The sequence below is a fragment of the Rhineura floridana genome, chromosome 9, assembly GCF_030035675.1.
Source record: "Rhineura floridana isolate rRhiFlo1 chromosome 9, rRhiFlo1.hap2, whole genome shotgun sequence".
Lineage (NCBI taxonomy): Eukaryota > Metazoa > Chordata > Lepidosauria > Squamata > Rhineuridae > Rhineura > Rhineura floridana.
The window spans coordinates 78,616,343-78,748,260 of record NC_084488.1 but is presented as its reverse complement, the minus strand read 5'-3'; the positions used below and the strand labels follow the sequence as shown (position 1 = coordinate 78,748,260).

The 131,918-nt window shown below is 43.4% G+C and overlaps 1 protein-coding gene across 3 annotated transcripts; it reads left to right on the top strand.

The window, feature by feature from the left end:
• The first annotated feature begins 11,880 nt into the window (after positions 1–11,880).
• Positions 11,881–114,240, top strand: LARP1B (La ribonucleoprotein 1B). Of its 3 annotated transcripts, XM_061585054.1 has the most exons (19): positions 11,882–12,706; positions 19,781–19,842; positions 21,419–21,478; positions 28,593–28,764; positions 35,018–35,164; positions 35,277–35,420; positions 45,018–45,186; positions 52,459–52,603; positions 53,491–53,665; positions 82,488–82,657; positions 83,901–84,272; positions 85,206–85,329; positions 98,932–99,143; positions 99,494–99,600; positions 102,186–102,346; positions 103,379–103,523; positions 111,582–111,691; positions 111,781–111,908; positions 112,409–114,240. In XM_061585054.1, exons 1-19 carry the CDS (start codon positions 12,334–12,336, stop codon positions 112,637–112,639), a joined length of 3,207 nt encoding a protein of 1,068 aa, XP_061441038.1. In that variant the 5' UTR covers positions 11,882–12,333; the 3' UTR covers positions 112,640–114,240. The 3 variants fall into 3 exon arrangements, with proteins under 3 accessions (XP_061441040.1, XP_061441038.1, XP_061441039.1); XM_061585055.1 differs by lacking the exon at positions 35,018–35,164 and having other exon boundaries at positions 11,883–12,706; positions 112,409–114,239; XM_061585056.1 differs by lacking the exons at positions 82,488–82,657; positions 83,901–84,272; positions 85,206–85,329; ... (5 more) ...; positions 111,781–111,908; positions 112,409–114,240 and adding an exon at positions 73,603–73,748 and having other exon boundaries at positions 11,881–12,706.
• The last annotated feature ends 17,678 nt before the right edge of the window (positions 114,241–131,918 follow it).

Below are 131,918 nucleotides of genomic sequence, written 5' to 3'. Positions count from 1 at the left end.
GTTGACAACGAAATTGTCAAGGATTATCAATACCTTGGCACAGTCATTAACCAAAATGGAGATAATAGTCAAGAAATCAGAAGAAGGCTAGGACTGGGTAGGGCAGCTGTAAGGGAATTAGAAAAGGTCCTCAAATGCAAAGATGTATCACTGAACACTAAAGTCAGGATCATTCAGACCATGGTATTTCCGATCTCTGTGTATGGATGTGAAAGTTGGACAGTGAAAAAAGCGGGTAAGAGAAAAATCAACTCATTTGAAATGTGGTGTTGTAGGAGAGCTTTGCGCATATCATGGACTGCAAAAAGGACAAATAATTAGATGTTAGAACAAATTAAACCAGAACTATCACTAGAAGCTAAAATGATGAAACTGGGGTTATCATACTTTGGACACATCATGAGAAGACATGATTAATTAGAAAAGACAATACTGCTAGGGAAAACAGAAGGAAGTAGAAAAAGAGGATGGCCAAACAAGAGATGGATTGATTCCATAAAGCCACAGAGCTGAACTAACAAGATCTGAACAGGGTGGTTTGTGACAGATGCTCTTGGAGGTTGCTGATTTACAGGGTTGCCATAAGTCGTAATCGACTTGAAGGCACATAACAACCAACAAAGAATGACAGACTTCATTTGAAGCCATCCCTTTTTTCTGGCAAAAAATTCGTATGTTTGTGCAATAAATTAATCTAAAACAATCTAAAAATTAATCTAAATCCATGGTAATGGATCATTGCTTCATCAATGTGTTGTCCTACAATGCCAATGGGCTAGTATTTTTTGAATGATGTAAAATCCCAAATCACCACACTTTTAATTTTGAAAAAAATAATTAAAATAGAATTGCACTGAAGCAAGAATATAGCAGATAAACAAATTGTTTTGTATTTTTAAGATTTAGCATTTCCTAACTTATACCTCCAACTTTAAGAAATATATTGATAATACTTAACACTTACTTATGGGTTGGATCTAGGGCGTCTCTTCTGCAAATGCAATAGCTCTTTCCATTCACAGAAATGACTAAAACAGAATGGAGGCTCCTGCCAGAGAAAGAGGGTTGGTGGGTGGGTTGGGACAAAACTGTTCTCCCATGCATGTAAGATGATCTCAGGTGGGAAAACAGGTCTACCTTGTGGCTGAAGGCAAAATAGTGCTGTTCAATTTTTTCCCAGAGTCTTTTGACTTCCGCTAGACTTGGAGAACAGTTTCTATTTTGTCTTCACCGTGTGTGGTTGTGGGCTCGCTCCAGTGATCAAGCTTGTAGGTTTTTGGTGTCTATTGTATTGTCTTTATTTGGGTGACAACCTTTATTGTCTTTCTGGTTTTTAAAAAAAGGGTTCAGCTATTTTAGAATTAGTTTCTTCCCCGGGCCATTATATTGCCTTTCATCCTAGCCTCCGGGAATGGTCCATTGGACTCACCTGAAGGGTGATTTTCACAGGTACGCCTGCCATCAGATTGGGCTTTACTGCCATCTAGCGTCCGAAGGCAAGAATGCACACTAGAGTTAAAACCTGGGCCTCGGGCCCCTCCTACTCCAGTCTTCATTTGTGACGAGTCCGAAGTGGTATATCTGAAAAGAACCAGAGGCCAAAGGCCCCAGCAGCAAGGAAAACAGAGAGAAGAAACCAGAACAGGAAACACCATAGGACTTGCAATCTAAATACAGGTTTTAACTAAAGAACATAAGAACATAAGAAGAGCCTGCTGGATCAGGCCAGTGGCCCATCTAGTCCAGCATCCTGTTCTCACAGTGGCCAACCAGGTGCCTGGGGGAAGCCCGCAAGCAGGACCCGAGTGCAAGAACACTCCCCTCCTGAGGCTTCCGGCAACTGGTTTTCAGAAGCATGCTGCCTCTGACTAGGGTGGCAGAGCACAGCCATCATGGCTAGTAGCCATTGATAGCCCTGTCCTCCATGAATTTGTCTAATCTTCTTTTAAAGCCGTCCAAGCTGGTGGCCATTACTGCATCTTGTGGGAGCAAATTCCATAGTTTAACTATGCGCTGAGTAAAGAAGTACTTCCTTTTGTCTGTTCTGAATCTTCCAACATTCAGCTTCTTTGAATGTCCACGAGTTCTAGGGAGAAGAACTTTTCTCTATCCACTTTCTCAATGCCATGCATAATTTTATACACTTCTATCATGTCTCCTCTGACCCGCCTTTTCTCTAAACTAAAAAGCCCCAAATGCTGCAACCTTTCCTCGTAAGGGAGTCGCTCCATCCCCTTGATCATTCTGGTTGCCCTCTTCTGAACCTTTTCCAACTCTATAATATCCTTTTTGAAATGAGGCGACCAGAACTGTACACAGTATTCCAAATGTGGCCGCACCATAGATTTATACAATGGCATTATGATATCGGCTGTTTTATTTTCAATACCTTTCCTAATTATTGCTAGCGTGGAATTTGCCTTTTTCACAGCTGCCGCACACTGGGTCGACATTTTCATCGTGCTGTCCACTACAACCCCGAGGTCTCTCTCCTGGTCGGTCACCGCCAGTTCAGACCCCATGAGCGTATATGTGAAATTCAGATTTTTTGCTCCAATATGCATAATTTTACACTTGTTTATATTGAATTGCATTTGCCATTTTTCTGCCCATTCACTCAGTTTGGAGAGGTCTTTTTGGAGCTCTTCGCAATCCCTTTTTGTTTTAACAACCCTGAACAATTTAGTGTCGTCAGCAAACTTGGCCACTTCACTGCTCACTCCTAATTCTAGGTCATTAATGAACAAGTTGAAAAGTACAGGTCCCAATACCGATCCTTGAGGGACTCCACTTTCTACAGCCCTCCATTGGGAGAACTGTCCGTTTATTCCTACTCTCTGCTTTCTGCTTCTTAACCAATTTCTTATCCACAAGAGGACCTCTCCTCTTATTCCATGACTGCTAAGCTTCCTCAGAAGTCTTTGGTGAGGTACCTTGTCAAACGCTTTTTGAAAGTCTAAGTACACTATGTCCACTGGATCACCTCTATCTATATGATTGTTGACACTCTCAAAGAATTCTAATAGGTTACTGAGACAGGACTTTCTCTTGCAGAAGCCATGCTGGCTCTGCTTCAGCAAGGCTTGTTCTTCTATGTGCTTAGTTAATCTAGCTTTAATCATACTTTCTACCAGTTTTCCAGGGACAGAAGTTAAGCTAACTGGCCTGTAATTTCTGGGATCCCCTCTGGATCCCTTTTTGAAGATTGGCGTTACATTTGCCACTTTCCAGTCCTCAGGCACGGAGGAGGACCCAAGGGACAAGTTACATATTTTAGTTAGCAGATCAGCAATTTCACCTTTGAGTTCTTTGAGAACTCTCGGGTGGATGCCATCCAGGCCCGGTGATTTGTCAGTTTTTATATTGTCCATTAAGCTTAGAACTTCCTCTCTCATTACCACTATTTGTCTCAGTTCCTCAGAATCCCTTCCTGCAAATGTTAGTTCAGGTTCAGGGATCTCCCCTATATCTTCCACTTTGAAGACAGATGCAAAGAAGAACCAGACAGAGCACTAAATCTATAGCATATAAAATATACAAAAGTGAATCAGTTTTCCAGAAATACCCCAGAAGGGAGGGACGTGATGGCAGGCGTACCTGTGAAAATCACCCTTCAGGTAAGTCCAATGGACCATTTTCCACAGGTAGCCTGCCATCAGATTGGGATGTACCAACGCAGCCCCCTAATAGGGAGGGATTCCTAGAAGTTTACAGATCAGAAAGTACATGTTGAAGGACACGTCTCCCGAAGGAGGCATCAGCTGAAGCATAACGATCAATCTTATAATGCTTCACGAAGGAGTTAGGGGTAGCCCATACCGCCGCCCTACATATGTCATTAAGAGGAGCATTATTTAGAAATGCCGCCGTGGCGGCAGCTGACCTGGTGGAATGAGCCGTGATGTTAGACGGCAGTGGCAAATTAAGGGACTGATAGGCGAGAGAAATACAGGCTCATAGCCAACAGGACAAAGTGGATTTAGAAACTTTTTTTCCCAAAGACCTAGGGTGAAAGGATACAAATAATGCTTCTGTCTGCCTGATGTCTTGGGTGCGAGAGAGGTAAACCTTGAGTGCTCACCTAACATCCAGCGAATGCCAGGCCTTTTCGAGAGGATGGACCGGCTTTGGGCAGAATGAAGGAAGTACAATATCCTGGCCACAGTGGAATACTGAGTTGACCTTTGGACAGAAGGATGGGTCAACCCTCAGAATTACTGAGTCCTTATGAAACACGCAGAGGTGACGGGCCGATGATAAGGTGTGTAGCTCCAAAATTCATCTTGCAGAAGTAATAGCAACGAGAAAAAGGACTTTGTAAGATAACAGTCTGAGGGGTACTGAAGCAAGGGGCTCAAACGGAGGGCGCTGTAAGGCTTGCAAGACCTTAGAGAGGTTCCAGGAAGGAAAGTGGTGGCGTACGGGTGGAGAAAGGCGGGCAGTGTGACGCCCTTCCCTGGCTCTCCCTGTCAGGTTCCTACCTGTGCGTGGCTACTGCCTGTCACTAGGCACCACCAGGGACTCCACCAGTCCGGACTGTCCTTTTTTATTGTTTCTCTCCCTGCTCTAGCACAGATCTCAACAGATCCCCCTGCTAGGCAACCACCAGTCACGTCCTAATACTAGTATTCCCAGAGACTCTGAATACTGGTATTGTTATTCTCTTCACCGCTGCCACCATTTGTTACAGTTTCCCTTCAGCCTTGGTCATTACCTTACCCTCCCTTCTGGTCTGTGAAATCCCAGCCAAGGATCAGGCCTTTGGTAAACCAAATTAAGTATTTATTAAAGATAACAAAGCTAACAAGATTAACAAGATTTCTTCTTAAGGCACATAAGCATATGGTTTTACTCAATACTAATCCGAACTCCACCTCCCTCCTGGCAAACAACTCTCTAAACCCCACCAAGCAACCCACTCAGTTCTCTCATCCACCCCTAGATTCCACTCTCACTCTTCCTTTTATACGTTCAGCCATTTTAAACACTCAGCCAATCATCTAGCATTCTACTGCCCATTCACTCCCCCTCCTCTTTCACTCCACTTACCATGTATCTTCTAAACAACCAACACTTACCATATATACATTAATATAGGAACATCACAGGCAGCCCCTCTTAAAAAACGTTTGATGAGCGGGTGAGCTCCCAGGGGGGCGGCCGATGAGGAAACGGATAGGATCGAGGAGATGGTGGAGGCATGGCAATGCAGAGTGTTCGGTCGCAGACCCAATGTCAGACCTCTGTATAGGAACAGTAGGACATGCTGTACAGTGGCGTGAGGTGCCGGAAAACCTTTGGAAGTGCACCAGTTGGAAAAAGCACGCCAAGTACTCTGGTAAATGCGAGTAGTTGACGGTCGTCTTGATGCTAAGATAGTGTCTATCACCCCCTGAGAAAGTACGGCAGTATTCAACTGCGTCTGTTCAAAAGCCAGGCCGTCAGGCTCAGCCAGGTCGGGTCTGGATGCCAAGCTGGTCCCTGGGTGAGAAGGTCCGGCCTGAATGGGAGGGTCCAGGGGTCCACAACTGACATCGAGAGAAGGTCCGAGAACCAAGGTCTGCGAGGCCAGTATGGTGCTATTAGGAGAATCCGAGTCCCTTCTTGTCGGAGTTTCGTCAACGTCCTGCCCAGGAGGGATATCGGAGGGAAGGCATACAGAAGCCCGTCCGGCCATGGTGTTGACAGCGCATCCACTGCTTCTGCCGTCGGCTCTAGGTACCTCGAGAAGTAACGAGGTAGCTGGCAGTTGTGGCTGGAAGCAAAGAGGTCCACCGAGAGGGAGCCAAACCAGAGCTGGAGGAGGTGGAACACTGCCGGATGAAGCTTCCATTCCCGGGGGTTGACCTGTTGCCTGCTGAGCCAATCGGCGGTTACGTTTAGAGCCCCGCTGAGATGTTCTGCTCGTAATGAGAATAGATGGTTCTCGGCCCAGTTGAAGATTCTGGTCGCCTCTTCTTGCAGAACCCTGGACCTGGTGCCCCTGTCTGTTGATATGAGATTTCACGCAAACATTGTCTGTACGGATGAGGACGTGTTGTAGAGAGAACAGAGGCTGGAAGTGCCGAAGGGCCAGATGAGCAGCTCTGAGCTCCAGCCAGTTTATGTTGTGATTTAGGTCCTGAGAGGACCACACGCCCTGAACGAAGGTGGAGTTGCAATGGGCTCCCCAGCCAGACCGACTGGCATCTGTGGTGATTAAGACTCTGGCTGGGTCCCGAAATGGTGTCCCCTTGGTGAGGTGGGTTGTCACTACCTACCAGCGGAATGAGTCCTACAACGATGGGTCCAGCGGAATCACATGATGGTTGGACTTGGTAATGTCCGCCTGAAAGGGTAGGAGAGCCCATTGTAGTGGTCTCAAATGATGTCGAGTCCACGGGACGATGTGAATTGTGGAAATCATTGACCCGAGGAACTGCACCGGGAGCATGACATCTGCCCTTGAGCGATGTGTCAGAGAGATCGCCATGGCTGTGATGGAGGCAATCCGATCTGGGGACAGGAAAAACATGGCTAAAGACGTGTCCAGTATAGCCCCGAGGTGCTGGAGGCGCTGGGTTGGCTGCAAGTGACTCCTTTCGGCATTGATCAGCCAGCCGTGAGAGTCTAGGGCGTCTAGGGTGAACCGGAGCTGTCTGTTGGCCAAGTCCCGGGAGCATGCTCGAAGGAGAAGATCGTCAAGATAGGCGTAAATATGGACCCCCTGTAGGCGAAGAGATGCCACCATGGTAGCCATCACCTTGGTGAAGACTCGAGGAGCCGAGGAGAGGCCAAAGGGCATGGCACGGTATTGGAAATGGATAGGTATTGGAAATAGGATACAACACTTTATGTGCAACTGGATTGTGTCAAATTTATTTTATTTATTTATTATTTTATTTATACCCCACCCTTCCTCTCAGCAGGAGCCCAGGGTGGCAAACAGAAACGCTAAAAACACTTTAAATCATAAAAGAGCTTAAAATACATTAAAACAAAACAAAGTTAAAAACATTTTTTAAAAAAGCTTTAAAAACATCTTTTTTAAAAAAAAGGGTTAAAAACATTATTAAAGAAAACATATTAAAAGCAATTCTAACACAGACTGGGATAGGTCTCAACTTAAAAGGCTTGTTGAAAGAGGTAAGTCTTCAAAAGGCACCGAAAAGATAGCAGAGATGGCGCCTGCCTAATATTTAAGGGGAGGGAATTCCACAGGGTAGGTGCTGCCACACTAAAGGTCTGTTTCCTATATTGTGCAGAACGAACCTCCTCCAAATACATTAAGGCTGAAGTCAACCCACTTATCTAGGAATGTCCCATTGAATTGGGACATTTTTCAGTAGACATACATAAGATTGTAAAGAGCCAAGTCTGATATGGAGCAAGGTCTTTGAAAGTACCAAAACAAAGTGAAAACTTGTTAAAGCAAAAAACTTGACTGAACTTCCTAACCTCAGTGGAATTCCAAATATTGCCAAGGTCCTGCAAAGAAAAAGCACATTCTTTGAAACTATTTTTCTACAAAGCAAAATCACTGAAAAATAGAGTACTGGTTTTTTTAAAAAATATATACAGTGAACTCATTCCTCTGATCAGTTATGGATAACATTCAAAATACTATTTCAAGTATTCATAACCTACATGACTAGGCTTGCTGCCTCCTTTTGGAGTATTCCTGTTGTGGTCTTTAGGCTAGGTTTCTGGAGCAACAGAATCAGGAAAAACCTTTTTAGCTTCAAAGTGTTGTATGTCTGAAAATGAAATCTGCCACAAACAATAAGCTAACAAATATTTTTGTTTGTGATGGCCCAGTAAAATACGCTGCAGCTTGTACAATGTTAGACTATCGAATCTGCTCCAATAGAAGCAGTAACATGCTTCTTTGTTTGGGTTAGAGATTGACTATTTCAAATTTGTCTAAAGTTCATTATCTGAAGACTGTTGTGTATGTATTATGAAGTAGTGAGGCCTGAATATGCGCTTTCATCTCAACAAAACACTTTAAAGGACAAATTAAGTGCAAGAGGAATTAAAGTTCATTGTATGTTTCCAGCACTGGCAAATGGTCTTTGCTTTCTAATAAAGATTTTGTGGCCTTACTGTATTCAAACATCTCCAATGCTGTAGCCTAGCCCGTTTCATTATTTAAAATAAGTTACTAATGGTGGTCTAATCATAAATGAAAATCATTTAAATGAAAATGAATTTCATAGTTCTGTATAATTTTTTTCAATTGCATTTTATATTTTTCAATAAAAGCTTGCAAAAACTTCATGCTACTGTTCTGTATATTGAAGTGCCTTTTTTGTATACAATTGCTGGGTCATTAGGTTCCAATGGAAGTAACTGGGTGGAAGTAAATGGACGTAATTAGGTGGGCAAACCAAGCCCTAGTTTACTATATGACTGGGATAACCAAATGCTTGGGTTCTATGGAATCTTAAATTGCAACATTTTATACAGAAATAGTTGGTTTATTTCTAACAGCACCTGTCCCAAGAATTTGAACTAGTGAACTAGAAAACAAAACAATATAGATTAAAACACAAATTTTGTTGTGTAGCCATCCTAAGAAGGGCTGCTCCACCTTTCCTGTTTTTTAAAAAACTTTATATATATTCTTTCACTTTTTAACTAAGTCGTTGAGTGCACGTTAGTGTAGAAAAGCAACTAGCACATTTAATAAAAAATACTATACTGTTTCATATTGGCTATATCTAATTAGAGTATGGTTTGTTTTCAGCATAAAGATGTTCTCAAACAAAGAGCACCTGTTTTGTGTCTTTGCTTGCAGCCTTGGTGTAATACATGACCTCACATTCTATATAAATAACACAATTTCTTAAAACTTGAGTTAAAAGAAAGTGGGTCCCAGATCTTTGTATTATTCTGTGTTCATTAAGAAAAGCTTCCTTACGAAGGTTCTTATCCTTAAGGACTGATGGTATTAAGTCTTTACACAGAGAAGCATTCTCCATAACCAAAGCAGTGCACAAGTCTTCTTCAACAGGACAGAATCAGCCAAGGTAGACAGACACCAATGGACAGGTATTAGAAGGAACAGGAGCATCTTGCACATCTTCAGGCATCAATAGAACTCATCTAACATGACCGTACAAGAAAATGTTCTGAACACTAATGCTGTTGACGCTATTGCTAAACTGTAGATAGCAGTTATATTAATACAGAAGTTTGCAAGTCTTTTGGGAGATGCATATGCTCTCTTCTCCCAGTATGATAAAAAATGTAATTCCAGTAAACGATGTGAATGAAGCAAATTGCCTCCTTTAGTTCTCTCAAACAAATCCTACTAACAAATATCACCTTCTTTTGTGGATTAGCCTCTTCTGATAAGTTCCTGCAGGTAATTTCCCCCCCTAACCATTTGTTTCATATATACATTTATAAGAGAGAACACTTAAAACACATAACATCTGCTTCTAAAATTATTTGTAGTTATCACAAAGTGTTTTCTAGAGAGACTGACAGCAATCCTATCTATAGGAAGCTGGTGTAACTTGGGCTGGCATAAGTTGTAGTATAGTGGTTAAGGCAGCCTTTCCCAACCAGTGTGCCTCCAGATGTTGTTGGACCACAACTCCCATCAGCCTCAGCCAGCATTGCCAATGGTCAGGAAAGATGGGAATTGTGCTCCAACAACATCTGGAGGCACACTGGTTGGGAAAGGCTGGGTTAAGGTGTTGGACTATGACCTGGGAGACCAGGGTTCAAATCCCCACACAGCCATGAAGCTCACTGGGTGACCTTGGGCCAGTCACTGCCTCTCAGCCTCAGAGGGAGGCAATGGTAAACCACCTCTGAATACCACTTACCATGAAAACCCTATTCATAGGGTCACCATAAGTTGGAATTGACTTGAAGGCTGTCCATTTCCATTTCAAATTCCAAGAACCTCAGCTGGTAGGTGAGTATGGGCCCATGTTTGAGGACAGGGCCTTATGTCATGTGACAGAACTGAACATGACTTGAAATAAGTCTCTTCAACCTCATCCCACCGCTCCCCTCCCCTGGAACACCACTTTTTGGAGACATCCTGTGCCTGTTGAGGGGCTTGTGCCAGTGTAGCCCTGGTTTACCTGGGAAAAACCAAGATCAGTCTATTCCAAATTCTCTCATCTCAGTGGATCTTGGGTTTGGATTGCAATGTAAATTATCTGTTTTCCATTCCATTGTGTGAATTCTTCAGTTAAGGAATGCTTGCCAGGCAGTTTCTCTTGAGCCTGGTTTGCAAAGCAGCTTCTCCAGTTGCATATCTTATGTTGGAGAAATGCTTTCTATTCTGTGTTGCTTCTATGCACGTAAGATTTTTCTAAATTGGTTTACATTCCCTGTGGTGCTATTCAGCTAGCACATTAACATTTTTAATAGGGGTGTTTTTTTGAGGGGTGGTGGGGGTGTGATCTTCTTTCTACAAATTTATGTAAACTGCTCAAAGAGCTCTTTAACTCTGTAAGCCACCCTGGGCTCCTGCTGGGAGGAAGGACAGGATATAAATCAAATAATAAATAAATGAAATAAAAAGTAGTTTATATTTTTTTTAAAAAGCTACAAAAAGAAGTAAGGCAAATACAGGACGTTTGCTGAAAGACATTCATGCCTTACACTCAGAACCTATTACCCCTTGCTTAAATAGGCAATTACTGTGTTACAACTTCAACATAATAGAAACAACTCAGTTTATTTGCTGAAACATGTACACATTATAAGGGAAATAAAAAAGTAACGGAAGATGATGTCCAGGTCCATTCTCAGTTCAAAATTATTCAACATCTGACATGCACGACAAGAAATGCAGAGCTATCACAGCCCAGTTTTGGTAATTCTGTATTTGTATACACTATGCCCCAAAGAACAGCCATGACAAAAGTTATAGACCTGATTTCTTGTTCAATGAGATGATGCTGTTATCTTCACTTATAGTACCTTTTTAGGTGCAAATCGCTTGCTTTCTTCGTGTTGCCTATAGAATTAGACTGAATCACTAAGCTGTAAAGTTCTTTTTATCAACGTTAATTTCTTCACTTTTTTCTACTGCGACCGTGAACCACGGTAACCAGAGTAGCCTAAAGCACAAGATTATTTTTGTTTTGCTTTTTAGAGGTGTTTCCATCTACGTTACAAAGTTCTAGAACATTTTTGTCTTACCGTTTTGTCCATGCCATCTATATGTTAAAACGGCTTTTTTACTTCATCAAATTTGGCTTGAGTGTGGTGGGAAGTATTTTTGGCTCTATGCTCCAATGCAACAACGCTTAAAAACATTCATCTTACTTGGAGGTTCTTAATGGTCACGGTGTGGAAGTAGCCAGCTTCGTACTGCGGGTTTTCGTCCCTTAAAAAAAAAAAAAAGCAGCGCTGTATAATACCCTTTCCCGCTTCTTCTGAAGAAATGTTGCAGACCCTGAAGGAGTGCAGGCCATTCTTTAAGAATTATCTTCTGCATGAGCGGGCTGCGTTCTAGTGCGTCGCAGAGATTCCTGTCAACTATGGCTCCTCACAGATAGTGGCGTTTTCGTGCCAGTCAGGCTAGCAGTATTCCTCAAGCCTACAAAGGTGAAGCAATGCTTTGAGGCAGTTTCCTATATTCCTGGCCGGTAGCTTCCTCCTTCAAGCATCCTCCTCGTCTAACAGCCGCCGCCGCCGCCAACACCGCTAGTTACGCTGCTATTCCGCTCAACCAGCTTAACCGCCTCTTCCCTTCCTCGTTCTGAGCGCGAGCAGGCGGAGCGAGGGCCTCGCTCTGCGGTGCTGGCTGTTGTGATGTCATAACGCGTCGAAGAGGTCGGAAGCTCCGCCTCATTACAGCACTTGCCTGTTCTTCGTCTTTTCTCTCCCCCCCGCCCCTCCTCTTGCTCCTTCCCTGGCTCTGTCCCCGCCCCTCTTCCCACCCACCCCATCTCCCCCGGCGTGAGGAAGCGCACACGCGACAGCTGTGACGGAGCTTTGCTGGATTTAACCAGGCCCACGAAAACTGTCCCTTGGGTCTCTCACTGCCTCCTCTCTCAATCCGGATCTCTTGATTTTTCCCGGCACGCGCTCTCTTTCTATTTCGTGTGCGTTCTTTTCTCGCTTCTTCCGCACCCCGGCACGGGGCGGTGGCGGTTGAAGCACCCGCTGAGGTGAATGTGCGACGCCGGCCCCGGAGGTCGCTGTTCGGGCGGGGGGGGCGCTTCCCCGCCACCCGCAGCCCTCGTGGGGCGGGCAAGGCCCCCGGCACGGACTTCCGCTTAGAGGCTCGTTCCCTTTCCTCCTCCCTCTCTCTACAACAGCCCCACAGGGAGCGGAGAGGGAGGGGCGTGCAGGGCAGCGGTGCGGCCCCCTCTCGGCATGTTCGCGGCCGCCCCGCAGCCACCACTCCGCGGTGCGGAGAAGAGTAGCGATGGAGAGGCCCGGCTGCCCGAAGAGAACCATCAGGAGCAGCTCCTGTTTCCTTCCGGCCAAGGAACCGAAGCCCTCCAGGAAAGCGGCTGCGGTGAGGGGCTACACCAACAGCACCAACAAGAGGGCGACGACGAGGACGACAACGATAAGTGGCAACGAGGGCGGCAGCAGCAACTGCTTCCGCTGCCGCCTCATGCGGTTGAGGCTCCTCCGCCCAAGGATAACCCCTGGACCCGCTGGAAGCCTCCCCCTGCCTCTGGCAGCAGTTTATCCTCCTCCAGCGCCTCCGCCGGCAGCGAGTTCGCCCCGCAGGACCCTGGTGAGAAGGGGTTGGGTAGAAGATAAGCTTGTGCTTTGACCTACTGGGGGAGAACAGAGCCCCGTGTGCTGCTGCGGCTGGCTCTCAAGTTTCTTTAAAGTGGTCTCTCCTCAACCCCCTCCCCCTTTCCTGGTCGATGGCGGCGACAGCGGCGACCCCGAATGACACGGGCTTTGGAGAAAGGCGTGTACTTGCTTGCTCACCCAGCCGGTGCCAAGGAGTTCGTTTGAGCTCTGCTTATCCTCTCTCATGTTGCTTACATGGTCAGATTAGGAAAATGAGCCTGAAGGGGTGTGGTCTGTCTTGGAGTTGTTACATGAGAAGAATGGGAGCGAAACGGTTGAGAGAGCTAGATCTCAGTTGACGGGGGTGGTGTCTGGAAGCAAAAGCGGCTCCTTTTTGTTTGTCGAAAGGAGGAGACTGACTATCGTTGGGATGGAAGTTACCTAAATGATCATGTATTCTGACCGTTTTACACATATTTTATATGATCTTATGCATATAAATGGTGCTATTAAGTTTATTTTCCCAACAAAAATCTAATTAGTTAACAAATGAAATGGCCTTTACTGTTTCCGTGCTAGCTATGTATGTTTGTCAACATTTCATCGACATTATCTACAATAAAACTGGAAAGGACAGCTTTAAAAACCCCTTCAAAAGTAGATATAAGTGACAGTTCTGTATCAGGTTCACTTCATTTTTTATTGAGCAGTCGATTCATGAGATAGTATAATGATGGAAGCAAATTCACCAAGTAGTTGGCAGACTGTCGAACAAATAGAATCTGAAACTCTGGAATAATTTCAATTAATAGTGAATATAAATGCTGCTGACTATGTAACCTGCTTTTATAGTTGATATTTCTTGACATAAAGTTAAACCATTGGGGTGCAAACTTTGCAAAGGTGGTGCTCATGTCCAGAAACTTAGTCTTTTGTTGGCTTCAAATAGATATTTAAATCTTCATTTAGAAGATTAATTTAGATCATGAACCCTTGTAGTAATTGTTGTTTGCTTTGTAGTCCATGCTTTGTGGTCTTACAAGCAACTTTAATAGGTTTATAATTTGTGTATTGCAAATCACAGTATGCTGCCATGTGGCCGGAATAATCATGGAATGTGATTCAAGTTCAGCAACAGTAGTGCTAGTACTCTTGGAAATAATAGAATGTGTTATGTTAGTGCTCTGGGGCTTGGCTAGGTTAAACTGACATAACAGCACAGTTAAACAAGTGTACTTGGATATACGTTCAGTTAAATTCTTGGAAACTTGCTTTCTAATAAATGTGTTTAACATTGTAGCTTAAATACTGTACAAATAAATATAAATCTCTGTCTTAAATAAGTAGCTTTTGTATTTAAATAAAACAATATAGGGAATGTAAAAGGTTAATTAGCATAAATTAGGCCTTTGTGTTAAATGGGCAATTTAGTGTGCATGTTTTCAAATTTCATATAGTAATAAGTTAATTAATAGATCCCATGCAAATTGTCCTCACAGGTCAGCTATTTTATTTATTCATTCAATGAGTTCGGTGGCTTTTATTCCCAAGTAAGCAAACACTGGATTGCAGCCTTAACTATAAGACATTGTAATTCCAACATATATTTGCTTTTGCAAACTGTTTCCTACTTTTGATAATTGCTCAGGCAAAATATGGCACTGTGTGTTAAGTTTTAGAATAAGATATTATTGTCAGAATCTTGTGTAAAAAAATGCTGCTGCCAGATAGGAGTTTTTGCTAGTACTTGAATATTTCAGCTCTAAATACGTTGTTGTTGGTTACTCATATACTATGTAGCCCAGCTTCTCCCAAGATGCTCAGAGCAGTATATATGACATTCCTTCTTGTTCTCCAGAATGATTCAAACTGGTTTAGCTTCAGAGATAGAACTGCATCATTTACCGTTGGATCACTCTCTGGCCATGGTTTGAAGACACAGGGGTGTAAAAAACTTTACTTTTCTAAATGAGGTCAGAAAGATTTCCCTTCACTGCAGGTCAGTGATGGAACATTTGCTTTTAATGCAAAAAGTCTCAGATTCAATCCCTTGTATCTCTAGGTAGAGGTGAGAAAGAGTTGTGTCTGAGTTCTGGAGAGCTGCTGTCAGTGAATGCAGTCTGACTCTATAAGGCAGCTCCTGATGTTACTAAACTATGGGTAGATTTTATGCCTTTGCGACGGTGAAAGAGCCATTAATAACGATTAAATCCTGTTTCCAATGTTCTTGAATTTGACCGTCACCCAAGAATGTTGTACCAAAGTTGTCAATATTGCATAGTAAAAATAAACTCAAAAAATGAAACTATGAGTACTTTGGAGAGTTTGGGGTTTTTTGGATGTTTGTCATATGGTAGATAACATTCAGTACATGGGTAGATTTTGGGAGTCTCTAACATCACCTTTGATGTTCTTGGATGAACTCCCATCAACCCCAACCAGCATGGCCAATGGTCAAGGATAGGAGCTGGAGCAACATCTGGAAAGCTATAGGTTAGTCATCCCTGGTACATACTCAGAAATTTTTAAGAAATCGTATATTAGATGCAATGGAAAATTCCTTTAACGCTTCTCATTCTATTAGGGAATGAAGATCTTTAGGATTCTTGTGATTCCAGTGTACTGTTTCAGACAGGTTTTGCACACAGACATTACTATTAGACTCATCTGATCATAGCCATGTCCCAGAAGAAGCAGGACTTCCAAGTAATGGTGGCTAGAGCGTTGGTGAAAGGCTTTGATCTTAAACATGGTCTCTGGGAAATAAGTTCAGTTGATCAATGAACAATCAGAATATTCACACTGAAATAGTACATTTTTCTGCTTACACCATCATAGCACAAAATGATCCATATGAAGTGTGACACTTTGCTATTAATAACTTGTTACATAAGATAAATTTGGTTCAAGAAAGTTGTACTGAAAAAACATTGTTCACAAACCAATCCCTGACACTTGTTTTATACTTTGCTTATGGTCAGAAATTATAACTTTTTTTTTGTAAATTATTTCAACATGCCTTTTTCCTTGCTATGTTTAGCAAAATGAGCTAGCCCCTAAATAAATGTAATGCCCAGTTATGTATAAGAAGGGCTGTTTTGCCTGTATAAATGTTAGCTGGCAATCTTAAAGTGTTAGGAGAGGAAGACTAGTTGTTGTTTAATTCCCGCTACTCCTGATACTCTGATTTTCAAGTAAGATGCTTGAAAAAATTGTCTGTTACTTTAATTAATTGGAAAATAGCAATACTTATTGTAGATTAGTTATCATTCGGATTACCATAGCACAGGGGTTCCCAAACTGTGGTCTGTGGAACACCAGAGATCCATGAGCTTCAATGGTCCATAGTATTTCTGTAAAAAAAAATGAATCATATAGCATCTAGTACTGTATAGCAGATTGCAATTGCTACAACAGGCAGAAAAATTAAGTGTTCTGCCAACACCCTCAGCAGTTTTCAACTGGTCTGTGGGAACAGAAGTTTGAGAACCACTGCCACAGTGAAAGAAACTAGACTTAGTGTAGTGTGGTAGATAGTGAACTAAGGATATCTCAGTTCACATCCCTGTTCAGCCATGAAATTGATTGGGTTGCTTTGCAAAGGTCATTGTCTCTCAATAACTTATTTTTTTGTGATGATAAACAGGGATGGTGTGAGAGCCATGCATGCCACTTGGAGCTTCATAGAAGAAGGTTCAGATCGATAATAATAAAAATAGACACTTCTGTAGCCATAGCTTTAGCTTACACTACCAGGCCAAGCAGATATATAGACAATGAATAATTATGTTCAGTGTGTTAAGTATGTAGTATAACAATTACATTAATAATATTGTTATTTATTTAGTGAATTTATAAAGCATTGTCATGTACAAGGCTTCCAGCACAATGTGCAATTTAAAACAATAAACAAGTGCATTAAAATTCAGTAAAATAACATAAAATGGTAGAAGCAGATTTAAGAGATTTCACTTGATAAATGTATTACTGTGCAAAAAATAAACTTGACAAGTTTATTTCCTAGAACAGTGGTTTGCAACATGCTAGTTTGCAAAACCAACCCCTCAAAATATCCCTGAACATAGGACTGAAACTCAAATGTGCATTTTAGTTTTTTATTATTATTTTAAGAATTTATATGCCACATTAAAACCATGTTCTCAGGGTGGCTTACAAGAAGAATACAAACAAATTAAAATACATAAATTTGGCTGCCCTACTACCTAGGTTATAATTTATTAGGGGCAGAAGCATGCTTTGTACTCATTTCTTTTAGACCACAGTGGCACATAGTGCAATGCTCTTTATAGTGGATTTTGATTTGGGGGTTGCATATCTTCTATATAGTCAGTATATTGTATATTTTTAATTGAGACTTTTTAACAGCTCAGTGAGTCAGGAACGATATAATGTTACTCCCAATTACTGCAAACTTTGATAAAACAATAATGTAATAATTTAAATTAAAAATGAGTTAAAGAATGCTCTTGACAAAATCAGTCACATTCTATATATCAATGATCAAAAAGCCAGTCCAAGTATAATTTTGTTCCAATACTCTGCATTGGTGAGATTCTATTAATCTCATCAAGAAATTCTCAAATTTGTTTATAATAAAGATATTAACAAAATTGTGAAATTCCTGAATGGTGCCCCCTCAGTTGCACTGTCAATTGTTGCTTTCTCCTGTACTGTCAGTTGGCATGCAACTGCCTCCTACATTAGGTACAGAAGTAATTCTTGCTTCCTCAGTACTCCACTCCTCATGTTCTGAAAGCCATAACTCAGCTATGCTTGTCTGGTGCTTATCTAGTCTCCTCTTTGAAGCTTGATAAAAATAGTCAACAACCTGTATGAGAACTTTGTTAACTCTGCCCAAAGCATTGCCTGAAATTGATGCTATATCTGTTGTGTTGCAGTTTGAATGTGTAAATTATTCCATGAACAAGAAGGTGCTTTCAAGAGTAAGGTACAGGTCAGGCGTCCCCAACCATATTGGGGCCAGGGGTGCATTTGTAAACCTAAGAAGTTGTCATGGATACTACAATATACCCATTTCAAAGATGAAAAACTGTTGTTTCGCAGAACTCTGCTCCCAAGTAGGCAAAACACCTATACTAGCCTCAAACAAATAACACAGACAAAAAAGCAGCCAACAGTTACTCCTCAACAATGAACACACTAAACTCAATTAAAAATAAAATTGGGAGAGTCAGGGGGTCTTGACAGGTGCCAAGGTGGTTGTCTGAGGGCATCATGGTGCTTATGGGTGCCAGTTTAGACCCCAGTAGTACAGAATTAATCTTTTGCAATACAATCAGCACATTCTCTGCTTCAGATTTCTGGGTTGTAACATGTCTCTTTTGGATAAATTCCTAGTCCTCATTCAAAATGTTAAAATAAGAATTTATTATGAAATATTAGTGCCATAGATGTCTCTTACTGGGTACAGCAGGGGTTCCCAAACTTCTTGGGTCCATGAACACATTTGCCGTCCTCTCTGGGTCATTACACACACAGAGAGAGAAAGATGACCCCCATCTGTCCTTGATCCTTTCTGATATGACTATATATATATATATATATATATATATATATTCTTTTTGTGATCAGAAAAGATGCACACAATTAAAATTAGATTCATTTTAATTACTGAGCTAGTCATTGGATTAACTTTTGATTTAATTGGTTTTTGTTACTTTATATGATACAGTTCACATTCTTAATTTTTGATTGGCTTCTTGAAACTAGACTTGTTTTGTTCTTTTATTTTCACTTGGTTGTAGAATCTTCACTGTATGATAGAATCTTTTTTTAAAAATTGCCATGTAAGTGTTTGTTTGGCAGATAAAATGGAGAAGACATGTAGCATTAATCATGTATTAGTAAACTATCTTACAAATTTGTAATATTTGCATCTTAGCATTGTATGCTTATACCAAGTTTATAAGAGCATTTACTTTATTTACCATAATTGCTTTTCCTGAAAGATTGTCTTACCCCCTATATATCCAGTCGATCACTATGCTCTGCAGGTGAGTGCGTCCTGCAGATACCATCTTCATTCCACACTACATAGGAAGCAGACCTTCAGTGTTGTGATACTAACGCTTTAGGGTTCCCTCCCCTTAAATATTAGACAGGCACCATCTCTGTTATCTTTTTGGCACCTACGGAAGGACTTCCTCTTTCAACCAGCCTTTTAAGTAGAGACATATCCCAGTCTGTGTGTGTGCTGGAATCACTTTTTAAAATGTTTTTTAAATTGTTTCTTAAAGATGTTTTGTTTTAATATGTTTTAAAGTATTTTGTTTTTAAGATGCTTTAGGGTGTTTTTAGTGTTTTTGTTTGCTGTCCCGGGCTCCCTCGGGGGGGGGCAGGATGTAAATTTAATAAATAAATATTCAGTTTTCCACATATGACAGCTGTAGGTAGATAGACTGAAATATTTCAGTAGCTGTGTGTTACAGACATATCTGTAAGAATCATAGTGAAGTAAGAATTCATCTAACTTGACTGGATATTTGTTCTGAAATCTATATAAAGTGCAAGTTTCAGTTTATAGAGCACTAACTGGAGTATAAAGTACAATTTTTATCTATTCTGTTTCTAACAAAATCTTTTTCTAATTTAGTGGGAAAAAGTTAATGTGGGTAACAATCTTAGTATCTTACAAGGCTATTAGCAGTATCTTTGAATTCACACTTAAACTAGCTTGATTAGCTGAAAGAATGCTTATTCATCAGTGGGTACCAGGACACCCCCAAGTGGGTAATGTCTTCCTCTGCTAGTGCTTAAGGCAGGAAAGAATTAAGACTACAACGGATTGTCACCGCAGCCCCTCCCATGGAGTGCTAGTTCATTTTTCCTGCCTCGCTTGAGCAATACTGAAGCCAATGAATTTAAAAATAATTTGTACTTTGTTGGAATAATGTGCTTCTACTTGTGCTTAAACAAGTTTGAGAACACAGAACAGAAATTAATCATACTATTTCAGTTCTGTAAAGGACCTTCGTTGTGTTGTTCTTACTGGTTTACTTCAATCACATCTTTTTTTTCTTCATTTTAGAATTGCAGAGTTCTGCTAAAGTCATAAAGGCAGGAAAAGCTAAAGTAAAGAAATCCAGTAAGGTATGTCTTTGTAGTGAAAAACAGCTTTATAGTCTTACTTGAGGTTTCAGATTTCTAATTTATTATAATATATAGCCCTATATTTGCCTATTTGTTTAAATTAAAGAAGTTTAAATTATCCTCAGAAGCACTTTTTTGACATCAAGTAATCTGCATGGATTTTTTAATATAGAAAAAGTACGAAGCTTGAATTATAAAGGCATTACCCTTATTATTCAACTCCTTAATTTGAAGCAAAGGTGATAAGTTATCTTATTCAAGTTCAGGAACAAGGGTGGTGGGCTTTCATAAAATCCTTTTCTCATGTTGCTTTTTAACCCATTTTATTTGTATATTTTTGCAAGGAGGTTTACCCAGAAACTACTTTGATGAAACCTGCTTTTAAGCAAAATGAGAAGACTAATTAGAGCTGTCTTTATACCTGTTCAGAAGTCACTGTCTTAAAATATGGTCTGTCAATTGAACAAGGCATCAGTTACTGTAGAACAATTAATCTGAAGGTTGAATGCAATATTCCATTGTGGTGGAAAACTTTTTCTTACCATGAGCTGTTTTAGAAATATAGGATAAGCAGGAAAGCTACATTTACCGATATTTTAGTGTATTGCCCCGGGACTGTGCATTCAGGTTTCTGAGGTACCAGAGAGACGAATAAGGCAGACCCAGCAGGTTTACTTAAAAGGAGACAAAGTTTATTGAGTAGCTTTCAACCCGCAGGTGCACTCAATACAGTGGAACAGGCTGCCAGGCTCTGCACGAACGTGGACCAGTCTGAACACTGAACTGGGCACACCAGGAACCCTTTATAGGATACATGTTTACAACACAGTAATGAGCAACTAATTACTACAAAGAATTAAGTCACAGCTTTCCCAGCAAAGCCCTCCAGTGATGGAGGCTCTTTCCCAGGATCATACACTATAACTATAGCTGATAAGCAGATTCTCTAGTTTCCTGGTGGGGAGTTAACTACTTCCAAGTCTACATGATCTGGTTAACAAGGCCCCTTCCCAGCATCACACAGCACTCTTGGCAGAGCATCAGACTGGAATGCCTATTAGGAACCTCAGATTAGGCCCCAGGTGGCTCTGAGCTCACATTGACCGTCCCTTGACCCATCTTAAGCTAAACGCTAGACTAGAGAAAACTAAGATTGGGGGGGAGGAAATGCAAGCCCCCTTGCCTACAGGCAGTTATTCTGACGATAAAGATGCTGAGCCTTTGCCATGGGCCAGTACATTTAGTTTCATGTAATTCACATCTGAATATGATTTTTATGAACTTGACTATTCTGTTACATTTATTATGTAAATTACTTTATACCATTAAAGTCATATTTAAAATGTCTGAGCACTTTAAAAGGTGGTGTAGGGATTCAGAATTGTTGACCTGGTTGTTGTGTTTGCTTTGGCTGTCTAGCTGTTTTGTTAATGATTTGTAAGATTCAAGAAAACTATCAGTGAATTTTGGTAGTGTGATCTAGCTTCTACAAAACTAACATAAACCCACTATCAAATGTGGACGCTTGCTTGTTATTGAATATCTGGATAGTAAGGTGTGTTTATTACCATTACAGGCAAATGACTTCAGTGATGCCACAAACTGGCCAACACCAAGTGAAATTGCCAACTCTGAAGTAAGTACGCTTTTAAAATTGCTTTAACAAAGGTGTGGTTTGCCACTTCTTTTTGCAGGTGTCACTTGCCTCTAAGCTGGCACAGAAATAATAAGATTGCACTATGCTCTTTTAACAATTCTGTCTATCTGCCTGATTTTCTCTCTTCTCTGCACTGCCATTGCAATGCTCTTTCCATAACAGCACCATGACTTTCCCAGCTTCAGAGTGTTGGGCAAGCAATAAACTTAGGCCCAACATAGTAGCAGAGAAGCTGGCCGCTATAAGGTATAGGAGATGAGGTGAGCAATAGCAGGATCAGTGTGAATCTATAACAGTTTGCAAGACTACTTTACAATAAAGGCAAATTTATTTCCTTAATAAGCTCATTGTAAGTTGTTACAATGACAATTTTTAATTTTTTCTAGATGCTTTTTTCCCTATATCATATAGAAATAATTTCGTATTGTGATCTTTGCAAAACACAGTATAAATGAAACAGGATAGAACTAATTGGTGCATAATTTAGTTCACATGAAAACCATATTTGGATTGTACAAGGCAGATCTTACTAATGGCAATGGTTCTGTATGCATATGACCTAGGTGTATATTTGGTTGATAAGCGAGGGCAGCTAGAGAATTTGCAGAAAAATATTTTTGGCAACCAGCTAGCTAGTTCATGGTCCACTAACCTATGCCACAGAACCCTCGTAGCTGGTTTGTCTTGTGTTTTAGAAATCTAATGGACTGGGGAAGGGTATGGGGCTTAAGCTAGAGAGAACCAGTCCATTCTCCTCAGTCCAAGCGTTGTCCATCATGTTGTGTAAGGGGCAACAGCTCTCACTGCAGCCCATGATCTTCAAAGATATAATTATAATGTTGTTCGTTTGTTTATTGCATTTATATACCGCCCCATAGCCGAAGCTCTCTGGGAAGTTTACAACAATTAAAACATTAAAAACAAATATACAAATTTAAAAAATACATTTTTAAAAAGCAATTTAAAAACGCATGCTAAAATGCCTGGGAGAAGAGGAAATTCTTGACCTGGTGCTGAAAAGATAACAGTGTTGGCTCCAGGCACACCTCGTCAGGGATATCATTCCATAATTTGGGGGCCACCACTAAGAAGGCCCTCTCCCTTGTTGCCAGACTCCCAGCTTCCCTCTGAGGAGGCACCCAGAGGGGGGTCTTGGATGTTGGGCGTAGTGTATGGGTGGGTTTGTGTCGAGAGATGCTTTTCATCAGGTATTGTGGTCCCAAGCTATGTAAGGCTTTATAGGTTAAAACCAGCACCTTGAATCGACCTCGGAAACATACAGGCAGCCAATGCAAGCAGGCCAGAATCGGTTTTATATGTTCGAACTGTCTGGTCCCTGTTACCAATCTGGCCACTGCATTTTGCACAAGCTGTAGTTTCCAAACCGTCTTCAAAGGCAGCCCCACATAGAGTGCATTGCAGTAATCTATCTTGGAGGTTACCAGAGCATGGACAACTGAAGCGAGGTTATCCCTGTCCAGATAGAGGTGTAGCTGGGCTACCAACCAAAGTTGGTAGAAGGCACTCATTGCCACCGAGGCTACCTGAACCTCAAGTGACAGATGGTTCTAGGAGAAACCCCAAGCTACTAACCTCCTTCAGGGGGAGTGCAACCCCATCCAGGACAGGTTGGACATCCACCATCCAAGTTGTGGTTTGTTTGGGAGAAACAAACCATGAGCACTGGTTTGATACCATGCTAAGGCAAGGCTTATGGTGTGTTGCTCCAGCTGAATAAAAGGAGGAGTGAAATGGGAGCACTTTGGTTTTGTGCTTGGGCGTGCAGCTCATGGACATCATGGCTTAAACAAACCACACAATTTGGCCTAGTGTTATGTGCAAACACAGACACCCTAAAATAGACACCACAAGCCTTGCCTTACCATGGTATCAAACCAGTGCTCATGGTTTGTTTCTCCCATTACATGTTTGAAGGAGAAAAGCACATGGACCATGGCTGCAATAAATCTGCTCCATCCAGGGAGTTTTGTCTGAATAGCTTGTAGTAACAAATGATCTGTTTTTCTGCAACTAACTTACATAAAAGCAGCTACTGCCCAGCTGGAAGATAGACTGAAAAGTGGTTTTGAGAAAGCAGGAATTGTGTGTTTCTGCAAGTTGCCTCCGAAGAAAGAAAGAGAAGGAAAAAAAGAGGGGGAAAGAGAGATTGCAGAGGAGCCTACTGATAGAACCATGCAGAGAAGACAAAGGAACCATTATAGTAATGAGGGATTTCATAGAATCATAGAACAGTAGAGTTGGAAGGGGCCTATAAGGCCATCAAGTCCAACCCCCTGACATCTGCTGGAGGTCTAAGTCTACTAATAATGGAATATACATTTTTTTTAAAAAAATACTGTTTTATTACAGTTTGGTAACAATAAATAACTAACAGTGAACTGAGGTACACTGAGTAATTGTTATGCTCAAGTTAATAATGCACTACAAGATGAATACAACTTGGCAGAAACCCCTTTTTTATAGCTCCATACTACTAAAAATAACTCATCCTCTCCAGAACAACGTTTGATCAGCTACGAATCTGATTGCACCATCTCTGTCATTCGCATAAGCTAAAAGGATCAGAAACCAACTTTCTGTGAACTGGCCTTGTTTTGCTGCTCTCTGTTTAGTCAGCTGTGGTACATGAGTGCTATCTACCACAGTCTGGCAAACTACCCTTGGATTGTATAGCCTGAGTGAGATTTCTAAATTTTGGGTATCTCCATATGGGCATCTGCCAGTATCAGTAGTACTATTTTTTATTTTTGTTTACGTTTGTATACTGCTATTTCATTTAAAAACATCAAAGCAGTTTACAAGTTACAAAAAAAACCCCAGTACAATAAAAACAATACAATAATCCCTTGTGAAATACATATTTTTGAAGGGTAAGATATGAGAAGAAATGCAGATATTAAGTGTGGTTCAATCTGTTAGGTTACATCTGATATTACTCTGTGTATCTTTGTCCAAAACAATTTCACTGATGGACAGCTCCTCCACAAATGAAAAGGCACCCCCATTTCACACCTTCAGCACATGGATAATAGGGTATTATTCATATCTCAGAAGGTGGAGGAAGGAACAAGGGGAACTGTGAATTTGGACTTAATCCTGACCAACAGAAAATAGCTGGTTGAAGAAGTGTTGGGAAGCTTGGGGAAAATGTGTCCATGTCATGGAATTCGTGTTAGTAAGGGATGTGAAAATTCACTATAGATATGTACCCTGGAGAAAAGCTGGTTTCAAAGAGCTCAGAGAAAATCCCATAACTAGAAGTTCTAAAGGGGAATAGAATTTAAAAGGAATGGGAAATTCTGAAAAGAGAATACTAAGGCACCATCGCGTACTATTCCAATTAAAAAATTAAAATGAAAAACATGTAAAGAAGCCACTGTGACTGTATAGGAAGCTATCTGAATGGAGACCTGAAGAGGACACACATGAGAGATAGAGAAGGGACATATAAAACCAAGGATGAGTAGCCTGAACTTCTAAGGATAGAGTCAGGAAGGCTAAAGCATCGAGTGAGCTGAGGCTTGCAAGGGATACTAAAAATAATAAAAAGGGGCTTCTTTGACTATATTTGGAGCAACAATGAAAACTAGGATGGGATAGGTCAATTTCAGGAAGATGGTGAGGTATTAACAGGTGACAGGGAGAACGCAAAACTACTGAATTCCTGTTTTGCTTCGATTTTCTGCAGAAGGGGAATTGTGTTCAGTGTGAGAAAAATAGAACAAATGTCATAAGAAGGGATTTGCAGATGAGAGTAGGTAAGGAGATAGAGAACATTACTTTAAAATGTAATCAAACCTCTAGGGCCAGAGGAACTACAAGGTGCTAGCAGGTGTCATTGCAGAGTAACTGACCATAATCTTTGAGAATTCTTTGATGTGATGTGACTACTAAAATATCTAATGTAATCTAAAGCTGTATTAACAGAATCATAGCATCCAGATCACAAGAATTCATAAGCCCTCCTGATGTGCTCATTAGAACTTGGGTAGGCATTGTGTGTACAGAGAGAATGGGTATGCCAGTCCCACCTCCAGTATCCCTGACTGCACTTGCTCCATCGCCAGCCTTCTCATATTGAGCAGAAGCTGAACAGGGCTTCTAACCACATTAGGCTAAACATGCTTAGAAGCCCCTTCCAGCCTTCTTACTAAACATGGGAAGATGGGGATGTTGGGAGTAGGGCTGATGCATGCACACTCCTCCTACATGCCTTATGCTCACACATATGTTCAAATGTTCTTTAGAATGCATGAATAGGGATCATTCTGTTTTGTGCTGGTCAGGCCACGTGTATTCTGTCCTGTTCTGGGCACCACATTTTAAGGAAGAAAACCTAGAGGGCAATCAGTTGGTGTGGGATCTCCAAATAAAATCCTATGAGGAATGGATATGTTTTGGTTGGAAAAGAGAAGATTAGGGAGAGATGTGGTAGGGGTCTTCATGCAAAAAGTGACTCAGACTTGTTTTCTGTTGCTCCAGAGGAAAGGGTTGGAACCAATGAGTGGAAATTACAGTTACATAGACTTTGGTTCAGCTTTTGGAGAAACTTTCTCATCATCATAAGATGTGTTTGACAATGGAATAGGGAGTTGGTGGATTCTCATTCTCTGGAGGTATTTTAGCTGAAGCTAGATGGTCATCAGTCAGGGATGGTGTAGTTGCATACTGCATTGAGCAGGGAATTGGACTTGATGACCTCCAAAGTCCCTTCCAGTCTTGATTCTATGATAATCATGTTTCTCAAATTGTCAGTTTAATGCCTTATCCATATACAGTAGAACTTTACTATAAGGCATCTCAGTGTACTGTGGAATCGGATATATCGTAGGTGTAACCATGTCCTCCAAGAAAAACACTACATACATTTTTTTTTCATCCTCTGTGCTCCTTGTCAAGTCTTCCTTTTGCTTCTCATGGATGTTGCTGAGTCTTTATTCCTCTCAGCGTTCTTTTTAAAAATCTATTTCCTAACATGCCCCTCCATCCTGCCCTGTTCCTTCCTAGTGGTTTTTTCCTAAGGGATGCTTATCTCTCAAGCCTTCTTCAGGTTCTTAGGTTACTATCTGTGGAGTTTAATTTTTTGTTAGCTTGTTTTTCCTCCTCTGCTTCTTCCTTCACACTCAGTTCCTCAGCAGTGGCAGGTTTTTTGTCTCTTTAGGAACCAGTACAGTAGGGCCCCATTCATATGGCGAGTTACGTTCCAGACCCCCACCAAAAAGTGAAACCCACCAAAAAGCGGAACTCTGTCAATAAAATGGTGCCCAATGCCCCAAAAATGCCATAAAAGTGGAACAAGCGCCGTATGAGTGGGGCCTTACTCTAATTGAAAGCTGCCGTATTAGCGGAATGCTGAAAAGTGGGCCGCCGAAAAGCGGGGCCCTACTGTACTCCAGTATTCCCTGGCTTTACCCCTTGCAGTGCAATTTTCATTATAACATGGAAGCCCTATACTATGGATGCATCTTTTTTCCCCTAACCCCCACGTTATAGCGAGTTTCTACAATAAAGCCGTAACAATCTGCGTCTGTGTTAGAATTGCTTGTTAATATGTGTTTTTTTTTAATATTATGTTTTTAACCCTGTTTTAAAAGATGTTTTTAAAGCTTTTTAAAAAATGTTTTTAACATTGTTTTGTTTTAATGTATTTTAGGGTCTATTTTTATGAAGTTTTAAAGTGTTTTTAGCGTTTCTGTTTGCTGCCCTGGGCTGCTGCTGGGAAGAAGGGCGGGATATAAATCAAATAATTAATAAATAAACAAATAAACACTTCAAGAGTTTCCATCTCCACCCTTGTAAAGGACCAAAAAATCAGGCTTTGCTTGCTTCCAAGTTTTGAGCAATTGAGACAAAAATAGCCAGAATTTTGCAGAGTCAGTCAAGACAACTGTAAACATGAAAACAAAACAAAGAATGTTTCTTGAATTAAGAATGGGTGTTCTGAAGGCATTCTTTGCGTCTTCGTCTTCTAAAAATGGCGTCTAGTTCAGTGCAGACAGATGTGGATATTTGCATCAGTAGTGATCCTGCAGATAAAATCATGTTAAAGCTTTTTTTAGGTATATTTCAAGGGGTATTAAATCTTGACTTGATGGACGTTGCACGCGATGAGAATAATGAGGTTAGTAGCATAACTTACGGTAGGTCTCCACTCAGTGTGTTTTTAAAGTGTGTCCATGGTTCTTCCATTATCAGAAGTGTGGCAGAAGTAACATCATGTCAGAGAATTGTCTTCCAAAAATCTTAGCTTCTTAAGAAAAACACTTCACTGTCAAAATACTTGGCCAGTTGTGGTGTAGAATATTTCTGAATTTTACTGATCAGCATTTCAATCCTGCCATTGCAGATGGGTCTGTAGATTTATTTCCTCTTTTGGTTTGATCTTAATATTTTGTAAATTCCAAGTATAAATTGAGCATATAATCATGCCCTAATTACCTTAGTTTAATTTTTCAGCTGATGTGTTCAATGTACCTTTTTTGATAAAATTTGTGGTAGGGAAAGTGTTTGACATTCTGCTGTTTTGGCTACCATCCCTTTTCAGACATACCTCATTTTGAAGGTTTGGATCTTAATATCAGCAACACAGTGTAGGAAAACGTGAGCTTTTCAGCAAAATACTAATTTTGTATGAGGATGCAAAAATCTTGGTGGCTGTTCAGACCTACTTGTGTACAGGGAATACGATTGGAAGGGGCAGAGGGATTGTGGCAGTAAGCTCTGTCCACGCATGTGTAGGCTCTGTAAGTGCAACCATAAACCTGCAACCTTGTCTTTGAAAGTTCCTTGGAGAACATGTACAGAGCTTTCCCATGTGCAGCCAGCTCTGTACACATGTGCAAAGGGACTGTACAGATAGTATAGCTAACACATGGGAGTTGGGGCTGGGACTTGCTGCTGTGATAACATTCCCTCATATAGGTCATCTGAACAGTACTTTGATAAGGGGAGAAGTGGTAGGAAATAAGGTGTGTGTTTTTTTGTCATGGAGATTAAGTTGGGGGATGGGGAAATGGCCATAAATATTTAAATTAGCTGAAAATTCAACTCTAACATTTTTATTGTGTTACAGTGTAAAAATGTAAGTAATCAGAATAAAAAAACTCCAATCAAAAAGGAGAAAGAAGAGAAGAATGAAAAGAAGAGTAACATCAGAATCAACGAAAACCTGGCAATAAATCCAGATATTCCTGTTGACAATGTTAGCGAAGATGAGGCTCAGATTAACAACCAAAGGAAAAAAGGTTGGTCTGGGCTAGTATATTGATAATGTTGTCTATAACCTGAGGTATAGTAGCTGCATTTAAAGAATGGAATTGTGTTGTGTGTTTGTACTCTCAATTTCTGACTTTCTTGCCCATTTTATTAATGTTTTTTATAGATGAAACTCAAATGTACTAGTGTTTCAATAGTCTTTCTTCTGTTGTGCATGCCCAAATCTTACTTTATTAGTTTAGAATTTAGCAAATCTTCATTTTTTTCCTTAAAAAAATCAGCTTGAACGTTGTGTATAAAAGAATTTGCAGTGTGCCTTAAAAACAATATATTAGGTTGGATCAAACGTTTTTGTTCTGTTCGTGGAGGAATCCCTTCCATGAGTGGAAGAAAAAAATTGGATCTAACAGAATACATTTTAAAACTGCATAACCAGATCTTTCTACATCAGTTGCTTTAGATAGCACTGAGACATTTCAGTGGGGAAAATATTTTACTGCCCCTTGAACCAAGGGGAAGTTCTGCATATGCAATGCAAGCCCTTCAATCATTCAGGAAGAGTGTTTTAGTGAAAAGCATTTTGTTCCCTTTGTGCAGAATGTATGTCCATTTTAAAACATCCACAATTATTTTTACCAGAAATATTCTTCATGCATGCCTTAAGAGCTTGTATTTGAACTGCAAGACCATAGTACATCCTCCCCCATGGCTCCAGGACAGATTTACAGTATAGACTACAGGGTTAAGTGGTATATAAATTGTTGAAATAAATAAACAAGTTTTGATTGGCTACATTACACCCTGAAAGAGAACTCATTCTCCTTACAGTGCAAATACCATAGGCCCAGTGAAGCTGAGCTTCTGTTGTAGCAAGCGGGGAAACCCATCCTCCTTTTCAGTTGCCAAACAGCTGAAGTGGAAATAGTTGTCTACTTGTTTAGTCATGTTGCACTGATATATCAGCATGTGTACCAAGGCTGTTGATATTATGCAAAGCTGTTTGAACTGTACATTCTGCCCCATCCGTGGCCGTGTACCAAGGCTGTTGATACTATACCAGGCTGTTTGAACTGTACATTCTGCCCCATCCGTGGCCGTGTACCGAGGCTGTTGATAATATACAAACCCGTTTGAACTGTACATTCTGCCCCATCCGTGGCCGTGTACCGAGGCTGTTGATAATATACAAACCCGTTTGAACTGTACATTCTGCCCCATCCGTGGCCGTGTACCAAGGCTGTTGATACTATACCAGGCTGTTTGAACTGTACATTCTGCCCCATCCGTGGCCGTGTACCGAGGCTGTTGATAATATACAAACCCGTTTGAACTGTACATTCTGCCCCATCCGTGGCCGTGTACCAAGGCTGTTGATACTATACCAGGCTGTTTGAACTGTACATTCTGCCCCATCCGTGGCCGTGTACCGAGGCTGTTGATAATATACAAACCCGTTTGAACTGTACATTCTGCCCCATCCGTGGCCGTGTACCAAGGCTGTTGATACTATATAAGGCTGTTTGAACTGTACATTCTGCACCATCCGTGGCCGTGTACCAAGGCTGTTGATACTATACAAAGCTGTTTGAACTGTATGTTCTGCCCCACCTGTGGCCGTGTACTGCAAGATGAAGGAGACGACTGGAGTGACCATTCGGAACATGAGCAGGATACATCCTATCGCCTCTTCGATCCCACTCCAACTGCAGCTGCCATTCCCGCTTTAAAGGGGACCAGGGTCTTGAAATCCCCCACTCCAGCAGAAAACTACATTCCCGTGCCAGATCCCTTCGCTAAACTGGCCAAGGACGAATGGTCTCACCCTCTACAAGCACGCCGATTTAATAACATTGCGGACAGACTTTATCCTTTGGCCCCGGACTTTACTACCAAACGGGCCGTACCTGGCATAGACGAGCCAATTTCCAGCTTAGTTTCCAGATCCCTCTTGCCAAGGAAAGGAGAATCTCATTTAAAGGATGCCACTGAGCGGAGACTGGACTTTGCCTTACGCAAGACTCATGAGGCCACCGCCTTTTCTATGCGTGCATCTACATCAGCCTCTATTTTCGCCAGGGCAGCGATGATGTGGTTGGATGACCTCATCGAGGATCCCAGTCCAGATCCTGTTTTTCTGTGCAGATCGCTTATAAAATTGCGCAAAACAGCTGCTTTCGTGGCCGACGCCACCTTGGACGCGAATCAGCTAGGAGCACGCGCCGTGGCGGCTCAAGTTGTTGCCCGACGGACCTTCTGGCTTCGTCACGGGCAGGCCGACTCTACTGCCAGAGTTAATCTATCACAAGCACCTTATGCCAGGTCATTACTTTTCGGCGAGGAGGCACTAAAGGCAGTGCTTGTTGACCCTAAGGACACTCGAAAGCCTGTCTTGGCCACCGTCCGAAACATCGAGCGCAGACCTTTTAGACGTTTTGCTTCGTACCGCACGTCTCAGCGCTTTCGGGGGACAAGGCCGCGAGTTGATTTCCGCTTCTCCAGAGAAGGCTGGAATAGACGTTTCCAGGGTAGAGGCCCACGGCTGGCTAGTTAACTTCGACAAAAGCCATCTACAACCAACCCAACGTCTACAGCATCTAGCTGCAATGTTGGACACCCTGCAAGCGACTGTGTTCCTGTCACCAGTTCGCATAACTGCTATCACAGACATCACAAGTTCTCTGATGCACAAAACATCTGCAGACATCATGCTTCTCGCCAGGGCTCTCGGAATGTTGGTGTCCACCATCCATATTGTGCCATGGGCTCGAGCTCATACTCGCCAGCTACAGTGGGCCTTGCTACCGTTCCAACACGACATTGCCAGCTCAAATCATCGAGCAATCCCCTTGAGTCCCACACTGCGCTTGTCATTCCGCTGGTGGACAAGGGTACAACATCTCACCCAGGGCACTCCATTCAGAGAACCCCACAGGACTGTCATTACCACAGATGCCAGTCTCCTTGGCTGGGGAGCCTACTGCAACTCCCAGTTAGTTCAGGGAGTTTGAAACACAGCAGAGCAAACTCGAGGCATCAGTTGGCTGGAACTAAAGGCTGTCCACTTAGCTGTACTTCATTTTCAGTCTCTTTTCCACTTCGACCATGTTCTCATTCGAACGGACAACATGTGTGCCAGATCTCATTTAAACAGACAGGGAGGCACCAGGTCCCGACCTCTGCAGAACGTGCCTTCCCTCATATTCGACTGGGCAGAACAACATCTGCAATCCTTGCAAGCAGAACATCTAAGAGGAATTTGGAATGTGACAGCAGACTGGCTTAGCAGACAACAGGTCTTTCCAGGAGAATGGAAGCTTCATCCGACCGTTTTCCATCTTCTCCAGCATCATTTCGGCGCATTCTCAGTCGACCTCTTTGCCTCCAGTCGCAATTGCCAGCTACCCAGGTACTTCGCGCGATACCTGGACACGACAGCGGAAGCAGTGGATGTCCTATCGCTACCGTGGCTGGATGGCCTATTGTACGCCTTCCCTCCAATACCACTGTTAGCCAGAACCTTGAGGAAGGTGCAGCGCGAGAGGGCCAAACTGGTTCTGATAGCTCCATATTGGCCCCGTCGACCGTGGTTCTCGGATCTCCTTGCCATGTCAGTGATGGATCCATGGACACTCCCGGTCAGGCCAGACCTCTTATCCCAGGGTCCAATGTTGCATCAGGATCCCAATTGGCTCAAGCTAGCAGCGTGGCTTTTGAACGGGGACATTTGAGATCGGCTGGCCTGTCTGATGCTGTAATTGACATTATTTTTGCCTCGAGAAGACCATCCACTGCTCGTATTTATCAACATACTTGGGTGGCATTTTCCAGGTGGTGTCAGATTCAGCACCTCGATCCTTCACAGGCTACAATACACAGGTGCTGCAATATCTTCATAGGGGCCTCATGATGGGACTCAGATTCAACACATGGCGTCCACATGCGTCCACTCTGTCGTCCATTCTCTCAGTGCCCTCCACTGGTGCCCCTATTGCCTCACATCCGTTCATCAAACGCTTCCCCAGAGGCACTACTCTACGTTCACCGGCTGTAGTCCACCGTTTTCCCTCATGGAGTTTGTCAAAGGTGCTGCAGGCTTTACAACGCCCTCTGTTTGAGCCCCTCAGGACTGTGCCTTTACGTCTGTTGTCATTCAAGGTCCTGTTCCTGATCGCGATCACTTCTGCGAGACAAGTTTTGGAACTGGGCGCATTGTCTTCTGCTCGCCATCTCTGTGTCTTTCACAAGGACTCTGTTGTGCTGAAAACTTATCCTTCCTTCCGTCCCAAGGTCAATTCAGTTTTCCACTGCAACCAGGACATTATTCTTCCTTCATTTTGTCCGAATCCTACCCATCCTCTGGAGAAGGCTTGGCATTCGTTGGATGTCCGGAGGGCTCTCAAGACCTACCTGTCCAGGACCCAGGAGATACAACGAACCGAGTCTTTGTTTGTATCCTTTCATCCAAGGTCTATGGGGCATAAAGTAGCTAATTCCTCCTTATCCCGCTGGTTGCGTGCATGTATTACTTTAGCTTATGAGTCTCTTAAGCTTCCGGTTCCAGCTAGTATATTAGCTCATTCCACTAGGTCAGCGGCCACTGCGGCTGTTTTTGCTACCAATGCTCCTGTTGTCGATATTTGCAGAGCTGCTGTTTGGTCTGCCCCACAATCGTCTATAAGGCATTATAACATAGACCGTTATGCCTCTGCCGTTGCCTCTTTTGGCAGATGAGTGTTGCAACAGGTTGTTAATGATGATTAGGATGTGGGTGGTCCCTCCCTGTTATGGGTTGCTTTGGTACATCCCGCATGATGGCATTCCTCCTATGGAAAATGGACCATTGGTCTCACCTGAAGGGTGATTTTCATAGGAGGAATGCCATCACGACCCTCCCAGTTGGAGGAAATTTGGATGCCTAGTTGGAGGATACCTAGATTTCTTTTCTAGGGTTTTTTATATATTCCTGTTACGCTATTTTATTACATTCACTAGTGAAGTCAAGACTGCTATTAATGTTATATCGCTATGTTAGAGTCATGTTATTTTGAATACTGTTATTGTATTATGACTTTGCTGGTAGGCCAGTTGGCCCTTTTCCCTGCACTTTTAGATATCTCTCTGGACTCGCTGCGAATGAACTGGAGAGTGGGAGGGGCCTGATGCCCCTAGTCTTGACTTCAGAAACATTCTTGCCTTCGGACGATAGGTCGAGCTATAACCCCCCACATGATGGCATTCCTCCTATGAAAATCACCCTTCAGGTGAGACCAGTGGTCCATTCTGAAACAAGAAACTACTTTAGCTCTCTTCTGCTCTGAGTATATCATGTAAGAGTTCTGTTGGGACCTTCTCAGTCCATGACAATGTCTGTTTTCCCATGATTCACCTAATGAGGTGGGAATCAACCTCAAATTTTGCTTTCCTGCGTATATTACAGAAAAGGCATCCATTTCACATAGTCGGAAGTGTGGTATTAGTTTGAAACAGAAATCAGAGGTTCTTCTTGGGATTAACAAAGACTAGATTCTAAAAGTGTTGGAATGTAAAATGGTGAAAAAGAATGAGCATCTCTAATACTATTGTTACCACTATGGTATAAAACTGTTCACTGTCTACAAAGCCCAAGAAATTGAGTAGTTTGTTCTGTGATACTCCCATAGAACCTATGGATGTGGTAAAATATACAGTGTGATTAAATCATTCAATAATTGCTTTAAAAGTGTTTCTTTAAGATATTACTGAGGTCTGCTAGTACTATCTGCTAGTACTATCTGCTATTCTTCCTTTGCATCTATGGCTAGAAGCATATATATGTCAGTAGCAGTCTGATTTTCCAGGGGTCCAAAACATATAGGGACTCTCCACTGATACAAGAGCTCCCTGCTGCATCTAATGGACAAAAATGGGCATGGTGCAAAGCTAGCATGCCTGTCCCCACCCCTCATGTGATGGTTTGTATGTTTTCATAATGACTGAATAGGACTTTTGTAACAAAAATATATATGGTAAGAACTCCATTTGAAATAAAAATCATCCAATCATCTGCCAAAGTGCTTTCACAAGAGTTTGAGGCTGAGATTTGGACTGTGCATAGGATGGGAAGCCATTTCTTGTATACGGAGAACTTACTTTCATTGTAGAAAGTCATTTTATGATACTTGCTGTTTGTAAAATGAATTCATGCATGTGTATTTGTTCAAGATATGGCAATTAATCTTTAAGAAATAATTGTACTATATTTATAGAGTCAACAGATTATAGTTCTATATTTTAAATTTAAAGGTAACAAGCACAAATGGGTGCCACTTCATTTAGATGATATGAAACCAGATAGCCAAGATAGACCTGGATCTCGGAACAATTCAAGATCTCAACCAGAAACTAGCAAGCTTGTGCCACACAATAACAGACGCAATGAGACAAGAACTAGTATGTTATTTAAATTTTATTGGTTTGCCTTTTGCATGCAGTTGACATCTGCTTGTTGGTAAAACCTCACTTGTGTAATTTCAGCAATCTACATTTCTTCTATTTCTAAAAGGCTGGCGACGGGATAGAGAAAAACGAGATGATCATGATGAGGTCTCTAGTGTGAGAAGTGAAGGTGGCAGTGTTCGAGGATTTTACAGAGGAAGAGGGAGGGGCAGGGGTAGAGGAAGAGGACGTGGAAGAGGAAACCCTCGAGGTATGAAAATAGACATTATTAAGAAAAAATATATTGAACATACATATATTAGACTGTAAAGCAGTCCCCTGTAATTTGGTTGGTTAAGACATAATGCCAAACCATAATGTGCTATGGGAACCACCCCTGTGCTTGCTCTTGCATCTCCTTTCCTGCCTTCCATTTCATGTTCCCTTTCATGTTCCATTTCGTGTTCATGTTCCCTTTCACTTCTGATTTAACAGCAAGTCATAGTTTAAAATAGGTTTACAATTCTAATTTGTGAGCAAACTATGGTGTGCCCAGGTTGTATGTAACAGAAAACTATAGTTTGCTGCTTAATTGAAAGTAAGGGGGAAAGCAACACATGTAAGTGGATGAATGATATCTTAGCCTAAGAGCCTCTCACTTTACAGTCCTATTTTACCTGTCGACATGGCTGAGTAGCATAGTTTCATGCTTACTCTCACCCCGCATGCAGAGCATTCCACATACCGTTGTAACCAGAAACTCCATGTAATCATTTTGTCTAACAGAGAGATGGGTTAGACATCCTTTACTTTCCACTGATAGCCCTGTCTCCTACTTCCTGGAAAGCTATCAGATACCCTCTGTGTACTTTACATGTAAAACCTGGATAGCCAGGCTCTGCTCTAATTTGTTTCCCAATCCACCTGATCATGAGAAGAATCCCTTGAATTGGATAAGGGGTAAAAAAAACACTACTTTCTACCATCTTGTTCTAGATTGGTGGCTCAAACTCCCCTCGCCCCCTTTCCTGAACCCACAAAATTCATATGTCCAATATTGTGCTATGAAAAATAGCCACCTTTTTGAATATCAGAGCTAACCCTCACATTCCTGATGTGTGAGTATTTACATCATGGATATGGAACCTGGGGCCTGGGTACTGAATGTGGCCCTTCAGACCTCTCTGTGTGGCCCTTGGGATTCTCACCAGGCCACACCTCCCACTGTCCCTGCACTGTAGCCTCTTTCAGTGCTTTTCCCTGGCTGGAATGTGTCTTTGAACACATTCCTCTTAATTCCTCCTGTCTGGATGGAGGGTGGAGATGTATGTGTGAGTAGGTGTGAGAAACCTCTGACGTGTGTGGCTGGATTGTAGTCTGCTGTATAAAGGTAAAAATCATATTCATTGCTTCACTCACTTCTGACTCTGGCCCAACCCATCAATGGCACATGGCCTCTGGAAAGTTTCCCACAAAGGAATGTGGTCCTTGCTTTGAAAATAACTCCCCTACCCTGATCTAAATGCTACATAGGTAAAAAGTTTAGTGTTGTTGGAAAACCAGTGTTAGCAGATGCCAAGGGTATCAGGACTGGCTGACCTTGGAAATATAGTATTGAAAAAGATGAAGCTTTGGTTTGGTCCAGCAGTGCAATTCTGTTCTTAAACTGCAGTTCTACCACCACCACTTTCTTTGAACCCTCTGGGCAGGAAGATTCACAGAAGTTCCAGGATAACTAAGGACAACACTGGGAGCAGCTCATAGCTGAAATTCTCTCATCACTGCAAGTGATCAAGTCACCGATCCTCTTTTCTCCATCCTTACTCCTCAATATAAGCGTGTAGCATGAAAGAGCAATCTGATACTTGGGGTCTCTTGAGCTTACAAAGGAAATAGTCAAAAACCCAAATCCAAGTTAGGAAAAATTATTTAGGAGCAGAAAAAAAAGCAGTAAAACTGGTGATAATGAATAGTAAGCATCTCAAACAAAAAAAGATTCTCTGTCAGTGGAGGAGTGGAGCAGACAGGAATGGGTTAACTCCTGGAGTCAGAGTCAGCACTGTTTTTTTTTTTTTTTAAAGGTAAGTTGGTGGCTAGCCGGAAGCAGGAGGAAACCTTCTCTTGGTCTCCAGTTCTGGACTCTGCCCTTCAGTAACAACAGAGTCAATCTATTCCTCCTGGGTCCGCATAAGGAGTTGGGGAACAGTTTAGTTATTTTCTCTGCTCTTCTCACAGAGTTTTATCTTCATCAGCTGCAGTTGCAGCACACAGATTTCTGCTTGTCTCTTCTGTCACTCCCTGCCCTAGGTGAATAGACAGATTTGAGGGAGGAAGAGAGGGATTGTTTTCTGAAGAGTACGGGAAGTGCCAGGGTGTGGTGGAGGCCGGGATTTGACTCGCTCCTCCCCCTGCTGTCCTTTATCGTAACGCTCTTCCGCTGTTGTAAGGAGAGGGAAGCCTTTCAAGAGCGTAGCTGCTACGGAGCCTGGGAGGAGCAGGGATTAGTCCCTTACAATCCAAGGCTTTTGCTGGGTTAGAACCCCCCCCTTAGCAATGGACCTTCACAACAGGTGGTTTGCTGCCTTGCCACCTTATTTCCAAGTAAACCGTTAAGCTTTTCTTATCAGGGGAGGCATCTCCTGCTCCAGCCTCTCCCCTTTTCAGCTTAGATTTTAACTATGACTGGTGGGAGAGACAGCCCGTCTCACGCCTAGCCACCCTCGCTTCAGTGGTGGGTGCCATGCTAGATCCCCCGCCTGAAATAGTTTTGTTTTCTCAGCTCCCCTCTGCTCAACCAGGGGGAGGGGAGGATGCACACATGACTCCTGCAGGGAAAGAGTGTGCCAAATCTCACCATTTAGAGAAGCCCTCTACCTTGTCAGCCTGGCTTAACAAGGCCATGATGAGGGGGGCGGGGCTTCCTTAGCCAAGCTTTGGGCCCATGCACACAGGAAAAAAGGCTCCAAGCACTCCAGGGTCCTCTGCCATGATTACTTCTCATTTTCTTCCTCTCCCTCTCATTGGATGCCAGCCCAGATAGAGGAAGGGGAAAGAGCAAATGAAGGGACTCCTTCCAGAAGCCTAAACCCCACAAGGATAAATGCAAAACACACTCCAGTTCCAGGTTCCAGACAGCCTGCCTTTCCCTTAGCTCAGACTCTTGGGAGGAGGGCGCCCCCCCATCATCCGTTGCATCAGACTCAGAGAAAGAAGAGGGGGAACTCTCAGGGGAGGATTCCCCCACGGCATCCCTGGTGCATAAGAGACTGTATTCTCCTGACTCCTATCCTATCATGATTTCTAAGACTATGGCCTGCCTTTAACTGGACCCTCCTAAGGAAACTCCTCAGGAGGGGCAAGGGGAACAGGGATCTTCAGACGTCTTCCCCAGATCAGAGGATCAGAAGGTGGTCATTCCCTTCCCAAAGTTCTTCAAGGACATTGTTAAGGAAGAATGGGGTCATCCAGCCAAACCCAAAACTCCCCATGCCCTGTCCAAAACACTATATGGACTTCCTGCCACGACCATGGCGACCTTTCAAGTCCCGGCCATTGACGAGCCTGTATCTACCCTTGGGGCTAAGACAGCTATCCCCAAGGAAGGAGCGGATATTCTTTTAGATCAAAGTGACAGGAGCAATGAGGCTATCTTAAAACATGCACATGAAGCATCCACATTGGCCATGAGAGCTTCGGCAGCCAAATCTTTCCTGGCATGGTCTGTGGGCTAAAGCGCTGCTGACAGAAGTACCTCCAGATGCCAGGCACATCAGGGAGGGGCTGCACATATTGGCAAAAACAGCTGAATTCCCAGTAGACTCCTGCTTGGACAGCCTGCAGTACTCGGCACAAGCACTTGGATATGGAGTGATAGTAAGATGCAACATCTGGCTGAAATAGTGGGAGGTGGACCATCACTCCAAAGCCAGTCTTGCAGCTGTGCCTTACTCATGTGGTCAACTCTTTGGCAAGTCTCTAGAGTGTCACCTGGTGGAGACCAAGGATAAAAAAGAAGGCTCCTCCTTTCACTGCTAAGAAGGATGACAAGTCCCACAAGAAGAATTCACATTCCTTTCGCCCCAAGGGCTATCCAACTACCTACAGAACTACTTTCCAGTTCCGTGGGTTCTGGAACTCTTCCTAGAATTCTTCCTGTCACTGCACCCGCTCCATACCCTCCTCCAGTGGGTGGGGGAGGTAACAAACACCATCAAAACCCCAAGCCCAGTGCCAAGCAAAGCCAAGCATGATGCCAGGACAGCCCAGGTGGGGAGCAGGCTTCAATTTTTCACACATGCCTGGGTGGCCTCCACCTCAGACAAGTGGATACTGAGTACCATCCTGTCCAGCTACTCCCTGGAGTTTGCCACCATTCTGCAGAACAGATGGCAGACTGCTCCTCCATCACATCAACTGGAAAAGCTGCAGAGGACCCTGGTTGCCATTTCTCACCTTCTCAAGATAGATGCCATAGAACCCATGCCAGAGCATCAACGGACCTCAGGAATCTTTGTGCGCTTTACAGTCCCCAAATGCAATGGCGATTACCATGCCATCTTGGACTTAAATTTCCTGAACTGCTTCCTGCGGACAGAGAAATTCAAGATGGAGACGTTCAGGTCTATTTCAGAAGCCATTCAACCGGGGGACTTCCTGGGATCTATAGATCTCACAGAGGCGTACCTGCATGTCCCCATTCTCCAGCAGCACAGACCTTTCTTCTGCTTTGCGCATGGCCAGCACCAGTACCAATACAGGGCCATGCCTTTCTGCCTCACCTCTGCCCTGCAGGTGTTCAAAATCATGGTAGCAGTAGTGGCACACTTTCGCACTCGGGGAGTCCATGTATGCGCTTATCCGGATGACCTACTAGTGAGGGCCTCCTCAGCGACAGTGGCAAAACGTGATCTCAAGTTGACTATCCAGTGCCTGGAGAACCACAGCTTCATCATCAACAGGGACAAGAGCCATCTGATCCCCATCCAGCGCCTTCAACATCTGGGAATGGTCATCAACAGAGTTCAGAGCAAGCTCTTCCTGTCCACTAAACGCACAAACTTCTACACCAGCTGCACAAATGCCCGCAAGGCAGACAGACTCCTCTGATCGAACCGGCTCAGCTGCAGGGCTCCATGATAGTGGCCATAGACTTGGTGCTGTGGGCATGCTTCCACTCAAGAGTCCTGCAGTGGCTGCTACTTCCATATCAGGACCAGATCACCCCATGCCAGAACTGGCACATCACCTTCCCGAGATGTCCCTCTAGTGTTGGAGTCCCTCTAGTGTTGGAGACATTTGCCTCATCTGGAGAAAGGCCTTCCCCTCAGAGCCCCAACAGTCTCAATAGTCACCACGGACGCGAGACTATATGGTTGGGGAGCAACTTGTTGCTCCAACATCGCATAGGGGAAGTGGTCAGTGCAGGAGTGGTGCCAGTCAATCAACTGGTTGGAACTCAGAGCTATTTGACTAGCACTCCAGGCGTTCCTGTGCTATGTACATGCTAGTACATACCTACAACATCTCTGCCAAAGTGCATGTCTGCAAACAAGGGTGCACGGAATCAGGCCCTCTTCAGGAGGAGACCAACTTACTGTTTCAGTGGGCGGAAAGGCACCTGACATCCATATCAGCCATACATGTGCAGGGGATCCTGAACACACAAGCCAGTTGGCTAAGCCGGGAACAAGTCCACCAGGGAGAGTGGGCCCTTCACCAGGATGTGTTCCCAGAGATCACTCAGAAGTGGGGGATCACATACATGGGCCTGTTTGCCTCATTGGTGAATGCCCAGCTGGACCAGTTCATAGTCTAAGGCTGGGATCCATGCACCCAGGACATAGACTCCCTGTCAGTCCCCTGGCCTTAGGGACTTCTCTACGCCTTCCCGCCTCTGCCTCTACCTCTGTCAACTGCTCCGCAGACTCCGAATTCTTCAGGCCCAGGTGATAGTGGTGGCCCCACACTGGCCATGGAGACAGTGGTTCTTCAACCTTGTGGACCTCAGCTCCAGTCCCCTGTGGTGCCTTCCCACCAGATCGAATCTCCTCTCACAAGGCCCCATCCTTCACCGAGACCCAGAGGCTGCAGCTTCACACCTGGAGGCTGAGCGGCAGTGGCTAAGTGAAGAAGGGCTGTCTGAGAGGGTTGTCTCCACCACTGTAGCATCTCGCAAACTATCAGAATTTATTACCTCACTTGGAATGCATTCAACAGGTGATGTAGATGCAAACAGTTACCTGTCGCAGAATGCCACATCCACACCATTCTCCACTCCCTGCAAGATGATCTGGACCAGGGGCTGATCCCCAACATGCTCAAGAGAGGCAGTGGCCCTTGGCAGTGTGTTTCCAACTGTGAGGGTCCATTCAATTTCCTCTCACCCTTGAGTCAAACACTTTCTCCAAGGGGTAACCCTGCTGTCACCTCAACACAGGCTTCCATCCTGGGATTTCTTGTTAGTCCTCAGAGCTCTCTCACAACATCAGTTCAAACCAGCACGTTCCATACCAATCAAGGACCTCACCCTTGACAGTTTTTCTTGTGCAGTCACCTCAGCTTGGAGTGTGGGGGAGCTGGGGGCCCTCTCCATTCGGGAGGAAATGTGCATTTTCCACCCAGACAAGGTAGTTTTTCATCCTGACCCCAGTTTTCTCCCCAAGGTCAGTTCCCCTTTCCACAGGGGACACAACGTCTGCCCAAATCCAGCCCATCACAGGGAGAAGAAATGGCACAAACTCTAAGTCAGGCAGACACTTTGGATCTACCTGTACTGTACAGAACCGTTCAGGAGGTCCAAGGGCACACAGGGATTACAGGTGTCCAGGTCCATCATCAGCTGCTGGGTGAGGGATTGTGTGGTTAAGGTCTTTCAGGCCAAAGGGAGAGCCCCCCCCATTCAGGGATCACTGTGCACTCAGGGGGGCTGCTACCACGGCAGCACTCCATAAAGATGCCCCGCTGGAGGAAATCTGCAAAGCCACCAGCTGGGCTCACCCATCCTCCTTCATCAAGCACCACAGGGTGGATAAGTTCACTTCTGCCAAAGCTGCCTTCAGCAAAAGGGTTCTTCAAAGAGTGGTGGCCTAGGTTTTGCTCCCACCCGAGGATGTAAGAACGGTCACTGCTCAGGTACATCCCATTTCTGTCTGCTCCACTCCTCCGCTGACCGAGAACGGAAAGTTGGACTTACCATGAAGTGTCCTTCTGGTCAGCAGAAAGTGGAGCAGAAAGTGGAGCAGACAGCCGCGCCCTGCAGCAAAACCTAAGCTGTGGGGTGGGGAGGGCACCTCTCCAGAAACCCTCAGGCGACCATCGGTCGCTCACCCTCTGGATAGAGTAGTGAGAGCCTCCTTTGTTGTTTATTTTTATTCTATCCGCTGTTCAAGTTTCAGTGTTCAAGTTCACATAGGTGGAGTGGCTGGTTGCTCAGTACTCAGCTTTTTACAGCTGTGTCACAAACTGGAGACTAGAAGAAGGTTTCTTCCCACTTCCAGCTGGCCACCAACTAAACATTTTTTATAGTGCTGACTCTGCCTTTAGAAGGACTTAACCCATTCCAGTCTTCTCCACTCTCCACTGACCAGAAAGACACTTCATGGTAAGTCCAACTCTCCATTTACGCTTCTGATAGGCCAATCTAACATCAATTTGTTTAATTTCCCTTTTAAAGTCATCTAAGCTAATGATGGTCACCATTTTTTAAAGTGAATTATCTCTTGGTGAAAAGATATTTCTTTTTCTCAACCGATTCACTTGGCTGTCCCAGAATCCAAGAAAGAAACTTTCTGTTTCTAGTTCATTTGCAGCTTATAAATGCCATATATGTCTTACTGAAACTGAAAAGCCCCAATTTCTTGAAACATTTTTACAGGGAAATGCTGATAATTTTAGCTGTTACCTTCCAGTCTTGGATTTTAACCAGTCACCTGGTTGTCCTTGACAACCAGGAACTCCATGCTGGTGTGTGCATGAAATTCCCTCTAGGGAAACAAGCAGGCTGGCAAAAGAGAAATAGAGTATTCTCCTACGCCAGCCTACTTACCTCCTATACTGGCCACAGAAGAAGCGGTTTTACTTCCTCCATGGTCAGTACAGAAACACAGCAGACTGTTTCTCCTTTTCGAGACCATTGTACTTCTAGCCCGGAGGGAATTCTAGCCTTTTATGAACAAAATCCAGGCTAATAACAGATATTCAGACTAGTAACTTGTGAGGGCTTAATAGGAAGGCCACACTTTCTCCAGCTCTTTGGCAATCTATTTGGCATAGAACAGCCAAAACTAACTAGAACTATGTACCATAATTTAAATGTACCTTTATATACAGACTCCATCTGCTCTGTGGGATGCAAGAAAAGAGGGAGGAAGACAAAGACAACATGAGGGCCTGTTCCAGTTAGACTGTTCCCCTCCTGCTACCAATTTTTCATTTTGTATCATTTATTTGTTTTTGACATTTTAAAATTGTGAACTGTCTCGGTTGTCTTGGCACATAATAGTGTGTTACTTTCAGTGGATTTCCAAATAATTCCTTATATTGATTTTCCTTTTTCACTGACTTAGCATGCATGCTGACTTCAGTGACTTTTCTGCTGTGATTTTAAGAACTCTCTCCTTGATACCAGTTTATCACTATACATGTAAAACATGAATTTTTTTTGTCCCAGCATGAATTGCTTTACAGTTACACTGATTTTCATATGCCCATCTGTTGCCTTTTCACTGTGTTTGAATGGATCCTTTTGAAGCTCTTCATGGTTTACTTGAGATTTTGCAATCCCAAACAATATGTTGTCTCCTACCATATTCTGTTTTTTATTATTAAATGCATGCCAGCACATTGTATGTTTAGGCTGAAGAATTAAGATGCTCCATCCACTTCCACTATGTCAGGAGAGAATGGATTGCCAATTATACTTTATGCAATAGTCTTTGGGAGCAAATGTCACTCTTGACTACTTCACTGCTCACTGCCTCTTTTTTAAAAATGGAATTGACAGTAGAAATTTTCTGTTGGCTTAATTATCATGTTTGTTGTGCATGTGACTTCTGGGTTCTGGTCAGACTGCTGTCATTTGAATTCCTATTTAGTAGTTTTTGTACTTATGTGTTCGTGATACAGAGTGGCTCAGAATGAACAGCATATAATTACAAGAGCAAGCTGTGAGGTACCTTGGGATCATGTGTACCCTCTCCATATGCCTCACTGCCTTCTCTGAGATCCTAGTTTTATTGAAACCAGCAAACTGGTTTGCACTTGCCCTGCAAACCAGTTTGCTTCAAATCAGGATCAGAGGGAGTAAACTGTGCAAAGAAGGGGGAAGAGGAGTGTATGATCCTGAGGTTCCTTACTGCTTGTTCATGTAACACAAAACTATCTTTTGTCATATCTCACCTAATCCATTCTAATCCAATATATATTTGTACATATGATTGCAATATCATGTGTATATTGGTTCACACTAGTATTTTCTTTTTGGCTAAATTAATTCCTTGGGAGCTTTGGGGTGTGCTTGTCAAGATAATTCATGGACATTTTAAATAGTATTGGTTCCCATAGGAATCAGTTACCACTTATGTCCTTACATTATGATAATTGTCCGTTTATTCCTGTTCCCTGTGCCTTGTCTTTAAGACGTTATTGGTTCTTAAGACAGACCATCCTCTTGTCCCATCATTATGACATTGCATAGGTGTCTTTAGTGAGAAACTTTGCCATTTCCCCCCCCCCCCAGAAAACAAAGTATATTGCTACCCCATAATTTCTATCTAAATGCTGACTCTGACAAAGAATTTTAAATGTTGTCTGAGGCAGGGCTTCCTTTTTTCATATACTTTTATAAATTCAATTGTTTCTCTCTTTGAAGTGAACCATGAATGTTCATATGGCTACCGGGAACAATACAGTGAGAGAACTGATCAGCCATTTCAGCCAGATCTTAACACTAGTATGATGTATTACTATGATGATGGAACAGGAGCGCAGATGTATTCTGTGGATGAAACACTGCTTAAAGAATACATTAAACGCCAAATGTAAGTAGATTGCTCTGTGTGTATGATGCAGGTAGGTGGGGAAGATAGATGATAAAACAAACTATGTCATTGTGAAAGACAACATACATTAAGAAGTCAACAGTTTCAAGTAAATCTGTGACATTGGTTGGAAATCAGGTTAACTATTTTGTTTTCCCATGTTACATTCCACTGTGAACTTTTAATAAGAATGGGTCTTTAGTTTTTTGGTGTTATTACCACTTGCAAGCTATGTATCCATCCTTACTCTGAATTGTACCTGGTAACGTCAACAAGTTACCATGTCAACATTGTAACTTGGGTGTGCATTACAGTATAGTGAGACTACATATGAGGCCTCTAATTATGTAATGACAGTGACTTGAAGTAATTTTACAGTTCTTAATTTTTCTTTTTAAAGAATCTCTTGATACTTTATCATAAACAAATGACTTTTAGCTATAAATGGAAATGTTCTCTTGTACATAATTGGTCGTGAAAAGCCATTTAGAAGGCTGATTATCCGAATCTTTGAAGAAAATTTTCAGATCTGTTTATGAATTAGCATATTTATTTTTTCCTCTTGCTATTTCCCTAATTTGCCTTAGTTTGCACTTTCATTGCCGTTGTGGTTTTATGTGTTTCATTGCTCACCTTTTTACAGTTGATGCAAAAAGAAAAAAAATCAGGCTCTGGCATGAGGCCATCTATTTCAATTTTTTTACACTCCCCCCCCCCATTATCACTCCCAGGCCTTGTGAGACTTGACAGTGGACATGCAGTTCTGTGTCAGGATAATCAGCTGGCTTCCACTGCCCTCACACTTCTTCATTGAGGCCAGATTTGAATCCAGATCCTCTGACATAGGATATGATGATGCCCCCCTCTGATGCCGAACACATTGTCAAACCAAATCTTGGTTATATCTTCAACTTCTGTCATTAATAGTAGGATATTGTAAAGTATCTTAGTAGGGGATGAATTATTCACAAAGAATTAATTGGATTGGACATTTCTGAGCGTTACCATAAAATGTGTTTTTGCTTTTGGAATGTTGGTGTTTTTTTTCAAGTTATTTGGAAGGTATTTTCTAATTGAGTGCTAACTCACAGCTTTCCACTATCATGTTTTATTTTATAAATTATTCAGAATTTCTGGGGTGTGTGTACAGAATCTGCAGACACATAGGAAGAAAGGTCCAAGACAAGTTAGGATATTCATAATTTAAATTCTTGTATTGCTAATTATAGCTTTAATTATATAGCTGGCCTTAGAATCCCACTCCACCCAAAAAAGAGTTGTATTTATTTTTAATTGGAATAAGCTTATAGGAATGAAAATCCAGTGTGCATACATTTTTTAAAAAATTATAATTAGCATTTATTTCTATAAAGCTCATATGAGGAGCATCTGACTTTAAAGCACCTCCTTATATTCTGCATCTGAGGGAAACCTAAGACTCATTTTGAGGGGAAATTGCCATAATTGGTTTCATTCTGAAGACTAAATTTAGATAAATGAGCTTCTACCTTACTAACAAAAGAACTGGAAGATTTTGTTGAGAGTTTATACACAGCACACATACACCCCACTATAGTATTTGTCTTTCAAAAGTTTGAAAAATTATCTGGGGTTCTGAATATTGTATCAAATTCAGAACTAAAACTAATTATTTTGCCATCCTTATTCATCTGTGGACTTGAGTGTTTGCAGAAAAAGACATTTCTTAAACTATATAACCTTGAGAGCTTCTTCTTCCCATTTTATAGTGTGGTAAGTTTCTGCTACCTACATAATATTTCTGCCATCAATTGAGGAAAAATGATATTGCAGATAATCAGTACTTAGGTTAAATCTTATTAGTTTGTGTCTTGGACTAATTTTCTTGGGGACTCCAGATATACATTTTGACACTTTTGGAACCATGCTATCCACTTACTACACTTAAGAGAATCTCAACAGCCTTTATTATTAACTCACTTTATGGAAATGTAAATTTTTTTTCTACTTGCTTTCCTATATTGTGGACATTGCCATATTTCTCAGATTTCACAGTATAAGAATCTTGAATCTCTAGAATGTCTTAGAAGCACACTGAAAGACTTTTGAGAGTGGTTCCTTGGTGACTATGGTGAACATGTGCTGGCTGTCATTTCCTTCTTCCCAGGGGGTGGTTAAGTTTACACTGTGTAGTAATCTTTGATGTTTTCTCCTTTCTTTAATACGTTCTGTTTTAATGCTGAGAATATAGTAATACTTTGAGGATCATTGATCATCCTGTAGTATCTTTAGGCAATTTCTTTTTTACTCATGTCTGTTTCCAACTTAATAAGTAAGCTTCTTTGATGCTTGTAGAGCTCTTGCATTTCATTTATCTGTATCTTTTAGTGTTTGGTTTTTGTCTTATCCCATGGTGCATCCCCGTGGTGGCTTTAGGATACTATAAATTAATGCATCCCGTGGTGGTTTTAGGATAGTATAAATTAATGCACCGCATGGTGGTTTTAGGATAATATAAATGAATAAAAGTAACTACAACGTTTGTGTTCTGTTTATTCTACTTTTCCTATTTTCATGGTGATTCCATGGTGATGTCATCAATTTTTTAATTGGGGCAGAAGCATAATGTGCATTTTAAAACACATTCTTGTTTTACAATTCATGGTACTTTGAGGTAAAGAAAGACCATGAATAAACTTCCTCCAATGCATGGTTATAATAGTGGCTTCTCCCATTCACTCAAATACTGAAATTACACATCATGCTTGAGAGAAAATCAAAAGGCTAATTTTTTCTTCATTTTAATATTAGCGTTCACTTCTGTGCTGTACTGAAAGCAGTGTGTATACCAAACTGTGCAGATTTTTTGTATAATTCAAATTCTAGCTATATGATAAGCATTATATTAGTTGCATATACTCTTATTTATTTATTATTTATTTAATTTGTATCCCGCCCTTCCTCCCAGCAGGAGCCCAGGGCGGCAAACAAAGTGCTAAAAACACTTTAAAACATCATAAAAACAGATCTTAAAATACATTAAAACAAAACAGCGTTGAAAACATTTTAAAAAAACAACTTTAAAAAAGGGTTAAAAACATTATTAAAAACATATTAAGCAATTCTAACACAGACACATACTGGGATAGGTCTCAACCTAAAAGGTTTGTTGAAAGAGGAAAGTATTGTATATTATAAAGTATAATTGTATATTATACTTATTGTTCAGTGTTTTTATACGATAGCTGTTCTCAGTTGGGGTGAAAAAGCACCCAACAGAATAGGTTATGCTGTCCTATTGACTGAGTAAAGAAAGGAAACAATTAATAGACTTTTGACTCCTCCCCCGGCCCAGGTAGACTCCTGTTCATTTCCTCTCTTCTATTCTTCACTTTTTTCACTTCAATTGACTATCTTAACTGTTAATTTTTCTGCTCCTTTTTCTTGGGTTACAATGGGGGAAAAAGTCCTCCTTTCTTTATCTGTCTGCCTTTCTTGTGTTTTCCCCCTCCTCGTTTTTGGTCTTATGACTCCTCCTGTGAACTCCTGCAAAGACAAAGAACAAACTCACAATGCAAGGAGAAAAATAAACAATTGAAGGCTGTTTTAACTAGAGGCCTCCTATGGTAAGCCTCCAAGCAGCCAGATCTGGATTTGATGCAGACCTCTTTCACCTAGAGTCCTAGCAGATTTGCAAAGGAGCACACTCAAAATCACAAGCCTTCCTCTGCTTCTGCTGTAAAGTTCAGATCAGAACATTCTAGGAGGCCCTTAGAAGCGGAAAGTGAACAGGAAACATTAGCGACACTGGTTGGTCTCACCTTATCACAAAGGCAGTTAATTGAAATCAAAATGTGTGGAGTAGGGTGGAATTCCCCTCCCCCTCATCTTTTTCCAGGCATAGCACCAGCTTATCATCCCTATATTTTCACTGAGGACAATCTCCAGGGGAGCCTGATCCTAGTCTAATTATTGAGGATAATTAGAGTGGAAGCTTTAGAAGGGATTTTTGAAGCCTGATCCCCTAAACCAAAATTGCCTAGGCATAGAGAACCACTCTTCTCTTTGTATGGATAAAGACTATTAACTTCCTTAAGTTGTGCATTTTATCTGATTTAGCCTCAGACACAACAGTCCTCCTAAACAACAGCCTAGTAAACAGCCACCCTAGACTCTAGTATGTCTGAAGTCTTCCTGTATACTCTTTTAACCATGGTGATTTTGTGCTACTGCTGGCTAAAGCAATAGCTTCTATATGCACTCAAACATCAACTCCAGACCAAGCTCAAACAGCCTCCAGAATGTCTTCTGTTTTTTCCATCTTCCAAACAAGGTACCAGAGAGGTCCACTTTCCCTCCCCCCCCTTTTTTTAGGACATGGTGAAATGTGAACTTGCAGACCTCTTGCACAGCAAAAAGTTAACTAGTTTAACCCCAAAATACTACTTCCTACTCTCAAGTTATGGAGGCTGTCAGTCTTCTGGTTGTAGATGTCCTTATATCTCTTATTTCTCATTCTGCCTTTCCAAAATCTGCTCAGAAAAAATCTGATCGGGCCCTTAAGAAGAATCTAGCCTTCCACACTATGGCTACCTCATCCTTTTTTTTTTCTTTTTCTTTTTGCATAAACGCCATTCAAACCCTTAAAGGAGGTGTCTTTGTGTCTCCTCCATTGTTTTCCTTGTGGTCATAACGTCTACCCACTGGATTTCAAAAGTAGGGGCTTTCTCTGTCCAGGACAATCCATAAGTTTTTCACAGTTGTATTCCATACAGATCCAAGTTTCAGATCTAAAGTCAACTTACCATTCCATGTCCAGAGGGAACTGATTCTTCACTCCTTCTGTCCCCACCATTCCTACTCCACGGAGAAAGGGTGGCATAAACTGGACATCAGACACATCTCACAACACCAGTCCCATGTTTGCCAGATGGCTTAAAGCCTGTATTTGCCTCACATGCAAGGCACTTTTGCCACATCACTGCACACTCCAACATTGCAGCTGCCACTTCACTCCTTTCTGCCAATGTTCCACGGTCAGAAAGCTGCTGTAGTGGTTAAGTGTTGGACTACGACCTGGGAGACCAGGGTTCAAATCCCCACATAGCCATGAAGCTCACTGGGTGACTTTGGGCCAGTCACTGCCTCTCAGCCTCGTGAAAACCCTCTTCATAGGGTTGCCGTAAGTCGGAATCGACTTGAAGGTAGTACATATAATATCACAAGACAGTATACACAATAAAAACACAGTATGACAATAAAAGCGTCAAACATATCAGTAAGAGCTGATTGGCAAAAACTCTCAGATTTGAATTGCCTGTTTGAGTAATACAGTTTTTACAGTTACTGTGGGGATGACTCCTGCTTAATCCCTGTCGGCAAGGAGTTCTGCAGGGCCAGCAACACTAAAGGTTCAGCTCCTGGTAAAGGCCAGCTGAACCTCATAGGCATGTGGGATCACCAACAGTGTCCCATCAGAACACCTGAGCAATTGAGGTGGACTGTAAGGGATCATATGGTCCTTTGGGCCTAAGTTATTTAGGCGGTTGTGAATTAACGCAAGGACCTTGAACCTGGTCTGGTAGCAGATTGGTAATCAGTGCAGTTCTCCCAGCAGTAAAGTAACGTGCCAGTAGCCTGTTCCTATGAGCAATCTGGTTACTGTATTGTGTACTGGCTGCAACTTCCAGACTAGATACAAGGGGAGCTCCACATAAAGTATATTACAGTAATCAAGTTTTGAAATTACCAATGCATGGATCACTTTGGTCAGGTTATCCCAGTCCAGGAATGGTCACAGTTGGTGCACTAGCTGATGCTGGTAGAAGGCGCTCCTAGCCCTGGAGGTCACTTGGGCCTCTAGTGACAGAGTTGGATCAAGGAGTATCCCCCAAGCTGCAGATATGCTGCTTCAGAGGGAGTGTAACCTCATCCAGAACAGGCAATTGATCTATCTCCCAGACACAGGAACCACCCTCCCACAAGGCCTCTGGCTTTCTAGGATTCAAGCTCAACCACTGCTGCATTTGGGCACCGGTTCAGGGCTTGCACAGCCTCCCCTGACTCAGATGTAATGGAGAAATAGAGCTGGGCATCATGACCATATTGTTTACACTTTTCTTCAGAAGTCATAATGATTGCTCCAGTGGCTTCATATTGATGTTGAATAGCATTAGGGACAAAATGGTGCCCTGTGGCACTCCATAGTATCAACACCAGGGGTTGAAGAGCACTCTCCCAGTGCTACTCTTTGGACATGACCCCCTAGGTAGCACAGTACCACCAATGCTCATCCCAGAGTTGCTCCAAGATGATACCATGGTTAGTGTATCAAAAGCTACTGAGAGATCAAGAAGAAGGAGCAAAATAGATACTTACACCTCTGCAAAAGCTGTTTTTAGCAAGAGTCCTGCAGCATGTGTTCTATCTGTGGCACATTATCTTCCACCCTAGGTCTAGTTTCACTTTGTAAATCCCATTCTGTTGGAGGCTTTTCCACCCCAACTGTTAATGTACTCTTTCTGGTTAAGGTTGAAAAGCAACCAAGCATAGCCGTAGACTGGACCAGGGTGCCAGGCTTCATTCTCTCCTGTCCAAAACATCTCTCAATCCTCAGTCACTGGACCAAGTTTCTGCTGTCTTCTTTCTGAGATTTCTTCTCCCTCTTTGTTCCTGTTTCCCTTTGTTTCTCCTCACAGAAGTGACCCTCTCATTACATTCCTGTCCATAGCATGGCCTTCACCAGGCACTTGATGTAACTAACTGGAGTTTAGCCAGCAAGACTGGGGGATGAGCCAAATGTCTATTAACTGTTTCCTGTCTTCACTTGAGTAATAGGTCAGCATGACCCATTCTATTAATCACGGGTGGCTACTCCGTGGCTCTCCAGATGCTGCTGGACTACAGCTCCCATCATCCCTGACCGTGAGCTGTGTTGGCTGAGACTGATGGGAGCTGTAGTTCAGCAGCATCTGAAGAGCCGGAGTGGCCACCCCTGTATTAGATGCTTTTCAATTCCCACCTAGAAGTATCCATCATGGTAAGTGAAGCAATGGTATTTGCTCTTGATAAGTAACTTAGGGCTGTATCCACCTAACACATCCTGTCAGCAGAAGAAGTACATTGGATACAACCTTTATTGTTATCCTGCACCAAATCAAATATTTTCAAAAAGTTAGTAAAGTGGTAAATCAAGTTTTTTTACTGCAAAGGAGATGTAAGTCAGCTTTGATAAAGAGTTATGGTAGTTTAGAAAAACATAGTAGGCTAACCAAATGATTTTTCTGTTTTTAGTGAGTATTATTTCAGTGTGGAAAACTTGGAAAGAGATTTTTTCTTGAGGAGAAAAATGGACCAGCAAGGATTCTTGCCTATTTCTTTGATTTCCAGCTTTCATCGTGTGCAAGCTCTTACTACAAATGTTAGTCTAATATTAGAGGTAAGGCAAATTTCAATTTGTCATCTGTATGGTAATATAAATCCTGTTTCTGCTAGATTTCTTTTTTAGAAACTTGAATTTGTAGCTGAGAGTATAGAGAATTTCAGCAAAACATGGTTTGATTTGTCTAACCATCAGAAGTGATTCAAAATTTAAAACAGATACATCAATGACACAATGATGACTTGAATTTCTTAGGCTGTTTAATGCTTCAAAATCCAGTTTTTTGAAATACCAGATTTGAAGTCAGAAAATACAAAGCAACACAAGTTTAATATGCAAGATGATCAATATAAAAATTAATTTCAGCATAACTAGGATATTTCACTTGCCAACAAGGATTGAGTTGAATGTGTGGCTTTTAAAAAACAAAGATGGTAATTCTAAATTACTTATGTGGAGGAAATTGAGAAATCTCTGTTCTTTTTTAAAAACAAACAATAATACAATCTAATAAAGCAGAATTCATTATTGACTCCTTACCAGCAAGAAAAGGTCCAGTGGTCCTTGGCTTCTGTCATACAAAATCAGGAATAATTGAAATAGTGGCAAATTTTATTTTTTTTAAAATGGTCAAAACAAGTACACAGCAACTGTAAAAGACAAGTCAAAATGTGGTGGGATGTTCAGGGTAGGCTTACCTTTCTCAATGGAAGTGTGTTATTTGTTAGACTCCTGAAATATTTAGGGAACAAGAAGCTTTGATGTAATAAAAAAGTAGATTTCCAGGAGAGCACTGTTGGCTCAAGTGCAGATGATAACCTAACTGTTTTTTATGTGTTGAAAAGATATAATATGTGAAACAGCCCTTTGAAACAAAAAATGTCCCACTGTTAAGAAATATTCCAGTTTATGTGTGATCATTCTTGTGCGTTTGTGTCATCTAGGCCTTAAAGGACAGTACAGAAGTAGAAATAGTGGACCAGAAGATGAGGAAAAGAGTAGAACCCGAAAAATGGCCAATTCCAGGGCCCTCTCCACGTAGTCTTCCACAGACGGACTTTTCTCAGCTTATTAACTGCCCAGAATTCATACCAGGCAAAGTCTTTGGTTCACATACTGGTAAGATGTTTTTCTTTCCTTTTCTGCCAAACTCTGAGAAGCATGTGAGCTTCTGTAGGCTGAGGACATCAACTCCTTTCTTAAGTGGGAGGCTACCCCCGTGTTACTGCTCCCACTATATTACTTGAGGTTTGATCTCACTCTCATGAATTGTTCCTTCCCCCCACCCCCCATATCTGTTCAGGAAGGAATGGGAAGAAGCTAATGGCTGTAGTCCCCTGCCCTTCCCCTCAGCAAAGAGAAAGCAGTATCCTTGGATTATGTAAGCAGTTCAGAGAACTGGAGATTTTCCCCAGGTAGCATACCATCGGGTAGGTTGTAGCACTGCCTGGTGTCCAAAGGCAGGAATGCATGAGAGTCAAGACGTCAGATGCTCCTTCCGGCTTGCTCCCAGTCCATTCCTGGCTTTGTCCTAGATGGATCCTTTCTGCCTTAGCTCTTTCAGTGAGTCTGTTCCTTGTTATTTCTGGTATCATTTTATCTCTTTTGTTCAGCGTTTGTCTTTCCTTCTCTTTGTGTATTAATTTTTTTTTGCCCAGGCTTCTTCTTTGTTCCTTTTTCCTGGCCTTGCTCCCTCCTGTAGCTGTGGGCTTTTTCTGGACCCAAAGTCCCTCCTGTCCATACTGTCGCTCGGCCATGAGGCTGCTTCTGCAGACTGTCTCCACCGCCAAGCCAGTCCTAGCTCTGGCTCTGCTTTGGAGATTCTCAGGACCAGATTGTGGAGCTTGCGGCTGAGGCTCCTTTCCTCTGCCTCACCTCCTCTGCCTTTCCCCGTCACCCACCTCTCAGAGCTTGCAGCTGTAGCTCTGTTCCTCTGCCCTCACCTCCTCTGCCTATTTTCCATATGAGGCCGGCCATCACTGCGGGTTGTAGCTCCACCTATCGTGCGAAGGCAAGAATGTTTTTGAAGTCAAGACTAGGGGTGTCAAGCCCCTCCCACTCCCCAGTTCATTCTTGCCTTCGTACGAACAAGATTGAGATTTCTATAGTGTAGCATTTAGCTAAGTCTTTTGTGTTCGTTTGTCTTTGTATGACAGGGCGTGAGGGTATTGTCGTTTGTGTGTAGCCAAGTGCTTCCCTTCCCTCTGTCTTGTCTTTAACACTGTTTGTTTGAAATGCCTGGGGAATTCCCTTCGGGGGGGGGGTTCTCCCTGGCCGGGGCCGTTTTCTTTCCCCGGCTTATTTAGCCTTAGATCTTAGAGAGACCGCGGTTGCGGTTCTCTCCAGCCTTAGCGGGAGCTTGCGGCTGCAGCTCCCTGCCTCACTTCCCCTAGGAGGTCGTTTGTTTTTCGCTACCGTCCCAAGCTCTGCAGCGGCAGTTTGCCTCGCGGACGTGCCTTTAAAATTCACTCCAGGAGCTGGCGGCTGCGGCTCTCACCTTGGAGATTTTTATTCGTTGAACTGCTTCCCAGACTTGTGGCTTTAAGTCTCGCCGCAAAAGTCTCTGTAGTCGGCGGCGGCGGCTGCTTCCACTACCGACTCCCTTATCTGCTATGGTGCTAACTATTACGAGCCGCGATTGTGCCTTCCTCACAGGGCTATCGCACGCTCTCGAGACGGCGCTAGACAGCCTTTCGGTCAGTTCGCTGTCGCACCTCAGCGCCCACCATTACTCCGCCTCCTCCGCCATTTTAAGTGTTCTTTTTCCGCTCCCTTTACGGACGCCATCTTGATTGTCCCGTTTTTTCCCGCCCTTTTTGTTTTCGTCTCTCCTGAACTAAACTAAGGGGGTTTCTTACCTTGAGAAGGCTGTCTTGTATGTGAGTTTTCAGATCTGCCTTATACTGCTGCCTATTGCAACATTAGCCCTCTGCAGCTACTGAACGTACCTCCGCTGCTGTTTGCTCTGCACAACCAGTTGCTCCTGTACAAACAACAACTTCTTTGAACTGTACATTCTGCCCCTCCACCATGTACCAGGGCGCTCTGTACTGTACATTCTGCCCCCTCTGTGGCCGTGTACCAAACCTGCAGTCTAGTCTGCATTATATTGACACTGTTACCATCGTACATTCTGCCCCCTCTGTGGCCGTGTACCAAGCCTGAAGTCTAGTCTGCATTATATTGACGCTGTTACCATCGTACATTCTGCCCCCTCTGTGGCCGTGTACTTAGCCATCTGCCAGTGCATTCTACCCCCTCTGTGGTCGTGTACTGCGTCTGTTCGGGTCTCTACATTCTGTCCCCACTGTGGCCGTGTACTGCACCCATAGTGAATATAAGATGGCGGAACAGCCAGACATGTCTCAGACAGCCAAGCCACAACCATCTAAGGCAACTAAGACTATCAACCTCTAGCTCGCAGGGTAGTTAACACCCTTGGTCTCCAAGCTGCGCCCCCAACAGCTGCCGCTCCAGCTATTAAACTAGCCACCGAAGAATGGTCTCATCCATTCCAAACTCGCCGCTTCAAAAACCTGGCTGACAAGCTTTACTCCCTGGCTCCTGAATTTGCCTCCAAGCTGGCCGTTCCCGGCATAGACGAGCTGATCGCTAGCCTAGTTTCGCGATCTCTTTTGCCTAGGGAAGGAGAATCCCAACTAAAGGATTAGACTTCGCTCTCCGCAAAAATCATGAGGTCACTGCCTTCTCCATGCGAGCCTCCGCATCAGCTTCCGTCTTCTCCAGGGCAGCAATGATGTGGCTGGATGATATGCTAGAGGACCCTACCCCTGATCCTGTTTCTCTCAGACGATCATTGATTAAGTTGCGCAAGACAGCGGCGTTTGTGGCTGATGCCACTTTGGATGCCACTCAAATGGGGGCACGAGCCATGACGGCTCAAATAGTCGCTCGACGGACCCTCTGGTTTCGCCACTGGCAAGCTGACTCTACAGCCAGAGTGAATCTTTCTAGAGCTCCTTACGCTGGATCTTTGCTCTTCGGCGAGGAAGCTCTAAAGGCAGTGCTGGTTGATCCCAAAGACGCTCACAAACCGGTCTTGGCCACTGTCAAGAACATCGATCATAGACCTTTCAGGCGATTTCCCTCTTTCCGCACTAACCAGCCCTTTCGAGGAACGCGGCCAGGAGGACGAGGCCGCGACTTCCGATCCTATGACTCCAATTCTTTCAGGGGAACCTGGAACCGACTTTTCCAGGGCAGAGGCCTACGGCTGGCTTGTCAACTTCGACAAAAGCCATATTCAACCGACCCAATGCCTACTACATCTAGCGGCAATGTTGGACCCCTGCAGGCGATGGTGTTTTCTGTCTCCAGATCGCATAACTGCCATCACAAACATCACGAGGTCTTTGATGCAACAAACAACCGCAGACGTCATGCTTCTAGCCAGGGCGCTCGGAATGTTCATCTCTACCATCCACAATGTGCCATGGGCTCGAGCCCACTCTCGCCACCTTCAGTGGGCTTTGTTGCCTTTTCAACAGGACATTGCCAACTCCAATCATCGCACAGTTCCTCTGAGCCCCACACTGCGCCTTTCATTCCGCTGGTGGACGAGGGTCCAACATCTTTCCAGAGGCACTCCATTCAGAGAACCTCGCAGGACTGTTGTCACCACGGATGCCAGTCTCATCGGCTGGGGAACACACTGCAACTCCCAGTACGTTCAGGGAGTTTGGTCCACAGCAGAGCAGACTCAGAACATCAATTGGCTGGAGTTCAAGGCGGTCCACCTAGCTCTACTTCATTTTCAGTCTCTGTTCCCTTTGGACCATGTCCTCATTCGAACGGACAACACGTGTGTAAAATCACATTTGAACAGACAGGGGGGCACCAGGTCCCATCCTCTGCAGGACCTAGCTTCCCTCATCTTCGTCTGGGCAGAACAACATCTACAATCCCTAAAAGCAGAGCATCTCAGAGGGATTTGGAATGTGACAGCAGACTGGCTCAGCAGACAACAGCTCGAAACTTCTTCCGACCATATTCCAATGTCTCCAGCGTTGGTTCGGTGTCTTCTCGATCGACTTGTTTGCTTCCAGTCGCAATTACCAGCTTCCCAGGTACTTTGCCAGATACCTGGACACAGCAGCGGAAGCAGTGGATGCTCTGTCCATACCGTGGCCAGACGGTCTTTTGTACACCTTCCCTCCCATACCACTGTTAGCCAAAACACTGCGGAAGGCACGGAGCAAGAGGGCACAGTTGGTTCTGATAGCACCATATTGGCCACGCTGACCGCGGTTCTCGGATCTTCTTGCAATGTCGGTGACAGATCCCTGGACACTTCCAGTCAGGCCAGATCTTCTATCCCAGGGTCCAGTATGGCATCAGGATCCCACTTGGCTCAATCTAACAGCGTGGCTTTTGAACGGGGACATTTGAGGTCGGCTGGACTGTCTGACGCTGTTATTGATATTATCTTAGCCTCGAGACGGCCATCTACCACCCATATTTATCAACATACTTGGGTGGCTTTCTCTAAGTGGTGCCAGGCTCAACACTGTGATCCATCCCAGGCCACTGTGCATCAGGTGCTGCAATATCTCCATAGCGGTTTTATGATGGGACTCAGACCCAACACTCTACGTCAACATGCATCCACTCTGTCGTCCATTCTTTCAGTCTCCTCCACTGGTGCCCCTATTTCCTCACATCCGTTCATTAAACGCTTCCTCAGAGGCACTGCTTTATGTTCACCAGCTGTAGTCCATCGTTGTCCTTCATGGATTCTGTCCAAGGTCCTACAAGCTTTACAACGCCCTCCGTTTGAACCCCTTAGGACTGTGCCTTTACGTCTTCTGTCCTTCAAGGTCTTGTTCCTGGTCGCCATCACTTCTGCCAGACGAGTTTCGGAACTGGGCGCATTGTCTTCTGCTCGCCATCTCTGTGTCTTTCACAAGGACTCTGTTGTGTTGAAAACTGATCCTTCCGTCCTAAGGTCAATTCAGTTTTCCATTGCAATCAGGACATTGTACTCCCTTCATTTTGCCCGACTCCTGTTCATCCTCTAGAGAAGGCTTGGCATTCGTTGGATGTTCGGAGGGCTCTTAAACTTCCAGTTCCAGCTAGTATAACGGCTCATTCAACTAGGTCAGCGGCCACTACGGCTGCTTTTGCTACCAACGCTCCTGTTGCTGATATCTGCAGGGCTGCTGTTTGGTCTACCCCTCACTCGTTTATCAGGCATTATAAAATAGATCGTTATGCCTCTGCCGATGCCTCTTTTGGCAGACGAGTGTTGCAACAGGTTCTTAATGATGATTAGCATGTGGGTGGTCCCTTCCTCTTATGGGCTGCTTTGGTACATCCCACAGTGATGGCTGGCCTCATATGGAAAATGGACCATTGGTCTCACCTGAAGGGTGATTTTCATATGAGGACAGCCATCACGACCCTCCCAGTTGGAGGATGTATAGATATTTTACTAAGATGTTATATATTTCTGTTACGCTATTGTATTTAAAGTTACTAGTGAAGTCAAGACTGCTAGTTCTGTTATATCGCTATGTTAGAGTCATGTTATTATGCATGTTATTTTCCTGCTGGCAGGCCTGTTGGCCCTGTTCTTGTATTTTTAGATTTTTCTCTATAGACTCGCTGCGAATGAACTGGAGAGTGGGAGGGGCTTGATGCCCCTAGTCTTGACTTCAAAAACATTCTTGCCTTCGCACGATAGGTGGAGCTACAACCCGCAGTGATGGCCGTCCTCATATGAAAATCACCCTTAAGGTGAGACCAATGGTCCATTTCTGCCACTGGTCTCTCAGAGCTCGCGGTGGCAGCTCCCCCTTCTCCTGTTCTCCCTGCCTCTTGGAGCTCACGGCTCCTGCTCTGCTCCGTTCACCACCCATGCCTTGGAGCTGGCAGTAGCTGCTTTCCCCTCTCCTGCCCTCCCGCCTCTCGGAGCTCATGGCTGCAGCTCTGTTCCATTCCTTTTTCTCTGCCTCAGGAGAGACCGTTGTAGTCAGCAGTGCAGCTAGCTTCCGTGAGCTTCTCCAGTTACTGTTCCTGGAGGCTCATCACTGGAGGTTGCGGCTGCAGTGTCAGTGACTCTGCAGTCTGTCCACAGGCTTTTCTCTGGTTAGGGGGTTCCTGCCATTTTCCCACATTCTTCTTCGTCCACCATTTTAAGTTGCTGTTTTCCTTTTTTCCTCAGTCCACCATTTTGGTGGTCATTTCCCCCACCTTTTTTCTTCTTTTGTCTCACCAGTGCCTGTCTGTCCTTGGTCTCCTCTTGCTTATTTCCCACCTTGTACAAAGGGACAAGCACAGAAAAGGAAGAAACGGAAGAAATAATGAGTTTATAAATATATAAAAAACGGACTTGGCTGCGTTGAGGTCAAACTGTGAGGTCACCCTCTACTGTGTGTATATTACTACTGGCTTTCTTCAATCCACCTCACCCCTCTACCTGTGCTTGTGTTGATTGGTTCTCCACCACACCCTGCAGTCTGTGTGTGTGTGTGATTGGACTTCCTTATATTGGACTTTATTATATCCTGCCTGTTACCACTCCCCTCTACTGTGTGCTTGCTTACCATGGCTGGACCATCTTTCGCTGCACCTATGGAATTGATTACAGAGCCACATCCACCCATCTGTGATATGCAGCTGCAAGTCTCTGCACAGCCACTGACATCTCAGCCCATGTCTAAATCCAAATCTTCTAAGCATAGATTTTCCAAGCACATTCCTTCCAAATGTGCTAAGAAGTAATTTGTTTCTGCTAAGCAGAAGGCTAACAGACAAGCTTACTATATCAGTCTCCCACTGAGGGTCAGGACAGGCTGGAAGTCCTTTTCTATTCACATGCTGAGTCTTCAGAAGAGGAATGTGAAGGTTTTCCAAACCAGCCTCCAGTGATAACCCCTCACGCAACCTCCGACCTCTGCACCTTTACTCTCGGTTGAGCAGTCTCGGCCATCCGCAGCTTCACCCCAGCCTCGGTTGCCATTGGATCCTCTTACATCTCTCACCCCCGTGCAGGGTATTCTTCTTAACTAGACCTTCTCCAGTGGGCACCAGGACACTCCCAAGTGGGTATTGTGTTCCTTGCTAGTCCTTGAGGCAGGAAAGAGTTAACACTCCAAACTGACCGTTAATGTGGCCCCTCCCACGTAGTGCTAGTTCGTTTTCCTGCCTCGCTTGAGCAGTACTGATTTTCGCCTTGCTCTTCAGTCTGGCCGAGTTATTTCTTTCTGTTTTTCTCTATTTATGTTATTTATTGGTAGTCAATGTTCACTTAACTTTTATCTCAGTGTTGTATATAGCTGTTCATCCTAAGATTAATTAGTACAATGTTTTCTCCTCAGAAATGAATTTCTCTGTGATTTTTCCAATTAATGCATTCCCTTAGTGATATTTCCCTCCCTTAATGGTTTCCATGGTAGATTTTCCTCACTAATGAATTTCTCTGTGATTTCCCTTTATGCATTCCGTTAATATTGTCCCCTTTAATGAATTTACGGGAAGGTTTTCCTCAGTACTAAATTTCTCTGTGCGTTTTTTCTGTTAATGATATTTTCCTACCTTAATGAATTCCGGGGTGATTTTCCCTTGTTTCAAGATTTGATCAGTAGCTTTCTTCCCATTATAAATTGGTCTTTCCTGCTGGCAGCGAAATGCCTAAGGAGCAAAAAAGTGTTTCTTCAAGGCTTTCCAAACAAACAGTTGCAGCGCTTGGTGCAGTAGCACCTACAGCTCGCTTGCATGACTCAGCAGTTAAAAAGACGAACCGCTGCAGCGCTTGCGAAGGCGGTCGCCATTTTACTCAAACAGCCTCACAGGCACCGCGCGGCCCAATCACTCTTGCGGTAGCACAGAGAACGGCCGTTAATCAAAATGCACCTGTTTCCCCTGCAAGCGATGAGGTATCAGAGCAATCAGGGTGGAAAACTTTAAACGCATTTAACAATACTGACTCCCCTGTAGCTGGTGCGGTAGCACTATAATCAGGACGTAAAAGTATAGAAGCAGTTAAAGGTGCAGGAAACGCTGTCAGCACTGCAGTAGCAGAGCATTCAGGACGCAAGCATATGACTAAAACAAAACATACAGTTAGCCACATAGCAGAGCAATCAGGAAGGGTTGCTGCTGAGAGAGACACAAAATATAAGAAAAATGCTTCTTTACAAAGCAGAAGAGCGCTGTATCTAGGACAGCCATCACAGCAGTTGAGTACAATAAATGCTGAATTTCCCTCACAGCAGGAGGAGATTCCAGATCCTTCAGTCGTTTTTTGCTCAGATTCTGAGGAAAATGATGAGGAATTTACAGGTTTTAATATTCCTCAACCTGAGGTTCCACAGAGCACTGGGGTTTTAGCGCCTCCAAGTGATATTGTGGCTAATGGGCACAGTCATAAACAGCAGCACAGGGTTTTGCGTGAGAGAACTAATCATATCCAGCATCAATGCAACTCCACACAGATGGCCTCTCTTGCCACCTCGTGTTCAGATCAGGAACTTCAACAGGTGAAGTCTTTTCATTTAGGAGCTGCAGAATTAAATTATATTAGAGAGGCTCTCATGGGTGATTTATCAGCAGAACTAGCTGCTTTTCGCCAGTCTGTTCAAGTGGTTCCTGTACAGGCACAACAGCGCAGTCATGCACCAGCACAAAGTCACTGGCAACACAATATACGACAGTGCAGTGATCAGATGAATCAGGCAGGTTTCCCTGCAGTTCAGCATCATGAGCTCCACGCTGACCTTGCACATGGATCACCAGATCCACATGATGTGGCCAGGGGTAGAGCACAGGGCTTACTTCCTGACAGACCAGACAGCTCAAAGTTTGCTAGGCAACAGTTTTTGCACGATGATTCAGTGCTTGATTTCGAAGACGAATCAGATGAATGGAGTGATACTTCACAACCAGAAGAGCACCGCTCCAATAGGTTGTTTCAGAGCACTTACTATATGCCTTTGCTATGCAAGGCTATGGCGGCTTTAGATTTGAATGATGTTGTTACAGAACAGGCACCTTCTTCTTCCAGAGGAGCATCTGTTCTTCCGGAAACAAAGTCTACCGATAAGGTCGTTAAGGTACCATCACTGCTCAGACAAATAGTGAAATCTGAATGGGACTTACCAGTTCAGTCTACCAAGTCAATGACGTATGCTAAGAAGCTATACTTATTGGAGCCAGAGTTTATGGAGCAGCTGAAAACTCCAGACATTGATTCTCTAATTTCTGCCTTAGTTTCTCGAAACTTCCTTTTAAGAGAAGGGGATGCTCAACTGAAAGATCTTACAGAACGAAAGTTAGATATGGCACTTAAGAAGGTCCATGAAGTGTCAGCCTTGTCGGTACGTGCATCTATAGCAGCATCTGTGTTTTCAAGGGCTGCATTATTGTGGTTAGATGAAGTTTTGGAAAATCTAGATCAAGACCAAGACAGACTTAGGAAAACAATTTTGAAGGTATCAAGAACGCAGGCTTTCATTGCAGATGCAACAATGGATGCTACTCAATTCGCAGCTAAAGCCATGGCTGCTGAGGTTGTAGCTAGGCGTATTTTGTGGCTTCGTCATTGGGAGACGGACGTTTCTTCTCGCATGGTGTTGGCGACAGCACCATATGCAGGCAAGAAATTATTTGGTGACAATGTACTCAGTGAAGTACTGGTTGAAACACGAGACAAGAAGAAGGCAATGCCAGTAACCAGTAAAAGACGAGATGACAGGCGTCCTTTTCGCCGTTTTCAGCCATACCAGTCCTTTCGTCCATCTCGGTTTGGAGGAAGGGGGCGAGATTTCCGTGTTAACAGACCAGTTAGGAGTCGTCCAAGATTCCAGTTGTGCAGCCAACAACAATCAGCACCGCGCAATACATTCTCAGCTACCCACAGAGGTGGAAGGCAACAACGACAATTCTGACTTATTGCAGATACCAGTGGGAGGCTGCCTGCTGAAATTTGCACATGTTTGCCAGATGACAACATCAGACCGCTGGGTAAAGAATGCTCTACAGTATGGGTATCAGATAGAGTTTCAGGCTACGCGTCCAAACAGATTTCTCCAGTCACCTGTTTCGGCACATCCCGAGAAGCACAGGCTACTACAACAGGCAATACAACATCTGTTGCAAATAGCAGCCATAGAACCGGTTCACCAGCACCAGAAATTTCAAGGGGTTTATTCTGTTCTCTTTCTTGTGCCCAAACAAGGAAACAATTGGAGGGCGGTGCTCGATCTAAAATTTCTAAACAGATTTGTCAGATACCGCAAATTTTGTATGGAAACATTGGTGTCCATAAAAGCTATTCAGCCTCGAGACTTCCTAGCTTCCATAGATCTAACCGAAGCATATTTACATGTGCCAATCCATCCGCAGCACCGCAAGTTCCTCCGCTTTGTTTACAACAATCACCACTATCAGTACAGGGCAATGCCCTTTGGCTTGGCGTCAGTGCCGAGGGTCTTCACAAAAATTATGGTGACCCTTGTCGCGCATCTCCGTCAACATGAGTTGAATCTTTACCCATATTTGGACGACATTCTGATTCGTTCCCACACAGCACAGTCAGCTTATCAGGACATTCACACCATACTAACCGTTCTCCACGATCACGGATTCTTAGTCAACATCCACAAGAGTCATTTGTTCCCTCAACAACGTTTACAGCATTTGGGAGCAATGATAGATACGGAACTGGAGACAATTTCTCTTTTGGAAGACAGAGTTCAAAAGATAAAGTTGGCGGTTCAACCATTGTTAGCGAAGCCTGTGGAGGACTTAATGGTCTTAGCACGGGTTTTAGGCATGCTTGTTTCCTCTATCCAAGTTACGCCATGGGCCAGATTTCATGTTCGTCCTCTACAATGGACACTGTTACCTTACCAGTGGCAGATAGCACATTCCATGCATCTCCAGGTTCCTCTGACGTTACGATTGAGAACCGCTCTTCATTGGTGGACAAAGGATTGCAATCTACGCAGAGGGCTTTCCTTAAAGGACCCACCACGGGAGACTGTCACATCAGATGCGAGTCTCCAGGGGTGGGGAGCTCACTGCAGAGGTAAAATCCTGCAGGGATCTTGGTCCCCTCACGAATCAAACCAAAGCATCAACTTACTAGAACTTCGGGCAGCACGGTTGGCACTGCAACATTTTGTGCCTTTATTCCATCTCCAACATGTGCTCCTGAGAACAGACAACAACTGTGTGAAAGCGTTCATAAATCGTCAAGGAGGAACGAAGTCTCTGGTTCTTCATCAGGAGGCATCTCTACTAATTTCCTGGGCAGAGCTCACGCTACAATCATTGACAGCGGAATATATAAAGAGAGTAGAGAATGTACAAGCGGACTGGTTAAGCAGCCAGGAGATGTTGCTGGGAGAGTAGCAGTTGCACAAAGATGTGTTCAAACAGCTATGCAGAAGGTTCGGAAGGATGGATGTGGACCTTTTCGCTTCAGATGTCAATCATCAACTGAAGAGGTATTACACTCGCTATCCATCTGTCAGAGCAGAGGGTGTAGATGCCCTAAACTCTCCTTGGCCGAAGGCAACACTGTATCTTTTCCCTCCTTTTCCATTGCTATCTCGGGTAATGAAAAAGGTAAGGATGGAGAGGGCCAATGTTGTTCTACTAACATCAGATTGGCCAAGGAGGCCATGGTTCTCAGAGCTAGTCAACCTATCTGTCGAGCCCCCATGGCGTCTGCCTCTTCGACCAGATTTGCTGCTCCAAGGACCGCTTCGCCACCCCGATCTCCAATGGTTGAGCTTAACCGCATGGAAATTGAGCGGGGCAAACTGCTTAGGGCTGGATTACCAACGCAAGTGGTAACCATAATATTGGCATCTAGAAGACAGTCCACAATAAGAAGCTACCAGTATACCTGGGTGGCCTTTTTGAAATGGTGTAATAGGAATCATGTTACACCTAGGAAGGCGGGAATTACAGAGGTGTTATCCTTTTTAAATGCTGGTTTGAAGAATGGGTTGAGACCCAATACTTTGAGACGACAAGCATCTGCGTTGTCAACAGTCCTGTCTAAGTCTTCTTATGCATCACTGGGAGCTCATCCCTATATGAAACAATTTCTAAGAGGGGCTTCACTCTTGTCAGCACCTGTTCATCATCGTTTTCCAACATGGAATCTTCACAAGGTCTTTGCAGCTCTTCAAAAACCGCCATTTGAACCATTGAAAACGTCTACGTTACGAATACTTTCCTTCAAAGTATTATTTCTCATAGCAATAACATCAGCTAGACGAGTATCTGAACGTGGAGCTCTCTCCGTGGCAAAACATCTATGTATCTTCCATACTGACAGAGTCATTTTGAGAACAGATTCTACTTTCGTTCCAAAAGTTAATTCAGCCTTTCACTGTCAGCAGGAAATAATATTGCCAACATTTTGTCCTTCCCCAAAGCATCCTCTAGAGCACGCTTGGCATTCATTGGATGTGAGGAGAGCCCTTAAAGTATATATAACTAGGACTAGGCCAGTAAGGCAAACATTCTTTGTTTGTTTCTTACCACCCAACTACTCTCGGTAAAAAGGTGTCCTCCTCTACTTTGGCGAGATGGATTAAGGGCTGCATTGCCTTACCATACAGTTCTCTAAACATACCATTACCTTCAGGTATCATTGCTCATTCCACTAGAGCAGCAGCTGCCGCTGCAGCTTATTCAACAAATGCATCTCTTCAAGAAATATGTAGGGCGGCCACTTGGGCAAACCCTAACACTTTTACTAAACATTATAAAATAGATATTTGTGCTTCCGCTGTAGCAGCCTTTGGGAGGCGAGTTATTCAGCAGGTCTTGAGTGATCACGGAACATTTCTGTACCCACCCAATCAATACGTCAGCTCTGGAACATCCCACTTGGGGGTGTCCTGGTGCCCACTGGAGAAGGAACCGTTTTACTCACCAGAAAGGTGTTTTTCAGTGGGCGCCAGGACACCGCCAAGGCCCACCCTGGGATGCAGACAACGGGGAACATTATAATAAAACGGGTGGACACTGAGGAGTCAATGATCACTCTTATTCCATGTATCATTCAGTGCAGTTGGCACTCGCTCTGCGTAGAGACTATAGTTATTTTTACACCTTAACTGTCAAATGTATGTTTTCATCATTACAGTTAATGTTCTCACAGTTTTTTAGATATGTCTAAGTTTATATTTTAAGCTTGGCCAGACGGCGAACTAGCACTCCGTGGGAGGGGCCGCATTAACAGTCAGTTTGGAGTGTTAACGCTTTCCTGCCTCAAGCACTAGCAAGGAACACAATACCCACTTGGCGGTGTCCTGGCGCCCACTGAGAAACACCTTTCTGGTGAGTAAAACGGTTCCTTCCTCTCTCAATTCAGAGATGCTCTACTGAGTTCCATCTCCTCTGAGATTTGAAGGGCCCCCCCTTGTCTCTACAGATCAGGCCCAACATTCAACCTCAGCTGAAGAATGTTTGTAGCAACAATACTCTCATGGGGTCTGAACTGGAGGTGACCGACCAGGAGAGAGACCTCAGGGTTGTAGTGGACAGCACGATGAAAATGTTGATCCAGTGTGCGGCAGCTGTGAAAAAGGCAAATTCCATGCTAGGGATAATTAGGAAAGGTATTGAAAATAAAACAGCTGATATCATAATGCCGTTGTATAAATCTATGGTGCGGCCGCATTTGGAATACTGTGTACAGTTCTGGTCGCCTCATCTCAAAAAGGGTATTCTAGAGTTGGAAAAGGTTCAGAAGAGGGCAACCAGAATGATCAAGGGGATGGAGCGACTCCCTTACGAGGAAAGGTTGCAGCATTAGGGGCTTTTTAGTTTAGAGAAAAGGCAGGTCAGAGGAGACATGATAGAAGTGTATAAAATTATGCATGGCATTGAGAAAGTGGATAGAGAAAAGTTTTTCTCCCTCTCTGTCAGGATGCAGGATTGGGGCCCTGAGGATTCAGAAGACGAAGAAAGGGAGGGGGTCGTTTATCCAGAGTTGTGCGAAGAAGCAGGAGAAGGGGGGGAGGAAATCCCAGAGATAGAACTGTCTAGCAATAAAGACCTTGGAAGGCTCACAGACTCCCTTGAAGTTCCCACGCCTCCTCCCCCCTTGAATTCAGAGCAGTTAGAGGGAATGGGAGGGCCTCCTGAGCCAGGGACAAGCAAAGATAAACCGCCAGACAGTTTAAACATTGCCCCGCCACTTTCCCCCATACCAGAGTCAGAGCGTTCAGAAGGGGAGGGGGACGTGCTTCCTCCTTCACCGCGCACCAGGAGGCAGCTAAAGCGAAGAGAAAGGAGGGGGGAGAGAAGGGTGGTGGACGAGAGCACTTTGAGGCGGAGTGAGAGAATTCGCGCCCATTTTCCCCCTTCTTAAGGGACAGGAGAGATAGTGACCCCTTGTTCTGTCAACTCTCTTGTATGTCGCAGGATATGTTTTGTAGTGCATCTTCATGAGAATACGTAGTTTGTGTCTGGATATTACTTTAATAAAGACTGAATTGCTTTCATCAACTGGTCTGGTTCCTGAGTCCCATCCTGGATACGACACTTTCTCATAATACTAGAACTCGTGGACATTCAAAGAAGCTGAATGTTGGAAGATTCAGGACAGACAAAAGGAAGTACTTCTTTACTCAGCACATAAACTATGGAATTTGCTCCCACAAGATGCAGTAATGGCCACCAGCTTGGACGGCTTTAAAAGAAGATTAGACAAATTCATGGAGGACAGGGCTATCAATGGCTACTAGCCATGATGGCTGTGCTCTGCCACCCTAGTCAGAGGCAGCATGCTTCTGAAAACCAGTTGCCAGAAGCCTCAGGAGGGGAGAGTGTTCTTGCACTCTGGTCCTGCTTGCGGGCTTCCCCCAGGTACCTGGTTGGCCACTGTGAGAACAGGATGCTGGACTAGATGGGCCACTGGCCTGATCCAGCAGGCTCTTCTTATGTTCTTGTGTCCTCTAACACCTTTGATTTCTCCAGGAGAAGGGTCCAATATCCTTAGAGGCTGAGGCCAAGGCCGATCCACTCAATCCTTCAATCACTCCTGAGGGGGACGAGGCAGAGTGGAGCGGGGAGATAGAAGAGGATTGCTTGCACTGTCTGTTTCAGTCTTCAGACTATCTTCCCTTATTCCACAAGTCCTTAACCACATTGGGTCTTGACGGACGGTGCCTGAACCCTCATCTGCCCCAGTCAAGGGGGCTAAAGTGCTAAAAGCTTGCAAGTCTTCAGTTCATTCCTTCCCAGTTCCCAGTTCTCGACAAAATGGCAAAAAAATGGCATCATCCTCTTCATGCATGCCGAGTGACAGCTTTTGCTACCAAGTTTTATTCACTAGATCCGGAATTCATGAATTTTCTGAAGGTCTCTGCAGTGGACGGGCCGATTTTGAGTCTGGTTTCCAGGTCTCTCCTTCCCAAAGGAAGTGACTCTCAATTCAAAGATGCATCTTAGCGGAGACTGTACTTCACTCTTCAAAGCACCCATGACACCTCAGCATATGCCATATGAGCTTCCTGTGCTGCCTGAACCCAGCTAGAATTCAGAAGAGTTTGGTCACGCTACACATGGCTGCAGCGTTTGTGGCAGATGCAACGTTCAGTGCAACGCAGGGCTATGCCCACAGGTGTGGTAGCTCGCTGGATCCTTTGGCTACGCCACTGGGATGCTGACAACACTGCTCATACCACTTTTTCCACAGCCCCCTATTCAGGCTCCCTTTTGTTTGGGCCTTACACGGCGTGGGTCCGCAATACCTGATGGAACGCCTCTCCCGATAGGAACCTACCCGTACACTGTGTGCAACATTGAAGGCCCTCCTCCGGGTCCCGACTCATAGAGAGGCTCGGAGGATGACGACAAGATCTAGTGCCTTCTCAGTGGTGGCCCCCGAACTATGGAACAGTCAGCCTGATGAGGTGTGCCTGGCGCCAACCTTGCTTTCTTTTCGGCGCCGGGTTAAAACATACCTCTTTTCCCAGGCATTTTAATATATTTTAGTATATTTATAACACTCTGGTATACTAAATTAATTGTGTAATATGTTTTTAGCTTTGAGAATTGTTATTATGTGTGTGGTAATTATGTGATTTTATCTTATTGTATTTTTATATTTATGTTGTTCACCGCCCAGAGAGCCATTGGCTGCGGGCGGTATAGAAACTGAATAAATAATAATAATAAATAATAATTAGGCCCTCAGGGCAGTGCTGGTTGATCCCAAGGATAAGAGAAAACCTGTGTTAGCCACAACTAAATGAGATGATTGCAGAGCTGCCAACAGGTCTTCATCTTATCCATACCAACAGTTTTTTCGGCCCTTGTAACCCTCAGGTAGGGGCCACAGTTTTTGCTGTTCAAGAAGCTACTAGAACAGACAGTGCTTCTTTGGCCGCAACCAGAATAAGTTCTTGGGATGCCAGAAGTGTACTCTGCCCTCTGGCCCTGGGGGACATGAGCATCACCAGTACTGATGCCATCCCTATAGGTAGCAGGCTTCTTTACTTTGCCAGCGCTTGGAGGCATGTAACAATGGATGCTTGGGTGCAAGATACTGTGACTCATGATTACTCTATAGAATCCTTGGAGCTCTCTCTTCACAGGTTTCTACTGTCTTCCCTCTCCTCCTCTCCCAAGAGGCAGGCAATAATGACAGAAGCCTAGAGCTGGTGAATCCCGCCAAATTTTACTCAGGTGTCTGCTCCATTTTGCTTGCAGTGCCCGTAAAAGATCATTCGTTGAGGGCAATACTAGACCGCAAATTCCTAAACTCCTTTGTCAGGCATTGGCGCTTCATGATGGAGTCTCTGGTGTCAGTTGTGGGCACCAGAGGTCCTGTGGAGGTGCTCTAGGAAGGAGACTTTTTGGCTTCTATCAATCTGAAGGAAGCCTTTGTGCATGTTTCCATCCTGCCCTCCCATCAAAAGTTCCTGTGGTTCGGTTATGACCAGGCTCATTTCCAGTACCGGGCTGTACCGTTTGGTCTCTTGTCAGATACAGGGATGTTCACAAAGCTGATGGTTGCTCTGGTGGTGTTCCTACAGCTCCAGGGAATCCACATCTTGTTGTTCTGTGCGATGCAGCAAACCCAGTTGGCACAAGAGATTGCTAAGAGTATCCCGGTTAAAGGATTTCAGGTCCGGTAGAGATTCAGACGCGTTAAAAGGTTTAAGAGTCTTTATTTCAAAAGACATTCAGTTACAAGAATCACAAGCTCCAATACAACCCCCACACTTTGCTTTCGGTTTGCCCAGCGCTTATATCTCATTCCGTGCCCTTGCTCAGCAACATCTGCAGTTTGGCCTTGGCACGAACACATTGCTGGCTTAACCCCACAATTGCCTGTTTCACTGTCCTTGTGGAAATACATTGCTTCTGAGCACACAATACATCTATCCCTACCTGGATGATCTCGTATGGGCGCACACCACGTCTCAGGCATCCACCCATGTGTTTCTCACTCTCAAAGCCTTGAGGGACCGTGGCTTCCTCATCAAACTAGAGAAGAGTCACCTGTTTCTAATACAGTGCCTTCAGCATCTCGGGGCCATATTGGACACGGCTCGTGCAATGGTGTTTCTGTCCCCAGAGAGGATAGCAGCCACCATCCACATAGCTCGCGGCCTGATGGCCAGAAGGATGGAGGATGTGATGCTTCTAGTCAAGGTGCTGGAACTGTTAATACCCTCCATTCATATTGTTCCCTGAGCTCACTACCATACCTGACCACTTCAGTGGGCTCTTCTGCCTTTTCAGCTGGATATCGCCAATCCAAACACAGGATTGCCAATCCAAACACCTCTTCCCTTGCCTGCGGTCCTCATTTCACTGGTGGATAGTGACGGAATCTGCACAAAGGAATTCCCTTCAGAGTACCTGAGAGGCCTCTGATTACAACCAATGCCAGTCTGCTGAGGTGGGGTGCCCATTGCAATTCCATCTTCATACAAGGCAAGTGGAAGGCTGCCGAGCAACTACTCAGCATAAACTTGCTGGAGTTGTGAGCAGTGCGTCTAGCTCTCCTCCATTTTTATCAGAAGTTCCATCTGACCAACATTTTCATTTGGACTGACATCAGTGTGAAAGCACATTTGAACCATCAAGGGGGCACACGGTCGAGGGCCCTCCAAGCAGAATCGACTCTCATCTTCAATTGGGCTGAATGTCACCTATGATCCCTGAGGGCTGATCACCTCAGTGGTGACCTCAGTATCGCAGCGGACTGGCTCAGCAGACAACAGATTCTTTGTTGGGAGTAGAAACTGCATCCCAGGGTGTTTCATCAACTGCATCGTCAGTTCAGTCCATTTATAATAGATCTCTTCACCTCGACTCAGAATGCTCAACTTGTAAGTTCTTTGCACGATATCATTAATGGGACCCTGGAGCAATCAATGCGCTGTCAACTCCATGGCCGAGAGGGCTACTCTGTGCCTTCCCTCCAGTTCCTCTGTTGGGGTGGACCAGGAAGATTCATCAGGAACGTGCTCGAATTGTTCTGGCACCTTACTGGCCACGCAGGCCATGGTTTTTGGATCTGCTAGGTCTCTCAGTCCAGAAACTGTGGCATCTACCATCGTGGCCAGACCTGCTCTCTCAGGGTCCGCTTTGTCATCGGGATCCCAACTGGCTGAGTCTGACAGCCTGGGTGTTGAGTGGAGCCACTTGAGACATTCAGGGCTCTCTAAGGAAGTTTTAGCTACCATTTTGGCCTCTAGAAGGCCTTCCACAGTCCATGTTTATCAAGCCACATGGTCAGCCTTTGCTGCATGGTGCTTTAAAAAATAGGTCTGTCTATCCAGTGCTATGGTTAATCAACTACTCTATTTCCTCCATGTGAGTCTCTCAATGGGACTGAAGCCTAATACTCTGCACAGGCAGGCCCCAGCCATTTCGCCCATATTGTCTGCTCAATTGGACCAGACTTCCCTTGGAACACTCCCTTTGGTCAAGCTGTTCCTGAGAGGGGCTTCTCTCCTTTAATCACATGTAGTCCATCAGTTTCCCTCTTGAAGCCTTCCAAAGGTCCTTCAGGCATTGCAACGTTCTGCTTTTGAGCCTCTCAAGACAGCATCATTATGTTTGCTCTCATATAAAATCCTGTTTCTCGTGGCAGTTACTTCAGCCCGGAGAGTATTGGATCTGGCACCTTTGTGCATTGCCCATCACCTCTGTGTGTTCCATAAGGATTCTGTGCTGTTACGTCCAGATCCTACTTTTAAACCTAAAGTCTCTTCTGTTTTCCATTGCAGTCAGGATATTGACTTCCATTGCAGTCAAGGATACCTTCCTTGTGTCCACAGCTGACTCATCCCCTTGAGAAGGCCTGGTATTCCCTGGATGTACATTAGGCCCTAAACTTTTACCTCACTAGGACCCGGGACATTCGTCATACTGACTCTGTTTTTGTCTCACTTCATCCAAGGAGCTTGAGGAAGAAGGTCACCAACTCAACACTCTCTCTTTGGCTGCAGGCTTGCATCACTCTGGCTTATGAATCTCTTCGGATACCGGTGCCTCCAAATGTCACTGCCCATTCTAAGAAGCCGATGGCCACTATGGCTGCCTTTGCAACCAGCGTACCCATTGCAGATATTTGTATGCCTGCTGTGTGGTCCAGACCAAATTCCTTTATTAGACATTATAAAGTAGATTGTTGTGCTTCTGCAGATGCCTCATTTGGTAGGCGGGTTCTACAACAGGTACTATCTTCCTCTTAGGTAGCCTGGGCCCACACTACTGGGACTGCTTTGGTACATCCCACCTGATGGTATGCTACCTGGGGAAAATGGACCATTGGTCTCACCCAAAAGGTGGTTTTCCCAGGTATCATACCATCAGGGCCCTCCCTGTTGAGGGGGCTGCCTAACTTTTTCTGTAGATAGTTTTTTCTATTGTGTAATATGGCTTCAACTTGTTTCAGCTCAATCCAGTTTGAATCACATTAACTGCACGAGTCATGTTACTGCTAAGGTTGTTTTTCACAGTTTTTTACTGTTTGTTCATATTTCCTGATGGGAGTCAAGATGTGTATTATGATTATTGCTGTTCCTTGTATACTTTTCTGTCAGAGTTTTCAGTGTGAAGAGAGATGCACGGATCTGGTGTACAGTTTATCCGGAATGGACTGGGGTCAAGCCGGAAGGAGCAGCTGAAGTCTTGACTTGCGTGCATTCCTGCCTTTGGACATCAGGCCGTGCTACAGCCCACCTCATGGTACGATACCTGGGAAAACCACCTTTCAGGTGAGACCAATGGTCCAATTTCTACACTTTCAGCTTTCAGGAAGAGCCTATCTCTGTTTCTTATGCTGCTTATCGTGGCTTCCAGGGGAAAGCAAATAGATTTCTAGTGGCATCTTTGTCTCAATTAGCACTGTGTTAGCTGAACTTTGAAACCTCCTTTAGCACTGCCGTATACACTGTTGTAGGTAGAGACAGGTGAGTCGTGTATGAATCCTTGTGCAGAAGCAGGACTGCAGGCATGAAAGGAACAGATAATTCTTTCTCCCAAATTTACATTGCCAACTGGAGTCAAGCTTCCTCCTGTTCTTGGATCTTCATTCTAATATAGAGGAGCAGTTAGTCTTGGCTATGGCCCAGATACTGTACCAACAAAAGAAGGAAAGGCTAGTAACAGTGGCCCTTACATCATAATTTTTTTCCCCAAGTAGCATGCCATCAGGTGGGTTGTAGTGCTGCCTAGCATCCAAAAGCAGGAACACACAGGAATCAAGACTTGAGCTGCTCCTTCTGGTCCTCACTCCATTCCCGCCTTTGTCCAAGGGGTTCTCTTACAGCCTTAGTCTTGCTAATCTGTGTCTGCTACTCTTTTGCTGTGAATCTTACGGAACTGTGTTAATTGTGGTGTAACCAAGAGTCGTGCAGTGTGTATCTTCTTGGGAGTGTGTGTTAAATTGGGAGAGTTCTCTCGCCATTTTTTCCTTCCCCCCGTCTCAACCCCTCTCTCTAGCAGGGTTTTGTTAGAGGTTCCCCTCTACTCCTCTCTTCCCCTCCACAGGGCTTGTGGCTGCAGCTCTGGCAGTCTGCTTTCCCCGATCTCCCGTCTTGTTCACTCTGCCTGCTTGAGCTTGCAGCTGCAGCTCTCGGTGGCTCCACATCTCCCTTTTACCTGATCTCTTCCCTTGTCTACTCCATCTGCATCCCTTGGCAGCTCCCCACTCTCTCAGGCATGCTGGTTTTTTAGTCCAGAGCTTGCAGCTCTGAAGCAGCAGCAGCTGTCTCCATTGCCTGTTCCTTCACCTGGAACTCATGGTTGCAGCTCTGAGCTTTTGCCGGGCCTTTGCTGAAGCAGTGGCAGCTGTTCCCCTTGTCTGTATTTTTACCCAGGTCTCGCAGCTGCGGCTCCAGGCTCTTGTCGAGGCAGAGGGGCCTGTCTAGGTGGCAGCGGGGGCAGCTTACAGTGGCAGCTAGCGGCTGACGATTTTTTAAACCTTGAGTCCTCTTCCCCACTTCAGTTACTCTGTTTTGTCCTTTCCTGCTATTTTTTGTCTCAGCTGCCATTGTTTTTGTTTTTTGCCCTCTTCTCCATCTGTCACTTTTTGTGTTGTTTTCTCCACTCTTTTTCTCTGCCCTAATACTTTTCTGCTACTCTAGCTATCCACGTTATTGTTCCTTGCCATTTCTGCATTATTTTCTTCCCATTCCTCTATCTTGGACAGAAGGCAGGGAGAGGTTAAAAAAAAGAGAGGCTGAGAGACACTAACAGCAGATCTCCATCTGCAGTTTGAGCTGCACTGCACCCCTCTACTGTGTGTGTGTGCCTGGGCTCCTGATTCACCATACCCGTTTTCCAGTGCATGGATGACATTCTGGTTACCGCACCCGTCTACCATGTGCGTGTACACCATGGCAGTTCCAGCTGTGTATGCAGACTCCCTGGCCTAGGTCTCTGAACCTGAACAGCAGGGCATATTTGACACTGGAAGGTCCCAACACAAGTCTGATTCCAATTTGGGCTCCAAGGTGACTTTAAAGCATAAAGCCTCAAAACACCATTCTGCTGTGTGTTGGGGAAAAAACAGAGACTGACCACCTTTCAGTATGGTTGTGATGACTTTATTTTTTCTGTTGCTGCAGCAAGGGGAGAGAGATCTTACAAGACTGTGTTGTAAGGAAAAATGGATCTCTCTCTGCTCTTTTGAGCAGGTTGTTCAATACTTATATTCAGGAAAACCAAGTTACAAGCAAGCGTAATGGGATTGCAGAAGCTTCAAACGTTAACTACTTGCTATAGCATTCTCCTAACCACAGCCTAGCAACAACCCGTACTCAGCCTGGCAATGGCAGTTAGGGGTTGGAAATTAACCACAAACTGTCCCGTGCCATTTCCCCTTGTCTGCCTTCATAGTCTGTTAACTTTGCAGACATGCTAGCTTTTGCAATCATGATTCTAACTTGTACTTAAGGAAATATGCTCATTCAAAATTGAGGCCGAGGCCAAGATGGAGTCCAGTTGGTTCGTTTATTCCAACTGCCAAGACTCCGCATTCCACCATACAGCTGGCAGCCAGGCGAGCACAATATATGACCACTCCAACCTCTCAGGAACGGTCTTCCTTGGCTGTCATTGTCACTGAGGCGCATGCACTTACTGAAGCTGCCATTACAGGTACAGAGACGCTGGCAGCATCATTTCATTCTCCATCAGTGTCATCAGATGAGGACTTTGATGGTTTCCCAGTCCAGCTTACTCTTGTTCCTGAGATTCCAGCTTGACAGCCGTCTTATCCTGCAGATTGCCAGCTTCTGGCTATTCCTTCTACTTTTGCTCATCCTACTTCTGCTTAGGCTATTCCTGACACAGGTCCCCACTGCTACTGTATCAGGGTCTTAGTTGGCTCCTGTTCCCCAGTTGGATCTGTCACTGCCAGCCACCTCAACAGGTGTCCTCAATGCCTGCAGTTCGGCAGCTTTGCTTGCTGCCTCCTGCACAAGTTCCCTTGCTCGGCTTGCACTTGTCTCCAGATTTTGTCTCTCAACTCAATGATGGAGTGCTAGGGCTCCTTTTTGCAAATGCAGCTTCCAGTGCAGCCTCAAGTTCAGCTTCCATCACATTTTCAAGTCCAACCTGTTCCGCCATCTCACACCAGGACTAATGTTTTTCACTATCTCTCTGAACCTTGAGTCCTCTGCCCCTCTTCATCCAATAATAAAAATGTTGAAGAGCACTGGGCCCAGGACTTAGCCCTGTGGTACCCCAGTCTTTACTTCCACCCAATTTGAGAAGGAACCATTGATAAGCACCCTTTCAGTATAATTCCAAAGCCAACTGTGGATCCATCTGATAGTTGTTCCATCCAGCCCAAATTTAGCTAGCTTGATAATCAGAATATCATGGGGCATGTTGTCAAAAGCTTTGCTGAAGTCGAGATATATTATGTCCACAGCGTTCCCACAGTCTACAAGGGAGGTTACCCGATCAAAAAATGAGATAAGATTAGTTTGGCAGGATTTGTTCTTCATAAATCCATGTTGGTTCCTAGTAATCACTGCATTGTTTTCAAGGTGCTTACAGATTGACTGCTTTATCATCTCCAGAGTTTTTCCAGGGATTGATATTAGGCTGACTGATTTGTAGTTCCCCGGTTCTTCCTTTTTGCCCTTTTTGAAGATAGGGACAACATTAGCTCTCCTCCAGTCATCCGGCACTTCACCAGTCCTCCATGATTTTGCAAAGATGATAGACAGCGGTTCTGAGAGTTCTTCAGCCAGTTCCTTCAATACTCTAGGATGCAGTTTATCGGGTCCTGCTGATTTGAACTCATTCAAAGTGATTAGGTATTCCTTGACCATTTGTCAATCTGAAGTTCCAATCCTGCCCCTTCTACTTCATGTTTTCCGGGAGGGTCATCGGCTCTTTTTTGGGAGGAGACTGAACCAAAGTAGGAATTGAGGATTTCTGCCTTTGTCATCTGGTGCTGCTTCCCTTTTAGCCAAATTTTGGCTGACCCACACCCTGGTCCAGACTGTCAACACCTGCGTGAAGTTGCATCTGAATTAACAAATGGACACCAGGTCTGAGGTGCTTCAGGCAAAGGCCACTCTCGTGTTTAGCTGAGCCAAGAGTCACCTGCATTCTCTGAGGGCAGAACACCTCTGTGGGGTTCTGAATGTCACAGCAGACCAGCTCAGCAGGCAACAGGTGGTCCCGTGGGAGTGGACGCTTCATCCCTCTGTGTTTCACCTTCTGCAACGCCGGTTCAGTCCCCTGACTGTGAATATGTTTGCTTTGAGCCACACTGCTCAGCTTCCCTGGTTTTTCTCAAGATATCTAGAGATGAGTCAGTCAGTGCTCTTCTGTCCTCTTGGCCAGATGGTCTTCTCTACACATTTTGGTCTGTGCTCCTACTGAGCTGGACACTGAGGAAGCTTTGGTGGCAGTCTTAAGGCCACATTATCTTCTTGGCTGCACACCTGCATTGTTTTGGCCTACGAGTCTCTCAAGATTCCAGTGCCTCGCAATATTATGGCACACTCTACTAGGTTTGCAGTCACCATGGCTGCATTTGCTACTAATGCAACTCTCGTGGATATTTGCAGGGCTGCAGTATGGTCTACACCAGACTCCTTTATCAGACACTGTAAGATAGACCATTGTGCCTCTGCTGCTTCGTTTGGAAGGCCCGTCCTACAACCAGTGGTATCTCATGTTTAGGCAGCTGGGGTGGTGCCTCCCTACTGGGGCTGCTTTGGTATATCCTACCTGATGGCATACTACCTGGGAAAAGCAGACCGTTGGTCTCACCTGAAAGGTGGTTTTCTCAGATGTTATGCCATCAGGACGCTCAGTTTTGGAGGGCTGCCTATACCTTCTCATAGTTTTCATTATGAACTTAATGCTAAGGCTCTTTGGTTGAATTTATAATGTTCTCAAGTGAGTCAAGACTTTATTGTATGTTTTTATGGAAGTTGCCGCTCCTTTATGTATGCAGATGCTCCCCCCCCTCCATTTTGTCGGTTCTTCATGCAACTGCTGTCAAGATGTCTTCCTTCAGCCTTGTCTGGAATGAACTGGAGTGAGGACCAGAAGGAGCAGCTCAAGTCTTCACTCCTGTGCATTCCTGCCTTTGGACACTAGATGGCACTAGGGTCTACCTGATGGCAAGATACCTGGGAAAATCACCTTTCAGGTGAGACCAATGGTCCATTCTACTCCTCTGCCATTCCCTGCCCCCTTTTCAACAGTGGAGGTTTCATTCTCAGCAGCAACCCTAATGGGAGAGAGTAAAGCAGAGTGTGAGAGCACAGGGACCTTCAGGGGATGTTCATTCCATGTTCCATCTATTTTGTCTCGGGAAAGGAACATGGGAGCATTAACAGCAATTAATTATTTCAACATAAAGCCATTGAGGAAATGTCACTGTCAGAAAAGTACTCAGGTATCTTCTTAATGTTTTTCACATGCTAAAGAAAAGTGGGAATTAGAGAACTACCTTTTACCTTTTAAAACTCACATGTAAGATAACGCTATTAAGGCAGACCCTTAAATCCATTTCATTTCAGTCGAGTAAGGGCAGTACCTCTCTTCCATAGATCTGACGCATCCTGATTCTCCCAGATCATGGCAGGTTTGCATATGGCAAGAGATATTACCAGTATCAAGCCCTTCATTTGGTGGCTTTTATGTCTCTAGTCTTTACCAATATCCAGGTAGCAATGGCATCACATCTCCAGACCCTGGGAGCCTGTTTTTTCCTGATTGGATAAAAACAAAAAAAGACTGCTAGAGCAGGCCAGTGGCCCATCTAGTCCAGTATGCTGTTCTCACAGTGGCAACCACATGACCATGGGAAGTCCGCAAGCAGGTCCTGAGCACAAGAGCATTCTCCCCTCCTGTGGTCTCCAGTAACTGCTTTTGGAAGCATACTGCCTCTGACTATGGAGGCAGAGCATAACCAGCATGGCTAGTAGCCATCCATAGCCTTATCCACCATGAATTTGTCTAATCCTCTTTTAAAGCCCTCCAAGTTGGTGGTCATCACTGCATTTTGTGGGAGTGAATTCTGTTGTTTAACTGTGTGCTGTGTGAAGAAGTACTTTCTTTTGTCTGTCCTGAATCTTCCAACATTCAGCTTAATTGGATGTTCTATGAGAGGGGAAAAACCTTTCTCTATCCACTTTCTCCATGCCATGCATTATTTTATACACTCCTATCATGTCATCTCTTACCTTTTCTCTAAATTAAAAAGCCCCAAATGCTGCAACCTTTCCTCATAGGGAAGCAATCCATCCTCTTCATGATTTGGGTTGCCCTTTTCTGAACCTTTTCCAACTCTACGATATCCTTTTTGAGGTGAGGTGACCAGAATTGTACACAGTATTGCAAATGTGACTGCACCATAGAATTGTATACTGGCATTTTGATATCAGCAGTTTTATTTTCAATATTTTTCTTAATGATCCCTAGCTTGGAATTTGCATTTCATAGCTGCCGCACCCTGGGTAGTCATCTTCATTGAGCTATCCACTATAACCCCAAGGTATTGTTCCTGGTCAATCAGCACCAGTTTAGACCCTATGAGCATATATGTAAAATTAAGAGTTTTTGCTCTAACATGCATAACTTTACACTTGCTTACATTTAATTGTATTTGCCATTTTACCACCCTTTCACACATTTGGGAGAGGTCCTTAGAGCTTTTCGCAATTTTTGTTTTGTTTTAACAACCCTGAACAATTTAGTATCGTCAATAAACTTGGCCACCTCACTGCTCACCCCATCTCTAGATTGTTTATGAACAAGTTAAAAAGCACAGGTTCTGATCTGATTCATCCAAAAACTGGGGTAATGAAGATGTCAGTGCATGAATTAACAGCTGCAGCCTCAATTTTCTGGTCCACAAGACAAAGTGTCTGTACTCCAGTTCAGTGCCTCCGACACTTGAATGTGATCATGGATACCATTCAGGGCAGGATCTTTCTTTTGAGTTGAGGCAAGGGGGAGGAGAGCGGACAAATTCTGGAAGAAAGCACAAAATATTAAAGAAAAGCCTGAGAGGACTTGATGCAACCCACCCATCTACAGAGGCCCTCTCATTCTCCATAACCATCCCCACAAGCTCCATTATCAAGGGATACTTCCTCCTGAAGTTTCTCAGGTCTTGATCAGATAGTGTTACTAGAGTAAGCTTGTGAAACGTGTCCTGTGAGGGGAATTCATAAAGATCCAAGTGACAATCTATGTAACTCTGACTGATTGGGGGCTTATTATCATAACATTGTAACTCAGAGCTTTGGGGAAAAGCACAGTCCATCAGCTGGTGAGATCTGATAGCAGTTCACCTGGCCCTTCAGGACAAAAAGGTGCTCATGCACTTGAACAATGTTACTACCAGGTGTACAAGTTGCCAGGGGTTGGGGGGTACTTAGGCAAAAGCATCTCTCCTATCTTGGACAGTAGACCATCTGACATTTATTTCTGCTGACCACCTTTTGAGGAGACTTGAATGTACAAGTAGATTGGCAAAGTTGGCAACAAACAACTGGACAAGAGTAGACCCTCCATGAGGAGATTTCCTATACATCACCAGCTGTTGGGATAACTCGGTGGTGAACCTCTTTGCCTCTCATGATAAATACCAAAATACAGATTGTTTTACAGTGTGTCTTGGAAGCAGAAACAACCAATGCACTGTCGGAATCTCTCAAGTATACAGAACCTCAGGGCCTCTGTAAACTGTAGCATTTGGGAACAATCATATTCTCACAGTCATTATTCTAAGTGACTAAATTCATGGCTTGTCACAGAACCATGGCATCAGCTATCTCAGACAAGTAGTTTCAGGGCCTCATTCACCATCCAGTTTGACTGGATTTTCTGCCCTGGGCCCTCACATCTGAAGGAGCACCAGTGGCATTATCTCAATAGCCTTAGTGACTTGAAAGTGTATATGGCAACATGATGGGTTCAGACAATCTGAGTTACTGTATGTTTCATACAAGCAGGGGGCTCAAGATTTATTGTGTTAGTTAAATCTACTATGAATAAGAAGATTAAGGATTTAGAAGCATGGTAATCAAGCTTGTTCTCCAGGTATTGCTGCACATTTGCTCAGGGAAGCACGACATCTACAGCATCACTTTAGTTTGGATTCTACTGTCTAGCCTTGTGAGGCACTAGAAAATGATCTTTTCTTAGGCAGATATATCTTTTGCTAATGAGTCCTGCAGCAAGTACGGTGATCACCCAATGAGAGGATCTGACCACTCCATTCCCACTTTGAAGTTGTGAGCAACTATAATACACATTTTTTCTGCCTACTATCCTGTCATTAAACAAGAAAGGGACGTTGGACTTCACATAAAGCTCCTTTCTATTGAGTTTATGGGACAGCAAGCAGACCCATCTGGTGAATGGTCAGACAAAATACAATATTTATGTGTGGGAGCAGGGTTGTGTTTGCATGTTCCTCCCAGCATTGTTAGGTTAATCTGCTTTGTTTTTGTTGCTGCTTTGTCTATTGCTTTTTGTTTTCCCCCCTACCTGTTTTTCAAGCTGTCTGCTATCTGATAGGCATTGTCTTGCCATATAAGATCAGATTTTATGCATATCTTGCCATTTAGTTTAATTAATGTCTCCAGTTATCTTCAGAAACTGTTAATAAATTCCTCTCTGCTCAGAGATACAAGTTTAGTTGGCTTTGAATTCTGAGTCAGAGGAGGAGTCAACTCATTCATGATTGCTGTCCTAACAACTAAACAGGAGAGAACTTGTTTAGTGAATGATTCAAGCTGCAGTTCTATGCTTTTCAACTATTTCTTAAATTTTGAGATATGCTGTAGGCCTCTTTGTCTTAAAAACATACACCAATGAGAAAATAAATTAAAACAGATGGAAAAATAGACGTCCAATCCATGAAAGAAAACTAGAAAGTCAAAAAATAGTAAAGAATAGCCTGTTCCATTATAAATACAGAAACAATTTTCATTTTTAGAATCTGCACCAAGCTCTCCAAGAATGGGAAGTCTAAATATTAAGAAGAACATTGAAACAAGTAACCTTCAAACAATGTCTAAAGGATTATCTACAAGCTTGCCAGATCTGGACTCTGAACCTTGGATAGAAGTTAAAAAAAGACATCGTCCATCTCCAGCTAAGCCAAAGGTATTGTAAGATGCCTTAAACTGTGTATCTTTCAGACACTGTAAAATGTATTTCAGGGTAGTTTTGTGCCTGGAATGTTGGAGAGATAAGGCACATTCCGATGAGATGGTGACAAAATGAGATTACTATGCATTGTTTCTCTGGTGTTTTTTCTGGCCAACTTTCTGAAGGAATCGTGTCAAAATTGTTTTCTCATTTCCTGCCTTGAAAATGTAGATTGAGACACAAGATGTAACGTACTATGACCTAGATATATGTTGAAGTAGTCAGAAGTATAGCCTTCACGTCATCTTAATCTTAGCCAATATATTGTGGATTTTTAGTGATTTTGGTCTCTGGCACAAATTGTCCCAGTTTGCTTATTAGGTTATTCACCTTTTCACACAAATACTGCCTCCCAAAGTAGCTCACAGCAATTAAAAAATATGAGACATAGGCCCTGCCCTTGGGTTTAAAGGTGAAAAAGACAAGATGCACAAGGGAGGGGGACTTGGAAGGAAAAGGTAGACAAAGGAATCAGTTTGATTGCCTGAATTATGTGCTGAGCTGTATATGGGCATTTATATCCAGCTGTTGCCAGGTTGATCTTCATTGCTGATGCTTTTACTTGAACTGAAGTGGTTTAAATTTCCAGTGGCCCATAGTTTTCTCAGTAGCAGCAGGTGCTATTGTCCTTTCTCTCACTTCTGCAGTGCTAAGGTAACTGGCAACAAGAGCAGTTCTTTTAGGCAGGGAAGGGGAGATGAGCTCCATGCAACTGCTCCAACTGGCGCCAGACTGGTCTTCTCTTTGCCACTCTGTTCTTCCTAGATGTTAAGGTGTATACTTAAAGGTACATGTATCCATTATTAGATCTTGGCCTTACGTTGTTTCCAGCTTCTGTGGAAGTCAGCAGCAAATCACATTCCACTGACTGGTTTTGAGAAAAGAGGGGATAAATACTTAGAACATGCTGGCCGCAATCAACACAGAGTTAGACATGTATAAATTAACTTAAACCAGTATACTTGAGCATGCTTCATTCTCTTTTGAATTATAGCCTGTGTTAGAATTCCGTTATGCTATAGCAATATTATTTGAATTTCACTGTAAACCTAAGAACCACAGGTGTGATTGTAAGAAGCGTAAATGATAATCCCTCTGTTCATTTTCTTTCCATTTAGATACCTTCTCAATATTCTTTCAAGAAGTGATAAATTAGCTTTGATTCACTGAAAGTGTGAAACACTTTTGCCTTTTCCAGGAATCTGTGCCTACACTTGAGGAACAGTCGGGACGGCAGCAGCCTCTGCCTACAGATGAACAAGAACAGGAAGAGCTTGATTTTTTGTTTGATGAAGAGATGGAACAAATAGAAGGCCGAAAAAATACATTCACTGAGTGGTCAGATAGTGATTCAGATTATGAAATTGATGATCAGGATTTAAATAAGATTTTGATTGTAACACAGACGCCACCATATATGAGAAAACATCCTGGAGGAGATCGCACTGGCAACCATGTCTCACGGGCAAAAATTACATCAGAACTTGCAAACGTTATTAATGATGGCTTATACTACTATGAACAAGATTTGTGGATGGAGCAGTCTGAAAATGACTGTGTTGCTATGAAGGTAATTATATGTTTGAGCTGTTAATGAATGGGCATTGAATGGTATACTTGTCTGATTATCAACTGTGGTAAATTAAGAATAGAAATCCATATGTAAGAATAATACAGTTTTGTGATTTTCTGCTGGCATAGATTTTGTACTTATGTAAGTAATCCTGGGATTTGACTGTAAATGAATGAAGAAATTCAATGTCAGTATTTAAGCCTAGGTCAATTTTAGAAAGTAAGACTAAAGGGCTTGTTTTCAAAAGAATAAGAAACATTGAAAATGAGGAACAAAAAGTTTAGAAACCATGTCTCTGGTCTGTGTGGATTTTCTGTTCTTCACTATCCTTAATCAAGTTTAATTTTATGGCAGGGTTGGGTTTTTTTCAGGAACACTTAAGTACAGAATCTTGAGATCAAGGCATGTTCTCAGATTGCCATGTGAATTGACTGTGGTTTTGGTACTACTCAGTGTGTAGTTTTTGTTTATCCAAAAATAATGCCCACATTCAGGGAGGAGAGACAATAAGGTAACATTTGTTTTTCTCTTTGAAAATAAGAAAGATGGGACACTTGCCTTTTTGACAGCACTCTTTAATCAGTTTTGATATCAAAATCTTTGTTTGGAAACCTGTTTGAGAATTATGATCACCTGTTTGAGATAAGAGTTATAAACCTGGAAAGGTTCCATTTGTAAATATTCCATTTTTAATATTTTACAAGCATTGCACTCTGTTGTCCTGTTGAAATAATTATATCATAGCTTTAATTTCTAATGGCGAAAATATTTGTCAAATAATATGTAATCATTGAACAAATGGTTCCTGTTGATATTTATTTATTATACTTGTATACCACCCCGTAGCCGAAGCTTATTTCTCTCAGCTGTTATCCCTGCAATTCTATAATTTATGATAGATTGTTACAGATGTTTTTATCTCCACTTCAGCAAGAAGTTGAAAACTTTAAGAAGTTAAATCTCATCAGTAAAGAAGAATTTGACAATCTTACACCTGAGCATGCAATTGATCCAAATCAGGAAGTTCCTCCTGGTCCTCCAAGATCTCAACAAGGTATGCTGCTGGGAGGAAGGGCAGGATATAAATCAAATAATAAATAAATAAATAAAATATATCCATAATGTTACAAAATTGTAAGTTATCAAGATGACACTTGACATAGTGCAACCTGATGGAGAGCTTCATGATTTCTCCACTATTCTCATGGAGTTCCAGATGCTTATAGTGCTTCCTGTTCAGCTCATTTACAAGGGCCTGACTCTATACATACTGAGGGTGAAGGCAAATAATGGTTTCTGATAATTAAAAAGGAAAAGCTCTTCCACAGGTAGAATTCTCACTTACACAGTGAATCTTTGTAGAGCTTATAGTTTATTAAATAGATTAATATATAATTTTAAAAGGTCTGTGTGTGTTTGTTCATGGGTCTCCATACATGGGCTTATACCTTTTGAAATATTAATCTGCTATTCAACTCCAGAGAGAGAAATCCAGCATCACTGCCCCCCACCCTGAGCAGCAGGCACACTTGGGCTGCCTGTGCTCATGGTAGTTGAAGGGCAGCACTCCTCACTGGCTTGCCTTGGGAGCCACTCTCAGACTTGGAGGCTGGCCAGGAGGCAGACCTTTGTGCAGACCAGAGAGATGACTCCGCTTCTCTGAGCCATGGGGTTTTAAATTCCTGTGGCACTACCTTCAACCATCCCAGTGCTTGTAACAACTTCCTCACTCTACTCATTTCATATACACTTGCTATGGATATTGTCAGTCGGTGGTTCACAGGGCTGGACAATAATTTTACTTTCTGCATAATTGGTCTCCATTGCAGCAAGGTTTTTGCTTTCCTCATAGCAGTGAGCTACTGAGGAAGAACAATGGTCAAGGATGAGTAGTGCTGTGACTAATGACACAACTAGGTCAAAGCTGAATGGAAGCCTGGAGGTTGATGCACGCAGATGTGAAAGGAGAGTCCAGAGTTGTATGAAGTACCCAATAGGAACATGAAATGTGAGAAGCATGGACCAGGGAAAGTTAGAAATTGTCAAACAAGAAACGGAACATACCAACATTACAATACCTGGTGTGAGTGAATTAAAATGGATGGGAATGGAACATGTTCAATCAGGCAACTACAAAATATTTTATGCAGGAGATGAGAAATTAAGAAACAGGGTTGCGTTAATAGTGAGGTAGCAAAAGCAATCAGGAGCTATAACGCAAGGTCTGAGCGAGTTATATCAATGAGATTTAACAGGAAACCTGTTGATATAACCATCATGCAAGTCTATGCTCCAACAGCAAACACAGAAGAAGAGGAATTGGAAAGATTTTACACAGAAGTACAGGGAGAAATCGATCATACACAAAACAAGATGTCCTGATAATCATGTGGGACTGGAATGTAAAAGCAGGAAACAGAGAAAACTAGAAATGGTGGTAAAATGGGGCTTAGGAGATAGAAATGAAGAAGGAGAAAGACTGAATTCTGTGAAGCCAGTAATTTATTTCTTGCAAACACATTTTTGAGCAACTGAAAAGATAACTGTACACGTGGGCATCACCAAATGGTCAATATAGGAATCAAATTGATTATATAATTGGTAGCAGAAGATGGAGAAGTTCCATACTTCCTGTGAAAACAAGACCAGGATCAGACTGCAGTACAGATCATGAACTGGTCATATCAAAAATCAGAGTAAAGCTAAAGAATAACCACAAAGCAACCATAATGCCAAAATACAATTTAATTAACATCCCAGGAGAATATAAAGATCAAATAAGGAACAGATTTGAAGCTTTAAACTTAGTTGATAGAGAACCAAAAGAACTATGATTGAAAGAGACATGATCAGGGAAGAATGCAAAAAGACAATACCTCTTGTTAAAAAAGAGAGAAAGACCTCAATGGATGACTGATGAAACTCTTAAAATGGTTAAAGAGAGAAGGAAAGCAAAAGGAGATAGAAACACAGAAGCATAAATGCAGTAATACAACGGCTAGTACATAGGGACAAAAAGAACTGTTACAATATTTATTGTATAGAAATAGAAGAGGATAATAAAATAGTTAGAACAAGAGCCCTATTCCAAAAGATGAGAGAAATTACAGGGAAATTTAAACTAAGAGTAGGGATGTTGAATAATCAACAGGGGAACACACTGACTGACCGAGATGAAATGAAAGGATGATGGAAGCAAGAGATGCAAGGATGACAGATTCATTCACAGAGGAACCATATGATGAAGAACCAGAAAATGTGAGGTGGAAGCTGCTTTTAAAATACTTGGAAGAAACAAGTCACCAGGAATAGATGGCATACCAAAAGAGTTGCTACAAGTTACTGAGACTGAATCTGTCCAAATGTTGACAAAAATTTGTCCATAAGTATGGAAAATAAACAATGGCCCACAGACTGGAAGCGTTCAATATACATCCCAATTCCAAAGAAAGGGGATCCCAGGGAATGCAGTAATTATCAAACTATTGCCTTAATATCCCATGCAAGTAAAGTAATGCTCAAGATTCTACAACAAAGGCTCTTACTATATATGGAGTGAGAAATGCAAGATGTCCAAGATGGATTCAGAAAGGCAAGAGGTACCAGAGATCATATCGCAAACGTGTTGGATAATGGAATGGACCAAGGAATTTCAGAAGAAAATTACCCTGTGCTTTATAGATTACAGCAAAGCCTTTGATTATGTAGATCATGAAAAACTATGCAACACTTTAAAAGAAATGGGAGTGCCACAACATCTGATTGTCCTGATATGTGACCTATACTCTGGACAAAAGGCTACTGTAAGGACAGAATTTGGAGAAACCGATTGGTTCCCCATCGGAAAGGGTGTAAGACGGGTGTGTTTTATCACCCTATTTATTTAATCTACATGCAGAGCATATCATACGGAAAGCAGGATTGGACCATGATGAAGGAGGTATGAAAATTAGAGGGAGAAATATCAATAATTTAACATATGCAGATGATGCCATACTAGTAGCAGAAACCAGTAATGATTTGAAACAAATGCTGATGAAAGTTAGAGGAAAGCACAAAACAAGACTACAGCTGAACATCAAGAAGACTACAGTGATGACAACAGAAGATTTATGTAACTTTAAAGTGGACAATGAAGACATTGAACTTGTCAAGGATTATCAGTACGTTGGCACAGTCATTAACCAAAATGGAGACAATAGTCAAGAAATCAGAAGAAGGCTAGGACTAGGGAGGGCTGCTATAGAAAAGGCCCTCAAATGTATGGATGTGAAAGTTGGACAGTGAAAAAAGTGGATAAGAGAAAAATCAACTCATTTGGAATGTGGTGTTGGAGTAGAGCTTTGCAGATACCATGGACCGCAAAAAAGACAAATAGGGTGTTAGAACAAATTAAACCAGAACTGTCACTAGAAGCTAAAATGATGAAACTGAAGTTATCATACTTTGGACACATAATGAGAAGACATGATTCACTGGAAAAGACAATAATGATGGGAAAAACAGAAGGGAGTAGAAAAAGAGGAAGGCCAAACAAGAGATGGATTGATTCCATAAAGTAAGTCACAGACCTGAACTTACAAGATCTGAACAGGGTGGTTCATGACAGATGCTCTTGGAGGTCAGTGATTCATAGGGTCACCATAAGTCGTAATCGACTTGAAGGCACATAACAACAACAGAACCACCATTATCACTAGAAGCTAAAACGATGGAACTGAAGTTATCATACTTTGGAGACATCATGAGAAGACATGATTCACTAGAAAAGACAATAATGCTGGGAAAAACAGAAGGGAGTAGAAAAAGAGGAAGACCAAACAAGAGATGGATTGATTCCATAAAGGAAGCCACAGTCCTGAACTTACAAGATATAAACAGGGTGGTTTATAACAAATGGTATTGGAAGTCGCTGATGCATAGGGCCACCATAAGTTGTCACAACTTTTTTGGCAGGTGGAGGGCATTGGGGAGGATCAATAATCACCTAGGGGGCCGCCATAAGGGGTCTTGCGTAGGGGCTGCCATGAGGGCCACAGCCCCAACTCAGTAAACTGAGGCTGGCTGTTAGCGACCTAGGTTGCAGGCAGGAACTACCCAGAATCACCTATGCTGGAGTGGGCCGCAATGCCCGTTAGCTCCCTTGTTGTTCCCCAGCCAGCAGGCTGGAGAGGGAGATATCAGCAAGCAGGTAGGCTGCCTGATCACCTGATCCTCGCCCTATGGTGTGCCAACCCAGTTGATGACTATAACAGACTATAAAGTTGTGACCTTATTTTTCTCTATCCTGTCTCTGTATAAATTGCTCCTGGACACTCACCTTATGCTCTTTAAGAGCAAGGGATGGTTATTCAGGAATAATTACAAAAGTCACTTGGAAACAAAAGTCACAACAAGTAATATAAATTAAGCAAATGTTGCAGTTGTGTTTTCTCATTGTTATATGTGTTTTTTCAGAATTTGGTTCCTTATGTTGGAGGTGGGGCTGGGGAATATAGGCAAGGCTGTTTATGCTGCGATTCCTCAAGAGTACATGTAGCCTACATATTGTGGTATTATGTATGAGGTGTTTTGAGAATCTCAACCTTTATGTTTAAAAAGCAGTTTCCTAATCTCTTGGTTGTGAAGAATTAGAAAGTGTATTTGGCATGTTTGCCGGTACCTTAGAAGCTATAGAGTCAGAAATGACAGAAGTGAGTTTTTATTGGTACAGAATGGGGTGGATTCATATAAATCATTGATCTGAATCAGATTTCCCATCTTGAAATTTTATATTTTCTGAACAAGCTTTGTTAATTGTTTGCTGTAACAATTAAAACAAGTTGCAACTAAATAGAGCCTTTTTATTACCTAGATAGTCTAAAACTTCTGGCCATACAGCCAACAACACCTCTTGTCTTGCAGAACTATGTCTATCAGAGACAAGAGATAAATATTGTTATCTGTATATATAGCCAATTATACTAAGCAAGATCGCTTTTTTGAAGGATGTAATCCTATACCATACACATTTCAAGTAAGTATGATTGAACAAAGTAGGATTTACTTCTGAGTGCACATGCATCAGATCAGGCTTGAACGAGTGTCTAGAAATATTCAGAAGCAAGAGCTGTTCTTTTCTAGGAAAAGTTGTATGTCCCCATGAGATGGAAAACAAATGTCAGTGTTGCTTGGTGAAATAAAATATTTTCCACAGGTAGCCTGCCATCAGATTGGGTACTACTGCCATCTAGCTTCCGAAGGCAAGAATGCACTAGAGTTAAAACCTGGGCCTCGGGCCCCTCCCACTCCAGTCTTCATTCTTGCCTTCGTCCGAGGCAGGTTAAATTGTTGGACAGAGCGATAGATAAGTCTTTATTCCTTCTTCCATTTCACCTTTTTTCACCTGTTTGTTTCCCTCCCCACATTGGTGTTTGGAGGGTGTGCAATTTTTTCTTATTTTTTCCTAGTATATTGTTCCTTATCTCTCCTTGGCGTTATTTTTTCCCCTTTTTGTTTTCCCGTTTGGGATTGTTTGGGGGTGCGTTGCTGAGGCTACTTAAGCGGCTGCTGCTGCTTTTTTGTCGGGTGGGGGTCCCGCGGCTGCAGATCCCCCCCGCTCAGTTTCGGCTGCCTTTTCAACCCTCGTGGGGCCTTATTTCACTGAGGCTGCGGCTTCCTCGCGGGCTCTCCACCCGTTCCCGTGCCCCAGGACAGCGTTTTTTGGCCTACGACTGCTCTTTCAGCCCTGATATTGCGGCCGCCATTTTGTTTTTTGCACTTTTAAAGTTTTTTCCTTTCTGAGGCTTCTTGAGGCCCTATAAGGCAGCCTCTTGTCCCGGCTGGCTTCTCAGCCCTGTTGGAGCTTTATTTAGGCTCGGCTGCTTTTTTCAGCCCTCCTGGGGTCTTATTTAGGCAACCCCGATATCGCGGCCCCCATTTTGTTTTCGCGGACCCCATTTTGTTTTTTGCATTTTTGAAGTTTTTTCCTTTCTGAGGCTTCTTGAGGCCCTGTAAGGCAGCGTTTTGTCCCGGCTGCTCTCTCAGCCCTGTTGGGCCTTAATTTAGGCTCCCCTATTCTAAAGTATTTCTGCATGTGAGACCTGTGTCTTTAGAACGACCTATAGTCAAGAGATACCACACCTTCCCCATTGTGTGTGTGTATCTCCTTATGTGCACCACTATTTGAGGCTTAGTTTTTGCCAGTGCACTTTGGCGGTACCGCACCTTCCCCATTGTGTGCATGTATCTAGCCCTGGCCACGCTGCGCTTTTTAAAGAAAAGCATCCTTTTTTCCTGGCAGTGTAATTAGCGGTCTCGCACCTTCCCCATTGTGTGCGTGTACTTAGCTAGTGGCCAATAATACACCTCGACTTCTCACTTACTTTTTGGAGTCCTGATTGTTTAGTGGGGCGCTTAATATTGGTGGGCGTACATCCACGATCTCAGCACCTTCCCCATTGTGTGCGTGATCCAGACTTTGATCTCAGCATCTTCCCCATTGTGTGCGTGATCCAGACTTTGACATGGCAGATCAGAACCCAGAGGTGTCACAAGCTTCTAAAGCAGGTCGTCAGGGCATCGCTTCATCTCTACGCAAGCCACCTAAACACAAGCCCGCTAAAGCCTTAGCCAAGACTAAACACCTGTCTGGCCACGGGCCGCCCAAGAGGGCACGCTACGTTGCACCCCTGCTCCCGGAGAAGCCTCTGCACGCAGTGGTGCCTGTGCTCTTTCAGTCTCCTTCTGAGTCCTCAGAGGATGAGTTTGAAGGCTTCCCCAGCCAAACCCCTCGCCAATCTGACCTGACTCCATCTGTGCAGCCTCATGTGCCTCCACAGGAACATACTCTACCCGCACCTCCACCTGCAGGGATACAGCTGACTCCAGATTTTCTGCTACAGTTACGAGAGATGCTTGGGTGCCTTTATCAACCTCAGCCTCCACCTCATGTATCATCTCAGCCTGAAGTTTCGCGGCAGTCTACCTCTGCAAGACTACCGAGCTGCCATGATGATGCCCCACTACCCTCACCTAACCCATTTGATGTGGTCAGGGGCAGAGTGGGCATGGAATCCTCACAGATGGAGGACTACTTAAACCTTTTCCAGGCTGACCCTGATGAATGGAGTGGAGAATCTGACCCAGATGAGGACTACTCTTACTGCCTTTTCAACCCGGCAGACATCATTCCTCTGTCTCGCAGAGTAATGGACACCCTCGGCATTCAACCAGAACAAACACCACCGGTTGCCCCTCCGGTGAAGGGTGCCAGAGTCCTCAAGTCGCCTAGATCAGTGGATCATTTTATCCCTGTGCCAGATCCCATTAACAAGCTGGCCAGAGAAGAATGGGCCCGCCCTCTACGTCTGCACCGTTCCTCCACTTTGGCCAACAAGCTGTATACCCTGGCCCCGGACTTCATGTCATTCCTGAACGTCCCGGGGGTGGACCAACCCATTTCCAATCTCGTGTCTCGGTCTCTCCTCCCGAAAGAAGGAGACTCCCAGTTCAAGGATCCCTCGGAGAGGCGGCTCGACTTTGTCCTCCGAAAGATCCACGAGGCATCCGCCCATTCCGGGCCTCTGCTGCCGCCTCCATCTTCTCACGGGCCTCCATCATGTGGCTAGATGACCTTCTGGACGACCCTAACCCAGATCCCACCAAGCTACGGAAGGGTCTACTCAAGGTACACAAGACTGCTGCATTTGTGGCTGATGCCACGTTAGACGCAACCCACCAAGATGCACGGGCTCTGGCGGCTGGCATTGTTGCTCGTCGAACCCTATGGCTTCAACATTGGGACGCTGACTCTACCGCCAGAACTAACTTGTCCATGGCCCCATACTCAGGCGCTATGCTCTTTGGCGACGACGCACTTAAAGCTGTCCTGGTCAATCCCAAGGACAATCGTAAGCCTGCCTTAGCCACAGTCAGAAGAGACGACCGAAGACCATTTCGGCGGTTTACTCCTTACCGCTCCTTCCAGCCCTTTTGGAGAGGACGACCTGGTGGACGAGGATGGGATACCAGGCCTACAGATTTCCGTCCCTCCAGGGCACCCTGGCCCAGACAGTGTTTCCAGCCCAGAGCCCAATACCAAGGCAGGCAAGCCGCTTCAGCCTCTTACGGCAGAGGAGCCCGTCAGCGCAGGCAGTTCTGACACTTTTCCCATTGGAGGCAGACTCTCCTTCTCCAGCTCCTGGCTCACTCTGACACAAATCTCTTGGGTCAGGGCAATCTTCACCCAGGGGTACAACATAGAGTTTTGGAGGGAACCCCCGGACAGATTTTGCCTCTCCCCCGTCTCCAAGTCACGCAGGGCGGCTATGCAGGATGCCCTACGCCATCTTCTAAACATAGCCGCTATAGAGACAGTACCTCCATCCGAAAGGCTGCAAGGCATGTACTCCGTCCTCTTCACGGTCCCTAAGCGAGATTCCTCATGGAGGGCGGTCCTAGACCTCAAGTTTCTCAACCGCTTTGTCAAGTACCGCCGCTTCAAGATGGAGTCTCTGGCGTCTATTGTGGAAGCTCTACAACAAGGGGATTTCCTAGCGTCCATAAGGACGCGTATTTACACATTCCAATTTGCTCGGATCACAGAAGATTCCTGAGATTCGCACTAGGCCACCACCATTTCCAATACCGTGCCATGCCATTTGGCCTCTCCTCGGCTCCTCGAGTATTCACCAAGGTGATGGCCACCATGGTGAAATCTCTTCGCCTACACATTTACGCCTATCTCGACGATCTCCTCCTTCGAGCATGCTCCCGGGACCTGGCCAACAGACAATTCCAGTTCACCCTAGATGCCCTAGATGCTCACGGCTGGCTGATCAATGCCAAAAAGAGTCACCTGCAGCCAACCCAAAGCCTCCAGCACCTGGGGGCTATACTGGACACCTCTTTAGCCATGTTTTTCCTGTCCCCAGATCGTATTGCCTCCATCACAACCATGGCTACCTTACTGATACATCGCTCAAGGGCAGATGTCATGCTCCTGGCGCAGTTCCTCGGGTCAATGATTTCCACAATTCACATCGTCCCGTGGGCTCGACATCATTCGAGACCTCTACAATGGGCCCTCCTGTTGGCTTACTAGGCCATACTACCAATGTGTTTTTTCATCAAGTCTGAAATGCTTCAAGATGTATGGGAATGGTTCTGTGTTATCAGCTATGCCTGGCCTGAGAGAGCAGACATTCAAGGCCAGCCAGGTTGTCATGGTAACGGGAGATAACAGCTGGGAAAGTTGTGACAGAATGCTGTTAGTTCTTCCTTCTTCTGTGTGTCTTTGAAGCAAGCAGTTCTACCTAGTTCTATCTGGAAGGGGGGTGAAACTCTACATGTGTCTACTTTAAAATGCCTTTGGCCGTAATGTCTTAGTAAAGACTCTTAAAACTTTCTCAGGCCTCTGTTATGCTTCTTTACCATCTTACATCCAACGTAACGTGTTGTTTCACGCAAGAACCGCCAAACATCAACAGGGTTATGGGCCCAGATCCACAGCGCATTACACAGGAGTAAGTGGCTGGTCTGAACGGCAGACGGAGATCCAGCGGGCAGCTTGATTGATTGTGCCAGACAGAGGTGAGCGAACATGGCTGTAAACATGTCTGGAGGCTTGCCGATGGAACAACTTACAGAAAAGAATTATGGCAGTTGGAAGCCAAGGATGCGTGCTTTCTTAATAAAAGAGGATTTATGGGAAGCTATTGAAGGTACACCCCCTGCACCCCTTACAGCGGCCTGGACACGGAACGATGAGAGGGCGCAAGCTTTTATTACTCTGGCTCTATCAGACTCTCAGCTGCTACACGTGAGTGATGTTACAAACACCAAACAGATGTGGGACGTGTTGGAGGCCCTTCATGTGCAACAGACCGCGGGATCTAAGTTGTGTTTGGCACGGAAGCTGTACCAGATGCGCTTCACGGGTGAGTGCGAAATGAGTGAGCATCTCACGGAATTCAGACGCTTGTTTGCAGAGCTGACGGACTGAGGCGTCGAACACAGTGAGCTTCAGAAGACCTATTTGATCCTGGCTTCACTCGATGGGAGTTGGAATAATTTTGTTATGGGAATTGAAGCCATGCCCGATGGGGGGCTCAATGTTGCGTTTATTGAGGAAAAGCTGAGCCAGGAATGGCAGCGGAGACAAGAGGAGGCGAAAAGTGCCGTGCCGAAGGAGGCTGTCGGAAGCAAGCAGGATTACAAGCAGGAGCAGCAGCGGCTGAAGGCTTGTTATGTTTGCGGGGCTCGTGGGCATCTCCAGAAAGACTGTGCAGTCAAGCGAAACTCCAGGGACGGAGGCTGGAAGACGCATAGCGGCAGTGTGAACTTTGTTTGTAAACAGAAGTCTCAAGATTTAGGACCTGTTGACTGGATTCTTGACAGCGGTGCGAGCCATATATTAATTACAGACAGGAGTTTGTTTTACACGTCTACAGATGAGCAGGACTTTGTGCAACTAGCGGATGGATCGCAGAAGAATGTGGAGGCTTGAGGACTGGTGAGATTTGATAAGCTTGGAATACTGTCAGATCGTTTGTTTGTACCAGAACTGTCTCATAACATGTTGTCTGTGAGAAAACTGACCAGTTGTGGATTTTCAGTGTTGTTTGACAGAGACAAATGTTATGTAATGAGGAGTGATCAAGTGTGCTTGCAGGGAAGTCTGAATGATTCCCAGTTTGTAATAAAGAGCAGTCAAGCAGGGTGTGCTGTGTTAAACGCTGAGGCACAGACACATCAAGGCTGCGTCCATGAATGGCATCAGAGGCTGGGGCATGCAAACTTTGACACGATAAAGAAAACCCCAATGCATAGTGAAAACATGCGTTTGAAAGACTGTGGACAGTTAATGATGGATTGTGATGCGTGCCATAAAGCAAAAATGACAATTGCACCCATAAACCGGGAGGCTGAAAGGACCACATCAGCTCCCTATGAACTCATTCATGTTGATTTATCAGGGCCAATAAACACTTCACGAGGAGGTGCGAGGTTTTTTATGGTAGTGGTAGATAATTTTTCGAGATACACTCATCTTTATTTGCTCAAGCGTAAAAGTGAAGCTGAGCAGAAGCTGAAACTGTTCATTAAGAGAATTGAAACTCAACATGGCACCACGGTGGGGGCTATACGCTCAGACCAGGGGGAGGAATTCATGAGTAAAGCTTTGCATGAAGTGCTGGCAAGTAAGAAAATAGCACTTAAACTTTCTAACGGGACTGCTGAGAGAAAAAACAGGGTGCTTCAGGAAGCAATGAGAGCCATGTTAATGGATTCCAGTTTAGGAAATTCTTTCTGGGGAGAGGCAATTATGTATGCGAATTACATTCACAACAAGGTGTTACACAGTGCACTTGGAATGTCACCTTATGAGAAACTCACTGGGAGAAAGCCGAAAGTGCAACACATTCAGAAATTTGGGGCTAGATGCTGGGTCCACATTCCACAGGGAAAAAGAAGGGGCAAACTTGCACCCAGAGCCCAACAGGGATTTGTTCTGGGATTTCAGAATGCTTATTTCAGAGTTTGGATACCAGAAAAACAGCAATTAATTCTGAGCAGAAGCATTAAAGTTGCAGAAAAGCCTTGGGATCAAAGGCAAACAGTCATTCTTACAGGGTCAGCTGACACACAAGCACAAACACAAGCACAAACATTTAAACCAAACCTTGACATAAAAGTGGAAGGCACACAAGTTCCACTTAGGGATGCATTAAATGAATTCATTTGTGGGAAACGAAGATCAAAGAAACGCAAGGCTGAGGAAATGGAATGTCCTGCGCAGGCTGTACCAAGCACCAGCTCAAATGGGGGGGCTGAGAGAGCAGAAGCTCTAGTGCCTTTGAGACGTTCTGAGAGATCAAACATTGGCAAACCGCCTGATAGATTCACGGTAGGATTAATAACCAGTCCTGGAATGCATAAGGAGGTTGAAATGGATCCTGAGACATTGTATCTGACTTGTGTTCAGCCAAAGTTTGATTGAATAAAGTTCTAGCTAAATGTACAGAGATGTTCTGAGCTGTACTGAAATGTAAACTGAATCTGTATGATGCAATGTATTGAAATGTATTACCTTTGTATTGTAGAAATGTTGTAATGGATTTACAGACATGATGAAAGGGGGGAATGTTGGCTTACTAGGCCGTACTACCAATGTGTTTTTTCATCAAGTCTGAAATGTTTCAAGATGTATGGGAATGGTTCTGTGTTATCAGCTATGCCTGGCCTGAGAGAGCAGACATTCAAGGCCAGCCAGGTTGTCATGGTAACGGGAGATAACAGCTGGGAAAGTTGTGACAGAATGCTGTTAGTTCTTCCTTCTTCTGTGTGTGTCTTTGAAGCAAGCAGTTCTACCTAGTTCTATCTTGAAACTCTACATGTATCTACTTTAAAATGCTTTTGGCCGTAATGTCTTAGTAAAGACTCTTAAAACTTTCTCAAGCCTCTGTGATGCTTCTTTACCATCTTACATCCAACGTAACGTGTTGTTTCACGCAAGAACCGCCAAACATCAACACCTCCTACCTCTTCAGGCGGACATCACCAAGTCCAACCATCGTGTGATTCCGCTGAACCCATCGTTGAAGGAATCACTCCGCTGGTGGGTAGCGACAACATGTCTTGCTGACATATGTAGGGCGGCGGTATGGGCTACCCCTAACTCCTTCGTGAAGCATTATAAGATTGATCGCTATGCTTCGGCTGACGACTCCTTCGGGAGACGTGTCCTTCAACATGTCCTTTCTGATTCGTAAGCTGTTTGTAGTCCCTCCCTATTAAGGGGCTGCGTTGGTACATCCCAATCTGATGGCAGGCTACCTGTGGAAAATGGTCCATTGGACTCACCTGAAGGGTGATTTTCACAGGTACGCCTGCCATCACGTCCCTCCCTTGTGGGGGATTTCTAGATAAATTATGCTATAAGTTTAGTGCTCTGTTCTGTTCTCACTTAGTTAAAACCTGTGTTTTTGGTAGCAAGTTCTATGATGTTTCCTGTTCCGATTTTCCTACTTCTATTTTCCTTGCTGCTGCAGCTTTTGGCCTTTAGTTCCTTTCAGATATACCACTTCGGACTCGTCGCAAATGAAGACTGGAGTGGGAGGGGCCCGAGGCCCAGGTTTTAACTCTAGTGCATTCTTGCCTTCGGACGCTAGATGGCAGTAGTACCCAATCTGATGGCAGGCGTACCTGTGAAAATCACCCTTCAGGTGAGTCCAATGGACCATTCATAACTGGAGAACAAAACATATTGAATAGGGATGTAGAATCATTGATTTGAGCTTAGTGGATGGTCCTGGTGAGACTTGAATGGCAAGATAGCACTTGGGGCAACTTGCTAGCTTCTAGGTCTGGTAGGAAGTCCATAATAACTTCTTTATGTAATGTATTATAGATAGATACAGTTTAAGGTTACATATCAGCTTCCTGTGTTTGATTTAAATTTATATCTCTTGTTTCCACATTCACTGGCCAAAATGGTTACAACAATATATAAATACACAATTTAAAAAGTTATACTAAAAAGTTTAAAAATGCATAAAATTAAACAGATAAAAGCAGAGCACAGACCAGGTAAGGCCAGGTAAAAAGCTCCAAAGAGCCATAGAAAGCAAGATGCTTCATGTTCATTTATTGATCTACTGGTCTTTCTGTTTAGACTTAACTGAAGAGTTGGCTTGTAAATTGTTTGGCATCCAAGAAATACCTCCAACAACAATGGCTCGCTCACTGCCAACAGCTGTCCCTGAATCTCCTAGAGTCCACCCTGCCAGAACACCCAAAACACCTCGTACACCAAGACTACAAGATCCCAGCAAAACACCAAGATTCTATCCTGTGGTTAAAGAAGCAAGATCCATTGATGTTAAGGTAACTAAAAACATTCTACATAAACTTTTGGATCCTAATACCTTACTGTTGTTTGTTATCGCAGAACACAGCCTTTGAAATGATTTTTTAAATTCCTGCTGCTCAAATATTTTTTGTATACTGTAGGAAACAATAATTTTGGATTTGGTAAAAACTGGTAAATCCATTATGAAATACTTACCCTGTTAACTAGGCTAGGCAGTTGGGTAGCCAAGCTCAACTTTATGACCTCATAATGCATATGTTATACAATGTGAAACTTTATGAAACTTGACTTTAATTAGGCTGTGATTCTCCAGAAAAGTGGCACCAGTCACCTCAGGAAACTATAATGTTATATTTTATTGTAGACACGAAGGAAAAGAAAAACACGGCATAGTACAAACCCTCCATTAGAAAGTCATGTTGGCTGGGTAATGGATTCCAAGGATCACAGGCCAAGAACATCTTCTATAAGGTAGTAGTAGTTTTTTTAATGTTGTAACTTAGTTCATAGGATCAGTTTAATTACATGCAAAACAAGTAAGAGGAAGAAAGAAGTGAGGGAAATGAAATACTTTTCTAAAAGCTGCTAGGTATACTACATTTTGTACTTGGAACTTGAAGCATTAGTTATGAAGGATATCTGCAATTATAAACTGGCTTTTTTTCAAGAATATGCCCATGAGCAGCACTGGTGAGGGCAGGAACTACCCACATCTATTCTGTTGGGAAAAGCCATGATTTATATATATGGTTATTCTTCAAAAGTAATACATACGCACACATATATATAGCAACACACACACATCTCTCTCTCTCTCTCTCTCTCTCTCTCTCTCTCTCTCTCTCTCTCAACTATATTATACTCATGAATTGCCTGTTGATGAGTAACATAACCTTCAAGGGAATAGATGGGTAGTATATAACTAGCTTGTTCCATCAGTGCTGCTCAACAGAATTTCCACCCTCCTCCTGCACGTTCCTTAAATCTGTTCTGAAGGTTCCCCCAACCCTCTGGAGCAGATGTGGAGGGGCACAAACAAAAGTCCTGGTGCCTGTGGAACAAGTTAATTGGCTACCTCCCCATGTATATAAATGGAATGGGAATCTCTTCCAGAACACAGTGTATTACACAAAGCACCCTCTGCTTATGAATAGTTTACAGGTACTTGTCACATTGCTGGCGTACATTTATATTGCATCTGGCACTGATACTTATGAAATCATTTTATCCAGTTAATTGCAAGCATTGTCTTAATAGAATGGCTGTTTTTGGGCAATCAGATCTCTGCTTGTTAAGATAAAAACAAGTCTCCTGCATCCACATGCAGTTGCTTCATTCCTCTTTTTGCGTGATCAGGAGACAAGCTAGGAAGCCACATCTGAACTGGGAAGCTATATTTAATGGCTTTCAAAGAAGCCAGAATATGAACCCATGGTTCAAACTGACTTACTGGCTTCTGCTCTTGCTCCATGAAGGGAGGAACAAAGTAGATATATAAAGATGCAGGAGGCTCATTCATCCAAATGCAACCATTGTCTTAACCAAAGAAGGGAATAGTCATGTGATTCCAAGAACCTAAAATGTATCCTTACAGGTATATGATCACTAGGCAATACAGCATGAAAGAAGCATATGACCAACTAGTTTCAAGATTTAAAACCTTACTTGGGTATACAGTAGATCAGTGGTTCCCAAACTTTTTCCCTCACAGACCGCTTGAAAATTGCTGATAGTCTTAGCAGACCACTTAATGATTTTTCTGCCTGCTGTAATATGCTGTGCTAGATGCTATATAATTTTGATTGTATTTTAATTGCTTATTTTATTCCTTATATTGTGTTTTATTGTATTATGATTTGCATGCCATAGAATTCAAATTATAATTAGTAAAATACAATATAAGAAATAAAATTAATAAAATATGAATATGTATCTTAGACATGCCACAGATCACTTAAATGAAGCTTGTGGACCACTGGTGGTCCATAGACCACAGTTTGGGAATCCCTGCAGTAAATAATGCTGTTTCTGTCATCCAGATTTTTTTTCCATAATGGCAGCTAGAGGACTGTTTTCTGTTGCGCCAGAACTGAAGGGCCTTTGCAGTCATACAGAGGCCTGCTAAATCTTCAGAAGAAGTAGAATCTAATAGTTTTGCATGCCAGTATGGCACACTGGATAGTGCTTGCTCAAAAGTATATGTAGTCTAAATCTGTTTGGTTTGCTATACATAAGTATTTTTCATTATACATTCTTTATAATTACAGCCTGAACCTTGTGAAATCAGAGCAGATTCAAATATTCATAAAAATATGTGGTACATGCCTCTACTTAAAAATGCAGGCAACGGATTGCATATTGCATGTTCCCTGGCTATGGTCTGAAGGCACATGAGGTCCTGGATGGGAGACTGCCTGGGAACCATATGTAAATCACCTTGGGTTTCTATCAAGAAAAGAAAGGCAGGAAATAAATGTAATAAATAAATAAAATAAATAATAAATATTCTGGTTTTTCCAATGTCAAAAATTCCTTGCATACAGAAAGCTAGCATGTCCAGAGAAGGGTTCTCATTTAATCTTGCTTCCCGATATATAATAGCTTTGTGGTGGTATCATTTCTGACACAGATAACCATTTAGATGCAGTATTGCCTCCATTTTGACATTTCTATAGTCCTTGGAGGCAGGCACCTAATGTTCATTCTGAATGTTTAACTTTGAAGATGGCCTAATTGTGACAAGTGTTGGAAAATTGGATTTATTTATTTATTAAATTTGTTGGTTGCTTTTCTGCATAAATACATGTACTCATAGTGATTTACAGTTAATAAAAATTAAGATATATAGGGGTTGTGTTTTTTTAAAAAGTATATAAGGCAGTGGAGCGACCCCTTTTGGAAGGCTACACAACAAAAGCCCTCCAAAGTTAAGAAGCAAATGCCTAGAATAAAAGAAATGGTTCTGTATTATCTGCTAAAAAAGAAGGCGCAATTACCTATATTATCATAAAGAAAGTCTGGAGAAATCTGCTTTTATTGTCTTTTATTTTCTGTAGTAGTTCAAATGCATCGCCATTGGAAGGTGCTCCATTATCAGGAAGTTATGGGTGTACTCCAAATTCCCTTCCCAAATTTCAGCATCCTTCTCATGAACTTCTGAAAGAAAATGGTTTTACACAACAAGTGTACCACAAATATCGCCGTAGATGCTTAAACGGTAAAAATGTAATATTTTCTGTAACTTTTAACAGGAAATAATTGTGAAATCTTACCTACATAACATTGTGTCTTCAGTTCCATGAACTATAACCATTTATGTTCACTATTTTGCTTGTGCTCTTGTGTTCATATAGCTTGTAGAATGTCAATTTTATATCCTCTTACATATTTTTCTAAGGCTATAGTTGCGCTGTAGTTCAAAGCACTATCCACTGACAAATGGTGCTGTGAATTATAGCGTGACAACAGCTTTCTAAATGCTACCAGGCCATCATAGCAGCACTGGAGGGTGGCAGCAGGCTGCTCAGGTGAGCTGCAGTCATGACAAACCAGGGCAGCTCCTCAGCAACCATCCTGCTCTGCTGCTGCTGACCACCTCACCAATGACACTGTTTCAGTCTCAGCAGCGTAGGGTGAGAAGGAAGGAAGCAGTGGGCCTCAGGAGAGCAGGACAGTTGCTGAGGAGCTGCCCTGACCTGTCCTGAGTGTTCCATGTGACCCTGTGTGGCTCGCCTCCACTTCCCTCCTCTCCTTTCTTCTTTCTCTTGGGAGAAGGTCTGGGGGGGAGAGGCTCAGCTTATCTATAAAGGAGGAGGGGGTGATCTGTAAAGGAAATGGGGGAATGGAGACACTCAGCAATCTGTAAAGGGAACAGGGAGGGAGGCTCGGCCAGGTCTAAGGGGAGGGGGAATTTCAGGAGGCCTGGGAGCAATGGAGGGTTCAGTGAGGCTTTTTCTGCCTATTCAGTTTTCAGCAGTATGAAAAATAAGATTGCACCTGTCAAAAGTCATGATGATAGCAAGTTGAATAAAAATGTTAAGTGTTCTAGCAAGATCTAGAAGTTGATAGAAGTGCATATTTTGACACCCTGACATCACTGGAGCAAGGCAAATATAGAAAGAAAGAAAAAAAGCTTTTTTGTTCTTTTATGGCATAGATTAATATAAAGTATCTGTTCTGCAGATAATGGAATTCAAATTCTAAACAGATTGTCTTGCACTTTTATTACTTCATTTTTTTCTCTCTCCAGAAAGGAAACGTTTGGGAATTGGCCAGTCTCAAGAAATGAACACGCTCTTTCGTTTCTGGTCCTTTTTCCTCAGAGACCACTTTAATAAGAAAATGTATGAAGAATTCAAGCAACTTGCTCTAGATGATGCAAAAGAACACTACAGGTAATGTTTCATTTGACTTGTAAAGTCAGATACAGTATAGTAACAAAGCGTCAACTTGTATAGGAATATTAGCATTAGTAGCATTGATTTGGTGCTTCTGAAACATTAGTATAACCAAATATAGTGGTTCCAGCTGCAGATCAAAAATAATAGGAATATTTTCCATCATGATACACAACGTTCACTCTTAAATATGGAGCTCACATGAAACAGTAAAAATGATCAGATGGATAATTCAGAGAGACTGTATGCTATGGAGCACTGTTTGTTCAGCCTTTCTCATGGACTGGAAGTTCCTAGAGAATCAGAACAGGCAATTCTCAAAAGCCATGCAGGACTAATGTGTCAAATATCTTTATGATAGCATCTTGAATAATCTATTTAGTAACACACCCTACTGTCAGAGCAGGTTTGGATGCCCAACAAACAGAAGATTTCTTGTCAGCACAATTGTGATGCAAAGCAAGTGACAGAAGAAATCCAAATTGTGGGTGCTCCCCCGTTTTCTCCTGTGCATGGAAAGATGATATCAGGTGGGTAACTAGCTCCACCTAGTGGTTGAAGGCAAAAGAGTACTGCTGACGTTTTACTGTAGGTCCGTTCCTAGTCTGCGCCTGCTCCGTCCGCAGTTTTCTCTTTTGCCTTCACCGAATCTGGTTGATTCCTCTCTGTCTCCGTGGGTTCAGGCTTGTATTGTTTGTCTTTTTAGTCTTACCCGTTGGTTATTGCTGTTTCTTGCCCTCAGTATATGTTTTGTCTTCCCCTGCTGTTTAAAATAAAAAAAAAAAGCTCCCTGTGTCTTTTCCTCCTGATCTTTCTCGGTGGCGAGGAGCATCCAGCCCCTCCCCACGGCTCCTGGGACTGCTGGCCTCTTCAGGCTCCCTTCCCGGCCGAATTCGCTACAGTTCCTTCTAGTCATCAACTCATAGCATCGGCAGCATTAGCCTTAGAGGCGATTTTCACCGGAGCTCGGAACTCAGGCCCACGCCTAGGCTTTTCGCGCTCCCTTTTCAAGCGGCTTTCGTTTTCCCTGCTCCGTAGCGGGGGGGGGCAGACGCGCAGACGCCATAGCAGGTCGGCGGCAACCGCTTCTAATCTTCCTGCTTTGCCCAGCCGCTTATTAGACAGCGTTGTCAGTCACTACCAGCGTGAGCCTTCCATTCACATTTTCATTAACCCCTTAAGTCCCGCAGTGTGTGCCCGCTATGGGGAAAGCCACACACAAAACAAAGCACCTCTCAAAGGGGTCAAAAGTGCTTCCCCGCACGCCAGGAACAGGTGCAGTGCCAGAACTCATTCCCATCCTGGGATCAGAGCAGGCTCATTCTTCGGGGGATCATTCCGAAACAGCGGTGGCCCGCCCCTCTACCGTCAGGCACGAGGTGGCTGAGGCTCAGGTTTTGGCAGGCAGGGTGGCTGCAGAAGGCAGGATTCCTGTTCCACATAAGGGAACCTGTAGAGAAGGTCAATATTCCTCCCACCATTCAAGGGACCAGAGGGACCTGGAACCCCTATCTGATGAGGAAGGTGGCCAGTCTCACCCTTCCTTAGACGCTATTTTTTCTGACACCTCCTCTCCCAAGGCCTTCACAGGGTTTTTGGAGGAGCCAATCCCTGTCCAACAAATTCATGATGCTGGTGGCCACAGGCCTTATCCATCTCACACTCAAGCTCGCCCTATTCAGCTACAGCTTTCAGCACATTCAATTCAACAATTAAAAGAGCAGCTTAAGGATGCCCTTTTAATGGATCTGACTAGAGATTTGTCTTCCCAAACTACATCAGGCTCACAACCCTCAAGGCACCCGCCTACAGGTCACTCGAGGGCAAACACACGCCCTTCCCCGGGCCGCACATCCCCAGACCCCTATGCTGCATCGCAGGGCAGACACCTTCAGCTCCCAGAGCAGGAGCTTATAGACACAGAAAATGACTTGATTGTCTTGGATGAAGAGGAATGGAGTGGGGAATCAGAATCTGAGGAGATTTTATCTACTAGAATATTTCAAGAGGCTCATTTCCTTCCTCTGCTGTCCAAGGCGATGGAGGCTCTTACCCTCACCTCTACAGAGGATCCTCCTACTCCACCCTCCTTGAGAGTTTCAGCAATATGTCCAGATCCAAAGCCTAGGTCTAGAGTATTGAAGCTTCCTTCTCTTCTCCCCAAGGTGCTCAAATCAGAATTCGACATTCCCTTGCAATTCAAAAAATCGGTTTCTGTAGCCAACAAATATTATACACTGGAACAACCGATCATGGATCAGTTGAAAGTCCCGCTCATAGACGTGCCTATAGTCAATCTATTGAACCCATCATTGAATCCTAAAGACGCAGACGCTCACCTTAAGGATACCACTGAGCGCAAGATGGACCAGGGACTTAGAAGAGTGCACGAAGCTAGTGCGCTATCAATCAGGGCAGCAGCCACCTCTTCTGTGTTTGCTCGAGCCTCCCTACTCTGGTTGGAAGACCTGCTAGATGGCCCACAGCAGGATGCAGCCCGGATACGCAAATCTCTGCTGAAGGTCTCTCGGGCAGTTACCTTCATGGCAGATGCGTCAATGGATGCCATGCAGTTTGCAGCTAGGTCTTTCACTGCAGGGATCTTCACGCGAAGGACCCTTTGGCTTCGACATTGGGATGCAGACCCTGCGGCTCGTTCGAATCTTGCCTCGGAACCCTACGTGGGTGGCAAATTATTTGGGGACACTGCCCTCGCAAACATATTAGAAACCAGGGAAAAGAAAAAGTCGATGCCATCCACCAGAAAAAGGGAGGATGGAAGGACCTTTTGCCGCTCATTCCATCCATATCACTTGTCGCAGTCCTTTCGGGGCTCCCGTCCCTTTGGAAGGCAGAAGGACACCCGCTCCAGCCGTCCCTTCTGCAACAGACAGCGCAACCAACTTAAGTCCCAGCAACACTAACCAGGTCGATCCGGCCTTGCATCCCAGGCACGTGGAAACAGAAATCAGTTCTGATGCCTCCACCTCGCCGGTGGGAGGCCGTCTCCAACACTTTGCTCACCGATGGGAGGACCTATCCTCCGATCGGTGGGTCCTCCGCCCTCTTCGATACGGCCTTCGCCTAGAGTTTTCCTCCACCCCCCCGGCGAGATTCCTTCCATCCTCTCTGTCAGCAAATCCACACAAAAGGGACAAAGTTTTGAGGTCAGTTTCCCATCTCCTACGCATGGCAGCTATTGAGGCAGTACCTCCAGGGGAGAGGTTCCTGGGAAACTACTCTCTGTTCTTCACCGTCGACAAAAAAGACGGTTCATCCAGGCCAGTATTAGACCTCAAGAATCTAAATTGCTTCATAAAGTACCGCAAATTTCGTATGGACACCTTACTTTCCATCAAAGAAGTGCTGAGGCTAGGGGACTTCCTCTCATCTATCGACCTGAAGGAAGCCTACCTGCACATACCAATCTTTCCCCCTCACAGAAGGTATCTGCGCTTCGCGGTGGGACAAGACCATTATCAATTCAGGGCTATGCCCTTTGGCCTGTCGTCTGCTCCCCGGACATTCACCAAGGTAGTGGTTACCCTGGTGGCACACCTCAGGACACAGGGGATTCATATTTTTCCTTATCTGGACGATTTTCTGATCCGCTCATCATCGTTACACAAGGCATGGGAGGACCTCCATGTCACCCTGACCTGTCTAAAGGATCACGGTTTCCTGATCAACGAAGCCAAAAGTCATCTCTTTCCGTCCAGATGCATCATACATTTGGGAGCGACTATAGACTCTCAAAATGGCCTCATTACGCTATCTCCAGACAGGATCAGCAAGATCCGCAAAGTGGCGTTGGATGTCCTATCCTCCCCCTCTACAGACCTGATGGAGTTGGCAGCACTTCTCGGTTTGATGGTATCCACGTTCCAAACGACGCCATGGGCACGTCATCATTCCCGCACTCTTCAGTGGGCACTGCTGCCATTCTAGAACGACATAGCGTCCAGGCACCACCGCATGGTCGCTCTGTCACCACAGGTTCATCAGTCGCTGTTCTGGTGGACCCAAGAGCCCAACCTGATGCGAGGCGTCCCTTTCCAGGATCCACTCCACACCCTGATAACATCCGATGCCAGCTTATCCGGATGGGGAGCCATCTGCGACGGGCAGATGATTCAAGGCATGTGGTCGGCTCAGGAATCCGCACTGCCGATCAACCTACTCGAACTACGGGCAGTTCGTCTGGCCCTCAGGCACTTTGCGAACACCAGACGGTTAGGGGCGGTGCTTGTCAGAACAGACAACGTGTCGGCCAAATCGTATTTAAACCGTCAGGGAGGCACACGCTCCCTCATTCTTCAGAAGGAGGCCTTTCTCCTCTTCCAGTGGGCGGAGACCAATATCGTCTCGATAGCGGCAGAATATCTCAAGGGGGAGGACAACAGCCAAGCGGACTGGCTCAGTCGGGAGAAGCTGATTCAAGGAGAATGGAGACTTCAGCCACAGTCCTTTCGTCAAATAGTGGAACGTTTTGGCCACATTCAAGTAGACCTCTTTGCCACCAGTGTCAACCGACAGGTGCAGAGGTTCTTCTCCCGATACGCGACACCAGGCGCGGAAGGGATAAATGCCTTGACTTCCCAGTGGCCTCTGGGTAGACTATATGCATTTCCTCCAATTCCAGTGATTTCCAGGGTGATCAAAAAACTTCGTGCCGAGAGGGCAGCACTTCTATTGGTGGCTCCATGGTGGCCACGGAGACCTTGGTTTCCAGACCTTCTCGACCTGTCGGTGGAACCACCATGGAAGATTCCAGCACGAACGGACCTGCTCTCTCAGGGACAGCTCCAGCACCCAGACCCAGAGTGGTGGGCACTTCATGTATGGAACTTGAACGGAAGAGGCTCTTGAAAAGAGGCATCTCCGCAAGTATTAGAAACCATGATGGCTTCTAGACGCCCATCCACACTCAGAATTTATGAAAGCACTTGGAAGGCCTTCTCATCCTGGTTGCAGAAGCAAGGGGTTCTTCCTCGAAAAGCGGGAGTAAACGAAATCTTGTCCTTCCTGCAAGATGGCGTATCTTTGGGTCTCAGACCAAACACCCTGAGGCACCAAGTTTCAGCCTTATCGGCAATCCTCTCCAGATCCCCGGATAAGCCAATCGGATCTCACCCTTTCGTCAAGCGTTTCCTCAGGGGAGCAACGATAACAGCACCTCCTACGGTGCATCGCTACCTAACTTGGGATCTGCATAAGGTTTTGTCAGCACTTCAAAAACCTCTGTTCGAACCCCTAAGTCAAGTTTCTCTCCGTCTTCTTTCCTTTAAGGTCTTGTTTCTCGTGGCCATTACTTCGGCCCGTAGAGTGTCTGAATTGAATGCCCTGTCTGTCCATAAAATTTTTTGTGTATTCCATAAGGATAGAGTAGTCCTGCGTACTGTCCCTTCCTTTCGTCCCAAAGTGTTGTCTGCCTTCCATTGCCAGCAGGAGCTGGTATTACCGTCCTTCTGTCCAAATCCTGTCCATCCTTTAGAAAAAGCCTGGCACTCTCTTGATGTGAGAAGAGCCCTTAAAGTTTATATTTCCAAAACTAAATCATTTCAGAAAACAGATAATTTGTTTGTCTCCTTTCACCCAAAATCCATGGGGAATAAAGTCACCACATCTACGCTAGCCAGGTGGATCAAGGCATGCATATCCTTGGCATATGCCTCTCTAAGATTAGCCCGTCCCGCCGGGTTAGTAGCTCATTCAACTAGAGCGGCGGCCGCATCAGCGGCCTTTTCCCATAATGCCTCTCTGGGGGAGATATGTAGGGCGGCCACATGGGCCACTCCCAATACCTTCATTAAACATTACAAAATAGACTCCTATGCTTCAGCCGAGGCAGCCTTTGGAAAGAGGGTACTACAGCATGTCCTCTCAGATCACTAGTAGCCATAGCCCAGCAGTATTCCCACCCTACATGGGTCAGCTTTGGTATGTCCCACCTGATATCATCTTTCCATGCACAGGAGAAGAGACATTTGGTCTTACCGTGAAATCGGTCTTCTCTGTGCATATCAAAGATGATATCAGGGCCGCTCCCTATGACGGCTGGGCTGCCTTTCCAAGCGCTGTTAGACCTTGAGCAGAGAGTGTTTGAGTACTGTTGTCTTGTCTTTTTTGTGGTGTTATTTCATTTTCTTCATGTGGGCTTGTTATTAAAAAACTGCGGACGGAGCAGGCGCAGACTAGGAACGGACCTACAGTAAAACGTCAGCAGTACTCTTTTGCCTTCAACCACTAGGTGGAGCTAGTTACCCACCTGATATCATCTTTGACATGCACAGAGAAGACCGATTTCACGGTAAGACCAAATGTCTCTTCTCCCTCCCTCCCTCCCCTCCCCCCCCCCAGTTTGTTTTAAACAACTTAAGAGCCCTGCTGGATCACACCGAAGGCTCAGCAACCTGTTTCCAGCAATAGCCAGCCAGATGCTTCTGAGAAACCCACATGCAGGAAATAAAGGAGATGGCCCTCCCCTGTTGTTTGTTCTTAAGCAACTGCCATCCAGAGGAATACTACTTCTGAACTTGGAGGTTCTGTTTAGATATCATGGTTAATAGCTGTTGATTTTTTCTTTCTCCTGCTCTCCAGTCGTCCAGGAAGGAAGCTGATTTTTTAAATTAGAAGATCATGGTTTCACATTAGAGTTCTTTTGACAACACTCTGGTGTGTACATCTAGACCTGATGATTTGTTAATATTTAATTCATTTGTTAGTTCTAGAACTATCACCTCTGTTTGGGTTAGTTCTCCAGATGTCCTCTTTGAAAAGTGCTTCACGCATAAGTACCTGTCAGACATTGTCTACAGTGAAGACCCAGTACAAAAAACTTAGTTTCCCTCTCCTCCTTCAGTATTTTTTTTCACACAGTCATCTAATGGGCCAATAGCCTCCCTGACTGTTTTGCTGTTTGTGATATATTTGAAGAAACATTGTTAGTCTCAATGTTTTAAGCAATATGCTCCTCAAATTCTTTCTGGCTTTTTTATTTATTAGATTTATATTCTGTCCTTTCTCCCAGTAGGAGCCCAGGGTGGCTTGCCTTATGGTTAACTTACATCTGTTTTGCCAGAACTTCTGCTCTTCTTTTTTTCCTACTTAGGGCTAGATTTCCATTTCTAAAGGAAGCTTCCTTGCTCTCCATTTTATTTGCTTATTAACCACCCCCTGTCATCCTCTTGTCCTTGGTTATGTCTTTCCTGATTTGTGGATCCATTTTATCTGAGCTTCTATTACAGTGGCTGTAGATCCTGAAGTATCCTGACTTTCTAATTTTAGCTGAGCACACTTTTTTTGTTTTGTTTTTAGAAGTTTCCTCTTTTGAAGTTAAACGTGACTGTGTTAAACTTTCTAGTAATTTGCTATTTGCATATTTTATGTATAGCTGTGTGTTTAAGCACTCACCTGGTAGCCGTAAGCAACAAGGAATTGCATACAAGTGAATGAGCAGGGTAGTGGAGGAGAGACGGAGTTCTGCACTCAGCATAGAAAAGAGACAGGCTGCCACAGGAGGGAAGTGCCACCTTTCTTGTGCAGTATAGAAATTGCAGCAGACGGCCAGTTATTTTTTTTCAGGCTAATAACTTTTGTCGGTTTATGTATAAGTCTGGTTGAATTCATTAGCAATGTAGTCACCATTCTTGTGCCATTCAACATGGCAATATCTCTCACAAGGCCCTGGACACCACTCATAATTATGTCCAGGTGTGTTTCCACTCTATGCAGCTGTAGCCAACTATTGTAAGGCACAGTAATTTATCATCTAGCATTTCCTCCCTCTTCATGACATCCAAAGCTCTTCTGTACAAGTTGTGTGATCTTTGAAAATATGCTATTTAATAATAAAATATTTGAAAACAAGATAGTTTCATGTGTGAGAAACCAGAGGTACATAGAACTAGATTGTGAAATTTGGGGTAGCTGAATAACTTCTCTAATTCCCTGGGCTGATCCTTATAATGATTCAGTACTGTAAGGAGAGCAATAAATGGAAAAAAGGCATTGTGTGTTTTCCTGTACTCTCATTCTTTATTCACTGTTCTACAGATACGGTCTAGAATGTTTGTTCCGGTTTTATAGCTATGGACTGGAAAAAAAATTCAGGCAAGAGATCTTCAAAGATTTCCAAGAAGAAACAAAGAGAGACTATGAATCTGGTAATGCCTTGTTCATAATAATCTTGCATAATATTGCTTGACTTCATATTTAATTTGTTCAGACATCTCCAACATGTTCTTGTTATTAGGTCAGCTCTATGGACTAGAGAAATTTTGGGCTTATCTAAAGTATTCGCAGTCTAAAACTCCACCTATTGATCCCAAACTTCAGGAATACCTCTGTAACTTTAAAAGATTGGAAGACTTCAGAGTTGATGTAAGTTCAAGATTTCTTAAGCAAACTGATTTAGTATATTAACATAACTGATCTAACCTCACAACCCTCAAACTTAATGTCAGCTGATCAAATGTCTGTTATGATTGAAGGGTGGCTTTATACAAACCTAAGTGTGAAATGTGCCAGGCCACAGTTCGTGGACACACAGCACATGTTCTGTGCTACTTTTTGCATTATGAAACTGTGTGCATGCCATTTGTATAGATGTCTTGCATTCCAGACAGTGACACCTGGAGCAAAGCAGACCTTAGGTTAGAAAGTTATATTGATATGTCAGGTTTGATACCTTTTGTATAGGCTACATTCCCTTTGTGTTTGTTCAAGAAATAATTCCAAGTATTTTGGCATGATACTGCATTTTAGTCATTTCAAGTAACCATTAATTGTTCAGAAGGCAAGAGTTTTAGAAATAAGATCAAAACCAGTTCTTAACAGATACCTGTGCTAGGTTATAATAATGTGTTTGTACTCTCTTTCAGCCTCCCATTAGTGAAGAATCTGGGAGAAAAAAACATGCAGCTGGTGAGGAAAGTGATAGTCACAGACATCAGTCCAATTCTTCCAAGATCCTTGCTGGTAATTCCACAGCTGCCTCTCAGGCATGGGTCCCAATAAACTTTCCCACTACAAATACTGTACAGGAGTTGAGTAACAGCATACACCAGAACAGTACTGCCACAAAATCAAGAAGTGACATATCTGAGCAGTAGACTTTCATTAAGCTTGAACCTTGAGATCAACTCCTAATGCCAGTATTTTAGCTCAAGGATCTTCAGGGAGAGCTATTTTGAAGCTTGATTAAAAACAAATGTATAGGAAAACGAAGGATCGCATTGCTTTCTCACAAGATTAAGATTCCAAATACTTAACCTTGATCAATTGTACTGGGTTTGGGGAATAATCAGAGAGATCATAGGGAAAATATATTTTGGTCTCGGTATTGCTGTCCCTCACTTATTGTTTACAGGTTCTGCATTCCAATATTATATGCAAAAATACTTTGGGATGCCTTACAGTTCAGCTCATACTTCTTAAAGAAGTCATGGTATACTCATGTAACTTACAAACCTTTTTTAATTCTAGTTTTCCAACATTATTTCTACTTAAAGAAGTCAAAAAGAGGACATTTTTAATGGAGAAATGACTTAACTTGATAAATGCGTATGTTACTATCAACATGTTTTTTATCAGTACAGGCACGCTCCATGCTGTGTAGGACAGCGCACATTTCTTGGGTGCTGGATTTTGTTTTGCTTCCTAATTATTTTATTTCAGGATCTCTGATTTTGGGTTGAATATGAAATTTTGAGTTTAAGGGTGTTTTCTTACATGCTGGTTCTTATTTGTACTTAGGCAAAAGTAGATTGCAGAGGGGAAGGGGTATGACTTAATAAATTTTACATCTTTTCAGTTAAACTGAAAGATAAAATAATATATGGCTCTCTAATCACCCTTCAGTTGGAAGCGATACTTGCATTTTCCATTTAATTGCTCTTCTAAGTGATTTGCACTTCAAGAAGAGGTTATTTTTAAACAATTTAATTGTATTTTAATATTTGACAGTTTTTTATTTGAAGGGAACTTAGAAACAAATATAGCACATTCTAAAAATGTAAATGATTCATTCAAATAGTCATTACTTGTACTGGGAGGTGGAAGTTAGTGGGATATGTAATCTGTAACTTCCTGTTCATTTCTGTTGTTGTAATTACAAATGCTTAGAATAAGGAAACGGGAAGGCCTCCTTCCTTAAAGTGGAAGGAGTGATTGGAATAGGTACATTTTTATTATATGCAGCAAAACAGGGTGATACAGCTGTCTTCAGGTAACTTTCTACATATACAGCTTAACACTGTTTGATGCCTTTTTACTGGGAGATATCCTAACTGATCCAACATTTTAGTTTTTATGGATTTCTTTGTTGGATATCATTGAAATCCATTACAATTTTCTGTCATTATTACCTTATGAATCTGAATAGAACAATTATGAATATGTGCATATTTGTATATGAATCTAAGTGGATTTCCCAGTAATTTTAACACACAAACTATCCTTTTAGAACTGCTTTGTTTTGCAAAGAAACTAGGAATTGATGATACAAATTTTGTATAGCATCTTTTCAGTGTGCTGAAGTTATACATCTCAAACCTGTGTTCAATCGTTGCCACCTCCATGAAAATGATGCAATTGTAAATTTGAATTAAACTGTATATAAAAGAAATATATTTACTTTCATTTATTTGAATGAAATGTGGGCATATCTAGCCTAAGTATGCATAATTTGTGGTATATTGGCAGATTTTATAAAAATACAAAAAAAATCATCTGTGTGTAGTGTGTGGTTCTTAAGCAATTTTCTTTAATCTTGTGTAGTAACTTCTTTTAATCACAGTTACACTGAAATGTCTGGAGCTTGTTGCAGCAATGAATGGAACTAAGCATGACCAGGGGCTTGAATTATGCCGCCAAAATTGAAGCTATGAAAAAGTATTGCCTTGTTAATTGAATTTAATATGTTTAGTAGGTATTGGCAGTGATAAAGTAAACATTGTCGCAAATAAAGGAGAATTTAGAGTGCTGCATTTGAGTAATGGAACTCACTGGACACTAGTAAAATATCTAGGAGTTGTTCAAAACTTGTGGTACTTTCTATTTTGTAGTTGTGAAAAAAAGCATCTTAATATTTTCCTGATCTTTGTTCTGGTGGCAGCTCCTAGCTATTAATATTTTATATTCTTTCCAGTTGATTAACTGCAATTTTGCTTGTAATGAAAGAAGCCTGTCATGCCCTTACTCTTAACTTGTGGCCACCAACTCTGTATAGCAGTTGACTAGACTCTTGCTAATCCATTTGTATTAGCTTCCTGTCTGGGATAAAGGGCTTTGTCAGATAGAAGGGCTGTATTTAGCTTGATGGATCACAAATTGTGTAGATATATCACCTATTGGCAGGGCTGTTCATGCAATGTGCTCCAAAATTCTGAAGTTTGTGCCAAAATACTAAATTTTGTCTTGTGAAGAAATTATGCAGATTTAAGTTTATGAAAAATAGGGATATAAGTGCCTTAGACTACTTCATTAAACACACTTTCAAAATAATTTGTAAGTGCTTAGCACGTACTGGTTTGATGCATAGAGAAAGAGGTATGTGTGAGCAAGGTTATGTGGAAAAGTGCCACATGAACGGCATGGCAGTTTTAGGTTACTTGTGTCTACTGTTGGAGTCCTCCTTGAGTCATGAAGAGATGTTGCTTGTTGGGTAACAAAAGGTCAATTATTATCCAAATATTGGATGGGATGAAAACTTTCTGTACAAGGTTTGGGTTTGGGTTTAATTTGAGGGATGTAAAGTTCAGTTCAGTTACTGCCAAGGATTTGAAGTCTGTTCTTGGGGTGGATTCAAACATAGTTTTTAAACATCAAATATATCAGCTGGGGAAATACATTTGTTCAAACTGCAATACTTAGTTGCTGGCTAATTTAGTTATTTTTGGAATCTGTGTGTCATCTTTCAATAAAATTCCCAGGTTGGCTTATAGAATTTCAAAACAGAAGTACGCTAAAAGCAACAAACTATAAGAGCAGCATCAAAATACAAACCCACCAGCCAAGATAATACAGATCAAATACAGTTTAAAAGACCTGAGAATATTAAAAGGTCTTTTGCCTGGTGCTGAAATAACATCAAAGTAAGGTTTCAGGTGAACCTCCCAGGGGATAGCATTCCACAGTCAAATCACTAGCACTGCCAAGGCCCTTTCCCTCATAAACCTCCTTGCCCTCAATATACCAGATTACAGAGGAAAATGGAAAAGGGCCTCTGATAAAGCTTTTTGGGCTATGTACAAGTGCAGACAGGCAATCATTTCATTCAGGTATCCTGATTCGAAACTTTGAAGGTCAAAACCAGGAATTTGAAATGGGCCTGCAATCTGACCCAGTGCAGCTGGAAAAGCATGATCGTGACATCTGGTCCCAGTTCAGCTGATAGATTGCTAACTTGCAGTTTCGGAACTGTCTTCAAGGCATCTACATTTATTGTTTTGTTTGGTTGTATTATGTTATTCTTAAATGCTGGTTAGGTATTATTTTATTGTTTAGTTTTTTAGATTCTGTATCATTTTTGTATCATTTCTGTATCATTTTTGTTTTGTACATCGCCTAGAGTGGCTGATGGCCAGCCAGACAGGTGATTAATTAATAAATAAATAAACACATTTAGTATAGTCTAATCTGGAGGTTACCAGACCACAAATAACTGAGGCTACATTATAGGAAGGGTTGCAGCTAGTGCATTGGTTTAAACTGGTTAAAAAAGGCCTCTGGTGGCAAAGATGGATCTCCCCTAGACTGCAAACCTGTTTGTTCAGAAGGGAGTGCAAACTTTTCCAAAACAGGGAAAACACCACTCACCTGGTCAGATAATCATCCACTAATAGTATTTATCTGGATTTAGCTTCAGTTTATTAGCCCTCACCTATTTCATTATCATGCCTAAGTACTGTTTAAGGACTTTCACTGTCTCGTCTCATTTAAATGAATAGAGATGGGTCTCATCGCCTTAGATGGTACCTTGTCCCAAATTTCCCAATGGCTTCAACAGTTTCAAGTAGATATTAGAAAGAATAGGAGACAGGACAGAACCCTGTAGGGATTCTATAGCACAAATTCCAAGGAGTCTGGCAGCAATCCCCCAGCATTACAATCTGGAATCAATTGCCATGGTTGCAATGAAACCTCTGTATAACTTCTTAACCCATCCAAAAGGGTATCATGGTATTGAAAACTGCTGAGAGGCCTGGGAAAATTAAGACAGTTAATTTTTATATCTCTCCCAGCATTAGGCCATCCATCAGAGCACCCAAGCAGTTTCACTGCAAAAACTAGGCCAAAAGCCCAATTGAAATGAATCCAGAAACTCAATGAGCACCCAAGAGTACTTGGACTTGTACAGCAACCACATACCCAAGCACCTTGTTCAGGAAGGGGATGTTGGCAACTGGCTGATAATTGTTTAGATCTTCCAGGCCCAAGGCAGGCATTTTCAGAAGTGATCATATGACCCACCTCCTTTAAGGTTGCTGGAACCCCTCTTTTTGAAGTATTTACCGCTGCCTACACTTAGCTGGCCAACTGTTCCTGCCTGATATAATGAGCAGCTACAAGGGGCATGTGTATACTATACACATAGTAAGCCATCTTGTTGATATCTTAAGACCTCAGTAACTGCAGGTTACTAGTATAGGACCAGACAGGTATCTGGACACCTCCACAGAATGAACTCATCCAACTTGTGAATGTGAGTTATTTTATCCTCAGAGTGCTTTATAAATATGTCACAGCATGCCCCCAAGAGTTGTTTTCATGTCCCCAGATAGGCTACTGCAAAAACTCCAAACCATCCAGAAAAGCTCCACCAGATGGTACTGTGACAATGTAGTGGTGGTGAAGAATAACTTCCTCTTTGCCACCATAACCACTACAGAGTAGGCTGATTTAATGAGACTAGAGTTCAGTCAGACTTAGAGTGAGTTTTTCATCATTTGTATTTCTACTGTGTCTGTCCCTAGTGCATTTATCTCACCTCTGCAAATACCAAGGAGCAGTGCCAGCACTGATGAGGAGCAAAACACTCCTCTTTATCCTCGTTCCACCCCATGCCTTCCTGCACTTTTTCAAAAAACATTTAAAATGTTTTTCTGATTTGACCCAATTTAAGCTATATGCTCTACACTGTACCGTTCCAGTTGGGAACTTCTTTGGGGGATGGGGAACTCCTGACAAAGCTACCCTGTGGCTTAAAGCATTGCTCCACTATTTCTCAAGTCTCCTCCCCAACCTTTGTGTGTGTGCTTGTTCTTTAAGCTGTGTGCTGTCTTCACCCCATTGGCTGTTTGCTACTTTAAAGCAGGCTATCTGTGTACACACCATAGGGCTGACCGAAGACATTTTGCTGCTTGAGATAAAAGACAAGATGTCCCCTTGCCATTCCACATACAGAAGCTGACTGGATTGGGCTCTTACTTCAACACTGTCGATGGGACAGTGTTCACCACCACACCTGAGGACACTAGGCTAGCTTAAGGGGTTGATAGCCATTTGTGTGGCATACGCAGCTCTGCACAGGGGAATAGTTAGGGGGCTGCTAACCATTCCTTCCACTCTGCAATAGGCAGAGATGTTCAAATCAGGCTTTTAACTGTCATCCTATGTGGGAGAGACCCTCCTCCAGTTCCAGTTCTGCTTAACTCCAGTGGACAGGACATACGTGGAGTTCTGCCAAACTTCTCCTATTTTTATTACTTCTCCATTCACTTCCCTAAAGGGGAGTTAAATCATAAAGAAATGCATTTTTTTTAAGTTGATGAGAGTTTAAATTGACAACAAACACCATAGCCATCATGTTTCTCAGTGGAGCAGAAGAAAATCGCCTTGCATCATCAGTGGACAACTTGGAGGATCCTTCAAAAGGACAGACAGACAAGCAGGGATCTGCATGAAAACTAGATCCAAGGAGCACAGTACAGCCATAGCAGTGTAATTGTCTCCTCAGAGCTCTGCAGATTTAGGCAAGCACCAGAAGAAATGTTCGGATGATGATAAGCCTAACTGGTGCTGGGCAGTCATTGAATATCCACACCATACCTATGGGTATTGTGATGCGTCTGTGGTCAAGGCAACAGAGGTAAGTGTAAAAGAAGGCACCTCCTCCCACCCCTATTATGATAGTATAGCTCTAGCTGCTGAATTCTGCTGCTAGATACATCAGATCATGGTTCAGGACCAGTTGCAGACTCTTGGTTTCCCTGAGAATAGACCAGAGAAAGGCAGAAAGCCCCATCACCACTGCCGCCTTCTCTGCTGGGTAAAGATGGTGCTTTACTCAGTCCAACAGTGGGAGATCTCCTACTCCCCTAATAGCTGTCCATAAGAGATTGTGTGTTCCCAGGCTGCTTTCTGCAAGGCCATTTCTCCTCCACTATGGGAGAAAAACGAGCCCTGATTACTAAGAGGGACATAGCTCCCAGGCTAGTTCTGGCAGGAAGGAAGTTCCAGGCATGGGTGTTTCTTTTTGGCTGTTCTATAGAAAAGCTAGAGAAAAAGCCCAGCCTAGCAGGGTGGCCATTTTGGTGCAGCATCAATTAACAACATAAGAAGAGCCTGCTGGATCAGGTCAACGGCCCATCTTTTTCTCACAGTGGCCAATTGGTTACCCATGGGAAGCCTGCAAGCAGGACCTGAGCACAACAGTAGTATCCCCTCCTGCTGTGGTATTCAGAAACATACTGCCTCCAACTAGAGGCAGAGCATAGCAATCATGGCTAGTAGCCTTATCCTCCATGTATTTTGTCTAAACCTCTTTTAAAGCCCTCCAAGTTGGTGGCCCTCTGCCTTCCATGGGAGCAAATTTAACTATGTGCTGTGTGATGAAGTACTTTCTTTTGTCTGTCCTGAAACATTCAACATTCAGCTTCCTTGGATGTCCATGAGTTCTAGTGTTATGAGAGAGGGAGAAAAACTTGCCTCTATCCACTTTCTCCATGCCATGCATAATTTTATACACCTTTTATCGTGTCACTTCTTACTCTCCTTTACTCCAAACTAAAAAGCTCTAAATGCTGCATCCTTTCTTCATAAGGGAGTTGCTCCCATCCCCTTGATCATTTCGGTTGCTTTTTCTGAATCTTTTCCAACTCTGTCTTTTTTGAGGAGAGGCAACCAGAACTGTACACAGTATTCCAAATGTAGTTGCACCATAGATTTGTATAACATTATATGGGCATTTTTATTTTCAGTTCCTTTCCTAATTCAGTCACCATGCTGAAATGCAATATGGCAAGTGGAGTTAAATGGGAAGGTTTCTTTCCAAATAGGCCTAGTTTCTCTTTTTCTGCCCTGATGGCTAGTGTTAAATTCCTTCACCCAGAGTTTTTCAGCTGAATAAAACAGGGCCAGCCAAGGATTTGGAGAACTGAATTAATTCCTCCGTTGTGAAGTATAAGCAAAGACACACCACAGGTTAATTAATCTTTTCCTTGTCATCTAGCCCTGCTGTTTCAAGGGTTAAGGTTAAGGAATGAGTCTCTTAAAAGTTTGGTGTTGAGCAGTGTATCTATACCGCAAAATGGCCAGAAACCATGGGCCATACGGAGAATAAGATTGTAGTGTAAGTTGGGGAACTGCAAGAAGGTTTCTTCAAACCTTGTCAACCAAGAGGTTAACAGTGTTAGCCCCCCTCCCCTGATACAGAAGCAATTTGCTGGACTTTTAGAGGAAATTGAGGCCAGAATTTCCTTCTGTGAAGAATTTTGACACCTTCCTTCTCAGAAACACATAAGGGCAGTGACCTATCAGGGCAGAAACAAGGGGGTTATTTTCTAGCTATTGATATTCCTATTCTTTTTTCTGAAGCTAGTAGAATAGGAGGAGTAGGATATAGAGAGCTGCCTGTTTCCAAAGCTCTGAGGCAGAAGTGTCTGCTGGGTCTTCAGTCTAGAGGGCAATGCTTTAATGAATAACTAAGAATTAACTCATGTCTTCATGCTAAGTATCTCCTCGAGCTACACCAAACTGATACACTTAGCTGACCCAAAAGGCTCCACCTCCTTTCCTGCCTGAACTGATTCAGAGCAGCTCTCTTTCTCTAATAATATTTCGGTTAGCTCTTCAGAGGCTCACTTTTTTCTTTTTCCTCAGTGTTCACTTTCTCATTCTCTCCTAGCCTGTTAAACAAAATCCCTTCTAACCTTTTATCCCCTTCTGCTGGAGCATGGTGCTAGTAGGGAAGGGCTTGTCTGGTAAGGAAAAATCAGGACTGCATTATTAAAGTTGTGAAGATTGCAGGGCATAAGAGTGCCATGAACCACACTGCTACATGGATGACTGCTGGTGCTATGAGCGTTCTCTTGTAGCAGTTCATCACCAGAGGCAATTTCCTCAGAGGATGAGGTTGCTGCTGATGCTCTGAATCCCCCTTCTTGGAGCAGAGAGATACAGCACTACAGTCCCAGAAAGTCTTCTGGTATTGGCCTCTACCACTACTTTGAGCATTTAGCCACCCTCATTGATCCAGTTAGCAAGCAGCACAACATTATGAAGCCAAGTGAGCAAGCTTCCCTCCTCCCCACTGTCTGCTACTGTCCAGCTAATAAGTTATGTAGCACAGGGAAAGGAGCCAAGACTATCCACTCAGGAGGGCATTCCGTTGACAATTATAGTTAGACTCTGGTAAAATGTCTGACATGGAGTCAAAGGAGTGGTAGTAGAGTGAGAGCACCTAGTAAGAGTTTTAGTCATCTAGGCTTTTTCTATCGGAGGGTCTTGTTTCTTAATTTTGTATTGGAGATCATGCCCCAATCAGATCTGTTCCGTACCGTGTGAATGGGAAAGTTTTGAATGAGATCAAAAAGGAGGTGGAAGATATGCTGGAATTAGGAGTGATCAGGGAATCCATCAGTCCCTGGGCCTCAAGTATTGTCCTGGTTCCGAAAAAAGATGGAACGACTGGCCATGGTGTTTGAGTTCACTCACTCTTTGCCACACACTCTTTGCCAGTCACTCTCACAAGTAATCTTTATTTGTTATTTCTGTTTGCCACACCACTGGTAGGGATTCTCTAGTATTCGTATCTCACTGCTACAGCCAACACCTGTGACATTTTCTCCTGTGTTCGTATCTGGATTCTCTGTTGTTCGTATCCCACCGCTACTGCCACCACGTGTGACGCCCTTCCTGGCTCTCCCTGTCAGGTTCCTACCTGCGCGTGGCTACTGCCTGTCACTAGGCGCCACCAGTCACGTCCTAATACTAGTATTCCCAGAGACTCTGAATACTGGTATTGTTATTCTCTTCACCGCTGCCACCATTTGTTACAGTTTCCCTTCAGCCTTGGTCATTACCTTACCCTCCCTTCTGGTCTGTGAAACCCCAGCCAAGGATCAGGCCTTTGGTAAACCAAATTAAGTATTTATTAAAGATAACAAAGCTAACAAGATTAACAAGATTTCTTCTTAAGGCACATAAGCATATGGTTTTACTCAATACTAATCCGAACTCCACCCCCCTCCTTCTCCACTCTCTCCTGGCAAACCACTCTCTCAACCCCACCAAGCAACCCACTCAGTTCTCTTCTCCCCCCCTTCAAACAACGGCAGAGTATTATTCCTGTTCCAGGATTTATACGTCGCGTTAACAAATAAAAGTCTCTGTGGGGAAAATGTCTTTCTTTGTTCCTCCGTCTGGTCACGTCACTGCAGTCCCAGCCTGGAAAGTCCATCGGCCAGTACATTGTCCTTGCCTTTTATAAACTGGAAGTCCACTTGATAGTCCTGTAGGGCCCAGGACCACCTCTGCAGCATAGTGTTATGGTTTTTCATAGTCTGCAACCATAACAAGGCCTGATGATCCGTAGTCACTGTGAATCTTCGTCCCCACACGTATGGGCGCAACTTGTTCAGTCCCCACACGACCGCTAGGCACTCCTTCTGGACCGACAAATAGTTTTTCTCCCTCGGCGTCAGCTTGCGACTCAGGTACGCCACTGGATGTCTGGTGCCTTCTCTCTCCTGTAGCAAGACGACTCCCAGCGCCAGGTCCGACGCATCTGTAGCCACGATGAATGGTTTCTCATAGTCTGGTGCTATTAATATGGGTCCTTGGCACAAGGCTTGCTTCAGTAGATCAAAAGCCTTCTGACATTCATCCGTCCATACCACACGCTCAGAACACTTCTTCTTTGTTAATTCATGCAAGGGGGTTGCTATTTCCCCAAAATTTCTCACAAACTTCCTATAAAATCCAGCCACACCCAGAAATGCCCTTACTTGTTTTTTGGTTAAGGGGATCGGCCACGCTTGTATTGCCTCCACCTTGCTCCATAAGGGGGTGATTTTCCCACTCCCCACCTTATGTCCTAAATAAATTACTTCCTTTAGTCCAAACTGGCATTTCTTAGCTTTTATTGTGAGGCCTGCTTTTCTTAAGGCCTCCAATACTGTTGTCAGGTGTTGGACATGCTCAGGCACCGACTTGCTAAAAATGGCCACGTCATCAATATAGGCCACTGCAAAATCTGACATGCCTCGCAACACAGTATTTTTTTTTTTTTACAATAATTTTTATTCAGATTTTCATAAAACATACATAACAAAACCATAAAACATTCAAAGACAAAAAACAAAATCAAAAATAGTTAGACAAAAAAAAATAAAAAGTAAAATATTGACTTCCCATTTGTCACAGATCAAATCAGTTATAGGTCTACAATGTATAACAATCCTGTCTCTTAAATCATATTATAAAATCACTTTCCTCCAGTAGTTATCTTACTTAATCATCAAATCTCATAAACATTACTTTATTCTTTCCACAAAAAGTCAAAGAGAGGTTTCAATTCTTTAAGAAATATATCTATCAATTTTTCTCCAGAAAAGCATGTCGATTAATCCATCTCATTAATAATTATAATAATCTTATTGTCATAACCATAGTCAAAATAAACATTTCGATTAATCCATCTCATCAGAATCTGTTAGGTTCAATAATTTCAATAGCCATTATTCTATTATCCCTATTAGTTCCATCTTCCATCTTCCATCTTCAATAGTCTTGTTAAGTCCAGTAATTTCAGTGTCAAATCTTCCATTATCAGTATTCCGTAATAATCTTGCTGTCATAACCATAGAAATATTAACTTCCCATTTGTCACAGATCAAATCAGTTATAGGTCTACAATGTATAACAATCCTGTCTCTTAAATCATATTATAAAATCACTTTCCTCCAGTAGTTATCTTACTTAATCATCAAATCTCATAAACATTACTTTATTCTTTCCACAAAAAGTCAAAGAGAGGTTTCAATTCTTTAAGAAATATATCTATCAATTTTTCTCCAGATAAGCATGTCGATTAATCCATCTCATTAATAATTATAATAATCTTATTGTCATAACCATAGTCAAAATAAACATTTCGATTAATCCATCTCATCAGAATCTGTTAGGTTCAATAATTTCAATAGCCATTATTCTATTATCCCTATTAGTTCCATCTTCCATCTTCCATCTTCAATAGTCTTGTTAACTCCAGTAATTTCAGTGTCCAATCTTCCATTATCAGTATTCCGTAATAATCTTGCTGTCATAACCATAGTCATATAGTAAGAGTCTAATGGGAATTTCCTCTATCCCAAATATTTTCTTGCCATCCATTCTGAATAGGTTGCTGGAATACTGCAGTAAAATCATATCTCTGTTCTTTTTTACAAAATGTACTGGCTCATCTCTTGAAAGTTTTTCCCTTGTCACATGGCTGCAGTTAATTCCATAGGTTTTCTCTATATTAGGCTCCATCACATCATTCCAGTCCAGAAGATTGTCCATGCCATTGATAACTTTATCTCTAATATCTTCATTAATTTCTTCAGAGATAACATTGAATTCCAAACAGTAGATTTTATTTCTAAAATCCATAAATTCCAAATCTTTTTCCTGTTCCACGTTTGTTCCAGGCTCCAGGGTCTCCTCTCTCACAGGGACCCCTATTTCTTTAAACTCCTGGATCATTTTGCACAATTCAATTTTCAGCTCCTTACAACCCTGTCGCAGGGTTCGTTTCGTTATCTCAATCTCATCCATTATTTTCTGAAACCTAGTTACTTCCAGATTCTCAGCCACTTTCTTGATTGCCATTTTAAAAGAAAAATATAAGAGAACCACTTCTTATTTCAGCAACAATTGGGTTAATACTCCAAACTTGATGACATCACAGTATAAACAGAGCAGCCAGCCTTAACTCACTATGCTTAGGAAAACAAAATGTAGTTCCCAGGATCGAAACAATTAATGGCGTCGTCAGGAAACAGATTCGTCAAAATAAAATAAACCAAAAAGAGAGTAGTCTCAGACAATATAATATTCTTCAGAATAGAAATCAGGAATAGAAATCTCTCTTCTGTGTATATCTTTAGAATGCAAATCCAGGACAGCTTTTTGCAACAAAAACAGAGATAAGCTGTTAATTAGTGCATAGCAGAGAAGAGTTATAGCTCACCGGAAAGATGTCCAAAGCCGATCAATCTGGCAAATCTCCTTTTACTGCAACAGTTTAAGTCAAGTAAAAAAATATAGAAAGAAGGGTGCTTGCCTGTTAGTCCGTTCTCTCTCTAAAGAAAAGATGAACGTGTCGCTTTATCAGATAGAGCTTGTTGAAAATCCGTCCTCCTTTGTCGGCTGGACCACGTCTCATAAATCAATGAAATCTAGTCCTCCCAACAAAAATAGGCTTTGAGGTTAATCTCTTCGTTTCTCCCTGCCCGGGAGAAGTTTCATCAGTCAAAAAAAAAAGTTTTGACTGATTTATATCTGAATAAGCTTCTTTTGCGGCGGGAGCCCGTCCCAAAAGCAGGCACAGGCTAAGTCACCCTTCCCGGAAGTCCCCCTCGCAACACAGTATTGATTAGCCTCTGAAATGAACTTGGTGAGTTCCTTAGTCCCATGGGTAAGGTCACAAACTCATATAACCCATCTGGTGTACTGAAGGCAGTTTTGGCTCTGGATTGCTCATCTAGTTCCATTTGCCAAAATCCTTTACAGAGATCTAGTGTAGAGATAATGGTTGCTGCCCCCAATAACTCTAACATTGCGTCTACCCTAGGCATAGGATACGCATCTGGGACAGTAATTTTATTGATTAGCCGATAATCAATGCAAAACCTGGTCGTTCCATCTTTTTTCGGAACCAGGACAATACTTGAGGCCCAGGGACTGATAGATTCCCTGATCACTCCTAATTCCAGCATATCTTCCACCTCCTTTTTGATCTCATTCAAAACTTTCCCATTCACACGGTACGAAACAGATCTGATTGGGGCATGATCTCCAGTATCAATGGAATGTATAACTATACTGGTTCGGCCAGGTTTGTTGCTAAAGAGATTCCTATAGGTTTTCAAAACTCTCAGAATCTCTTCTTTTACTTCCTCCTTCACCTCCTCTGACCATTCCACTTGATCTACCCCTCCTTTGTCTTTGCTTTCCTGTACCAAATCTGGAAGTTCAGGCCCACTTCCCTCAGGGAATAAGGTAACTTGCAACACCTGTGCATCCCTGGTATGGTAAGGCTTCAACATATTTACATGAACCACTTTGCTTTTGTTTAATTGGTCTGTGGTGATTACATACGTCACTGTGTCAAGCCTTTCTCTGATGGTATATGGTCCTTCCCAGTTAGCCTGTAATTTGTCATGTTTCCTGGGTATGAACGCCATAACCATATCTCCCACATCATACACACGTTCCCTGGCTGTTCTGTCATACCAGTAACGTTGCTTCTCCTGTGCTTGACTCAAATTCTTTTTCACCATCTCCATCATTGATGTTAATTTATTGCGGAATTCCAATACAAAATCTACTACAGATGTTTTGTACTCTCCCAGGGTTCCTTCCCATGAATGTTTTAATAGTTCCAAAGGTCCCCTCACTTTTCTAGTGAACATGAGTTTAAAGGGTGAGAAGCCTGTTGACTCCTGAGGGACTTCTCTGTATGCAAAGAAGAAGCATCCCAACCGTTCATCCCAGTCTTGTGGGTGATCTTGAACATAGCTTCTGATCATGCCCTTCAAAACGCCATTGAATCTCTCTGTTAACCCATTAGTGGCGGGATGGTAAGTAGTGGTCTTTAGATGTTTTAGACCACAACATTTCCACATACATTGCATCACTTCTCCCATGTATACACTGCCTTGATCCGTCAGCACTTCATGAGGGAAAGCCAGCCTCATAAAGATTTTTAATAAAGCCTCTGCCACTACAGGGGCTTCCACGGATCTTAGTGCTTCTGCGTCTGGGTACCTGGTGGCAAAATCCACCACCACCACTAGATATTTCTTGCCATGCCTTGTGGGTTTGGAAAAAGGGCCCACCAAATCTATCCCCACTCTATAAAAGGGTTGTCCAATTATAGGAAGGGGCTTTAAGGGTGCCTTAGTCTTTACTCCACTTTTTCCCACCTTTTGGCATATTCCACAAGATAGACAATGTTGTTTTACATCTTTGGAGATGTTTGGCCAATAATAGTGTGCTGCCAATCTCCTCTTGGTCTTTTTTATTCCCAGATGTCCTGCACATGGGACATCGTGGGCTACCTCTAGCAATCTGGTTCTGTATTTGCTAGGTACTATCAATTGCTTCACTGGTTCACATTCATCCTTTCTCTCAGCAGGCATCCACAGTCTATATAAAATCCCATTCTCACACACAACTTGATTCCTCAGTTTGTCAGTGAAAGGAATCTGTTGGGTCAGAGCTTGTTCCTTTATCTGCTTCAAACTTATATCTTTTTGCAGCTCTTCCCTGAATTGCTCTGCCTCATCATTATCAGAGACCACTTGATACAGTTTGTCTCCTTCAGCAGGCCTGCTAGTGGTTGCTATGGTGACCTGAGGCTGGTTAACAGATTCCACCCTGTTTGTTTCAGCCCCCCTTAATATGGCTTCTTTTTCTCTGCCAATTTGCTGTCTGGTCACTACATAGATCTTTCCTTGGGCTCCCATTACATCTCTTCCCAGTATTACTGGTTCTTGTTGCTGGGCATTAATGCCTACTTTATATCGGCCCTCTCGGCCTCTCCAAGTCATTTCCACCAGAGCCACAGGCAAACTTTCTGGTTGACCCCTCACTCCTTGGATAGTCACAGTTTCCTGAGGTAATATTACCTCAGATTTTATTAAATCTGGCCTCAGTAATGTCTGAGCGGCACCAGTATCAAGCAATGCCCAATAATTTGCCCCTTGTACACTCACTTCCTCTCTCAGACTTGAATCAAGGTCTGTTACTTCTGTCCAGTTTATCTGGCAGAACTGAACCTTTTTCGCTGTTTCTAAAGCCTTGGGCTCTGTTTTCACTGCCCTTGTCTGAGCAGGATTACTAATGGGGTTGGCAACCTCACATTGAAAACGTAGGTGCCCCGGTCTACCACATTTGTAGCATAATTTCTCCTCACTTTTAGGGTACACAGATCCACTCTGGGGTGTCCTGTGCCCTTCAGATTTTACTGGAGGACTCACTCTCTGTGGTACTACATCCCTTCTGCCAGCGTTATATGGTCTGGGTTTAAACTCTCTTGATGTTTTCCCCACCCAGCCAGTTCTGTTGGAGGCGAAGTGATCCGCCATCTCTGCGGCCTCCTGCACCGATGTAGGGGAACGGTCTTTGACCAGGAGCCTTATTTCTGGTGGTAACTGATGGTATAATTGATCCAATATCATGAGGTTTTTCACCTCCTCCACAGACTGAGCTTTTGCACTTGTCAGCATTTCCCAAATATGTCCATCAGTTTTGCCCCCAGCTCCACGAAAGACCTCCCTGTCTGTATCTGGCAATTTCTGAAAAGCTTTCTAAAATAATCAGGCCCCAGTCTGAATCTTTTAAACACTGCTTCTTTGAATTCAGCATAGGTGACGGGCCTGTCTGAGGGGAAATATTGGTATACCTCAGCCAATTCCCCTTTAATCAGGTTTGATAAATACTGCATGTATTTATCTTCAGGTAGCCCCCACAACTGAGCTGCCTTTTCAAAGGTGCTGAGGTAAATTTGAGGATCTTGACCAGGCTCATAGACAGCAAAGTCCTTTGGAGTAATTTTTATTTTTGCTCCATCTCTGTCCTTTCTTGTTTCATCAGAATGAAACTTCTCTCTTTCAAATTTTAACTTTTCTACTTGTAATTCGGCATCCACTGCTCGTTGCTTCTCCCTCTCCTCAAACCCCATTCTCAACTTCTCAGTTTCCAACTCCCTCTGTTTGTCTTTTTCCTCAGCCTCAAAGACCCGCTGTTTGTCTTTTTCCTCAGCCTCTATCCTCATTCTCTCAGTTTCCATCCTCAACTTCTCTCTCAAGTACTCTATATAAGCGGGATTGCTTAAATATCCTTCTGGGGTCTCTTCTCTGACAGGTTGTTTTTGCTGGGCAGTTGCAAATCCTATAAGTGCTACCCTCAATTCATCTACCCCTTTACCCTCGTGAGGTAAATTGAATGTTATGCACTTCTCCACCAGCTCCTCTCTTTTCATTTTTATATATTCAGCCATGGTGTTTGAGTTCACACACTCTTTGCCAGTCACTCTCACAAGTAATCTTGTTTTGTTATTTCTGTTTGCCACACCACTGGTAGGGATTCTCTAGTATTCGTATCTCACTGCTACAGCCAACACCTGTGACGTAGTCTCCTTTGTCACCACGTGTCTTTGGGACTCTCTTTGGTTCGTATCTGGATTCTCTGTTGTTCGTATCCCACCGCTACTGCCACCACGTGTGATGCGTCCTTCCTTGGCTCTCCCTGTCAGGTTCCTACCTGCTCGTGGTTACTGCCTGTCACTAGGCACCACCAGGGACTCCACCAGTCCGGACCGCTCTCTTTTATGGTTTCTCTCCCCGCTCTAGCACAGATCTCAACAGATCCCCCTGCTAGGCAACCACCAGTCACATCCTAATACTAGTATTCCCAGAGACTCTGAATACTGGTATTGTTATTCTCTTCACCGCTGCCACCATTTGTTACAGTTCCCCTTCAGCCTTGGTCATTACCTTACCCTCCCTTCTGGTCTGTGAAATCCCAGCCAAGGATCAGGCCTTTGGTAAACCAAATTAAGAATTTATTAAAGATAACAAAGCTAACAAGATTAACAAGATTTCTTCTTAAGGCACATAAGCATATGGTTTTACTCAATACTAATCCGAACTCCACCCCTCTCCTTCTCCACGCTCTCCTGACAAACAACTCTCTCAAAAACCCACCAAAGCAACCCACTCACTTTCATCACCCCCCCTCTTTCACTACTTACCATATATCTTCTAAACAACCAACACTTACCATATATACATTAATATAGGAACATCACAGCCTCTACCACCACTTTGAGCATTTAGCCACCCTCATTGATCCAGTTAGCAAGCAGCACAACATTATGAAGCCAAGTGAGCAAGCTTCCCTCCTCCCCACTGTCTGCTACTGTCCAGCTAATAAGTTATGTAGCACAGGGAAAGGAGCCAAGACTATCCGCTCAGGAGGGCATTCCATTGACAATTATAGTTAGACTCTGGTAAAATGTCTGACATGGAGTCAAAGGAGTGGTAGTAGAGTGAGAGCACCTAGTCAGAGTTTTAGTCATCTAGGCTTTTTCTATCGGAGGGTCTTGTTTCTTAATTTGCAAATATGGTTGTTGCTCTGGGTCTACAGCAGCAGCAACAGACTAGAGGGCCTCCAACAGTTTTTTTCCTGAAACACAGGCTGCTGTTTAAGAAATTCTATATTCTCCCTCATTTGCAGAGGTCATTTAAAAATGAGTGGGCAACTCACAATCAAGAAAGGGGACAACTGTTGTTCAGTGCCTCAATTCCTTTCCTTAGCCGATTATGAACTTGGCGAAGACACCCATAGTAGATGTTTCAATCACAGGGCTTCTCTCTGGTGCCATAATTCTGAAAGACGGAAAGCAACTCTCTGAAATCAGGTGATAGCCATTCAGATCTGGCCTGTCATAAAGGTCCATGAGGCCCTGGATTTGGTTATCACAGCCACCTTTGCTGCCTCCATTTTTTCACAGACCTCTGTGTTTTTGCTGAAAGATTTGCCAGCACACAAAGAATTAGAATGGTCAACTCTTAAAAGTGCCCTTATTAGACTTTTCAAAGCTTCTGCTTTTGTATATGCGTTCCTACCAACCCCTATTCTGACAAGTCTTACACAAAATCTGGGCAAAGCAAGCAGCTGTCATTCTAGTTGTCCCTTACTGGTTCAGCATGCTCTGGTTTTCAGAACTGAGGCACTTGGCTACCTATAGTCCCTTGTTCCTGCCATCCTCCAAGGCTTAATTGTGGGACCCAATCCTGCATCTGAATCTCAAATGCCTCTGATTAGCTGGTTAACATCTGAGCAGAGGTCCTTACCAGGTTAGACTACTCTGAACAAGTGACCAGACTATCTGCTTGCATAGTTGCCCTTTCACCCTTAGGATCTATGTTTTATCATGGAAGGCTTTTGTGTGCTAGCATCAATGTCAGAATGCGAAACACAGGTCAGCAGGTGTAAAAGTAATGTCACAGTTTCTACAGATTGGTCTACACCTTGGGCTTTGTCTTACCATCTTGGGAACATCAGTTCAGCCCTGTCCTCTGTCCTTTGTTGACTAAGGCACTTCTACGTCATTACTCACACATCCGGAGATTCCTCAGGAGGTCAGGGCTAAGTCCAGTCCCAGTCCACAGGTTTACTTCCCGAATGCTTGCACATTCTCAGGACAATCACAAAGACGGCATTTTAGCTATTCTTGTCAGTTCCTCTTGATTAGGTGGCCTTCCTCATGGTCATTATATATGTGAGGCATATCTCTAAAATGCACTGTCATGAACCACCTGTGTATTATGGGAGAAGACAGAGTAATTTTTGTCCATTATTCCAAAAGTTAATTTTATTTCATCACTCACATGAATTAATCCTTCCCTCATTCTGTCCTAGTGCTTCTCAGTGGGCTTGACACAGATGAGATGGGCACAAAACACTCTAAATCTACATTAGAGGAACCAGGTCCTTCATAAACCCAGATTCCCTATTTGTTTCTTTTAATCTATGTTCTGTGGGTCAGAAGGTGCTTACGTCCACCCTTGCTAGATGGATCAAAGCATGTATTTTATGTATGAAGGGCAACTTTACTGACACCTCTAAAAAATCACAGTGCATTCCACCAGGGCAGCCTCTGCTAGTTTAACTACTACTGAAATATGTATGGCTGTGGTGACCATGAGCTAGTACTTTCACCAGGTATTACAAGCTGGATGCTTACGCCTGGGAGAAGGCAGCATTAAGTAGACAAGGGCTACAGCAAGTGCTGTAGCCATCTTGACTATCAGCCACCTTCAGCCCTCCAATCAAAGAGCATGGGCTTGGGTAAGTCCTCCCTCCCACTGAACAGAGAAAGGAAAATTGGTCACT

Bases quoted from the DNA above. Each gene is read 5' to 3' on its own strand.
- LARP1B (XM_061585054.1), top strand. From the start codon at position 12,334: ATGTTCGCGGCCGCCCCGCAGCCACCACTCCGCGGTGCGGAGAAGAGT. The intron at 84,273-85,205 runs GTAATTATATGT...TCTCCACTTCAG, and splicing joins ATGACTGTGTTGCTATGAAG to CAAGAAGTTGAAAACTTTAA. The intron at 111,909-112,408 runs GTAAGTTCAAGA...ACTCTCTTTCAG, and splicing joins TGGAAGACTTCAGAGTTGAT to CCTCCCATTAGTGAAGAATC.